The sequence below is a fragment of the Gambusia affinis genome, linkage group LG19 (genome assembly GCF_019740435.1).
Source record: "Gambusia affinis linkage group LG19, SWU_Gaff_1.0, whole genome shotgun sequence".
Classification (NCBI taxonomy): Eukaryota; Metazoa; Chordata; class Actinopteri; order Cyprinodontiformes; family Poeciliidae; genus Gambusia; species Gambusia affinis.
In genome coordinates this window covers 24,316,798-24,427,241 of record NC_057886.1, presented here as the reverse complement: position 1 = coordinate 24,427,241, position 110,444 = coordinate 24,316,798, and the positions used below count along the sequence as shown (strand labels likewise).

The following is a 110,444-nucleotide window of genomic DNA, read 5'->3' as shown; positions in this document are numbered from 1 at the left end:
ATGAGTTTCTTGTAAAAAAATTACATCAATTCTCTTTTGGTTCCCCCCCAGCGGCAGTGGGTTCCTCCGCCGCCCTACCTTCACCAGGTGGGTCTCCTGCCTGCTCAGTAACGGGCCGCTGCTCCGGCCCGGCTGTCTGGACCTGTTTTGATGATGTGGTCCTCCTGACCGCAACCAAAGCTCTTCATATTAGATGATGTGGCAAACAGAACATTATCAAAATCATCTATGAAACCGTAAATTGAGCTCCTCATCTCTACGATGTAGAATCATAAATAATTGTCTCCTATGAGACACAACGTGTTTCAGTAAAGGTGATTTGCACCGTCAGAACTTTTTGAAGCGGTGACACCACCTCACCGCGCCTTGACTTTAATCAAAAACTCGTCACTAATAAACGGAGGGATGATTGACAGTGTTACCTTCGTTGCAGGTAAGGTAATCGGTGAGACTTGTAAAAACAAATCTCCCATGGAAACATCTGTCTCCACCAGCTGTTGAACCTGCTCCACTCTCTCTACAAACACCACCGCTCCATTCATTCATGCTGCTGACCTTATGTTCCCGTGCCCGATCGCCTCACCCACAGCCAAACACACTTCCTCCACGCTGCACAGAGAACCAGTACCCACCTTGATGCCGTTCTTCCGTGTCAGCGTGGAAAAAGACCCACCACCACCGACCACCATGGCGTCCAGACGGCCGAACCCACAGAACCCCCTTAAAACGTGACAAACTAACACAAAATCACAATTAAACAAGTAACACAAACAACCAGTGAATAAAGAGCAAGAAAGTTTACAATCACTCTCTCTTCCTCTCACACGAAGAAGATGAAGAAGAAAAGTCAAACTGTTAGAAGAATTCTTTACTTTTCTCACCAAAATTTCAACACAGATTTATTAACTTAAAATTAAAATTAACTTAGAAGAAGCTAAAATAGCCAAATGTTTTTAAAGTTAGCAAAATGCTAAAGAGCTAAAGGATAAATTAGCTAAACTACTAGGTGCACAGTGGTGCAGTTGGTAGAGCTGTTGCCTTGCAGCAAAAAGGTCCTGGGTTCGATTCCTGGAGTTTGCATGTTCTCCCTGTGCATGGTGGGTTCTCTCCGGGTTCTCCGGGTTCCTCCCACAGTCCAAAACATGGACAGGTTAATTGGTCGCTCTAAATTCTCCCTAGGTGTGTGTGTGTGTGTGAGTGTGTGTGAATGGTTGTGTGTCTCTGTGTTGCCCTGCGACAGACTGGCGACCTGTCAGGGTGACCCCGTGACCCCGCCTCTCGCCTGGAACGTAGCTGGAGAGGAACCAGCAACCCTCCTGACGACTCTAAGGGACAATGTGTTAGAAGATGGATGGATGGATGGATGGATGGATGGATGGATGGATGGATGGATGGATGGATGGTGAGGAGCAAAGCAACAGAAAACTTTTCCATCTGGTTTCACACGAGGCTCCTGATCAGGTGTGTATATAAAGTCCGGCTTCCTGCTGAGAGGGCGGATGGAGAGGAGGAGGAAGATCCTTCATCCCAGGGACACTACTGAGGAAGAGGAGGAGGAGGCCGCGTCTTCCTCACCCTTCCTGTGTGATGGTGTGTTGGATCACACATGTATCATTAAGCTCAAATTATACAGAGGAGCAGAAAGACAGATGCTGCTGTTGGCACATTATTTTACCCTCCCACCCCCCCTAGACACACACACACACACACACACACACACACACACACACCCTCACGCACGCACACGCACACACAGCCTGAGGAGGAAGAGGATGGGGAATTAAAGGAAGACCTTCATCGCTGTTGATATCGCAGACAAACATGAAGCGATGAAATATTAGAAATCTGGAGCAGAGAGGCGCAAACAGGAGGAGTGGATCAGTCACAGGGAGTCTTCCTCCTCTTCCTCCTCCTCCTCCTCCTCCTCTTCCTCCTCGTCCTCTTCCTCCTCCTCTTCCTCCTCGCTGCTCGCTGCCCGTCTCTCCACCTGTTAGTGCAGACCCTCCGTCTTGTTTGTGCAGGAATCTCCTCCACTCCTACAAGCAGAGGTAAGCAGCTCCTCTTCACTCTGCAGCTTTGGATTTAACTTCTCTGAACATTGTTGGTTTTCTGTTCCGCTCTAGAAAGTGACACATGCAGGAGATCTGCAGGACTTTTCTCACTGTTTCACTGCAGAAGCCTCTGCGGAGATGCATTAAATTGACAGTAGATTCGTGTCAGTGCTGCATGGGAACAAAAGAGCTGCTGGGTTTATATAACTTCATCTGCTTCAAAGGGATCAGTTTACATAAAACTGAGCCGATGCATTCAATGAAAACAGGATTCCAGGTAAATTCCTGAATTTATTAAGTGAAGGTTCTGAACAGGAAACCAGCAGAGTTGAATGTGAGGAGAAACCTGTTGGATATCTGCTGCAGTGTCTCATTTGAACTGTAAAATGTGTTGACTGTGGCTGGCTGCTGGATTATTTCCTCTGTCCAGAAAATGAAAAATGCTCCAGCTTCACGATGAGGCTCAAAGTTTCTGTTAAAACGTCTCTGTTCTGGTTCTGCTTGGTGCTCTGCAGGAGCGTGCATCAAGAAACACCTTCCTCTGTGCAGATAGGGGGCGATAGAGCAGGTATTACCACACAGATAGAACAACCTGCATGGCTAAAGCAGCGCTAGGCTAACGGCTCCACTGTTGTTGACAGTTTATCAGAGACTCAGTCTGGATTATCATGGCAACTTTTTCAAAGTTAGCGTCCAGCGCTAGCCTGGCTATCGCCTTCCTGCGCTGTTCCACTAGATTCTCATTTCCCTTCCCAGACAGTCTGGGCTTTCAGTCATTCACTCTGATTGTCTCTGGTAGATTTTCTGCCAGGCCAACCAGCGAGCAGAAGGAGAAGTTGTGAACGATTACATTTTTTCTGCTGCCTAGGGATCGTAGTCAGCCTGTAGCTCCAGCAGCAAGTGAAGATGCCGTTCAGGCCGCGTTGGCCACGCCCCCAAATATTATTATTATAGTCAGAGCTGCCTCGTTCAGATCGGCAGGTAATCTCCCGTTAGCCTCATAGCGTTGAGCTGGTGTGTTACGTACGTAACGGGCAAACGCTAGTGATTGGGTAAAATGAAACCATGTAAATTTAAATGCAGGCCACGCCTCCAGGAAGTAATGGGAGGGTCCAGAGTGCAGCAAAGGGCAGATTCAGATGTTTACGCCATCTGATTGGACGATGTTAATGTCTGACGTTTGACTTTTCTTTGTTAAGATGTAAATAGTTTATGGCGTATTTATTTAGTTCCAGCAGTTTATGGAGTTCACATCTGTTCCTGAAACTCCAGAGAAGAAACTTCTGGATCCTCAGCAGATTTACAGCATGAAGGCTGGAAGTGAGGAAGACTGTGGTGTGTTCAGGAACATCTGGACTTCCTGGTTGCACAGATAGAATGAGGAAATGTTTGTTTTTTGAAGCTTTTCCTTTCATGTTAAATATTAATAAGCTGTATTTTCTGCTCGTCTTTCTATAAATTTGAGGGATGGTTTCTGTGATCCTCCTCCGGTGGATCAGCTTCCAGCAGGCCGTGTTGATGTGCAGCGGCTGGTTGGACTGAATGATAATGTGGGAGGAGGATTTGAATCCCAAAGAGACGCAGGCAGGAAGTTTGCAGTAAATCCTCTTTTTTCCAGCAGCGTGTTGAATTAGACAGAGTCTGTGGGCAGATCGCCTCCGCTGCTCCAGAAACATCAAACCTGAAGCCATTTTCTAAAACACTGGGTTTCAGAGCTTTAAATCCCCCAGCAGATGTTTGTGTGTCGTTTCCTCTCAGGCTCACTGAACAGAAAGAGGCTGAAATATGTGGAGACACGTGAGGAAAATCTATAAATGAATCATAAACAGAAACTTCCAATCAGAAAACTCTGAATTATGTCATTATTTATAGTTTGTCCACAATAAAACATTTCTGTGTTGAAGGAAAAAAATCCAATGCAGGCATTAATAAATTTATTGATTTATTGAACAGAAGAAATTATGTTTTCATGTTTGCATTTGGTCAGCCTGTTGGGGTTCCTGAACGCACCGCGGCAGCCTGTTGGGGTTCCTGAACGCACCGCGGCAGCCTGTTGGGGTTCCTGAACGCACCGCGGCAGCCTGATGAAGTAGAGACTCAGAACCAGCTCCAGAACCTCTCACCAGTATTCTTGCAAACATTTTGGGTTCTTTTGGGTCAGCAGTGGTTCTGGTCTTGGATCTCTCCCATTGAGGTTATTGTCTCTCTGATTGTTGACCTTTGACCTTTAGGCAGTGAGGCCAGCAGAGTTGTTATTCTGGTCCTTGTTGTTGAACCTGGAACTGGAAGGTTCTGGTGTGAGTCATGGTTCCACTGGTTCCAGAAATGGACCCAATAAGTCTCAACATTAGTTTGCTAACGGTAGATTGTAAAGTTTAGCTGTCTCCGTCCCTCTGTCCGTCTGTCTCCGTCCGTCTGTCTCTGTCCGTCTGTCTCCAGACTCTATGACGGTGCAGAGAGGAAAGAAGCTCAGCATCTCCATCCAGGAACACATGGCCATAGACGTCTGTCCTGGTCCCATCAGACCCATCCGGCAGATCTCCGCCTACTTCCCCCGCCTGTCCCCCACCTCCCCTAACCCCTCCTCCTCCCCAGTGGCCCTCAGCCCCCCCGCTGCGGCGGCGCCGGTGGGCGGGGCCAACCTGCTGTCGCCGCTGCGGGCCCAGTGGGGGCGGGGCGGGTCGTGGTCCCAGAACAGCAGCATGGAAACGTCGGTGGACATCAACAGCGAGGACAGCGACGACAGCAGTGAGCCGCCGCCTGGTGGTCTGTGAATGCATGAAACTCTGTAGCAGTCAGTGTTCACACGTCTCTATGTGGCTCCTGCATGGTGCGTTCGTGAACGTCTCACCAGCAGCTCTTTTCAGGTTGCTGCTGAATGTTTCTGGTTGCAGATGTGAATGTTGCTCCGTTATCTTCCTCATCATCCTCTTCCTCTCTGTCTCCTCAGCCGCTCTGGGAACGCTGGAGTTCGAGCTGCGCTACGACGTGAGCTGCAGCGAGCTGCACTGCACCGTGCTGCGGGCCAAGGTGAGGAACCGCTGCATCAGACACATCGCTCCTGTTGACGCAGGTTCACAGCTACAGTTACAGAACAGAACTCCATCATCTGCTGTGGTTCTGAGTCAAACCAACCTGTTCCCCTCCTGGCCTGTGGGGGCGCTGCACCAACAACCACTGAAGGAAAACACACAAAAACCTCTGAAGACACTGAGAGCAACTTCAGATTTTAGTGTTGGAGGATTTCTCTTTAGTCTTTGGCTGAAGACCAGGAGACATTTCTGCTGCTAGCGCTAGGCTAACTCGTTAGCTTTGGTTGGATTTACCCAGAATGCCCTGCGCTGTAGTCCACTTCCTGCTTTTAGAGCGGTCTCTGGCATCTACATATGGATTAAAACTGAAGCAGAGTTCACTTCAACTGAACCCAGATCGATGTTTGGAGGACCAGAGGTCAGAGGTCGACTAGCGTTCACAACTCACCAGTAGGCAGAGGACCGATCAGCTCTACAGCGAACCGCCTGCTGTCAGACCAGAGCCACAAAGCTGAGACACTGCCAATCAAGACTAGCTGCTCCACCTCCTGACTCACCACCAGGGGGCGCGTCTGAGTGAGATGGTTTTAGAGCAAATATTACAAAATTAAAATATCTAAAAAAAAATGAACAAAACCATGAAGAAAGAGCTGTTTCTACAGATTATCGACTTGAAGGAGTTGATCCCTGACAGAGCGATGCCTTCATGAACAGCGCGCCGTGAAGATCCAACCCGTTGTTTCTCACGTAACCGACCACGTCCGGTTTAGTATTTTCAAAATAAAAGCTCCTCCAGACTCAATACATCGAATGGACATATTTATTTACTTCTTGCGCGGCCCGGTACCAATTGGTCCGGTGGTTGCATTAAAGGACAGACAGAACCAAACGGTCACCATCTGACCAGAACCAGAAAGTTTCAGTTTAGAGCTTCAGTTTTTGGATCTGAGCAGGAATGAAGCCGAGTTCTGGTCCGTTCTCTCCCAGGAAACCAGATAGGTGCATACAATGGGTCAGAACCGGGCCAGCTCGATGCCTCCGGGCCTCGCTGACCTCACAGCTGTGAGAGGTCAGCAGGTGAGACAGGAAGCAGCAGCGCCTGGGCAGGTGTGAAGAGCAGCTGGTGTCAACTTCCTGTCCCCTCTGGTGGACACGGACTTTTTCTGGGTCCTACACCGGACCTACCAGAACTGAAGTTCCGACCCAGTTTAAAAGAGGGTCAGGCTGGAATCAGTTCTGATACCATTTTACCTGCTGAAGGAACCTGGCTCCGTCTCTGCTGAAAGTCCCACTCCCAGTTTACTCGGGACCGTTTAACCCAGTTTAACCCAGTTTAACCAGTAGCTCTGTCCGTCGCCGTTGGACCCCCAGCCACCTCTCGGCTCCGGGTTTTTGCTCTTCGGCTCGTTAAATGTCGCCGAGTCCCGGCAGGAGGAGCGGCGTCGCTCCGTCTCCAGGTGAAGTCTGCGCCGCATGCTGCGCCCAGAGCTTCTCCTCCTGCAGGTGAAGGCGGAGGTTCCTCCTCTGTTAATGTCAGCAGACAAAAGAGTCGGCTGCTGGAAGCTCCATGATGGTTTACTGGTTGAAACACTTACTGGGAGAGAAACAATTTCCATGGTTTACTGGTGTTTTATTCCAGAGCGGACGGACACAACATATGGCTAAAATTGTTTTTAAAACGTTTTATTTCATGACTAGAATTAAAACGGAGACAGGCATCTCCAAAAACACCTAAAAGTATTAAATCTGACAGATTTTTATTGAGTAATCTTTGAGCTAACCTTCAGCAAACGGCGTGCTAATGGCTAGCAAGGTGTTCGCAAACTGTTAGCACGCTGCAAGCTAACGATTTACAATCCACTAGCAAAGGACTGATAGCTCCCCATCCAGACCTGTTTTATTTATAAAATGAAACATTTTACGAACCGATGTAAAATGCTGATGTAACTGATTAAGAGAAATGTTAGTTAATTTAAAAATACTATGTAAAACAATACAGAAATAAGCACATATAGGCAGATTTAAAAGGAAGCTGAATAAAAAAAAGAAAAGGTCAAATTAATGTTGTGGTTGGTGAAAATATTGATTTAGTAACAATACATTTATTATGTCTCTATAATACTTTACACATGACGTTCTGTGGATAAAGAAAGTAAACTGAAAATTATAACAAACAAGGTCAGTCCTGAATAAAACAATAACGATGGACCAGTATTCCCAGTAGTTCTGTCCTCCCAGTGGATCCCATAATAAATGGAGGACTGGTTTGAAAAGTCTGGTTGCTGCTCTGCCTGCTGGAAAAGTCAGAGCTGTTTGTTAAAACACATGTAGCGCTAATTCATCATGAAACTGGTGAGGTCAGGATACTCAGTTCCGTCATGCTGTGGGCTCCGTCATGCTGTGGGCTCCATCATGCTGTGGGCTCCATCATGCTGTGGGCTCCGTCATGCTGTGGGCTCCATCATGCTGTGGGCTCCATCATGCTGTGGGCTCCGTCATGCTGTGGGCTCCGTCATGCTGTGGGCTCCCGGTGGAGTGGATCCGTCTCTAGGAACTGATTCGGCTGATGTTGTTTCAGGGTCTGAAGCCCATGGACTTCAACGGTTTAGCTGATCCCTACGTCAAGCTGCACCTGCTGCCTGGAGCCAGCAAGGTGAGTCGCTCCCAGCATCACTAGTGGTCTGTGAAGATCACAGGTCAAAGGTCAAGCCATTCTGCTCCACTTTGATAGGAAGGGTTTTATTAGCATAAACTCACTTTTTGTTCTACATTCCTGCTAGGGATCAGCAGCAGCAGCACACTACAGGCTAACATTTAGCATGCTATAGGCTAACCATTAGCATGCTGCAAGATAAACCTTAGTACACTGCAATGTAATTGTTAGCATGCTGTAAGCTAACCTTTAGCACATTTCTTATGTTTTATAATTCTGTTGCTGGAGCTCAATGAGTTTGTCTCCATCTTAAGATGGAAGGTAAATAATTTCTAGATTTAAGATGGAAGGTAAATAATTTCTAGATTTAAGATGGAAGGTAAATAATTTCTAGATTTAAGATGGAAGGTAAATAATTTCTAGATTTAAGATGGAAGGTAAATAATTTCTAGATTTAAGATGGCTCTGCTCTTCAGCCCCGGTGGATCAGAACATGAAGGATATCCTGATTCTAATTTGATGCTGCCACAAACAGTTTCTGACACAGATTCAAACTAAAGGTTTTGGTCTATGTGGACAAATAGTGTAAGACGACTTGTCCTGGTGTCCCTTCTGTCTCCGTTTCAGGCCAACAAACTGAAAACGAAGACGATCAGAAACACCCTGAATCCCTTCTGGAATGAGACGCTCACCTACTCTGGGATCACAGAGGAGGATATGCACAGGAAGACGCTCAGGTGTGTCAGGAATATTTAATGGACGTCCACAAACGGAGCTCGTCTTTTGTTCATCTGATGGTCCAGAAGTGATTCTTCCAGCGGGATCACCATAGCAACCGGCGTTTCATCAGCAGCTCCTAACTGGGCCAGCAGGCTGGTGTAAACTGGTTTCTGTGGGCTTTACTGGTTTTCCTGCTTCATTCCTCATTGGCTCCTTTTCTTTCCTGTTTCTCTTCCTGGTTCTGTTCTGGAAAAGGTTCTGGTTCAGTACTAACAATCAGAACCTGTGCTGCTTCTCGGCTGATTTAAAGTTACAGCAATAATTTGGATCATTCGGCCGGTCATAAATGATGCATTTCATTTTTCAAAGTCAATTAGAAATGTCTCAGTTTTAAACTAAATATTTACTTTGAAGCAAAATATTTAGCTTGCAAACTAAACTAAACCCTGACACTGACGGCTGACCTGCTTCATGTCTCAGGTTGACCGTCTGCGATGAGGACAAGTTGACTCATAACGAGTTGATCGGAGAATCCCGGGTTCCCCTGAAGCGGGTCAAACCGGACCAGTCCAAACATTTCCACACCTGCCTGGAGCATCCGCCGCCGGTAAAACCTGAGTCTGACTGATTTTTATAAACACCCAGTGAAGGTTCCGATGGACCAGAACCAAGCCGCTAGCCGCTAGCCCAGGGGTGGGCACTCCTGGTCCTGGAGGTCCGGTCTCCTGGAGGTCCGGTCTCCTGGAGGTCCGGTCTGCTGGAGGTCCGGTCTGCTGGAGGTCCGGTCTGCTGGAGGTCCGGTCTCCTGGAGGTCCGGTCTGCTGGAGGTCCGGTCTCCTGGAGGTCCGGTCTGCTGGAGGTCCGGTCTCCTGCAACCTGTAGATGTTTCTCTACTTCATCACACCTGAGTCCAATAATGAGGTCGTTAGCAGAACTCTGGAGAACCCGACTGCACTGAGGAGGAGATCCAGCTGTTGGGTTCAGGTTGTTGGACCAGAGAGACTCTAAGAGCTGCAGGACACCGGACCTCCAGAACCAGGACCGCCCATCCCTGTGCTAGCGGCTAGCGGCTTGCTGCTAGCTGCAGCTTTTTCCTGTGAGGCCAGACGAGACGAACGGCGTTCTGTGACTTTAAATCAAATACATTTCTGCTGACTGAACTGCCGATCCGGATACTTTAGAACCGGGCTCAGAAGGAAAGTAGATGGTTCTGGACGGGTCCGTCTTAGAGTCCTGACCTTGTCCTGTCTGTGTCCTCCAGCTGCCGTCCCCCACCGCCATGGGAGAAGCTCTGAGAGGAATATCCTGCTACCTGAGAGAGGTGAGCGGGATTAAACTGGGAACAAACTGGGATTAAACTGGGAACGAACTGGGAATGAACTGGGATTAAACTAAGGATTAATGAGGTTTATCACCTTCATCATCATCATCATCATTCTGTCTGTCCGTCAGTAATGTGTCTTTATCTCAGCTGTGTTTCTGAGTCTCCGTGTCGTTTTGTCTCCTTGGTTCTTCCCTCATTAAATATTATTTTTACTGCAACCTGCTTCCACTGCTTCTGCCTCGCCACACTTCATGACACTGAGGCTGAAATGATTCTCTGTTTACATCAGATTAGATTAGATTAGATTAGAGTAGAAGACACCTTGTTTGTAGTGAACTAAACTTATCAAGAGTATCTCAGTATGTTAATAATATGTAACATTTAACTTTACTTCCTTCCATTTATCAAATGTTTTCATCTAGAATAACGTTTCTCAACGGGTGGTACCACCCCTGGGGCCGGCAGGGGGCGACAGGGGGCGCTGTGATTCCTTGGGGCCATTTGCTCCAAGGTAAACTTTACACCTTATGCACAACAACCAGTTTAGACTTTGAACAACTTGCTAAGACGGTATTGTGACATTAAAACAAGTTTAGCTGCAGCTCTGCTTCTCTTCAGGGTCTGTTAGCTTCTCCTGCTAATGTTAGCTTCTCCTGCTAATGTTAGCTTCTCCTGCTAATGTTAGCTTCTCCTGCTAATGTTAGCTTCTCCTGCTAATGTTAGCTTTTCCTGCTAATGGTAGCTTCTCCTGCTAATGTTAGCTTCTCCTGCTAATGGTAGCTTCTCCTGCTAATGTTAGCTTTTCCTGCTAATGGTAGCTTCTCCTGCTAATGTTAGCTTTTCCTGCTAATGGTAGCTTCTCCTGCTAATGTTAGCTTCTCCTGCTAATGGTAGCTTCACCGCGTCAGTTCAGCGTCACACCGGCTGATGATGCTGCTGGGATTCATTTGTCTGGTGTCCGATTTTCAAATATTTTCTGTTTTATTGAGGGTTTTGTCCAAATGTTTTGGGTGCTGTGATCATGTCAAAGCAGCAACTTAAATTAAAAAGTGTTTTATTGTCCATCTGGATGCTGCTGACAACAGAATATTGCTCTTATGTAACTAAAGTCACGATACAGTCAGAAAAATGAACCCATTTAAATAAAGAAATCCTCCATGAGTGATTTTAGGATAGAGAACGTTCATTTTATAGAGTCCTTGGTGCTGAAAGAGATCCGGTATGAAACGGTACCACAGGACATTGAATTTAAATCACCAGAATATCGGGATCGATTCCGTTGTTTTAAAAGGTTTACGTATCGATGCTTTTCTCCATCGATACTCTCCCTGACCGGTCCGCCCCGCAGGGGGTAAAAACCAACAAAACAACGACGCACACGTTGAACAAAACTGTGAAACAACAGAACCAGGACGCAGAACGCAGCAACGATCTGGATGTGAATCAGGACATAAAAACAGAGAATCCAACGCTGAACAGTGAAGAATCAAAGAGTGTGAAATGAACACATGATGACGAGGAGGAGCAGCGGGTGAATGACAGGATGAGTGAAGTTTACTGGTGGTGAACAATCAAATAAAACTAACAGGAAAAAAACTAAAGAGGACAAAAATAAACCGAGAGGATAAAACTAATCAAAGGAAACTAAATGGAAATAAATGAAGAACAAAATGCAAGAATAAACTAAGAAACTAAAGTAAATGGGAGGAATAAACTGGTATGGCAAGACCTTTTGAGCAATAATTAACACAGAGGATGTATGGCAAGAACAGACTGTTTTCAGATAAAAGGTAAAATAATATTGATAAAGCCTCATGGGTTTGTTGAGAACACATCGAGTACTAAGAAGAAATATATTTTACAGACAATCATGGTAAGGAGTTTATCACTTATTTGTTTTTTTTATTATTTATTTTTAAGTCTTATTTAAAGTTTTCAAGGTTTAGAACATACAGATAAACAAACAGATAAAACCCAGATGCACAGGTCATACATAAAACATTCCAGTTGACAAATGGTGTATTCACACAACAAATGTATACAAACTGGGAACGCGTACGGCCATCAACATGAGACCGAGGGGAGTCCAACTCGGTGCTCAACTTAGTCTGTTCTGTGAAAAGAGTTCCAGGAAGGGATTCCAGCAGCATGAAAAAGTGTCTTTAGAGCCTTTACCAAGTCTTTCCATCTGTATAATGGACATCATGTCCGTCACCCAAAGGCAGAATGAGGGGAACAGAGGATCTCCAGTCCCTCAGGATTAGTCTCTTGGCAACAATCAGTCCCAGTTCTAACGGTTGCTGCATTGTAGCGGGTATAATCCCTGGTTCAGGTTGTATTGGAGTCTTGTATGCCTTGGAGTACCAATCAAACACTTTAGACCAAAGGCCCGATAATGAAGGACAGGACCAAAAAGCATGAGACAGTGAGCCTTCAGAAATGTCACATTGGGGAGATAGAGGGATAAATCTTATGCAATCTGACCTTTGAATAGTGTAACCGATGTGTGATTTTAAACTGAATTAGCTGATGTCTGCTGTTTATTGAACACCAGTGAATTTTGGAGAGGCATCTGTTCCATAAAGGTTCAGGGATTGTTATCCCAGCTCTTTTCCCCAGGCCTCCCTGATTTTTGTGGTGGATGCAACAGTGCGGTTGCCAAGTAGATGTACAATTCTTGTAACGAGATGTTTAGAGTCAGGGGGACCAAGGATGTCAAAAATGTCATTCTCCTTTGGAAGAGTGTCAAAGTTCTCACTTTTTGACTTAATGTAATGCCTGACCTGCAGATTGGGGCAGATTGTATTTTTCTTTCAATAGGCCGAATGATGCAAACTTATTGCCAATATACGTGTCCTTAATCGACACCAATCCTCTTTCCCTCCATTCATGATAAGCTTTGTCCTGCCAAGGAGGCAAAAAACTGTGGTTAAAGCAAAGCGGCGTCTGTACTGATGTATTTGGCAGTGCAAGGAAAGTCCTGATCTGATTTACAGTTCTTACTTCGTGTCTCAACACAAAGCTCACATTTCAATAGGCTTCAGGTTTTTCAAGCCGGGCAAATAGCAGAGCTGGTAGGGAGGAAATATTCACCAGATTGGACTCCATCTTGAGCCACAAAGGAATGTTAGTCATTGGGTTACCTGGGGAGTCCTGCTGCCAATACATTAATGCTCTGATGTTGGCAGCCCAATAATAGTGTTTAAATATAGGCAGGCCCAGACCTCCCTCCTCCTTCAGCCTCTGTAAATAGAAATCCTAGCATTTTTCCATTCCATATGTAGGACTGAATGATCGAATCCAAGTCCTTGCAGAAAGTCTTTAAGATAAACAGGACGATTTTGACAAATACAAGAACCTGGTAGGGAGATCATTTTGATTGAATTAATGTGTCCAATCATTGACAGAGGTAAAGTCTTCCAGTACTCAATATTTTGCTTTAATCCTGATATAAAGTTTAGTTTGAAAATAAGTTTGGGGTCTTTGGGTATAGTAAGACCAAGATAGGTGAGATGGTTCTCAACCACTTTGAATGGAACATTTTGTAAGAACCCAGATGGGAATGTATTGGAAAGAGGCATCAACTCACTGTTTGACCAATTGATTGTATATCTGGAAATTTTACTGAAAGATGTAATCAGACTGAGGAGGAAGGGGAAAGACTTCACATATTATATTCAAATATAAAATCACATCATCAGCGTATAAACTAATGAGTGTTTCAACACCACCGACTCCAAGACCTTCAATGGTCGGATGCGTCCTTATTGCCTCAGCAAGTGGCTCCAATGCAATAGCAAAAAGTGACAGCGGGCAGCTCTGCTGAACTGAGCGCTGACCGATCATTGTTTGTCAGGATGGAGCACATGGGTTCTTGATATATCAGTTTCACCCATGAAATGAAAGTCTCCACCTGGTCAAAGGCTTTGTGTGCGTCAAATGTGTGAAACCTTCTCCAGACTGAAGGAAGTTTCTGTCCTCCACTTTGCTCAGACACTGAGGAGAAACGCTGATAAAGTAACAGTTGTTAACAGTTTGTTGTTTTGCTGAGATCATCTGGTCTGAGCTGAAGCCTCGCTCAAAGTTTAGGGAACGAGTGAAATGATTTTATGCTAAATCTGTAACCCTAATAAATCCTATCTGCTGTCATTCACCCTTGCTGAAGCTTGCTGAATAAAGATTCATTCAAATCCTAGTAAGATTTGTGGACAGTTCAGTTGTTTGAGTCGTCTGCTGAGTTTGGTTGTAATTAATGTCAAAGCTATGAACATGTTTCTAGAAATGTGGAGGTTTCTTTGGTGTTGGTAAAATAACGACCTGGGGGTTTGTGCTGAGCTACTTAGAACTGTCCAGTCTGTAACAAATGTTTGTTATTGATGCTGTTAACAAGAGTGAGTGTTGGAGTTACTCAGTGGACTGACAAGTGAAAAAAGTCGTAACATTTGGAATGAAGGCAAGCAGATTATTTCACCTAAACCTGTGTAGGAGTAAGACTCGGGGGTTTCAGAGAGTTTCTGGACCCGTTAGACCAGGGTGTCAAACTCCAGTCCTGCAGTATTTAGATGAGCCTCTGCTGCACCTGAATAGAATAATTAAGGCTCTGGAGAACCGATCTACACAAGGAGGAGGTGATTAAGACATTTGTTTTGTACCTGTGGCTCATCTAAAGCTGCTCAGTAGTCGGTCCATGACAGTTGGGAGGTTTGGGGGCGGGGCTGGCTATTGCGCAATAACAAGTTTGATGCTGATGTCAGCAGCTCAGAGCTGAGAGGGCTGAAAGCTGCAGCTGGTTTCCACCCTGAATGTTTGAAAAAGGAAGAAAGCTTCTTCATTTCAGCAGCAGATTTTGAGTCCAGCTGTCAGGAGATCTGGACGCTCTGAGGCTCAGAGCTCCACTCTGAACACAGACGTCTCACTCTGAGGGGAAATCCAGCCTGGAGCTGAAGACACTTCCTGCCGTCTGAGAGCTGACGTCTGCAGAAGTTCCTGAACTGAACTTGCTTCAGACTCAGAGAGCTTCTGCCTCCGTCTGGATTCATCTTCTCAGCGGCTGAGGAGACGAATCCAGAGCTGCAGGACGAAAATGAACTGGTTTAAATGAACTGGTTTAAATGAACTGGTTTCAATGAACTGGTTTCACTGGTGCTGTCTGCAGTGGGAGAACGAGCAGCTGCACAGCCTGGAGGAGCGAGGCCGCCTGCTGCTCTCGCTGCAGTTCCTGCCCTCCGCCCGTCCTGATGGCGCTGATGGAGGTGAAGGGCGGCTCAGCGGCGCCCTCTGTGTCGGCGTGAGGCGCTGCGCCCACCTGGCGGCCATGGACGTCAACGGATTCTCTGACCCCTACGTCAAAATGTGAGTGGGCGGGGTTTCCTGGTGGAGGCAGAGGGCAGAGGTCACCTGGGCGCCGTGTGTACTGTAAACAATGAACAGCATAAAACTGGTTCATTTCTAAAGTTTTAAAAGTTATTCCTACATTTATAAATGACAAAGTAAATATTGTACAGCGTTCCTTTACAAACAGCGGTTGGAGATGATGGACAGACCCGGTTCTGGTTCTGGTTCTGGTTCTGGTAGTCTTCTGTCTGGTTTTTTCAGATGTCTGATTCTAGATGAAAATCAGAACCGACCCGTTTCCCTGCAGAACCTCCTGCTCAGCGGTCCGACCCGACTGAGCCCAGGAGACGAGCGGAGAACTCAGGTTCTGGTTCAACCACAACATGTCAGCTGGACCGGAACCAGAACCGGGTCGGTGGTCCTCAGACTCCTGAGGACTGTTGATGTGAACCTCTGGTCACTCCGTTCATTTGGTTAACGACAAAAACCTTCATCCTTTCAAAATAAAAGACGATTTTCTCTGTCAGATACCTGAAGCCCGACATCCAGAAGAAATCCAAACACAAAACCGCCGTGATGAAAAAGACGCTGAACCCGGAGTTCAACCAGGTCAGCTCCCCCAACACACACACACACACACACACACACACACACACACACACACACAGACAGACACACACACAGACACTGATGTCCAATCCAGAACCACACAGCATTCTGGGAGATGTAGGCAGAGGAGAGGCTTCAGCAGCTCAACCTCTCACAGCTAGCTAAACTAGCTAGGTAGCATCAACTCACTTACTCTTTAGTTGCCTAGCAACAACCTATTGTGTAACTTGTGCAGCAACAAATTCAGAAATAAAATTGGCAACCTGGTGAGAGTAATATCGGTCAATATTGATATCGACCGATTTGAAACATAATATGTTTCCCAGTCACATCTCTTCACAATAAAAGTCTCTCCTGTTTCTTGGTCTCTTCACAATAAAAGTCTCTCCTGTTTCTTGGTCTCTTCACAATAAAAGTCTCTCCTGTTTCTTGGTCTCTTCACAATAAAAGTCTCTTCTCTTCTCTCCTGATCTCTTTGTTTTGGTTCGCTGCAGGAGTTTTTCTACGACGTCTCGCTGTCGGAGTTGGCCAAGAAGTCTCTGGAGGTGACGGTGTGGGACCATGACCTGGGACGGTCCAACGACTTCATCGGTGAGATGATCAGGGATCCCAGTGGATCCCAGTGGATCCCAGTGGATCACATGCATGAACGACCACACAGAACAAACTTGGCCTCGCTGTCTGCAGGTGTTCAGTCTCCAGAAGGAACTTCCTGTCCTTCTTGTGTCCAGGTGGCGTCTTCCTGAGCTGCCACTCTCAGGGCGACGCCCTTCGCCACTGGATGGACTGCCTGAAGAACAAAGGTCAGCGGGTGGAGCGCTGGCACATCCTGACCAATGAGCTGCCGCGGAGCTCCAGCCACGACTAACAGCGCTGCCGTGCGGTCGCCATGACGCCGCCTTCGTCTCTGATCATCTAGAAACGTTTTGGTCGCTGAGACTCCAGCATGTTTACAGGATCCGGCCGATCCGCTCCGTCTTGGACCGACGCTTCACTCTCTGCATGAAGCCATTATTAGTATTATTGATTATTGATTATTGGTCGTATGATTTGTAAAGTCTTGCAGTTTGGAGCCTCAAAAGTCCCACAGAAGCGTTAGACACAGTCAGTGGAGGCCAGTGACCTTTGACCTTGTGCCCTGGTGATGGAGCCTCCTTCATCTGGTCCTTCAGGCTCCGCCCCTTCATGGAGGAGAGGCTCCTCCCACCGTCTGATGGTCCGGTACCGGTCCAGTTCCAGGAGCTTCCAGATCCAGAGTCATGAAAAACTTTATGAAACGTTAGCAACTACAGATTACTGATAATCCAGATTACTGATAATCCATATTACTGATAATCCAGATTATTGATAATGCTGCTGGCTCTTCAGGGTTCTGTGGTTCTTGTTTGCTCCAGACGATGTTTTCTTTGAGGATGGTGTCAAAGGTCAGCTGTTCCCTGGAATCCAGAAAGAGAGTTGATCGCCTCCTGTTGGCCTCACTCAGATTAACACAGACTAGGATTAGGAGGAGTTTTCTCATTTAATCGGATTTAATCTTTGGCTCCTTTTGATTTATGAACATGATTTAATCTGTTTCAACCTTAATCTGAAATTCCCCTGATTTAATCTAAACTCCATAATTTAATCTGCATTTCCTCTTGATTAATTTCCAGATTAACCTTCATTCAATCTAGAAATGATTTTAATTTAATGAATATTTCCTGATTTAAATGAGTTTTTCTTTATTTGATTTGTTTTCTGATTTAACATGTTTCAATCTGAGTGGTTTTAATGTTTTAATCTGGGTTCCATTATATTAATCTGGATTATATCCTGTTTTAATCTGAGTCTTCTGATCTAATCTCCTTCCTCAGACTGAAACGTTGCTCTCCTCTTGTTGATGATCAAGATGATGGTATAAATTAATCCAAGTGGTTCTTCCTCGTCGCTGCATGGATTACGTTGATGTCCTGTCTCTGTTTCTATGGTAACGGAAACTTCCGGTTGTGTTTACAGTTTTCTGGTTCCTCTTTCCGCACGACTGAATGTTGGACCGTGGTTATGGATTGGATCGTGTTTTTTTCTGAAACAATAAATCCTGGCTGCAGCTCTGCCTCCGTACCGAGTGGCTTTGTTTCCACAGCGCCCCCTGCAGGCAGCTGGGTTGGTTTCAGCTCAGCAGAGCAACATGGAGGCTGAAGCTCCGGATGTTTCATCACGATGTGGAAACATTTTGATAATTTAGTGGAGCACCAAAGGTTCAGAGAATCTGTTATTCCATAAACATTCAGGAACATTTATCTCCAGGTTAAACCCACGATTCTCCATTTTGTTTTCTTCATGTCTGATATGCAGCAGAAAGCGAGTCAGAAAACACATTTCAACACCATTTTTATCATTTTGATCAACTTTGAAATATTTTATTGAATCTTTTTCTCATGAAACCAAAATCTGATCATCACATTTTCACCAAACTTCCAGTTTTTTCTCTGGGAAGTTTAAACATTCTTCCAGTCCAACCAGTCAGCATGTAGACGGCGTGTAATGGTTGTCATGGGCGGTTGCTATGGTAACCCCAGGGCGCTGCAGCGCTTTCCCTGACTGTCCTCACTGGATCCGGTCTGGATTCGGTTCAGTTTTAGAGCCGCTGGATGTTTATTAAAGATCTGATTAAATGTGGCCTAATTAAAGGCCGGGTTTGTCCAACGTCGACGCTTCTGCTTTACTTCCAGACTGTTGACAGTTTCCTTCTTCCAGAATCTGCTCCGGTTCCAACTCTTCACATGTGGATCCAGGAGGATCCAAGACCAGCAGAAAAGATTTTCAGCAGCAGCCAGCAGATCGGATCTGGTTCCAGAAACATCCAAACCCTGAAGTCAAGATCTCTGACAGAAACGTGCAGCATTCCTCAGAGAGCCTTTGGGAGGTTCTGGTTCCTGCCGAGTGCCCGGCTGCGGGTCGGACCAGGCTGCGTCCCGGGGACCAGCGGGGCCCAGGCAGATATTGGATCTGTGGAAGCTGCTGTTGGTCTTGGATGAACGTTTTTCCATGTCCGACCTGGATCTGCCTCCTGACTCCTTCCTGGATTCGCGCCGGTTGCATCTGAGATTCTGTCTAAACGGGTTCTGTCCAGTTCCGGTCCGATGTCTCCTAAATATCGGATCAGGTTCTGCAGAGGCAGGAAACGCTGCAGCCCTCCAGGTTGGACAAGTTGGAGCCGGAACATATCCAGAACCCGTTTAGTAGTGCTGGTTCTGATCCGAACAGGATTCGGACCTGTTGCTGGTTAATGAAGCTGCGGATGTTTGGACCCAGACCTCTGAGTCAGGTTCTGTTCTGACTAGATTCAAAACGTTCTTTTCACACCTCATTAGTTCAATCTTAAACTCCCTGAACAGTGAAGACATCCGGTCCGCAGAAGGTTCTGCTCCTGAAGGTTCTGGTTGACGCGCCTCAGTCCATCCGTTCAGGCGCTGGTTCCGTAGCACAGGTCCTTCCTGAGGTGCAGCTGTAGGCTGCTGGCGCTGGTGAAGGTCTTGGCGCAGCGGCCGCAGCGGTACGGTTTCTCTCCAGAGTGCGTGCGTTTGTGTTTCTTCATGGTGTCTCCGTCGCTGAAGGTGCGGCAGCAGAACGGGCAGCTGTACGGACGCTCGCCGGTGTGGATCCGTAGGTGTCGCCGCAGGTTTCCTCTCTGGCTGAAGCTCTTGGAGCAGAAGGTGCAGCGGTGCGGCCGCTCGCCTGTGTGCGTGCGCAGGTGGCGCCGCAGATCGGCCGACTGGGCGAAGGACTTGCAGCACCAGTCGCAGGCGTAGGTCTTCCTCTTCTGCTCCAGATGGAGGCGGAGCCCAGCGCTGTGACTGAACGCCTCGCCGCAGCGGAGGCAGCGGCGTACGAGCTCAGGGTCGAGCGCCGTGATCGTGGCGTCATCAGGCGGCCGGGTCTCCTGAGAGGTCGGCCCGGGTTTGGAGGCGTCCTGCCGATCCGCCGGCAGCTGCTCTTCCTCAGATGTGTAGTCAAAGCCCGACTCAAGGTGAGCGTTCGCAGACTCAGCTGGACTCTCTCTGCTTGCTTCTTCGGGTTCGGCTTTGACCCGTGCAGGGGGCGGGGCCTGTGGCTCCTCCCTCGCCGCCGGCCCGTCAGCGGGGATCCTGGGAGGATTCGGGGGCAGACGAGCCAGGAGAGGAGACGTCCTCCGGAGCGGGTCAGGTTTCGGTGGCTGATCCCAGAGTTCTGTGGGCCGGAGCCGGGTCGGTGCCGATGGCGCTTCTTTCGGAACCGACAGAAGTTGGGCTGAAGCCGGAGGAGGTCTGGACTGGGTCAGGGTGGAGTCTGGCTCCTCTAGGACGGATCTGGGTTTCAGGTCACCAGGCTGCTGCTCTGCAGGTACGAAACCCAAACCGGCCTGGGTCGACCCTGAAACAGAAACAGAACCCGTTCATCTCAGCACAGATGAGCCAACCAGTCACAACATTAAGACCAGGAATCTCAGGTTCTGAGTGGCGTCGGTCACAGGAACCTGCTGTTGGAGCTAAAAACAATATCACCGATTGGGGCCCACAGAACTGAGATGAACTTTAAGGTGAACTTTGCATATTTATGGAGTCCTATGAGTCAGAGCAGTTCCAGGTTCTCTTCACCTACAATTATCTGCAGGTGTTCCACAAGGAGGCGTCCTGGGGCCCCTGCTGTTTCTCACTGCAGCAGCAGCATGACGGCTGTCCTATAGATGGATGACCCCAAAGTACAAAAAGTATCATGATGTCACCTTTGTGCCACACAAACACAACGCAGCGCTGGATGACACGGAGGCCAGGTTGAACATTTCTGTTAACACACTTTTTATTGGTCTGGTGTTTTCCTGCGAGCCAGAATTAAGAAACTGACACCTGAAGTCACTCTGAGGGGAATTAATCAACAGTTTTACTTTTTGAAGTGAATTACTTAAATGAACCTTTTGCTGATATTATAATTTAATGAGCTGTATCTGTATGATTCTGCTCATATTACAGCACAGACTCGGGCTGAACGTCCGTTAAAGCTTTTCTAAAAATATCCTTTTGTGTTTACATATCAACATAAACTAATAAATCTGTTCAGTGGGATTCATTTAGATCCAATATCAATTACACAATAACTCGGGGTGATTTCCACTGAGCTGGAAAGGACAGTCTGTTAGTTTCTAATAAAAGTCACCATCAGCTGATTCTCCACCAGGCTTCGGGGGAAGAGGAAGTAGCGATCAAAACCTGAAAAAAATCCCTTTTGTTTTAATATCCAGACAGAAAATGTTCTTTAAGCTAAAGCCGAATATTAAACGCGGTTCTGGTCTGCACAGAATAGGTTTTATAAATTTGATTTGGTCAATATTTAACGTTAAAATCGCGAGTAAGTTTTAAAACCAGAGATCTTCCGGCGGGGTTTGGAACGACCCTCACTCAGCCACTCGGTCTCGGCCTCCAGCAGCAGGATGTCCCGCAGCTGCCTCCGCAGGCTCTCGTTCTCCCGCCGGGTTCTGGCCGTCTCCTCCCGGTATTGGGCCACCGTGTCCTCCACCACGTCCAGAACCTCCTTCACCACGGTGGTGAGCCGCTCCGTCAGGTAGGCGCTGAGCAGCTGCAGTTTGGTCATTTTTATCCTGAAAACACCGACAGCCGAACCAGAACCGAATATTACCGATCAAACAGGAAGCGGCTGGGCGAGCCTTCAAAATAAGACTCCGTCTAAGAGTTCAGTTTCGCTGAGAATCGGTTTGTGTTCAGAACCGAGGAGAAGATCCAGAAAAGAGGAAGCTGGTTCGGATGTTCAGGAACAACCGGTACCGCCAAAGGTCAGCCCACCATGAACTGGACCTCCAGTGAGACGGCCCAGTGAAACCAGTTCACTGGTAAAGCTGCTGCTGTGATGGGGAGGAGCCTGGCAAGGTGATGGCAGCATGTTGCTGTGGGCTCTCTCTCAGTCAACTGACTAATGAATTAGCTTTGGACCCATTTGGGACGTCTGACTTCAAACTGGTTTTGGGTTGGACCCTGCAGGTTTTGGACCTGCCAGAACTTTTAACTCAAACCCATCCATTCTTCCAGTAGTATTATTAAAACCAAGTCCCATAGCAAAAATGTGCGTTGCTATGGTGATGTTGCTATGGTGATGACGCTATGGTGATGACCTGCAGCTCTATCATAGAAATGTTTCCGGTTGTTTCTGAAGAAAAATAAAAACCTTCAGCCTGATTTCTTCCTTCTCAGTAACTTTGATTCCACCAAATAAAAACTGATGTTTTCATCACCAAAACTTTTCTACGAATCTTTGAATTAAAATAAATTCATTTAAACCTTCTTAAATTTTTCCTGTAATCAAAACTTTCCCATATAAGTTAAAAGGGTTACTTAGAAATTAATTGTATTAAAATATATGAAACACTTTTACATTATAAATCTAAAACAGATGAAGATAGAACTATGACAAAAATATCTTAATGTCGGAGTTTGTTCTTATTAAACAAAAATAAAATGGAATTGTTTCCCAAAACGTTGGCATATGAAAAATAGTTCTGGTTCTGTTGTAATCCAGAGATAATTCAGTTTAAAGGATTTGAGCTCTGCTCTCAAACTCAGGTCACACCAGTAAAACCAGCATTAGCTTCTTTCTTCAACTGGTTTCTCCTCGTTGTTAAGATTTAACAGAATCTGGAATTCATCTCTCATGTTGGGTTCAAATTTCTCTAATTTGACAGTAAAATCTGTTAAATCCGCTGCGAATGTGTCAGGACAAAATAAACTAGTTCTAGAAATAGTGAATAAAACATGAAAAATCTGTTTTCTGTTCCCCCAATGACCGCCAGGTGGCGGTCAACGTTTACTAAAACTGCAGACAAACCACGATCAACACTTCCTGTAGAATACCAAAATAAGAGCCCAGGCTGATCAGAGCTCAGACAGTCTAACTGCTTCATTGTACCATTAGAACCTCGTCCCGGTTCGGTCCCGGTTCGGTCTCGGTTCTCCAGGCATTTAATGGATCCAGACAAACTGTGTGAAGTTTGGTCGGGGTTCTGGACGTCCAGACCGACCCGGAGGTTCCGGATAGAGAAAAACAAACTTGGGCCGCTAGAACTTCACTCCCTGGTTATTTGTTCGGAAGTCTGTGGTTCTGTCGGCTTTGGTCTGAATTGGTTTGGTCCGGTCCGGTCCAACTCTGGTCTCCAGTGCGTTTCCCTGGGACCTCGAGTCGAAACGACAGAGGGCAGAACTTGGAGGGTGTTGTGGTGTTGCTATATTGAAAAGGTAGGAAATAAGCAGCATCAGACGTAGTTCAGCTTCAGTTCTTTCTTTACTCTCCCGCGTTTCTCTCTTCTTCTCTACATACAGCATTATACATCTCCAGAGCTCCCCCTTCCGTCCTTTTCATGCAATAACAGAACATAACATTTCCCTTTTCCTGAAGCAATTACTTACATGTAACATTTGCACTGTATAACTCACAGCAGGAAGCTAAGTTTGTAAAATTACCATTTCAATAAACCAACAGCAATCTGAAAATTTTACGAACCATATTAGCTAAGGCAGCAACAGTACATTAAATGAATGTCAGCATTAGAACAAAATTAGCAGTTTCACTGTTAATGATGAGAATCACAGTATAAACATTTAAACCTCTATTATTTTTTTTTGTATTTACTTTAGTAGAAGAGTAGTATATCTTTACTTGTCTTATAGAATGCTAATATCAGTCTGAACAGTAGTGATTTACATAAATTTTCACTTTATCTTACAAAGCCTGTCAACCATCTTGGTGGATTTCTAGATCTCTGACTTCTTCTAAGTGCAGCAGCAGATTCATTAATATTTTCTGGCAGTGCAAAGGTATCAAATACATTATCGCTATTTTGTTCTGAACCAGCCAAGGTTTGTTTTGGGAAGTGTGCAAGTTTTGAAGCATTCCACTTGCGTCCGTCGCTTAGTAAGAAAGTGTTTTGCCCAAGTTTCTTCATCACAGTCCGTGGTTCTGTAAATCTTGAAGATCCTTTGGAAACGTGCTCTGGTCTGCGGACACGAACAGTGTCACCCACTTTGACTGTTGGTACTTTAGCTCTCATTTTCTTGTCTGTGTATTCTTTCATTTTATTTTGCTTTTGTTTCACCCTCTTTTGTATTTGGGTATGTGTTTTGCATTTTAGTTCTACTGGGAGTATGTTTAACTTTGTGCGCATCTTTCTGTTTCTCAGTAGCTCAAATGGGGTTACTCCGGTGGTTGCATGAGGAGTAGCTCGGTAACTGTGCAGGAATTCTGTTACAGCGTCTTTCCATGAGCTGTGACTTCTTTCAGATGTCTGTATGCAGTCCTTAAGTACTCTGTTAAATCTTTCCACAGCACCATTTGCTTTAGGGTAGTATACACTGGACCTTAAGTGCTGTATCTCTCTCTCTCTCAGAAAATTACTAAATGCATGAGAAGTAAACTGACAACCGTTATCTGAGACAAGGTACATCGGATTACCTTCTCTACTGAACACAGTGGCTAAAAAGCGAATGACGACATTTGTAGTAACAGTAGAAGTGAATGCAACCTCAGGCCATTTGCTGTAGTAATCTGTAAGTACAATAGCATAACGGCAGTCCCATGTGGCATTTTCAAATGGACCTGTAATGTCTATTGCAACTTTTTCCCATGGTTTACTAGGGAATTCAACTGGAGTAAGTGGAGCAGGAGCAGTTATGGCTACCTTATCACTGTACTGGCAGTTAACACAAGAAGCAATGACAGAATGTACAAATTTGTCCAGTTGTGGCCACCAGAAAAGTTCACGCAGTCTCTGCTTGGTACGGACAATGCCTTGATGTCCTTCATGTGCTAAATCAACAACTTTGGTACGCAGAGAAGCAGGGACAACTAGTCGGTCTGTCAATCTCAATATCAGTGAGCCATGAACTGACAACTCATGTCGTATCTGAAAGTATGGAGCAAGGTTCTCCGGAAGACCTTTTTGCATTTAGGCCAACCTTTTGCAATCTGGTTGTAGAGACAGTTCTGGGCAGGTTTCACTGGCAGAAGTGAACTCTGGAAGAGAAATGGCACACAGTGACTCTTTAAAAACAGCTGCAATCATGTCAGGTTCCTCTGTTGCCTCGGTTTCAGCAGTTAGTGGTAGTCTGGACAGGCAGTCAGCAGTGACGTTTTGATGTCCTGGACGATAGGTGATGTCATACGTGAAGCAGAGAAGTCGAGCGGACCATCTGGCAATCCTTAGTCCAGCACGGCCAGAACCTTTAGAGGTGAGTAAAGTCGTGAGTGCTTGGTGATCCGTACGAAGAACAAAGCAGCGACCCCAGAGGTAGGTTCTCCACCTTTCCACAGCCCAAACGCAGGCAAGAGCTTCACGCTCGACCGTGGAGTACTTGCGCTCTGTAGAAGAAAGAGTTCTGGATGCAAAAGCGACAACTCTCTCACTGTCATCCGAATGCAGTTGAGTTAACACCGCGCCCAGCCCATAATCTGAAGCATCAGTAGTAACATAGGTTGTTAACTCAGGGTCATACAGAGCTAAGGCAGGACTGTTGACTATCATTTCTTTAAGTGAAGCAAAACTAAACTGTGCTTCTGTTGTCCACTTGAAGCTTAAACTGTGGAGTCTCTGAGCACTGCACGTAGTGGCTCAATGACAGTCGCAAAATCTGGAATGAACTTACTATACCATGATGCAAGACCAAGGAATGATCTCAGAGAAGACGTGTCGTGCGGAGCTGGAGCATGGATCACAGCAGTGATTCTATCCTGATCCGGTTGAAGACCTTCTTTTGAAATGGTGTGACCCAGGTAGTTCAGTGAAGGTTGATTAAATTTGCATTTGTGCATGTTTAGTTTGAGTCCGGCGTCAGTCAAGGCTTGAAGCACTTTGCTTAAATTTTCATCATGTTCTCTTTGTGTAGAGCCGTAGCAGATGATGTCATCCAGGTATGCTTGTACACCTGGCAAACCTTTAAGAATGATCGACATCATTTTTTGAAACGCTGATGGGGCAGACGCTAAGCCAAACGGAACTCTGCAGAAACGAAAAAGTCCATCATGAGTGATAAACGCTGTAATATCACGACTTTCAGGATGCAGAGGCATTTGGTGGTAGGCAGAGGCTAGATCAATCGTGGAAAAAACAGTAGCCCCACGTAGACTTGAGAACAGTTCATCCATGTGTGGTAATGGATGGCAATCAGCAACAATGACTTTATTTGGCTCCCTTAAATCAACACACATGCGTGGCTTTCCCCCATCTCTCCTTTGTGTCACGACTATGGGAGAAACCCAAGGAGAAGCATCAATACGTTCAATGATGCCCTTATCCTGGAGGTCTTTGAGCTCCTCTGAAACAGCTTGTCTTACTGAAAATGGAAGTCTCCTGAGTTTTTGATGCACTGGAACAGCATTTGGCAGTATATGTACTTTATGTATAAAGTTTTTAGCATAGCCAACTTCCTGAACTGATACTTCTGGAGCATGTGCTGATACAGTCTCTGGCACAGCAGTTTGAACTGTGGGAGTAGGAAGAGTACTAGTAGTAACAATTTTTCTTCCTTCAAGTTTCATTTGTAATGCCTGAAACAAATCTAAGCCAAGAAGAGCAGCGCCTGACTCAACAACAACAAGAGTACCTGCAGTAGAATGACTATCATGAGAAATGTTAGCTTTTAAGCACCCTTTTACAGAAATTCTCTCTTTTGCATAGGTAACAAGAGCAAAGGTAGGTTCAGTTAGCGCACATTCTGAAAAGTGGGTGTGGTAAATGTTCTCTGGTATAATAGACACCGATGAGCCTGTATCCACAATCAGCTCAACATCTTTGCATAGTCCATTAACAGTCACTTGAACTGTGCAGAGGATCTTGTCTTGCACTGTATTGTTCATGTAAAGAACTGTGGGCTCATTAACGATGACTTCACGTACCTCCTTTTGAGTCGAACGGCACACTCGTGAAAAATGTCCCACTTTACCACACTTATTGCATGACACTTTAGCAGCAGGGCACGAAGGTTTGTTAGCAAGGTGGTTGAAAGATCCACAGCGGAAGCAGGAACGGTTACCAGCAGCTTGAGCCGTGGCAGGAGCAGGATCCGGCGGCTTCTTCTTCGTGTCCCAACGGCGGCTTGGCTTTGGTTGCTTTTGTACGGCCCTCACTGGAGCGGAAGCGCTAGCAGTAGTAGCATCAGAAAGGACGTTAGCATCCCTTAATCCACTTTCAATTTGCAACGCCAATGTAGTAGCTTTAACAAGTGTTAGGTCCGGTTCAAGTAATAATCTGTCTCTTATGCGAGTATTAACAACACGATCAGTTGATCACGTAGCATTTGTTCCTCCATGTTCCCAAAATCACAGGTAGCAGCCAACTCCGTAAAGAAGCTAAGAATTGATTTACCGTCTCATCCGGTCTCTGCGCTCGTTGTCGAAACTTGTGACGTTCAGCAATAACGTTCACCTTCGGCACAAAATGTTCTTTTAGGGCAGCAATAGCAGTAGCAAACGTGTCTCCGGTATTCGGCAGGGTGTAGAAAAGCCTTTGGCCCTCTGTACCCAGGGCATGAAGTAGGACCGCGCGCTTTCTGGCATCAGGCCAGGCATCCCCCGACGCAGCTATCACCAGCATGTAGTTGTCGAACATTTTCAACCATGTTAGAAATGGCAATGCTAGTTCACCTGGGCATGGCATGAACGGAACAGGTAAAGGCACAGAAATAGACATCCTCGTCGCCAATGTTGTGGTGTTGCTATATTGAAAAGGTAGGAAATAAGCAGCATCAGACGTAGTTCAGCTTCAGTTCTTTCTTTACTCTCCCGCGTTTCTCTCTTCTTCTCTACATACAGCATTATACATCTCCAGAGCTCCCCCTTCCGTCCTTTTCATGCAATAACAGAACATAACAGAGGGAATAAAATAATTAGTGCCTTTAAAAAGTTAAAACAACAATCTGAAAAGTGTGGTGTGCTTTATTGGGTCAGAACTCTGGAGAACCTCCTCTCACTGACGGGAGGGATGGATGAGAACATCAGCTTTGATTAGGCCACTCTGCTGACCTAAACTGACCCAGAACCTCCACCAGCCTCAGGTTGGACATAAACTGGACTCAGAGACATGGAGGACATGAGGGACAGTGGACAGGCTGTCCCACCTGAGAGCTGAAGAAGACTCTGATGAAGAACAGGGACCTCACAGGCTTTTATTTTGAAATCTTCTTCCATCATGCATTTGTGTAAGCTTAATATTCAGAGAATGAAAGAAAGCAGTTACTGTACACACACACGCATGCGCGCGCGCGCACACGCACACACACACACACGCCCACACACACTCCCCCCTGCAGTGTTGGAGCTGCTGCAGATTCTCTGCATCGACAGAAACCCGAGAGGAGCTGAGATCCTCCGTCCTGCTGCTTTTCTCCACATTTACTTCAGTTTCCAGACCCGCTGCTGGATCCGAACCTGCCGGACCCTGTGGACCCCCTGCAGAGACACAATGAGCCTCACCCTGCTGCTGGCTGTGGAGTGAACCAGGTGAGCTTCCAGAGGTGAGAGAACCTGCTGCTGGTTCCGGTCCCGGTCCCGGTCCCGGTCCTGCTGGTTCTGGGTGGGTGTGTCACGCCTTTGTCTCAGCCTGCGGCTCTCGGCGGCTGATCGGCTGAAAGGTTCTGACTCGTTTATGAAATATTAATCCGCAGCTCAGCTCTCCTCCGGTTCTGCTGGTTCCGTTCAGGTCGAACTGGACCTCAGATGCTCGGTCCTTGACGGGTTCTAGAACGTGCTGCAAGCGGCAGGCGGTCTGGCGCCGGTCCAGTTGGTCCTGCTGGAACCAGGAGATCCATCCGCCGATAAATTTATTCTCTTGATGTTTGTTTTGAAATGGCGCCTTATTAAAATTATGATATAATATTTAAAATGTTTTTTCATGTTGGAACAATTAAATCAAATGCAACAATTTTGATTTAATAAAAAATATATTTGATTTATTTTCAAATATGAATGAAATGTTTGAGAATATTAAATGTAACTGAAGATTGTTCCTGCTGAAAAATGATTTAAAGAATTTAATGAACACAAACGGGATTTAAGTGGAAACAGCTGGGACTGGTTTCTGACTTTAGAGCAGCAGCCCAGGGCGCCAATTTTGGGGGGCGACCAGCAGTTCCCTGCTGGTCCAGACACCAGAGGTCAGTTCTGTTAGTCTCCCCTGGTTCTGATAAGTCCGGTACTTTTATCCTCGATCCGAAGCTGAGCAGAACCAGCAGGTTAATTGCTGTGGGAGTCGTTGGTTCTGGTACCAACCGGGCCACCAGCGGCCCGCTGGTCTTTCTGGACTGCTGAGAGTCAGGATGGAAAATCCTAAAATCATTAAAGGTTCATAAAAATCCATCCTCACATTTACTTCAGTTTCTGCTGCAGGCAAAAGAAGTTCAACGTCCAAAACCTGAAAGTTGCTTTTTATGTTTGGCAGCAAATAGCAAAGTTCAAATTTTCCATTTTTTCCTCCAATACCAGCAGAGACTGGGCTCTGTGAGAGACGCTACCTATCTGTGTTCTATAGATCTATAGTTATAGACGCTACCTATCTGTGTTCTATAGATCTATAGTTATAGACGCTACCTATCTGTGTTCTATAGATCTATAGTAATAGACGCTACCTATCTGTGTTCTATAGATCTATAGTTATAGACGCTACCCTAACCCTACGTTGCTATGTTGTGGCATTACTGGGTCGCTTCATTACTGGGTTGCTGCATTGCTACATTGCTACATTGCTGCATTGCTACATTCCTGGGTTGCTGCGTTGCTACATTGCTGCGTTGCTACATTCCTGGGTTGCTGCGTTGCTACATTGCTGCGTTGCTACATTCCTGGGTTGCTGCGTTGCTACATTGCTGCATTGCTACATTCCTGGGTTGCTGCGTTGCTACATTGCTACATTGCTGCATTGCTACATTCCTGGGTTGCTGCGTTGCTACATTGCTGCGTTGCTACATTCCTGGGTTGCTGCGTTGCTACATTGCTGCGTTGCTACATTGCTGCGTTGCTACATTCCTGGGTTGCTGCGTTGCTACATTGCTGCGTTGCTACATTCCTGGGTTGCTGCGTTGCTACATTGCTGCATTGCTACATTCCTGGGTTGCTGCGTTGCTACATTGCTACATTGCTGCATTGCTACAGTCCTGGGTTGCTGTGTTGCTACATTGCTGCATTGCTACATTCCTGGGTTGCTGCGTTGCTACATTGCTGCGTTGCTACATTGCTGCGTTGCTACATTCCTGGGTTGCTGCGTTGCTACATTGCTGCGTTGCTACATTCCTGGGTTGCTGTGTTGCTACATTGCTGCATTGCTACATTCCTGGGTTGCTGCGTTGCTACATGTCTGCGTTGCTACATTCCTGGGTTGCTGCGTTGCTACATTGCAGCGTTGCTACATTCCTGGGTTACTGCGTTGCTTCATTGCTGCGTTGCTACATTCCTGGGTTGCTGCGTTGCTACATTGCTGCGTTGCTACATTCCTGGGTTGCTGCGTTGCTACATTGCTGCGTTGCTACATTCCTGGGTTGCTGCGTTGCTACATTGCTGCGTTGCTACATTCCTGGGTTGCTGCGTTGCTACATTGCTGCGTTGCTACATTCCTGGGTTGCTGCGTTGCTACATGTCTGCGTTGCTACATTCCTGGGTTGCTGCGTTGCTACATTGCTACATTGCTGCATTGCTACAGTCCTGGGTTGCTGTGTTGCTACATTGCAGCGTTGCTACATTCCTGGGTTACTGCGTTGCTTCATTGCTGCGTTGCTACATTGCTGGGTTGCTATATTCCTGGGTTGCTGCATTGCTACATTGCTGCATTGCTGCATTGCTACATTGCTGCATTGCTACATTCCTGGGTTGCTGCGTTGCTACATTGCTGCGTTGCTATATTCCTGGGTTACTGCGTTGCTACATTGCTACATTGCTGGGTTGCTGCGTTGCTACATTGCTACATTGCTGGGTTGCTGCGTTGCTATATTCCTGGGTTGCTGCGTTGCTACATTGCTGCATTGCTGCGTTGCTACATTGCTTGGTTGCTACATTGCTGGGTTGCTGCATTGCTACATTGCTGGGTTTCTGCGTTGCTGCATTGCTACATTGCTGCGTTGCTATATTCCTGGGTTGCTGCGTTGCTACATTGCTGGGTTGCTATATTCCTGGGTTGCTGCGTTGCTACATTGCTGGGTTGCTGCGTTGCTATATTGCTACATTGCTGCGTTGCTACATTGCTGCGTTGCTACATTGCTTGGTTGCTACATTGCTTGGTTGCTACATTGCTGCGTTGCTACATTGCTGCGTTGCTGCGTCTTCAGTAACCAGAGGAGGAAACATGGTGAAATGTTTTCCACTCAGGTCCGAGTCGTGTTCCCAACTCTGACTGGTTCATGTTTACTGGGATCACTGGTGTGGACGTCGCAGCGTTCTGCTGCATCAGGACCGGATGGGTTTCCTGTCAAAGCAGCAACTGCTCAGCAAAACCCTCCAACACGCTAAGACTGCCCCCTAGTGGTCACAGCTGAGTAGATTTGGGTAAATTCTGATTAGAGGAGCGAACTGCCTCAGATTCAGAGGTTATTTCTGGTGAACCTGTTCGACTCAGCAGAGATCAACAGAACCTTGCCGGCCCGGCCAGCCGCTGATGGCAGGATATTTGTCTCATCATCCTGTTTTGCTGTAATCTGCTTCTGCCTCCATTTTTCAGTCTATAATTAATGGTGTTGATAGGAAACATAATTTCAGCTTTTTCTACAAATGGCAGCACTGACTACAAGTAAATAAATCTGTTTCACTCATTTCTTGTTTTCTGTTCAGCCTGGTGCTGATGGAGGTTCTGTGTCCATAAAATCCATCAGTTCTATACCAAAGCTTTACATTTGCAAGTTTTCCAGGCCTGACCTCTGACTTCTTCTTCAATCCTTTCCAGAACGATCCCTGCCTTCAGCTCCTCCTCACCAGACCGCTGCTTGACCAGTCTGATGGCCACCAGTCCCAGTGGCGCCCCAGAAACCTGCATGGCGGCCCAGCAGGAGCCAGAGGAGCCAATGAGTTCACAGCCAGAGGGAGAGGCCGCCCCTCAGCTGGCCACCGCCCCTCAGCCGGCCGCCGAAGAGCAGCAAACATCAGATGCTCCAGAGGGCCGACCAATAGAAAGAGAGAAATCAGTCGACCACCTGACAGTAATCAGTGAGGTCACAGAGACCAGTAAGTTCATTTCTCATCAGAAGCTGCTGGTAAAAATAAAACATCAGACTGAGACACTTCGCTCAGACGTTTGAGGGATGAGACTGGCAGCTAACTGGCTAATCACTTAAAGGCCACACAGATGAACTCTTACTGTTCAAAGCTATGCTATAAAAATATGAAAATGAAAGATGTAAACAACTTTCAGATTTGTTTGAATCTATAGCCTATGAGCCTGGTCTAGATATATTTGGGGGCTTGTCCGGGATTTTAGAACTTTTAGGTGCTTGTATATTTTTAGAGTCAGTGAAAATTAGAGGCATTGACACCACACCATTTGGTTTGTAAGGTGCCTTTAGGCAATGTTTGTTGCCAAATAAAAAATTACACTTTACCTGTGAGTTCTAAATCTTTTCCAAGTAGGAATGAGTCCAGCTAAAAGGACAAGACAAAAACAATCGTGGGAAAACTAGGGGTCACATTTTCTTATTTTCACAGACTAAAGATTACGCAGGTTTAATCCAGACACTACTGCAGTTTTCAACTAAAGATGTCCAAATAACATTTTTAAAAGCTAGTCTAGTTTAGCCATGATCAGATGCTAGCTTTAGCATCGCTAGCAGCTGAGGGATAGCCATTCCTTTCTCTCATTGCTGATTCTTTTAACATAAAATGTTGCCACATAAATGAGTTGAAAGTGTAAGGAGCATCGGTCAGACATCTTTGTCCAACAGTCAACACAGGAAGATAAACCGGCTGTTTCCTGACTTATTTCAAAATAAGAATCTCAAGCATGTTGATGAAACCGAAGAGCTGCTTCTTTTACTTTCTCCGCCATAAAAATTTGTTTCTTTCCGGGGCTGCACAGTGGTGCAGTTGGTAGCTCTGTTGCCTTGCAGCAAGAAGGTCCTGGGTTCGATTCCCGGCCCGGGAACATGCAGACTCCATGCATGGAGTCTGCATGTTCCCATTCTCCCTAGGTTTGTGTGTGTGTGTGTGTGTGTGTGTGTGTGTGTGTGTGTGTGTGTCTGCGGCAGACTGAGCAGCTCCTCCTGGTGTTAGAAAATGAATGGATAGTTTGTCTCCTTTTAGAAGATGTAAATAAACATTGATGTTGCCATGGAAATGATCATTGAGTATAAAAGTTACAGCATTATTCTGATTCTCAGCTGTCCATCAGGTGACCGCTGTTACTGGTCACCTGATATGTTTGTTGACATTATCCGTTAAAATAATAAAGACGCTTTTAAAGAGTCTTTCTCTGCTAAACAACTACAAACCACTCAGGTCTTCCTAAACTGTCGCCAGCAACACATACCAGCCTGCGTCGGCTCGGTTGGATCAACCTTTACACAAAATACTGGACCAGGTTGAAGTGCTGACATTAAGCCTCTCAGGCTTAAGGATTTGTTCACCTGACCCGAGTCTCTGAGAGTTCTGTTGCTCTGGTCTGTCGTCCTCCAGGTAACGGCATTGCTCCTGTCGTGGCTCAAACCTCCCCCACAGTGTCCTCTGTGTCGCCCAAGTTTCACGCTAAGCCAGGCAGCCACATTAATGGCAAACCTCGCTTGGGCAGCCGGTCCGGCTCGTTGGCGGCGGGCTCACCGAGGCCCTCGCTCACCCGCCAGCCCAGTACCATCACAGAGGTCACTGGGGACGGATCGAAACCCAGGGACTACCTGATCCTGGCCATCCTGTCCTGCTTCTGCCCCTTGGTGCCCATCAACATCATAGCGCTCACTTTCTCCATCATGGTAAGACTTTTCCCAAAGGAAGGGCTGATGAATCCCAGGATTCATGGAAGAACAGCCAAACATGCTTTGCAGACGGTTGGTCACGTTGGTTCTTCTGTGAACCTGGTTCATGTTTTCCTTCAGTCTCGGAACAGTCTACAGCAGGGCAACGTGGACGGAGCCCGCCGTTTGGGTCGCAACGCCTTGGTGCTGTCTGTCGTCTCCATTTTAGGGGGAATCGCTATCATCGCTGCAGCCATCGCCTTCAACTGGGGACGTAAGTATGGAACCTCACCTTCCCACAGTCCGCCTCCTTTCTGCCCAGAACTCAACCCAAACTCCCTCTGGAAGCATCAATGTCAGCTCTTCTTCTATTTGTTTTGCAGGGATTTTAAAATCCTGATGAAATCTTCAGGACCAGATCCAGACCAATATGGCGCCGGCTAGTCTCTGAAGCACTATCGTTCCCATCCACTTTTACCAGATGGAAAAACTATCGTACTTCTGTTCCAGCTTGTGGTTTTCTTTCTGCACGACGATGAGCATGATCTGCCTGACGCTCTACCTCCAACACAACCAGCCAACTCTGTCCCAACGCTGACCGACGGATCCCTCTGCGGTTCCAGCTTCGCTCCCGATCCGACGCGCTTCTCTCCCACCATCCTGGAATCGGACGTTTGTCTCTGTGGAAGAGGGATTATTGGCGTTGAAGCAAACTGCTGGATCTCATGTTCTGGTGCCAAAATGGTCTAAGTTGTTGTAAAACTGGGCGATGCTGCTGCTATGAAACTTTGAACTGGGGATGGATCAAGACTTTTACTGTGAAGGTGGGAAAGAAACGGACAACAAGGTCAAGGGTAGCAAACCTTTCCACCTTCCTCTGACCCAAACGTCGGGTTTCCTTCAGCCACTGAGTCCAGAACCGACTCATGATTCAGTTCTGGACTTCCGTCAGGCAGAGTTGGATTATCAGTCCATCTTAAATCAGAAGCACCTCTAAGTTTACAGTGAGTCAAAACGTCCTCATGAAATCAGCTGAATTTAAGACGTCAACGAGCCACTGGTCACTGAAGTCCAGAGGTCCTAACATCTCCCTGCTGGACTCCGACTTCAGGCTCCCACATACTTCATCAAAGCTGAGCTGTCAACACAGTTCAGATCCTTCGTGGTCACAAACCCTCCCGCTTCCGTAAACGTCATGAAGTTTGGATGAAGTGTGTAGGATGAGAGGAGCTCAGCTGCTGCTGCAGGCGGTTCCTCTGACCAGCCTCACCCCACCGTGGCCAGAGCACACAGACCAGAGTGTCAAAGGTCAGTCCTCTGCGGCCGGCACCCTGCTCCTGTAAGCTCTTCCCCTGGTCCAACACACCTGGACGGCTAATCAGCAGAACCTCTGCAGAACTTTGTCATGCCAGGATGTTGAACCGAGGAGAGAACCGGAGCAGGAGGACCGGCGCTGCTGTGGGAAATCCTGCAGCGACTAGACCTGCTCTTTATAGACGAGAGGAAGAGGAAGGCTCTTCATCATTAATCAGAAAAGTTCAGCTGGATTGAAGCTAGAAGGTTTGATTGAATCCTGCGAAAGCAGCAGATGGTGAAGCTGAGAAAACCCGAGAAGGCCTGAGGTTGTTAGACCTCAGGTTCACTCCAGTCTGACTGGTGAAGGTCGACCTCTGAAACCGATCCCATCGGGTCAGCCCCTCAGCCATTCTTAATGATCCTGTCTGACCGCAGCGTCTCCGCTTACTGGACCTGAACCGATGACTGGGATCACATTATTCCCAGTCATTCCAGGGACTTCTATTCATTTGGGAGCTTAGGTTACGTTTACTCTGCATCTCCGGCTCTCTGGGCCTCTAGATTGAGATCAGAGCGGATCGGATTTTCCTCCTGAGGGACGCAGTCGGTGTCTGCTCCCAGAGTTTAGCTTCATCTCATCCCAGAAACGCTGAGCTGTTTCCTCTTCCTGCAGGAAACATGAAGCTAACTGGACCAGAACCCCTGCTCAGTCCAAAGCCTTCCTTTATGCTTTTCATTTACATTTGCATCACAATTTAGTAAAAAAATGAAATCAAATTTAAACTTTCTATTTAATCAGCTCCAAGTCCCCAGTAAAAAGTTGAAGGTTTAATCTCCAGCTGCCAGGAGGGAAATTGAACCATTTCCAACTCTAGTTACACTTTATGAGGATTTGAATTCAAATGGTTTCTATAAAAACTCTTCATTTACAGTCGTGGAGTTTCTGGACGTTCATATCAGTGGTGGGAAAACTTATGCTAATGTGCTAATAGCAGAGCTAGTTCTTTGTTTAGCACTTTAGCATTTTTCTAAATTTGAACACACTGACACGCGTTAGCTGCGCTAACGTTTATGACTAGTGCGCTAGGATTAGCACTAGCTACAAACATGCTAGCTGTCGTTGCCGACCAGAGGAGGGATCTGACAGGAACGGTGGCTGAACTCTGGAGTCTCACATCAGCCTGACGTTTGGGTCCATCTTCAGTTTTTCTCCCAGTCTGCTCCCACCCCGGTTGGACGGGTAGCTGTTAGCGGTTAGCTGTTAGCGGTTAGCCCTGCAGGGCTTCTGGTGCCAAACTCTGAGGAAAAATCAGTTCATTTAATAATTCTGCATGATCACTACTGTGACTGGATTCATGTTGCTCACTGTAAATTATTCTTGCACACCAATGTTGCCACGTTGCTAATGGACTCCTGTTTGGACTAAACCCAGATGAACTTCGCTGTACCAGAACCAGAATCTCGTATCACCTGTGCATGTTTACACTTATTACTGAATGTTTTTACCTTCAACTGTCCTTCACTCAGCACAGAACCGCCTGAGGACCTCGGTGAACCCCGTTGGTTCTGTTCCTCGGTGGTTTCAGGTGTTGGCAGCTGGTTGAGCTCAGGTTGTTCTGGTTACTTTGCTGCTTCCCATCTTCTTGCTTTGTTCAACAGGAACCTGCAGGTTTGGTCCGTTAGAACCAAATGAAAGGTGCCACCAGTACCACCCGTTCCACAGCGCTGAGTGGAAACCAGGTGGGACCGAGGAGGCTGCCCGGTCCGTTACTGTTTGAGTGGAACAAGAGAACACAAAGTGGTGAAGGAACAAAGTAACCTGGACCTTCATCAGAACCTTCTGCTGGTCCGATCTGAAGATGATCAGAACCATCAGGTCACATTTGGACATCTCTAGTCACTTTGTTCTTGGCTCGGCTCAACCGGCTCCGGTTCTGATCGTAGCATGCCTCTTTACTAACCACATTATGCAAGTGAAACGTAGAATGTGCAGCTTTGGGTTCTGGGTTCTGTTCTCAGTTTGGAACCTGGTTGTTGGAACTCTTGTGCTGCTCTTTGCTGCTTGTATGCTAACATAATGCTAACATCATGTTAGCATGCTGCTAACGTTATGCTAACATTGTGACTGTAACATGAACACCTTCCATCTGCTGGCACAAGACGTGTAAATAGAGAAACTGTTGGAGTTTTTATTTGGACAGAAAAGTTTCTTTCATCAGATGTTTTTAGTTCTGGGGAGTGAAAAGTCCAAAAGAACCTTTTAGAAACCAAGAGTCGGATTTCTCTCTAACTTTTTAACTAACCTGCCATCTGTCAGTTATCATTTGGGAGGGTCTCAAAGCAGTTTGGCCTTGAACTAGGCCATTACTAATTAGCTTTGGCTCTAAGTGTTGGTGCTAATTGGCCCCAGCTCTGATTGGTTGGTAACTTGCCCAGAGTCCAACTGGTCAGAGTGTTTTGGATCTGCAGTCAGTCCAGGTTCTGAAACCTGATGGAGTCCAAACTAATCCAGTGGTAAAGTGTGGGTGGGTCGATATGAACCCACAGACATCGGCCTGCAGACGAGGCTGAGCTCACAGAAACTAAAAGTTCTGTTTGTTTCTGAACTAAAGCTCCAGACGTTTCATTTCTGTGGGTTGATGCTGAATCGATCCTCTTTCTTTTAGTTGAATCTGTATTTTAATATTTCTATCTGTTTTGTATTTAATCTCCTGTTTCCTGTTCAGTAGCGAATGATTTGGGTTCCAGCATGAAGCTTCACCGCCGGCGCTGTCTGAGTCTCTGCATGCCTTAAACTGACGGATGAATGAGTGAATGATGCTGAATAAATCCTTCAGCCTTGTTCATCAGAAACAGAATCATTTATTAATGACTTTTCTATCAGCTCAGATTATTATTATTAATGTCCAGTAATGACGGAGAAATCTGTAGAAAATAACTTGACCTCAATCTGATTGGATGTTGGTGATTTGAACCGTCCAATCAGAGGACAGCTGGTCACCACACGGGAACAAAAGGACCAGAGGAATCATTTGTTTCTGAATATGAACCTGTTGATGTAAAATTCATACCAGATGTTGATAACAAACTGGGTTAGGGAAGGATGTGGGAAGGAGGCGGAGCTTAAGGTCCGTGGGACTCCAGTCCGTCTGCATAGTCAAAGTCCGGTTCGGTTGGCGAGGTCTGAATGGTGAGTTAACTCTGGGTTCGGTTTGAACCTGAACGTCCAGCGGACCGGAGACTTCGAAAGCAGGAAGTGGACTACACCGCAGGGCATTCTGGGTAAATACAACCAATGCTAATGTGCTAGCCTAGCGCTAGCAGGACACATGGCTCGTGGTGTTTAACCAACACAACCATCAAACTATAAAGATTATTCTTCACAACATAAACGTACAGAAGAGTTGAAATCAGCTTCACCTGTCCTGATCAAAACCTCAGCTCTTCATTTCAGTTTAGAGTTTTTCTTACAAACTATTTTCTCCAAACGTTGGAAGTTTTCACCAAATGAACCGAGCCAGCAAAGAACCTCAGGGTCCGAACGGAGATCAGGTTCAGTGACCCTTTTGTTTTAGTTTCAGATGGAACATGGAGAGACACTGGAAGACATCAGGCCTCTCATCTGGGGCGAGAGCCTGTTGTCATGGCAACCGTTGGCAAGGGAGGAGGAGGAAGGAGGAGTGGAGGGGCGGGGGCACAGCGGGCCTCCGTCCTGATAACGGAGCCAGAAACACGATGAACACATGAATAATTAAGAGGAAGAATAAACCGGCTGCATAAACAGGATGGAGATAGAGTCGGTCCAACAGAACCAGGACCAACAGAACCAGGAGTATTTTAGTTACGTATTTATTACAATGTTTAGATTCAAACTCAGTACTTAGTTTTTATTTAGCTTTAGAGTTAATTATTCAGTGACTTTAATAAATTGGTGGAAACGGCAGTTGAAATAATCGGGATCGTTTCCAATCCACTGGAGAGAAGCATCAAGCAGGAAGTGATGCTGAACCAAAACGCTCACAACTTCCGGTGGCGCCGAGTGAGGAGGAGGCGGAGCTACGCTGCAGCACAGCCGCTCAGCTGGGAGCTTGGTGCTCAGTTTTCCTACAGTCCTTGAAGTAGACACCTCGGCTGCTGCAGAGAGGAACCGTTTTCCACCCGAATCCTCGGAACCAGAGAGGCTGAGATTCTGGAAGAAGCAGCAGAACCACAGGAGACGGCTAGCTGGTTCTGATCCAGTTAGTGGATCGATTGGCTGAGTTAGAACCGAACCGCCCGGACGGTTCTGATGATGGGACGGGTTAGCCCGGGGCTAACAGCTCACATAGACTTTAGGGCACAGGTGTCAAACTCCAGTCCTCGAGGGCCGCTGTCCAGCAGGTTTTAGATGTGCCACAGGTACAAAACACTGGAATGAAATGACTTAATCACCTCCTCCTTGTGTAGATCAGTTCTCCAGAGCCTTGCTAATGACCTAATTATTCTGTTCAGGTGTGGTGCAGCAGAGGCACATCTAAAAGTTGCAGGACAGCGCCCCTCGAGGACTGGAGTTCGATACCCCTGCTTTAGGGAATAAATTAATTAGATCAGAAATATAAAAAAAGATTCAGCAGAAAAACTGAAAAATGACAGAAATGATGAAAGGAGCCGGAATCATTCATGTTATAAATTCATATTTATAATATGAATGATTTTCCTCAGAAAATTAATTCCATATTTTCCAGAATCCGGAACATCTTCAACTGAAATTTTAATTTAAAAAATAATCCAGGCAGATTTTGTTACGTTTATTTAAGGGTCAGTAAACGTTTCATGGTTCCATCCTCATCCTCATCATCCTGGACCCGCAGCGCCACCTGCCGGTCCGTCCGGTCATCCTGCTGCCGTCCAATGAAAATCAGGCTGAGGAAAACATTTCCTGTCCAGGTGAGGTTGAAGCAGGAAGTTGGAGAAACAGCAGAAGAAGAAAGTCCAAATGGAGAGGAGAGACACCAGAACCAACCAGCAGATTCTGGCCCGGTCCAGTTCTCAGTGCCCCCTATGAAGTGGGACTCAGTCAAAGTCACATCAGAGGTCAGGGGTCAGAGGTCAGGGGTCAGAGTTGGGACAGAACGGTCCTGGGTCATAACGTCACATCCAAAATGGCCGACTGGTCACTATTTAGCATCCTGCTGCTAAAAACTACAACAAAACAGATTCTTTTAAATGTACAGTAAAGGTATTTTTGTTGGAGATATTTGTTAGAGAAATGTGTTTTGTTATGACTTGTTGAAAATTCAGTATAATCCCTCATGTTCAGGGAAACAAAATTATTCCCAAACTTTACTTTTGAAGAAAATCACCATAAAACCAAGCAGCTTTCTATTCCACTCCCACTAAAAAGATATTCTTTCATAATCATGTAATGACTTTCTGCAGAAGAAATTCTAAATAAATATCAATTCCTGCGTTTTGTGACTGAGATTTCAAGACAATAAACATTTTTTAAATTGTGATTTTTCATGAATGTTTTTAGAAAGTTTTCAAAAGTGGATCTTGTGTAAGAAATTTATTCCATCATCAAGTTTTGATAGAATAAAATTTGATCTTCTAACAGCGATGAAGAGTTAAATTATGATACATTTAATCCTAAGTTTCATTCACAAATACTGCTTTCTAAAAATCACCTCCATTTTTAAAATGAAATAATTTTACATCACAATCTTTTTACCAACATGATAATATCTTCCTTTAAGATTCATCTCGTGTTTGTGACATTTTGTTTCTCTTTCCTCAGTTTGTGATTATTTTTATTTCTTCTTTTTCTGCTCAGTTTATCAAATCAAACTTTTTATTACTAATGTTCCTTGTCATGATATTTTCTTTGAATTTTCTGTAAAGACGGAAAAAACAACAAAATTGCCATAAATCCGCCTGTTGACTCAAAACGCCACGTGCAGCAATGAATCGTGGGTAATACACTTTGCCATAGTCCATAAAAATGGAGAAGGGCAGATGAGGAGAATGTGAGACACACTGCGACCTTTAACCTCCAACTTGAACGAGGGAGGGAGGAAGGGGATTTGGACCGGGCCGAACCTGAAAGGTTCTGGTCAGGTTCACAACCAGATCATCCACAAAGACACTGAAGCGGATTGGATCAGAATGAGGTTCTGGGGAAGGAAGCGGATCGGTACTGGGAACGAGAAAGCAGCTGAACTCCTGCTGACAGCCAATCAGAAGGCTTCTCACTACTGGCTGCTTAGAGCATCGACCAATCACAAACCGGCCTCGGCCTGGAGGTCCGATCGGTTCCGACCGAGTCCGAGCAGCAGATTCACTGAAAGACTCCACTGCTGAAGAAAAACCGTGAGGGAGTTTAAAGAGCCAGAAGGACATTAGCAGCAGAAAGCTACGGGGTGCCATTACTGCCAAAAACTAACAGCAATGACTAACTTTATTTATCCTCTTATTTTTATTCAAAGTTGCATTTTCACCATTAATAAATGTCAAACTAAATATTCAGTTAGCTCAGAGCTAGCTGAGCCAGTGAACTGCCTGGTTCTCCATCAGAACCCAGTAACACAGACAGAACCAGTCCAGTTGAAACATCCAGTTTTTATTATGCCAGCGGGCAGATCACCAGAACCGGCTGGTTCTGGTTCTGATGCAGCAGGAGGCCCACTAACGGTTCTGTTGGGTTTCTTCAAGAAGACGGCCGGTCCGATCACCTCACCTGGAAAACAGAACCAGGAAAAAGTTACCGCTTCATTCATCAGAACCGGTTCTGATCCTGCTGGTTCTGGTGCTCAGAGCAGGAACTTCTGACCCGACCTGGAACCGGTCTGGTCCAGGACTTAGCGACGTTCCGAGCGGACGGTACCTGTGCTCACTGGGCCGGGCCCGGTCCGGGCAGCGCCCCCAGCAGGCCGTTAGCGGTGGTGAACAGGTTGATGGGCGACGAGCCGTCGGTGATCAGAGTGGACTTCAGACCCAGAGACTGCAGCATCTTCACCTGCAGAGGAACACGGCGCCTCGGGTCAGAACCGGACCACGACCGGATCGCTTCCGGACCCGCCCGCAGCTTCAGAACCGTACCTGCAGTTCCGGCCCGGCCCGGGCGATCTCCTTCAGGGTGTCGCTGCCCAGACTCTCCATCATCTGCCTGAAGCGCTGACTGTCCAGCTGAGCCAAACGCTCCTGCTTGTCCACCTCCAGAGCGTCCAGCTCCTTCTTGTAGCTCAGCTCCTGTTCCCGCGCTTTAGCCAACCGCTGGAGCTCCGCCTCCTGAGAGGCAGCAAGACAGGAAGACGTTTAATGTTGGAGCCTCTTCTAATGCCCAGAGCCTGCAGGAAGCCATTCTCAAAACTTTGGAGCTGATTATCCAAAGATCAGAAACAGAAGGTGGGTTAAACTCAAACAGGAAATGGTACGACAGGAAGTGCCATGACGAGAAACAGGAAGTGTCCTCTGGTCCTGGCATGACAAACAGGAAGCAGCAGTGTGAGCGTACCGCCTCGATGCGCTGGGCTTCGGCTTTCAGTTTGGCCTCGTTGACGGCGGCCTCGCCCCGGATCTGCGCCGCCTCGGCCTGGGACTGGGCCTCGGCTTTGGCCGCTCCGGTGCTCTCCACTGAGGCGCTGAAACGCAGCAGGGAGCGGGTCAGAGGAGAACCTCAGCCATCTGGATGGGTTCTGCCGGTGGGAACCCGGCTGACCCACCTCAGCGCCTCCAGCTCCAGCAGCTCCTTGCGGGCCCGCTCGGCCTCGGCCTGGTCGGTGATCCGCTGCCTCTCCAGCTTGCCCCTGGCCTCCTGCTCCAGGCGCTCCGCCTCGTGTCTGCAGGGACAAACGGAACCCAGTGAGCCAGGCCGACCCGTCGCGGCGGGTTCTGGTGACGTGGCGCGTGTCGGACCGGGCCGCCGCCTCCTGGGAGTTGGTGGTGATCTCGATGGCCAGCTGGACGCTCTTCTGCAGGGCGTCTCGGGTCCTCTGGTCCACGGGCTCCACGGACTGGATGTCCACGCTGCTGATCACCAGCTGGTTCTGGGCGAAGCGCAGGCTGGAGCGCACCGCCAGCTTCTCATCGAAGCCGAACACGGCCGAGCAGATGATCCGGTTCGAGTTCTGGACACACAAAGCTAATGATAGCTAATCTCTGGTTCTGACCCAGTGGGACAGGATTCTAGGTGGAAGCGGGTTCTGACCTTGTGGAAGTCGTCAAACTGGACCGAGGCGATGGCGCCTCGGATTTTAGAGGCGATGGCTTTACAGGCGTCGCCCACGAAGTCCGGGACGGAGAACAGCGCCGCGGCAACGGCCGGTTCTGCTGGGATCTTCACGTCAAAGTGCCTGAAAGACAGAGATGGACTTCAGAACCAGAACCGGGACAAATGTTCTCCGGTCGGTGCCTGGTTACCAGTTGTAGGACAGCTGCAGCTGCAGGCGGGCGTGGTCGGCCGTTTCTATGGTGATGATGTCGGTGCAGAAGTCGGGCCCCAGCAGCAGGCAGATGGCCTTGATGACGTTGGCCCGTTTGGGTTTGTCCCCGGACAGTGACAGGACGGTGAACTGCTCGTCCGGCCCCAGCATCACCATCTCTGGTCCGAACACCACCCTGCGGAGAAACGCCGCCGCCGTCAGCCGGTTCCTCGCCTGCCGCCGCCAAACGCCCCGCGGGCGGCGCCTCACCTGGCCTTCTTCTCCCGGTAGTCGTAGACCTGCACGGCGGCGTTGTGAGGGACCCTAAAGGTCACCACGCGCGTCTTGTCCCTCGGCCGGCCGTCCTCGCCGCCGTGGCGACTGGAGCGGTCGGCCAGCGGGTCGCGGCGGGTCGCCAGCAGCGCCTCCACGTTGGCAGGAAGTTCCTTCTCCCACAGCTCCTCGTCCTGGTTCAGCATGTAGGTGTGTCCGATCACCGCGCGCACCTGAGGTCAGGACGGGGTTATCACCATGGCAACAAGGAAAGTACAGAGGGTTTCAATGTGTAGCTCCAGTCAACAACGTTGGAAGCCCAAAAATAATCACAGCTGACAAGGTCAAAGGTCAAAGGTCATCGGTCCGGAAGCCCTGAAAGGTCACGGAGGAAAACCTTTGACCTGATTTTATTTTCTCAGTTTTATTAGTCGTAAAAATAAAGTTTGCTGTTTTTGTTCCTAGAAGGGCAGATAAACATCGACATCCGGGCCGGATCCATTCCAGGATCCATTCCAGGATCCATTCCAGGATCCATTCCAGGATCCATTCCAGGATCCATTCCAGGAAGAATGATCAACATTTAAATTTTTTGCATGTCTTTATTTATTTGCTTTAGAAAACATTTGTTTTTTCTCTGATTGTTAAAAAGACTTTGGGTTCAAGTGACGCCACCTCCCACCTGCAGGTGGCAGCATTTCTCAGCTACTTTCAGCCTGACTCCATCTGTAGTTCCAGTGGACAGAAATTCAGCCCTTTCAGTTGGTTAAAAGTAAAAATGATTTTGTTCTCTATGTAGATTCTGGAAAACAGTGAAATAAGCATCAGAGTGAGAACAGGACAGAACTCAGACCCTCTGTAATCTCCAGTAATCTGGATTATTAAATTGCTGAAAACCTTTCACAGAAGGTTGCTTTGAAACTGGCCTGAACTTTGAACTCTGTGACTAGAAATTAATATTTGAGCTTAATTATCATTTGACCTGCAGAATGTTTTAAGCCCCGCCCCCACCGCTCACCTTTCCAGTCTTGATGTCCCGGACGTAGATGCCCTCGTTCTCGTCCAATGGGATGGCGCGCTGCGTCAGGAGGACCTCCACGCTGGCGGGGGGGACGTACTCCAGGGGGCCGCGCAGCATCCAGCGGTCTCCAGGGCGACGTAGGATGCCGCTGCGCCGCGAGCGCTTGGCGCTGTCCTGCGTCAGCTCCTCCTCCTCCTCCTCCTCCGCTGCTTCCTCGTTCTGACAGAGAGAAGGAGCGCGGGGGAGGATGGAGAGAAGGGTTAATGCGGCGATGCATCGGAGGGAGGGAGGGAGGGGGGGGGGCGAGGGGGAGGGGGGCAGCGAGGGGGGGGGGGGCAGCGAGGGGGGGCAGCGAGGGGGCTGCATATGAAACCAGGACTGGAAATAAAATGTTTGAGAGAAGAAGAGGAAGAGGAGCATTATGGAGACATTTTGTTCTGATCTAATGATTTTCAGTTTATGGAGATAAAAAACAACAAAACTCCTGAACAAGGATGTTGGTGGTGGTGTCATGCTGTGGGCCTGGTGCAGAAACTGGATGGAACATCAGCCAGAAAGGGGCGTATGAATATATATGAACCTGTAGGTGGATTTACAAAAACGGCTTAAACAAATCCTATTTGTTTACGCCGAGTCGTTTTAATGCAAATTCAGCTTCACTGAACAGGTTCTGGTCCTGGTCCGGTTCAGTGACCTGCTGCTGGTTAACCTGATCTGCAGGTCGGTTGGATCTAATCCAGGTGGAGCTTTTCTTCAACTGAGGCCCGTCAAATGCAAACAGCCGGTGGGCGGCAGCTTCCTGCCATGAACCACACCCAGCGTTTCCTGGAAGCTGCAGTCAGAACAATAATCCGAGGCGTGGCTGCAACCTGTCAGCAGAAACCGGGTCTGCTGGTCCACTCGGTTTCACCGGGTCCCGAGATCCTCCAATCAGACAATTCAGAGGCCTGATCTGCTCTCAGGTCAGAACAGGCTTCCTGCTGTTTGTTGGATCCGTTTTTCTGCTTCAGCAGATTCACATTTAAATCTGTTTTCAGAAGCAAAGTCAGCTACAAAGTTCTGGTGTAAAATCAGAACTGACCCAAAGGAACATTTCATTAGACCACAAAAACAGAGCAGCTGGAGCTCTGAAGGAACCCGAGAGGGGAAAAACCCTCAAGACGGTACCGCTAGCTAAAAAGCTAGCTGCGCTAATGCTAAAGCCCTTAACAAGGTATTTGGTGGAAGCTAATGCTAATGCGCTTAACAAGGTATTTGGTGGAAGCTAATGCTAAAGCCCAGTGCCTACATGGTATTTAGAGGAAACAATCCAATTCAACCATGTCGACGTCCTAAAACATCAACGCAGATTTCAAACTTTATTTCACTGAAAGTTTGAAGGTGAAAATGCAGCTAAATCCAACAAGTAGAGAAAGACTGGTCTGGATGGCAGAAATTCAGAACATGTTAGCTTCAGCTCTAATCCAGAATAATAATCTGCATTCAGGACAGAATCGCGTTGCTCCTCACCTCCGTGTCATGAAAGGCCTCCACGGCCCGCAGAACCAGGCCTTCCTCCTCCGACAGCACATAAACGCTCTGGATGCCGTTTTCCAGCTCCTCTCCAGGCTGCAGGAAAAATGAGCGCTCCCCCTGCAGGACGGAACGGGAACAGCAGGTCCGTCAGGGCTTTGACTAAATCAAACCGCTGGGAGATTTACAGATTCATTTCTACCTTTCTCAGATCTTTCAGAGAAACATTTTAAACATTAATAATATTTGAGAAGATGATTTCAGACTGATGCTGTGCTCACCTTCACCACCTTCTTCTGGCCCAGCTGAGGCTTCCCGTCGGCGCCGACCGGGTCCAGGATCACGCAGTACTGCCTGCTGTTCAGGGTGGTGACGTTCACCACCCCCACCACCTCCTCGGCCACAGACGGGATGTGCGCCTCCCTGTCGGCCATGGTGACCAGCCACTCCTCGCCCGTACGCCGCTCACGCCCGCCGGCGTCCTTGAAGGGCCGCAGGGCGCGAACATGCAGCGCTTTCTGGAAACGAGATGCAGATCTCAGTCTGGAGAAACTCAAACTGTTTCATAAAGAACATCAGAGCTGCCTCGTGACGTTATAGGAGCAGGTTCCTTTGCACAGAGTTTAAACAGGCTCCGCCCACTCCCTCTCTAAGCCCCGCCCACCGGCTCTGAACATGGGATCTTTAAAGGAAACCGATTTTGCTCTTCCAGAAACTTTCCTTAAGATAGAAAATTAAATTTGAAAATCGAGGGACTTTTTGTTGTAACTGGATTTTATTGCTTTATTTCAGATCTGATGATCTGTAAAACAGATATTACTTATGAATAACATCTGGGTTTAACTGGGTTTCTCCCAGTTCTCCCAGTAACTCTGCTGGTTACTGGACATTCAGGTGAAGACAGGCTGGACGGACGGCTTCATTATTTGCTTCTGCTCGGCTTTCCTTTGTCTTTCTCGACAGTGGAGACGCTTCGCTCCTCACCAGCTGCTGCATCTAGAAACCACAGCTCTGGTTCTCCGTCTGCCTGAAGGAAAAAACCTGCTGAGTTTTAAACAAGCAGCAGGTGGAGCAGCAGGTGGAGCAGCAGGTGGAGCAGCAGGTGGAGCAGCAGGTGGAGCAGCAGGTGGAGCAGCAGGTGGAGCAGCAGGTGGAGCAGCAGGTGGAGCAGCAGGTGGAGCAGCAGAACGACTCGCTGTTCACCGTTTCAAAGGTTTAACCAGGTTCAGGGATTTCTTTAGTTTCTGTGAAAACGCTGCAGGTTTTGTTCCTTGGGTTCTGCAGAGCGCCGACCCGCTGGCTGGAGCCCGACGATGTTAGCTTCTGAGGAAATGCTAAGGCAGCGACCTTTGACCTGTCCTTGCTGCAGATAAAACTGGACGGCAGACGGTAAATCAGAAGATCCAGATATAAAATAAGAAAATCTGCCTGTGGATTCAAACCCAGACAGAATCCAACGTCACGCAGCAGGAAACGGTCTGAACACGTGGAGCTTCACAGGTCGGTGTCTGCTGGGGTTCTAGGGCAGGATGTGACTGACTCACATCCTGTGGTTTGTGGCGACGATCTGAGGAACAACCAGAACTCTGAGGCCTTCAGGCACCTAACAGGTACGGCGCCACCTGGTGGCGCTGAGCTCAGCAGGTCACAGATGAGAGGGAGGGGACACAGTGGAGGCGGAGTCACCTTGTCGGTCAGGATGAATGCGTTGACGATGTCGATGACCTCTTCGTGAGCGCCCGGTAGGTAAGCCCCCACCTTGCTGACCAGCCACTCCTCACCTGGACAACAGCAGGACAGGTTGGCCTTTAGCAGCGTCTGCTGAAGGCCGCTTCCGTCCAGTTGGACGGTTTGGGCCGTTACCTGTGACTCTCTGGACGCCGCCGCGGTCTTTGCCTTCCTTTCGTGCCCTGAGCCGGATGGCCTGGTTCTCCCGGATCACCGTGGCCTTGATGGTCTCCAGAACCACCACCTCCTTCCGGGGGATGTAGGTCCCTGAGACGGCGACAGGAACCGGAAAGACACAGAAACTCTTCAGGTTTCCCTCAAACGCTGGAAGTTTCTAACAGTTCCCAGACCTGTCAAAGTGTTGGGGGTGAAGGTACCGCCTGAAGCCCTCTATCCAGACCTAAAACCGGATGACCCCTGACCTGACCGCACCAACCTGGACCTTCGAACAGCCACTCGTCTCCGGCCACCCGCTTCACTTGTCCTTTGTCCTCAAAGTCCAGCAGCGCCTGGAGACGGAGCGCCGTGTCCGGGTACACGATCTGCAGCGGCGTCACATCCTGCAGGAAAACACGGAGCGTCAGACATCCAGAACCAGACCAGGACCAGAACCAGAACCAGCAGGTCCAGCCCGCGACGTTCCCCACCTGCTGGATCTCCTCTCCAGGGTAGAGTGGGAACGGATCCCGGGTCAGCCGGATCTCCAGGTCGGCGTGGCGCAGCTTGGCCTGACCCGATTGGTCGAAGAGGACCTCATTGTCGTCGTCCCGGGCAACGGGATTGGACACCACGCAGTAGTGGCGAGGCGGGACCATGATCATCCGGACCGGCGGGAACAGAACCCTGAAAACCCAAATCCAGTTTCAAAATTACTTTATGGACGCCAGTAGGAAGTTAAACAACCAGACGGATTCTGGAGAATCGTTCAGCCGGTTGGTCTGAACGGGTCCAGGCGGAGCGTTGGGTTTCCGATGATGCGTTCAGGGGAACCCGGAGCTGGACTCGCCTCTCGTTGTCCTGGCGGATGTAGGTGAGCGGTCCGATCTCCACGCGGGCGATGTTGGTGTTCTGGTCCAGGACGTGGATGTAGTGATGCGGCGGGATCCGGATGATGGACGAGTCCACCTGCATCTCCATCTCTGGTCCGCGGTTTCCTGCTTTTCTGGACACGAAGACGGTCAAGTTCTGTAGAGGACAAACGACTCCGGTTCATTCAGATCCAAACTGAATCCAAATCTGATTTAATAGTTGGACAAAAATCCACATAAATCAGTTGAACAGATAAAAACCATTTGATCTGATGGTTCCCTTTACTGTCCAAAGGTCAGTGGAACGGTTCAACGGGTCGGTTCAACGGGTCGGTTCAGTTAAATAAAATATGTGGTTTTCAGTAGTTTAGTTCAATAATTAAATTGCTCAAACCTTTATGTTTGAAGATAACTTTAATTTTTTTTTCTTTTACTTTTTAAATTAATTTGGGTTGAAATATAAAATATTTTAAAACATTTTAAACCCGTTTCAGTCTGGCCCCTTCTTGGTTTAGAAAAGTTACATTTATCCGTTTTATATCTTAACTCTGGTTTAAAGGGCCGGTTTATATTTCAAATATATTTTTAGATTTAACTGAATTTGTCTGGAAAACTGATTTTTAAAGTTAATTTCTCTCTAATTGATCATCATCAGAATCATGACGGAGAACCAACAGAACCTCCAGAACCAACAGAACCTCCAGAACCAACAGAACCTCCAGAACCAACAGAACCTCAGCATGACCACATTTTCCTCAGTTAAAGATCGTCTCCAATCTTCACTGCTTAAACTGTTGAACTATTCAACTTGAATAATTTCCACTGAAATATGAAACGTCTCTCCTGATTGGTGCTTCGGTCTGGGTCAAACAGGAAGTTGTTCCAGATCAGTTCCTGGTTCTGAAGATCGTTTCCAGCTTCATAACATTAGTAGTAATAAAAACAGAGAAAATGTTTTCCTGTCATAAACTTTAATATTTCAGCCTCTGAACCAATAAGCCAGATGCTGCGTTCAAGATCAGCTGGGAAATTAGAATCCCTTCCTGTAAACATGCCTGATACTTCCTGGCAGGACGTTCAATAAAAACCGACCTGCTTTTTATTTATACGTTAGCTGTCGGGCAGAACTTTGTCTCCCTGCTGCGGTTCTGCAGAGGTTCTGCTGTTCAGGGTTCAGGAACCGCTCAGATTCTGTAGCTCCGGTCAAACATGGAGGTCGGATTAACGGTGTCTTTGCTCCGTTTTTATGAGTCCAACTCCTGGTTGGGGGAAAACTTGGGTCCAAAGAGAAGGCAGAAACAGGTCTGCCTGACCAACAAACATCCGGTTCTTCGCACCAGGAATTGGACTCATCAGAACCGGTGGAGGTTTCATAGTGACAGAATCATGTCAGCGTTTTGACCAGCCTGAGAAGGTCAAAGGTCAACTCCTGGGCTGATAAGACGATGGGAGGAGTAGGAGGAACTCATTAGGAAGAGCAAACCCACCTTGAATTCCAGGTATTCCCAGAGCCACGCCCTCACAGCTGATTGGTCGGTTCCACAAAGCCTCAGCAGCAGCAAACACTCGCTAATCAGTTCAGGCCTGTTTCTGCTGGTGGCTAACGCTAACAGCTAGGTAACGGTAAATGAGGTTCAGGCCACCAAATAAACCTGATTCTGTTGTCCTCTATGGGAAAACATTAAAGCTGCAACATTTAAAAACCAGTATGAACTTGTTAACTAGTTATATGGACAATTGAAACCACATTTTCTTTTCTTCATTTTTTTACAGATAAAAGCAGAATATTAAAATGTTTTCTGCAGCTAATAGAACTAAATTAAATTCAGTTTTCATAAATAATAAAGTTACAGTGTCATTATGGACCAAGCATGTGTCTGAATGAAAAGGGTTAATTGAGTTAATCTAGTCATTTTACTGAAATTTACCAGACTTATGTGTGAATTAAAGCCATTACTGTTTAATTAAACTGTTAATTATTCTTTAAATGTTTATTTATATATCTTATTATTTAAAAATAAAAGAGGGCAGAATCCATTCTTTCTGGAATAACATGATAGTGATGCTGTGGTTGGTATGGTAACAAACTTTTCGCACCTTTGGACTTCCATATCTCCTACACAGTCTAATCAATACCAGCCGCTTCTTGAAGTGTAAAGAGAAATCTGTCAAGTCTCTTTTTCCTCATAGATAAACATAAAATTGTCCTTAAAGTGTTAAATTTAGACTTTGATCATAAAGATGAAGCAGAGCCGCGTTTTAATTCAGATATGAAGTTTTAACGGAGTTACGTAAAGTCTAAAGCAAAGCTGGAAATAAAACTAGTTTAATGTGGTGGACGCAGCGGGTTCAGAGCGGGCCCAGTGGGACGGTACAGGTCGGGTTCGGCTAGAGTTCGCCGAGCATAATATTTTCCAGAGAATGCCGGAAGTGTAAAAGTTGTTTCTTTTCTTTTCCCCTCAGCGGCAGCAGCGGCGGCTCTTACCGGATTCAGGGCGCAGCTCGGCGGGCAGACAGCAGCTCAGGCTGCGGATCGGAGAACCTGGACGAAGCTTCACGGCGAACCGGCACTGAGACCAGAACTTGTTCGGTTCTGGGAAGGGACGGAGTGGGCGTGGCAGCTGAAGAACGGGAGGGTCACGTGGTTTACTGTCTGCAGCAGCTGCTGCGTCACCAAGTCAGATAGAGGTTCCTCAGGGAGAATCACTGTAAAAAATAACAACTAAACCAGAACCTGTAAAAGCGACCGAACCACTAAACACACGAAGAGGAGGGCAAGACTTAAAAATTAAAATAAAATCCTTTTAATAATAGTGTGGGCGTGGTCCAAAGCCTGACTCTGCAGGAAGAACGTTCTTTCCTTCTGCTTAGTAACGGATTAACAGATTATTATAATTAATATGAATTAAGATGTTTGGTTTCCTGTAATAAGTGTTTATTCTGGAATTTAAAGGGATAGTGTTCATTTTCTCTCAGGCTGCGGCTGGTTGGTGGCGGCAGCTCAGGTGTGTCTATTTAACCGCAGATGAAAACTGTGGAAGTAAAAACGTGTCATCATAAAAATATAAGCAAAACGGCGATTTTAATGCCACCATAAAAACAACGAGAGAACACAGCTGTAAATACTGACTGCTCTTATTTTATAACAAACATTTACAACGCTGATTCCTCCCAGACTGACGGAAACCAAATCATCGGATTGGATCACCAACACTTCCTACATTTAAATAGGGCCCTCTGCTGGACAGCAACATGAACAACACCTCTGTCCTAAGTCGCACTGGCTGGTGACTTCCTGTGACTGTTTCACAATAAAAGCCTTTTAACATAGAGCGCTAGAAGACAGAATTTTTTATTACATTTAAAAAAAAAATCATGATGATGAGGAAGGTGATTGTGGTGGTGATCCGGACCAGAACCAGAACCAGCGGGGTCGCAGCATGCCGAAAATTTGAGGAACAACAGTAAAATATTCCTAAAATAAACTCTGTACAAAGCTTTGGTTCGTTTGTGCTGATGGTTAATAAACATATTTAGATTTAAATAGTTTTCAAATCCAAAAAACTATGATCCCGGCTCGGTTCTGTTGGAGCAGAGCTGCATCCGGGTCAGACGGTTCGGGGAGCAGCTGAGTCCAGTACGTCCCGGTTCCGGTCCAGTAACCCGGCGGTCCAACAGCAGCTGCATCGCGTCTCAGCGCCACCAGATGGCAGCTGAAAACCAGAACCAGACCCAAACCGCATCTGTTGGATTATAATCCAGAGTGAGGAGAAATCATCCGGGTCTGGTTCTGAAGGTCCGAACGAGTCACTGATACCGAACCGCTTCACCGGGAAATGACCGCAGGATCAGAGTCAAAACGCAAAGAAAACCTTAAAACGATAAACATCATCTAATGAGATTCTGCTTCTGAATTCATTTCCACGTTTTGAACATTCAGTAACTTAGAAACAGAAATCACAAATTTAGCAGCGTTGCTGAGCAACAGCCCATGATAGCATCCTAAGCTAATGCTCCCAATGACCTTTTTACAAAGTTGGAAGAAAAATCCAGAAGGTTTTGAATCCACGGAGAGCTGGAGAACAGTTTGATTCCAGCCAGAACCCGGTCCGGTTCTGAACCTCCGGTTTTGCTCCAGAACCGTTCATTTGACCTTTCACCTCCCTTTCTCCAGCTCCCTCCTGACAACTATGTTGGACTTTGGGTTTAGTCCAAACTCGGGTTTAAGAAAGTTCTCCAGAACTCGGCTGGGTTTTACCGGGTCAAGGCCAGTTCTGGGTAGTTCCACATTTGATAAAACATGATGTGAAGTGCTGGACCTGGAGCCAGAACCGGAAGCTTAAAGAACCCGACGGAGCTGCAGGGCCACGACATGGCTTCCGTTTTAAATGTTGGTGCAATACCAGCAGTGGCCACCAGATGGCGCCACACCGGAGTCTTCCTCAAAGAACCAACAGAATTTTAACATGTTTGTTACTGAAACATGATGAGTTTTGTCTGCTGATGGATCCCAGCAGAACCGTTCTGGACCTCATCCTAGATCTAAACAGACTGAAGGTTTTCTGGTTGCAGAATGATAAAGACATTAAACTTCCAGGTTAAATATCTAAAGTATTCATGGCTCCGGCTGAAAGGCGCTGCAGCAGCAGATCCAGTTCAGCGCTGCTGTTCTCCGACTGCAGCCCGAAGCAGGCGGAGCACCGATCCTGACGTTAAACGTTTAATCCAACATGGCGTCCAGCTGGTCGGCCAGGTCGTCAAACATGTTGCCGATGTCGTCCAAGATGGTCCCTGCTGACCTCACAGAGCTCCCCCTGCTGGTGAAACCAGAGACAGACGGTTAAAGCAGCGGAGAGGATTGTCCAGAAGAAACAGGAAGGATGAATATTCACCCCTTACTGCCGTCCTGGTTCAGCTTCGTCTCCACGGCCTTCAGAGCTGCTGCTAGAGAGCTGCTGGTCTGGTCCAGTCTCTGCTGGACCTCTTCCGTCTCAGAAGACGACTCAGAGGACAGAGGACTCCCCACAGGTCTCCTGGCAGCCAGAGAGGGGCTGCGGGGGCCCGGAGGAACCGGAGCTGTCGGCCCGGGGGCTGCTGAGGAGGCGAACGCCACGCTTTGGACCACACTGACTGTCAACGTGGGAGAGGACCGTCCTCCTAAAGAACACGACATGAGGACAAGTTTCACACCGACGGCTGTCAAAGTTTGGGTTAAAGAAGACCAGCAAGTCCTAACCCAGTCTGGTCCAGACCAACAAGTTTTCTACAACACTGCAAGTTACAAGTTAACTGTCACAAGTCCTTCAATAGAACAGGAAGACTCGACCAAGTCTCACAACTTCCTCTACAAAACCATTTACATCTAACAAAATTTGAAAGTCAGAGACAGAAAATCCCAGCCAAGCCCAGTTCAAGATCCTAAATAAAGATCAAATCTCCAGCCCGAGGGCTAAGTGATAAAAGAAAAAGGTAAGTCACACTAAGAAATCCCAACTCAAACTGGAAAGGCCCAGAAAGACCAGAAGGTCTCAAGGAAGGTAAGTTCTAACAACACATCAAGGCAAGACAGAAAGAAAAGTGAGAGACGACACAGAGAAATTACAACTAAAACACAAATGTTTCATATTAACATCATGGAATCTCAAGTCAATAGTGGAAAACACTCAAAGGTGGATTTGTTTCAAGTAACAAGCTGAAAATCCCAAACAAAATTGGGGAAAAAAACCCAATGAATAAATCTGAGATCGGCTTCATCTCCAAAGGAGAGAAAGTCTGTCCTAACCAAAACAAAACAGGTCCCAAGTTAAGACTGGTACAAGTCCACCAAACACTGAATACAATCATGGCAAAACTAGCGAATCCCAACAAAGACAGGAAATGCTACAAGATTTTACAGACTCATTCAAGACCGGCCAACCTTGAAATGGGAAGAGTCCAGTAAAATCCAGGTAGTCTGAAGACAAAACAAGTCAGGAAAAACAAGTCATAAACCAGGACCAAAACATAACATAACAAGCCAAGAGAACCCGGACAGAGGCTACTATGAACTTCAAGTTAAGTCTGAGAAGTTAGAAAACACAAACCAACAATAGCAAGGTTGGGAATATCTCAAATGAAGACTGCGGTGTCTGGAGACAGGACAGGTAACCAAAATCATAAACCCTGAAGTTAGAGAGAAGTCGAGTCCAAGTAAAGACCTGGTAGGCTCTAACCCTGAATCCTGACTGACAGGGACTGGTGAATGTATAAACACCAGACTGAAGCCATTCAGAAGCAGGATCCCTCATTAGGTTCCACATGAAGAGACGAGCAGCAGAAGCTTAAACCCTTCTGGTTGCCTCTTTGAACTGTGGAGTTCTGCAGGTACTTGGAGTACCACCAACCAGAGAACAGAATGGACACGTTCCTCAGAGGAGCTCTGAGGGTTCTTCAAAATGCTTGGATGTGATGAAGGTGTCGGTGTCTCACCCTGAGCGGCCAGCAGACTGTGGCGAACAGGTTTCGGGGTGATGGCGGGTTTTGGTGAGAGAGAAGGTTTCAGAGGAGACCCTGTTGCTGGGCTGCTGGGCCTCTCCAGACTGGCCTCGCTGATTCTCAGGTCCAGCTGGTCCTGGTTCCTGGATGGGGCCCTGCTGCCACCAGACTCGGACTCTGAGGCTCCGGATCTGACAGGGGAACCCTCGCCCTGCTCCTTGTCCTTGGGTTTGTGGCGCCTCTTCACCGTGTCGGACTCCTTCAAGTTGAACTCTGGAACGTCCAGAGCTTTGGACGCTGGTTTGTTTGGGGGCTCCAGCACGGCATCAGCTCTGGGGGGGCCAGGAGTTTTGGGTCTCTGTTTGATGGTCAGGTTGCCTTCTTCGGCAAAAGGGATGCACTCACTGGAGCTGTTCTGGGGAGACGAAGACCCGTCCAGGCCTTGAGCCTTCGGTTCCTCCTCCTCAGAGTCGGACTTCAACCCTCGGTCGATCTCTGCGTTGCTGCTGGTCTGACTGGGAAGACATTCGCTGTGGACCTTCCTCCTGAGCTCTACAGTCTCCCTGGCCTCTGACGCAGCGCCGTGTCTGGGCCCTGGGCTGCTCTCCAGAGAGGCGGTGATGCTCCTGACGCTCCCTGGGCTGTCGGTGACCACGTCCCCAGAGGACGAGGTGGGGCTGCTGTCGCTCAGCTCGCTGCTGGTCGTGCTGCTCACTGAGCTCAGCCTCTTCGGCGGCGGAGGAGGGGGACCCTTTTTGCGGGCACGCACGGCAAACGATTGACTGCGGCCCACATTGCCGTTCCTATCTGAGCCGGACTGCGACCGGCCCGGCTGGCTGCGGCCGGGCTTCCGGGTCAGGGTGGCGTAGGATGGAACGTCGGCTGGCAGAACGGTGAGGTCGTCGTCATCCTCGTCTGGCTCTCCGTCCGACAGAGCGTAGCGGGTCTTGCTCTGGGTGCGCCGGTTTGGGGGCGTCAGGGTCCGGTGGTGCTCGGGTCGGGCCGTCGGGTTCAGGGTGGTGGAACCGCACTGGGAATGCAGGTAGCTGAAGCCTTTCAGAGCCAGGGAGGCGCCGCGCGGCAGTTTGGGTTTGGCCGGTATGGCCGGGTACTTGAAGACGGTGGCCGTCCCCAGAGGCACCTGCTTCTGCAGTGGCTGATGCTGCAGCGGCCGCTGGTCCCAGCCCTCAGGCAGGTTCCTCTCCCAGGCCGGGCTTCCCTCCTGGCTCTCCTGGGACCAGCCAAGGGGACCAATTGGGGCAGTGGGAGGCTCCTGAGACCAGCCGGAGCCTCTGGACCGGGTGTCAATGTTCTCTTGGCTCTGCAACATCTCCACAGCGTTGTTGACGGCTAGGCCTTCGTCGCAGCCTCCGTAGTGACTCGCCATGGCAGTCTGAAGCTCTGCGCTCAGCTCGCTGTCCTGGAAGGTCACCATGATGGGGGTGTGAGGAGAGGAACACTCGCTGCTGGCGTCCGGAGACTCAATGGCGACCAGGTGGAGCGCTCCGGGCCCTTTACGCCGCAGCGTCCCTGTTCCGGTGTCCGCCTGCAAGATGGCCCTCTGGAGGTCGCTCAGCTTCTTCACCGCCAACATCAGCTTCTTCTGGTGGCCTGCAGAGGAAACGGAGCGTCAGAAAAAGTTCTGACCCGGATGGAGAGCGGCACGGCGGCTCCGGACCCAGCTTGGTGATGCCGATCTCCTGCAGGTCCTCCCACGTCAGGTCTTTGACGATGCTGATGGAGTCGTAGCCATTCTCTGACAGCTTCTTGTGGTACTGCGGGAGGCCGATGGCGCTGAGCCACTCGCAAAGGTCCGACTGGAAGGACAGGACGAAATGGGTCAGAACAGAACCGGAGCCGCGGACGGGCTGAGACGGATCAGAACCGAACTGTGGGCTCCTGCAGGTCAACACTCACAGGGATGTACTCCGGCAGCCACTCTGGGATGTTCAGGTTGTTGATCTCCATGGAGATCTTCTTCCGGTGCCCCGGTTTGGTGACGCCGATGGCAGTCAGGTCCTGAACAGGAAACACATCAGAAACAGGAAGTTGGTGGAGTTGGTGGTGTGATCCACCGGGTCAGGCCTCTAACGGGCTTCTGGTGGATTCACCTCAGGAGTCATCCGGCTGATGGTGGGAACATCGTAGCCGGCGCTCAGGAAGTTCCCGGTGTACTGCTGCAGCTGGAAGTCGCTCAGCCACTGGAAGATGGCGTCCGCATCCTGGGACACAGAGTCAGGAAGTCCAAACCCGGTTCTGATCCAAACCCGGTTCTGATCTGATCCAAAACCGGTTTTGATCCGAAATACACACTCTACCAACTCAGTTAGTTCACTCTTTGATGAAAAACAACATTAATAGAAATGTTTAATTTTTTACGATTTTATATCTGAAACTTATTAGCACTGAAATGATCCACAAGTCAACTTGATCACAACAGAAATATTTTTAATAATTAACCAAATCAAAATGTAATGGTATTAAATAAATTAAACATTATTTTATCTAAAGCTAGAAAAAACATATATTAAAAATACATATTTATATATTATTTTTGGGCACATTTTTCCAGAAAATATTCTTTAAAAAATACAAACAATAAGAACTCTGCAGATGAAATTTATTTAAAGTTTCTGATCATCATCACTTTTGAGTTTTTATTAACAGTAATAATTTATTCAGGACGCCCCCTGCGGATGTCTCCCTGGGAGGAGAGCCAGGACAGACCGGGTCCTGGCCTGATCCTCCTACCTTCCCCTCTAGCAGCTGCTGCGGACGAACGAACTGCTGCGTGAAGCTGGGCTCTGCCAGGCGCTGCACCGTCACCGTCTGCCTGCGAGGGGCGCCACCTGCAGGACTCTCTGCCTGCCTGCTGGGGTCAGCAGAGGCTCCTGGATCAGCAGCAGGGGGCGCCAGCTGCACAGCAACAAAAACAAGCTCAGACTCAGAGAATCTGACATTTATGACGTTATTACAGACATGGAAACCACTGATTTATTTTTTGGATTTAATCTTTTAAATGATTTATGAGAAACGGGCTGTTCGGACATTCTGGATCAGTCTGACTGTACCTTGTTGTCATGGTGACCGGTAGTGTGCTGCTGCCCGTTGGGAACGCTGTTGCTCTCGGTGCTCTGGCCGCTGCCAGCGCTGCGGGTGCTGCCCACGCTGCCGGTGCTTCCCACGCTGTTCCTGTCCCCAGCTGCAAACACAACAACATACCCGGTGAAAGTGGGCGGGGCTTCCGGGCGGCGTCAGGCCGGGGTCGGTTCGGTGTCAGGCCGGGGGTGCAGCTGTCTACAGAGGCAGGGCAGCGGGGCTGCAGCAGTGCAAGCAGTCAGACGTCTCGATGGAGGCGTTTCCAGGTCTTCCTGATCTTCGTTCGTCAACTGAAACTCTCTGAGATCGACATGCAGCAGCTTCCGTAGTGCAGCTACATCACAGGACGACCTGCTGTCGCCCCCTGTGGCAGCCGTGAGGATTGCTGTTAGCATGAGGCTCTGATTTCAGCGTGCAGCAGCGCGTTTTGGACCCGACACACCAAGACGACCAGCGTGTCTCCTGACCAGCGGCTTCCAGTACGGTTGGTTCGGTCTGCTGGACCCAGCAGACAGAGGCCTCTCATTGGTTGAGTGTTGACCAGTTCTATGGTTACCCAACTTCATGATGCTGAAAATCCTTTAACTCATGAAGGTACCAATTCTACCTCATTGTGCAGGGAGCTCTGTACCTGAAGCTGAAGAGGTCCAAGAACAGAACGCCTTCAGTCAGCGCAAACACACAGGCATAAGCTGAGCTGAATCTAGAGGCATTTTTCTCCAGTTTGGAGAAAAAAATCTTTTAAAGTCAGAGTGCTAGAAGTATGGAGCAGCATCAGGGCCAAAATTAAGACTACCGTCCACCCAGCGGTGGCTACTTTCTTGTTGGATGAAGCTGCATCCATTCTGAATCTGGCTGCTGATTGGATCACTGATAGGCCGGCACTGGCCAAGGAGAGGGAGGCTACTTACTAGTGATAGCTTAGGACATTCTAATGACTAGCATGATTAGGCTAGCGTGAGCATTAAGGGGGTGAACACACACGTAGTTTTCTTTAAAGCAAACAGAATAGATGCATTGACATGTTCTTTTGACAGAGTTTCCTGCAATCCAACATGACACCTAGCAGAAACATGCTACGTTACGTAGAGCTGAAGTTGGCTTCTGATTTGTCAAACAGCTAAAGGACGATTCCACCTAAGTTTTCACTACCTTGAGCAACTCTAACTTTACTGGTGCTGGTCTATTATTGATCAGATCACTAGCCAGATTTGCTAGGCGGCAGCTGTTAGCCTGTACAATGCTAATGCTAGGATATCCTAGGCTAACACCAGCCTATCCAATGGTAATGTAACCCTATGTATGCTAATGGACAGAAGAGGAAATAGGCAATGCAGTGCTTCACCAGCTCAGGCATGCTAGTTCCAAGCCTATCCAATGCTAACACTAGCTAGTCATGCTAGTCAGTAGCTTCTCCAAAGCTAATGCTAGTGAGCAGTCTCCTTCTCAGTTAGCGTTGCTAGCCTATCATTAACCATTAGCTGGCTGTGGAATGGGAGCTTCCAGCAACAAAAGCACTGCTGGATGTGAAAGAGTCTTAATTTGGTCCAAACACTGGAACTCTAGAAGAACCAGAGTCAAACTGTCCTTAAATGTCTGGGTTTCTACGAAATGGCTTTGGAAAAGTTTAAAATTAAGAAGTTGCTCTTCACAGTAGATGAGGGCAGAACTGATGTCCAGAATCCAGAACACTGGTGCTTCTGGAGGCTGAATAATCTGTGTGCAGTCTGCCCTTGAAAGGTCATAGGTTAGGGTCAACGCTATCACAACCTGGGCCAGCGGCACTAATATCACATTATTCCTGTACTCTGGGTAGAGGGACTCCTGTACCAAATAAATACCAGGAAACAAACAAACAAAATACCTGCAAACACTGGTAGGGTCCAGCTGGACCCTACCAGTGTTTGCAGGTATTTTGCAAACTGGGGCGCACACACCTCCAGATTGCACACAGACCTGGAAGCAGACGATCATAGATCAAATGTTGGAGTTATTCCAGACAGAAATATAACAGTTTTGCAGACTGGCGGCTCTGCTCTGATTGGCTGAGGAGGCGGGCGCTGGCGTCTCGGTGTATGGGGTCCGGGCTCAGCGGGGCAGAAGCTCTGGTTCAAGGGGGCTTACCGTGGAACGAGTCCCTGAGGACCCAGACGTCCTCAAAGGGACACCCAGACTGAGACAGGAGGCTCGAAGACGAACCTATCAGACACAGAGACGGACCGGGTTCTGTTTGGGCCTGAGGCGGTACCACGCAGCCAGCAGCTTCTGGGCCTTAATGAAGCTTTGGCTCCAAACAACGGAAGCAAGACAAACTAAAGTCCAAACTTTGGTTCAGAGATCAGAACCGCCCGAATGAAGACGACTGGGGACACTCGCTGTGCGCGAAACCAGAACCAGAACCGTTCCCGGTGTGTGTCTTGAGTGTGTGCTGTACCTGCACAGGTCGCCAAGCCGTTGGGCAGAACCAGGTGGGTGGGCGGGGCATACAGACTGTAGGAGTCGTCGGTGTGGGGGGCGGAGCTTAGGCTGGAGGAGAGGGGGGGTCTAGACGGCTGCTGTTGGCGCTGGGTGGGCAGAGAGGCGTGCCGGGACAGAGCGCCCCCTACAGGGCGAGAGAGGAACAGGAGGAGGAGGAAGGAAAGGTTGGTCAGAGGGAGGAGTCAGTCTGGATGGAGGAGCAGGAAGGGGAGGAGCATGAGATGGAGCAAGCAGCTGATTGGTTCCTGCAGAGGCAAACAACCCGACAGCCAGAGCCCACCGGCGGCCCGGCTCCCTGCAGACCAGGTCCAGAAAGCTTCCAGAACCCAGACACAGTCAGAACACGCCGGGTCCTGCTGTTCTGGTACCAGAAGCTTCACTGAAACGGCTCTGAGTTAAAACGATCCGGAAAATAAAACCGACTGATCAGTAAGAACTTCAGAACCACCGAACACCAACAGGACTAAACCAGATTAAAACAAGATTACACCAGATTAAAATAAGATTGCACCAGATTAAACCAGAATAAACCCTGGATGAAACAAACAAACAGGATAAATCTGAGAATATTTCCAGTTAAAACCAGAATAAAACAAGAACAAAAAAACTAAATTAAATGAAAGTAAAACCAGAATAAAAAAGACCAAATCCAGTTGAAGGCAGAATAAATGAGAACCGAATCAGAATATTGACCAGAGGAAACGCTGAGCTGGCATTGATCATGTGATCATGTGATTACATCAGAGCCGCCATCTTGGCGTCTCACTGACCGTTCCGCCTGCTGATCACCTCCACGATGGACGGAGGGAAGAAGCCGACCCGGTCCGTTCCCCGCTGGCTGTCGTGGATGTGGCCCTTCCAGCGCCCGTCCAGGTGCTGCTCCAACACCTGCAGGGGGCGACACCGAGCAGCTGGCATGAAAGCACCTTCAGGGTGAGAGCAGGAGATTTGGGCTGACAAGCAGAACCAGAACCAGGGTTCTGTAACCAGGCTGTCTGGTTTGGTTTTAACCAGAATTTAGTTTCTCACTTTATGAATCATATATGCAGCTACAAACAAGCTGGTTTCTGCTGCACAACCTGTTTAGTTCTGCTGGTGGATCCTTATGGATCGTCTCAAGGTCCGAATCCTGGACCAGGACACAATCTAGAAATTTTCAAGACCAGAGGAGTCAGGGATTTTCAAGTTTCTGATTAGACATTATCAATAAAGATTTATTGATAATTTACCTGAATTAAATGGAATAAGAGTATTGGATTGAGACGTTGTTCCGAGTTCCACCACAGGGTGGCGGTGCTTCCCCTGCTAGTCCCCACAGAAACGTGAAGAAGATCACAAACGGTAAAGATTCTAGATTTAGTTTACTTCTAGGTTGTTAATATCCACCAATCACGTGGATCTGATCACCATAAAGCCTTTATGATATAATATTTGTTATTCCATTAACCAGCTTCATGTATACTCTGCTCAGAGAAGGAAATAAATGTTCTACTCTGTTAGCATCTTCGCGCTAGCATGCTAGTAGCCCCGCTAGTTTAACAGCTAACTGCAGGTGTTTTTTAGTATGTTGTCTCTCAGCTCTCTGCTGAATTAAACATGATAGAAAATTATGAGTTTCACTCAGAAATTAACATTCAGTGAGCAAAAATCTGTTAAATACTTTAAAAGTTCTGCATTTTTACTAGAAAGTTGTACGTGATGGAATTATTAGGTCATGAACTTTGCTATTCAACATGTTTAAAATAATACAAACGTGAAATAAAGAGGTGATGATTATTTGCAATGGATTCCAGGCTTTCAGAAAGTCTGCTTTCCTGATTTACTGACTGAGTTTGTAACCACCGTCTTCTTCAGCTGAGTCCTTCAGACCAGAACCAGAGACGTGGTTCTGGTACCACAGCGTCTCACCGTGATCACGTCTCCTGCCCGGATGTTGAGGGCAGTTGGGTCGTGGAGGTTCCAGTGGTCCTTCAGGGCTCTGACCTGCAGGATCCCCGTCGCGTCTATGGAGGAAACAGAGCCGGATCAGAACCGGATCAGCCCATCAGAACCTCATGTGATCAGAATATGTAAAACTCTAGTAGCTGCTTTGGTTTGGTCTGAATGAAGAACCAGTGAAGCACCAGAAACAGTTTCACAGCGACATGGAAGCTGAGCGTGCACGTGGAAGCTGAGCGTGCACGTGGAAGCTGAGCGTGCACGTGGAAGCTGAGCGTGCACGTGGAAGCTGTATAAATCATGTTCAGGTTTGTAAAGATGTGGTTTGGACAATCATGGTGACGGAGTGCAAAACTCTGAAGCTCTCTGCAGGGCTCCTGTCAGCTGATGTGTGACCTCTGACCTCTCAGCAGCTGCTTGATGTCCTTGCTGGCGTGGGACGTGGTGAACTGGTTGACGATGTCCAGCGCCGTCTGGTTGTAGGTGTTTCTGATGTTCACGTCCACGCCGGCCTGGACAGAGAGAAACATGGCTGCTGAGAGCTGATCAACACCAGGGGGCGCTAAACCGTTCCCCACAACTAAACCAGCTTGTCATGAAGAGGAACAGATCTACAATTATAGGTCTACAGTTATAGATATAGAGTTACACATCTAGAGTTAGAGATCTATAATTACAGATCTAGAGATATAGATCCATATATGTAGAAGAATCACATAAAAACAGTTCCAAAGTCGGCCTTCTGTCAGCTGAAGAACATTTCCAGAAACACAAAAGATTTGTTCTGGAACAAACTACCAGAAACTGATTGATCTGGTTGAACTGACTGATAAGGAAGGAATCATTCAGAAACGGCTGCAGTGACTCACGTCCAGCAGCAGTCGCACTGCCTCCGTCTTGCCGTACAGTGCAGCTTCATGCAGCGCCGTTCCAGACTTGCTAGTCTTGTTGATGTCGATCCCGGCCTTCAGCAGCAGCCTGAGCAAACACAGAGCTGCTTGTTAACAGTTCAGAGGTCACAGTTTTAGCTTCAGCAGCTAAAACCAGTGTGAGAAGCGATGAACCTCCTAAGGCTGCAGACCTTCAGGCTAACTCAGCGCTAACCTTTAAGACCGTTGTTATGGTGCAAAACCATGACGACAAGGGGCTTGGTTTATACGACCAGGAGCTGAGATAAGACCTGAACTTTGACCCTGAATCCCATTATCCCAAACTAACTTCTCCACCCAGATGGAGATTAAAGAGGAGCAGCAAAAGCAAAGGAGCCGGATCAGCCTGAATGCTCAGCGGTTGGCATGAGACAGTCACACAGGAGCAGTCTTCAGTCAGAGGCCTTTTCAGACTCACTGTAACACTGACTGCTACTGGAGATCAACTGAAGCTATTTCATTTCTCTTTGGGATGAATAGTTTTAATGAATTTGAACTGAAGCTGTTCCAATAGGAACTCAGCGAGGGCTGCAGCGCCGTCTGAGAAGGTCAGAGGTCACGGTAAGCATTAAAATCCTCTGGAGCAAAGGAAGTGCAGACCTCCTGAAGGTCCTTCATCAGTTTGTGCTTTGAAACATTTATTTTTGTCAAAACAGCGTCTCCAGACATTAAAGCTCAGAGTAGCTAGCCTGTAGCAGGGCTGCATTCTGGCTGCAGTTGTCGATTCTGAAGCGGCTTCAGTCACATTAAACTGTTGTTCTTGTTCTTCAGCGCTGCTGTCAGTTATCTTCACATCTTCACAGCCAGAGCTCTAGTTGACAGCCAGGAAGGGGAGCTGGAACTGGGTCACAGAACCACTGCAGTGGGATTCACACGGCAGCAGGGAGATCAGGGCAGAAAGCCTAGAACAAACCCAGTCCAGTCCAGTCCAGTCCAGTCCAGTCCAGCCCAGTCCAGTCCAGTCCAGTCCAGCCCAGTCCAGTCCAGTCCAGTCCAGTCCAGCCCAGTCCAGTCCAGTCCAGTCCAGTCCAGTCCAGTCCAGTCCAGCCCAGTCCAGTCCAGCCCAGCCCAGTCCAGCCCAGTCCAGTCCAGTCCAGTCCAGTCCAGTCCAGGCTCAGAAGCTGTACATCTTCGTTGTGGATCCAGGAAGTCCTGCAGGCTGCAGACAGACTGACTTCCTGTGGACACAGCAGCTCATAGCAACCATTGCCATAGCAACCAGCAGTTAGCGTGGTTTCTGATCAGCCCTGCCAGACCGAGGTCCTCTGCACCTGAAACAGGTGAGACTTTCCACCTGTCCAGTCTGTGGCCCTCAGCCTTCATCCTGCAGCATCGTCTTCCTCCAACCAGCTGATCCGGTTCACATCCATATTATGGGATGCCGTTTCCAACATTACAGCCGATTCCAGAGGAATATTTTCACCTGGTTAGTAGCGATTACTAGCTAATGAAATATTTAGTTTGAAGTTCAACATTTAGCGTGGTAATGTGTCGGTCAGCAGTGAGCTGCAGCTGGATGTTTTATTTAAACTGTGAACATCCCTGAAACACGAAGCCTCATTCATTTGGGTTCTGTCAGGATAAAACCCAGAACGTTGCAGCTGCTGTCAGACTGTGACTCCATAATCGTCATGATGGCTCTGGTTTCCATTTGAACGCTGATAAACGTTTTAAACCTTCAGAACCGGACTCAGTCGGGTTTCATCAGCTGGACTCTCGCTTTCTTCATTTCTTTTTGCATTTTTACTTCATGCTGGTATTTATTTGGTTTCTGCTGTTCAGACCCCAGACTGGACTCTGGTTCTGACCCGGTTTCCTCACCGTATGACGTCTTTGTGTCCGTTGCGAGCCGCCAGATGCAGCGGCGTGGTGTAGGCGGAGTCTGTCGGCTCCTTCCTCTCATCCTCCAACAACGCCGCCACCATGTTGCTGCTCAGGAGCAGCTGCACCACCTGGAGGAGGACAGGAGGACAGGAGGACAGAGGGACACGTCCTCTGATTCAGTCCAACCTCTCAGGAATAAAACTGCATCATGTTTCTGAGGAAATTATGGATCCTGAACAAACGTGGCTCAACACGCGGCGCCGGGGCAGGAAGTGAGACGGGAAAGTTTAGGAATCCAGAAAATACTTTAATATTCCAGAACTTTCCTAAAGCCACGAATCCCTGCTGATGCTCATTTCGGTCGGACCTCTCAGAACCCGACCTCTCAGAACCCGACCTCTCAGAACCGCTCGCTCACCTTGGCCCGTCCGAACTCACAGGCCAGGTCCAGAGGAGTCTTCTTGGCCCGGTTGAGCAGACACGGGTTGGACTGGTGCTGCAGCAGCATCTCCGACTGAAAGCACAAACAGAACCAGATCAGGTTCTGCCATTGACCCGGTACTAGAGGTTCTCCTGGTTCTGGGAAGCTGCTGCTGGATCCTGCGGTTCTGACCCAGTTTTGGCCCGGTTCTGGCTCTGTGACAGAATCAGTTGATCCTACTGAGTCGCTTCCTGTCAGGATGTTCAGGAGCAGGTCAAACCGGCCCATCAGAACCAGAACCTCTGCTCACTGTAATTCGGCCAGAATCACCAGAATCTCTGGGATTATTAATCCATATTCAAATTTGGACCAGAACCGGGCCAGATCCAGAACCCTACAGAGAGGAAACTCATCTGTCATTATGGGATGGCGTCGTCATGGAAACCATCACAATATTAAAACTGCACAGCAGAACCTCAGGTCCAGAGCCGGGTCTGAACAGAACCAGAACCTGACTAATCACCCGGGTCTGTAGAGGAGAAGATGCAGAACTTTCAGTTAAATCTCAGATTATTTAGATTATTTAATTTGATATTTAGAATAAATTCACTGAATGATCACAGCAGCAGGACTCACACTGCCTGGTTCTGGTTCTGGTTCTGTGGACTCACACACTGCCTGGTTCTGGTTCTGGTTCTGTGGACTCACCACCTCATAGTGCCCGTATTGGGCCGCCAGGTGCAGTGGGATGTGTCCGTCCATGGAGGCGGCGTTGACCGACGCTCCGGACCGGAGCAGCGTCAGGACGGACTGGGCCTTCCCCTGCCAGGCGGCGTAATGTAGCGGTCGCATTCCTGCAACCATAGCAACCACAGCATGCGGTCAGAACAGAACCAGAACCGCCGGAACGGGCCCGGTAGAACCTCACCGTTGGTGTCTTTAATGTCGACGGCGGCCTGAGCCTCCAGCAGCGCCGCCAGCAGCTCTGTGGTTCCGGTGAGGGCAGCATGGTGCAGCGCCGAGAAGCTGCAGGTCAAAGGTCACACAGAGATCCCGGGTCAAAGGTCAGGTCAATCAAATGTGGGAGAAGCGGACATTTTCTCAGCCATTAATCAACTCATAATAAAACATTTATGAAGAAAAAGTTTTGCTTCAAGCTAAAATCATTTAACTTTTTACCACAAAAATCTAATTTTTATTCCATTTTTAACTAATTTAAAAACAGTTTTTATACCGGCTCAACAACAAGAGAAAGTTGCCAGATTTGACTTAAAACAGAGGTCTTCAACATGGGGGTGGCAACCCCTAGAGGGTCAGGAGAAACTGCAGAGGGGTCATGAGATTTCTGATTAAAAATATCTTGTTTTTATTTCTAAAACATTTAAAGTTATGTCTTTAATTAAACATTAATATAAATCCAAGTTGTAAGGAATTAATAAAAAGAGGCATAAAATAAAGACGATGTGATGGACCAGAACCGGTTCAGAACCAAATCTAACAGAACTGAGACAACCCAGCATGTCTCCGTCCTCCCCGCAGCTGAGTGGGTCGCACTGAGAGGAAACGGACCTGCAGGCTGCAGGCCGGTTCTGACTGCAAAGAGCCAGATAAAAGGAGGGGGAGGGGGGAATCTCTCTTGTGAAACGCCGGTGATGCGTTCAAGTCCAGAAAGCGCCGCTGGCAGTGGCAGTAATGGACAGAGCTCAGAGTTTCAGGTTGAGACTCGGTGAATCGTCAACGCTCTGATGGCTGAGCTGAAACAGGAAGCTGCATCCAGCTGAAACCAAGTCCACCTCGCTGCAGCAAACAGGAAGGGCGGGACGGACCGCTGTCAGTCTCAGACCTTATTTGGAAATGGGACCATTGCACTCCGGAAGTGAAGGGGGCGCTATTTGCTATATTATCAGCAGCCTCCCATTATTATTTTCTTTTGAAATCTGTGATATATCTTCACCTTTAGGAAGAATTTTCATTCTCGGCATTAGGCCTGTTGCGATAAACAGTAAATCAATTAATTATACCATAAATTAAAACTATCAACGTCATTTTAATTATCGTCTCTTCCAGCCTTTTTCTCTTTCTGTTGATGACACTGAATGAAAAAAGGTTCAACTCCGCTGCTCTCCACTGACCCTCCCTTCCTCATTTCCTCAGTATAATGTCCAGTTCACACTACACCATCTTAGAGCTGTCGGCCGATTGTCGGCCCATTTTCAAAACCTGAGAGATCACACATTAGCCCACAGAAATCCTAGGTAGAACGGTTCCATCGGGTTCCATCGGGTTCCATCGGGCCGTGTGGTGTCCAACAATGGGCACAAAATAATGGCTCCAAGTCCAGTGAAGTCATTTTAAAACCAGACATTAATCAATGCTTTACTACAATCTCCCTGCAGTGCATGTGGCTCTAGTGTCAGCGTAACGTCCTGACTGAATGAAAATCATTAGAACCTTTTTATGTCACGTTAACGAAGAACAGCTGAAAAGTTACCGGGTTCATCAACTGGTACCAATTTGGCTCCAACTCCTCCCCTCATCATTTCTATATTCTTTACACCAAATGTTTTATAAACATTAATGTTGTTTCCACATATCATCTCCAATGTCCGCTGGACTTCGGGTTGCTCCGTGTCAGCTGTTTGGGATTCCCCTCTGTAATTTCCCCTCAGAAAGCAGGAGGAGAATCCGGCTTTCTGATTGGCTACCTGTCACATTCAACAGGCTGCGTTAAGCTCCCAGTGGGGAAAACCCCTGATTTAGATCGGAGCGCCACAACGATCTACCGTAACACACCACACACTACAGGATGATCGGTTATGAAACCACAAGAGACAATCTGAGAACATCAACGTTCTCAGATTGTCTTAAGGGGAAAATGTAGGAGTGAACTAACGTGTAGTGTGAACTATTGCATCAGGTAGTCGATGTTCCATCTTCTCTATTTAAATCTAATGATTACTGAAGGACAATATGGTTTACAGACTTCATAATCTGAACTCTTTTGGTTGAATCCAGTATTTATTTACACTTTGGTGTTTTTATTCAAGTACATTTTTGTTAATGGAGACTGAGAATCCATTTTATTTTTATTTTTGGTTGTTTTATTTATCAGTTTCAGTGTTAAATGTTCATCTGAAAATAAAGTGTATCTATCTTTGACAGGAAATCACATGAATTATTATGTAATTTCCATTAAATCAGTGTAAAAAGGTCTTCAAACAATATTATCGTTTATCGTAATAGTTTTTTGAGACAATTAATCGCTCAGTAAAATTTGCTATCGTGACAGACCTAAAATCAATATATCAAAATAAAATATTGCTGGAAAATACACCTTTAAGCATGTTGATTTTGACAAACATAACAGCATTTCATCAAATCTTTATTGTATTAAGATCATGTAGGTTTTTCTAATATTGACGAAGACGCAACATTATGTGTGGCTGGTTAGCTCAGTTGGTCGGAGCGTGGTGCTTTCAGTCAAACAATACTTCAAAATTAAAAAGGTTGTAAAACAAAATCAATAATTCAAAATAAAAAGGGGTGGAAAATAATGGGTCTCCATGGAAACCAGTTTAAACATGCAGCTGCCACATAGACTGAAACGGTCTTCTGTCTCCCATTGTTCCCACTGAATGTCTCACAGAAGCGCCAGGAAAGTCAAACGGTCTCCATGACGACCAGGCCGACTTGCACAACAACCACAGCTGTGATTTGCTCTTAAAACCACGCCCCCTAGTCTGCAAAAAGGGGAGGAGCTCAACAGAAAGGGGAGGAGCCTAGTATTGCAGGATGAGAGCAGCAGTGTCTGAATGGACCTTATCAGAAGGGCCACGTTTCACTGGCTGAGGCCAATTCTACGTAGTAACGCAGCTACCACATGTGTAGCCGTCTCACAAACACACACTGATGTACATGCATCAGTAAACTCATGCTAATGTAATGCCAGATATATAGTGGACTAGCAGACCAGCAGAAAGTTTTCACATTAACAATCAAAAAAGGATTGTTCTCCATTGCCAGTGGGGTATCTGTACTGGGTATCTGTACTGGGTATCTGTACTGGGTATCTGTACTGGGTATCTGTACTGGGTATCTGTACTGGGTATCCTGACCGTATTTCCAAAATAAGAAGCAGAATGACTTGCTTGGATCAAAGCTTGTGCATGACCGCATGAGCAGCTCGACGTTTGTAGGATCAAGAAGAACAGAGGAGTGTGTGCTGGTGTAAGTATTATTGCTTTGCTTTCTTTCTGTTTAGTGAATTTTGAGTGATTGTTCATCCATTTGAAACTCTGTGCATTTTGTAGTCTGATGAATGGAACATGTAGATTTAATTGAGTGGAATACTGTTTCATCAACTGTTTCAGTATCTATGATAAATATATACTGCATTAAAAAATATATTACCATTTATTTATTTATTTATTAACATTTTGTTGGCGGGAATGGATTTGCTGTGGAGTCATGTGGAGTGAAACATTTTGCTGTGACATCACAGTGTTGGAGGCATCGCGGCTCAAACACCTGACCTCATCCAAAAAGATGACATGAACTTCTTACTTCCTCTGTCTGTTGTAGTAGCTGATATATTGTGGAAATCCGGTAGAAATGATGCACTAATGGAGTCAGAAATACTCTGCAGAGAATCAATCCAAGTGGAAGACGCCATGTTTACACAGAAACAACGCGCCGCCAGGCTGCTTGTGAGACTTGCGGCCATTTGGGATTTTCTAGGTCGGTTGTGGGCGGAGCTTGGTAAGGTCCATGGTCCCTCAGCAGTGTGGACAGTCAGTTGATCAGAGCAGCACTGAGACGTCTCTCCTCTTTGCTCACATTCTCATATTGATGGTTGGTGTCCTGTCCCCTGACCTCTGACCTCTAACCCTCGGCCCTCTGAAGGGCCAACCAAGAAGCCGATTCTTAATGGAGTCTGAGTGCAGCAGTTCACAGCTTCATGGATCTGCAGACAACCATAAAACCAGCTTTTCTGCTGAGGAGCTTCAGGAGCTTCAGGAGCTTCAGGAGCTTCAGGAGCTTCAGGAGCTTCAGGAGCCGGCGTTACAGCAAAATCTGTGACCCAACCTTTTCTGACTGCAGGGGGCGATAGAGGGCAGGTACGTGTTGAAGATCAGCAAGAAGAAGAGCATTTTGTAAACTGCATAAAAACTGAAACATCTGGGATTGTAAACTTCACGGCTCCTTTAGTACGATCGCATAGACAGAGAAAATAACGTTTTGGCGCAGCGTCGCACTGACTGCCTGTGTGCTGTTGTTAAAATATGTAAACCAACTGCAACCTAAATATATTTAAAAATAATTAAATGGATCATTTTAGTTTAATTACTAAAATCTATGTCTTAAACACAATTCAAATTAATCAAATGAATTAAAATTATTCGGTTTAATAAAATCTTAAGGTTTATTTTCAATCTAAAATTTATTTTTTCACTTGAAAAAAGAAATTTTCAAGTAAAGTTTAAATTATGAGAGAAGAGGAAGAGCGTTCAGAGGAAGAGCAGCTGCAGGAAGCCAGACAGGAACTTCCTGTCGGTCACTGACCCGTCCGAGTCCTGGTAGTTGACGTTCAGCCTCTTGGTGGAGCCCAGCAGCTCTGGAAGACACAAAACACGGATCTGGATCAGCAGGACGTCAGACGGAGCCGGAGACTAAAACCTGTTCACACGACTAAGTCAGGTTTATTTCAGCCCTATCATCACAAATAATCCAAAACTACTGACAAAAACAAGCAATATTTTATATTCAAAAAACCTTTCTGCTAAATTATTGAATAGATATACAAGCTAAAAAACAAAGATATTTATAGTTTTTAATCTTCAGGTTCTTCATCAGATTGGAGGAAAGTTCATCTGTGAACTTGACTTTAGCATTAGCTGCTGCATGTTTGGCATTGAGATGCTATTTTAGGCTAGCATAGCTTTGCTGATAGGCTAACTCCTCATAGCACAACTTGAACACAACAACAATCTTTTCCAGCATCCAATCAGATCGCTTAGAAGCAGAAATCAATCCGCAGTGGGCCGAGAGAAGCAGCTTCATAGCTGTTAGCGGATGTAGCTGGAGCGTCACATTTACAGGTGGAGAAGAAACTGGGACGTTACTGGATGTTTCTGTGCGTCAGAGTTATGGACGTACCAGAAACAAAATACAATTGTTCCTCCTCAGGACTTTGTGATAAATACATAAATTTACAGTGATTAAGCTAACAGGTCAGTGGCGCTAACGTTAGCCCCTCTGTCCTGCTGTCTGTCTCCTGCGGAGCGGCATAGTTAAAGCACCAGGTCTTCCAGCAGACGTGATCACGCCTCCAACAGTCGGAGTGCTGGAGGAGTCGGCGGGTTTCCCGCTGGGATCACTCAGTTTGCTGCTTTGATAATGACCTGGATTTTAGGATTCCTGGGAATAAATCAGCAGAAAAACACGAAGCCAGACACGAGGCGCAGCAGAAACAGGAGGGGGAGGGGCTGAGAGCAGAAAATAAAAAATAAATACTGCTGAAAAATAAATCCATATTATTACTATAACCCAGCCTGAGCTTCACTCTGAGCTCAGACTCTTCATCAGTCAGTCGCTCATCTTCATCCCCTTGCAGCTGCTCAGACTCGCTAACAGGAAGTCACTTTGTGATTGTTTTTGACTTTATATCCAATCAGAGTCGACCTGAAAACGTCTGACTCAAAGTTCAGCAAGTCATGAAAATGGAGGACATTATTGGTTTGAAAGGCTCAAAGACAGCGGCCATCTTGAAACATGGCCATCATCCTGAAATCCAAGTGGCTGATGGGAAATCTGAGAGACATGCAGTGTGAGGGGTTAGCATGCTAATGCTAGTGCTTCTCCAGAGGACTCTGATGCCATTTCCTGTTTGGATTGAGGCTTGTTCTGTGGGTCACTGTGAACCAGAACCAGAGGACAGAACCAGAACCATCACTGAGGCTTATTGTGTGGGTCCGTCTGTTTCCAGAACCAGAACCTCTGGACCCGGCCCGCGGCTGCAGTTATTTCTGCTGCAGCTCTGCTGCCACAAGAATGCACCGCAGGCAGGAGGAGGTTCTGGTGCCGGCCCGTTTGGGCTGAAACAGAATCTCTAGTAAAACGTCTGCAGCCTAAAATTAGACGGCTCTGATTACAGGTCTGCAGAACTTTTTTGTTTCTGGGTTGGACCGGAGACAAAGAAGCGGAGCGGTGTGGTTCCGCTGCAGACCCAACTCCGTGGGTTTGCTTTTCAAGGTTCTGACAGTGCTCCAATCAAAGCACTGTCAGAACCAGCAGCTGAAGGTTCACACAGCAGGAGCAGAACATCATGGCCCGGTCCGGACAGGAAGTTCTGATCAAACGTCTCAACGCTAACGCTGCTTTGGTTTGGGCGAGTCAGCTTCCTGTTGGACCGGTTCTGGCTAAACGGGTCAGAACTTCCTCTGCAGCAGTGAGGTTTGAACTTTGCTCTGAGGGGTTCCTGCTAGATCCAAGGTCCAAAAGTCACCAGTACGGCCCGGAGGAACCAGAACCAAGGACCAAATCAAAATCCAATCAAATTTTATTAGTCTAGCACATTTCAGTATCAAGGCATTTCAAAGTCTTTACATCGAATCAAACAGAAACACAATGAAACATAGAATCAACAATAAAAACAACATCAAGTCAGATTCCATCAATAAATTTATAATTGATTACGTTTCTAATAAAACTCTAAACAAGTGGGTTTTTAGTTGAGATTTAAAGGAAGTCAGTGTTTCAGCTGTTTTACAGTTTTCTGGAAGTTTATTCCAGATTTTTGGTGCATAGATGCTGAATGCTGCTTCTCCTCGTTTGGTTCTGGTTCTGGGGATGCAGACCAGAACCAGAACCAGAACCTGAGAGTTCTGGAAGGTTGATACAACAGCAGCAGATCTTTAATGTATTGTGGTGCTAAACCATTCAGTGATTTATAAACTAACAGTATTTTAAAGTCTATTCTTTGAGCTACAGGGAGCCAGTGGAGAGACTTTAAAACTGGTGTTATGTGCTCTATCTTCCTGGTTTTAGTCAGAACTCCAGCAGCAGCATTCTGGATCAGCTGCAGCTGTTTGATTGATTTGTTGGACAGACCTGTGAAGACGCCGTTACAATAATCAATACGACTGAAGATAAAGGCATGGATGAGTTTCTCTAGATCTGGCTGAGACATTAGTCCTTTAATCCTGGAAATGTTCTTCAGGTGATAGAAGGCCGACTTTGTGACTGTCTTTATGTGGCTCTGAAGGTTCAGGTCAGAGTCCATCACTACTCCCAGGTTTCAGGCTGATCGCTGGTTTTTAGTTGTAATAACTGAAGCTGTGCACTGACTCTAGATCTATAACTCTAGATATATAGCTCTAGATCTATAACTCTAGATCTATAACTCTAGATTGTTCCTCTTTAGGTTCAAAAATAATAACTTCAGTTTTGTCTCATCCACAGATTTATCTGTTCTAAGCATCTGTTCAGTGATTGGATGGGGTCAAAGGTCACCTGGTGACATCATAATGTAGAGCTGTGTGTCATCTGCATAGTTATGGTAGCTGATATTATTTCCTGTTATAACCTGAGCCAGAGGGAGCATATAGATATTGAATAAGAGGGTCCTAGGATTGAACCTTGGGGTAACCCACATGTGACCTTTGACCTCTTTGATGAGAAGTTTCCAATTGAAACAAAGAAATCCCTGTTCTTTATGTAAGATTCAAACCAGTTAATCTCTGGACCGGAGAGTCCGACCCAACTCTCCAGTCCATTCAGTGAAATGATCGACACTGAGGTCCAACAGAATCAGAACCAGCACTGTGGTTCTCCCACAGTCCGTATTTATATGGATGTCATTGAACACTTTGACTAGGCCAGTCTCTGTGCTGTGGTAACCATGGAAACCAGACTGGAAGGAGTCAAAGCGGCTGGTTTAGTTAGGAAGCTGTTTAACGGTTTAAACAGCTTTTTCAATAACTTTACTGATGAATCAGAGGTCAGAGGTCAGAGGTCGGCCTGTAATTCTGCAGTAGTGATTTGTCCAGATTGTTCTCTTTTATCAGTGGTTTGATTACTGCTGTTTTCAAAGCCTGATGAGAAACGATGAGTTACTATTTGGATCAGATCAGGAGCAACAGGCAGAACTTTCATAAAAATGTTCTAGAGTTATAGATCTAGAACATCTAGACAGCAGGAACTGGAGCTTAACTGACTTATAATTTCCTCTAGGGTTTTATAATTAAGTAGTTGAAATTGGGTCATTTTTCCTGTATTTGTTTTGTTTGGGTTCAGTGTTGGTTCTGACTTTATAGTGGATGTGCAGATTAATCCTCTGATATTTTTAATTTTCTCTGAAAAGAAACTGGAAAACTGGTTGCAGGCAGCAATAGACTGAAATTCATTTGGTAACGTGATAGGAGGGTTTGTGAGCCTGTCAACTGTTGCTAATAAAGCTGGAGCATTGATAATGTTTTTGTTTATGACATCTGCAAAGAAAGCCTGTCTTGCATGTTTGAGTGTTAAATGATAGTAACGTAGTTTTTCTTTATAGATGTCATAATGAATGTGAAGTTTACAGCAGAGTTGTCTTGCAGATCGAACAGTTTGTGCATTTCTCCATGGAGATTTCTTCTTACCAGACACAACCTTCATTTTAATGGAATCAATGAAATCTGAAACTTTAGACTGAAAATCTTTTACCAACTTATCTACGTCATTACAGCTTAAGGGTGAGGAAGAAGAGTAGATTTGATGAAATGTTTCTGCTGTGTTTTCAGTGAGAGAACGTTTTGTGATGGTTGCTGTTTGTCCAAGTGGATTAAAGGACAAACAACTTTCAAAGATAACAGGAAGTGATGCGACATCAGTTACAGAGACACTGGAAATATTCACACCCTTACTGATAACCAGGTCCAGTGTGTGTCCCTGAGTGTGTGTTACTTGTTGCGTTAAACCAAAAGTCTCTAAAATATAGACCAGAACAGAACCAGAACCAGGGACCAGAACCAACATCTGGGCTTTGCTGAAGGGCCCACCGGTTCTGATCTCTGACAGCGGAGGGTTCATGACCTGCTGTGGTTCTGCCTATCCCTCGCTGCTGTTTGATGGAGTCACTCTGAGGTCCGATTGGAGACTCTGCAGCGCCAGAGCAACTGGTGGTATCGCCTCCCTGTTGGACTGCAGACGGGCCGGTTCTGGTCCAACAGAACCAGGGCCCGGTTCTCTATCAGAACAGCTTCTTGTTTCAGTCTGAAACAAAAAGCTGCTGAGTGGCAGTGCTCAGCCACTGGTTGCCATGGTGACTCCCACCTTTTCTGTGAGTGCTGACAGGTTGAACAGAACCAATCAGAGAAGAGAGAGTGGGCGTGTCTCTGCTCTCTGATTGGTCAGAAACCATCTTCATTCTGCACTGAACAGACTGAGTGATGGTTCTGATGGATCAGCTTGGTCGGATCCGGAGGCTCATGATGTTCTGGACCAGAACTGGGCCAATATTCCAGGACAGAGAGAAAGAAGTTTTCAGGTCCAGACAGCTGCCTGGAAGCGCCGGGGCAGAACAATGGCCCCCCTGCACCTCTACTGCCCCATCTGCCCCCGCCCCGCTCTGAGGAACAATCAGTTTGGGACAGGAAATAGGTGGGGGAGGGGGGTTCTGCTCCCTTGTGTCCAGAGTCCCAGTCGGGTTACAGAGCGACGCCCTGCACGCTCAGACGTCCTGGACTCGCTTCCTGACGGGAACGCCCTGAACATGGACCTGGATCAGTGGATCCGGACTCCCAGCTGGTTCTGACCGGTCTGAAACGTCCCGGTCCGCTTCAGCTTCTCGCCCTGACAGAATCAAGCTCTGATCCGATTAGAGACCAGGAGGGAAACGGCAGGAAGGAGGCTGGATCAGAACCGAACAGATCCAACGTCCGAACGCACCGCAGGAATGTAAACAACATAAAGGTCAACGAGGGGTCACGGCTGACAGGAAGGGAGCTAAAGATTTAGCTTGCTAGCCAAATATTTAGGTAGAAATGTAATAGTTTTGAGCTCATTAAATATTCAGTTTGAATCTGTGACATTTATAGATAAATTAATAAATGAATGATCCGCCATGTTGCCTCTTATTTATCACTGAATGACCCAGCGATCAATAACGCTCCAGCAGGGGGCGCCGGGAGCAACTCCAAACATGGTCCAAATGTTCAGGTTTCCAAACTAACGTCAGGATTCATCCTGACCCGATGTCAGCAGAACCTCAACCAGAACCAGATGTGAATAAAACCTCTCCGCTGCTGATGATCCGTCTCCATTTTATGATGACTCTGTTTCTTGCGTTTTCGTTCATTCTGCTAATTAAATGCGACTGTGATGCGTTCACTGACTCCTGGTGCCGTCAGTTCAGTATCACTGCATTTAGATTTACCGACTGGATTCTTATGCTGATGAACTCTGATGTCAATGACGGCAAACTCGCTCAGATGCTTCAAAAACTCCTGGCTTCAGTTCCACACATGTAAGAGGACCGGATCGGCTTTCACCGGATCGGGTTTTATTGGATCGGGTTTTATTGGATCGGGTTTCACCGGATCGGGTTTCAGTGGATCGGGTTTCACCGGATCGGGTTTTATTGGATCGGGTTTCAGTGGATCGGGTTTCAGTGGATCGGGTTCTGTCGGATCGGGTTTTATTGGATCGGGTTTTATTGGATCGGGTTTCACCGGATCGGGTTTCACCGGATCGGGTTTCAGTGGATCGGGTTTCACCGGATCGGGTTTTATTGGATCGGGTTTCACCGGATCGGGTTTCAGTGGATCGGGTTTTGTCGGATCGGGTTTTATTGGATCGGGTTTCACCGGATCGGGTTTCAGTGGATCGGGTTTCACCGGATCGGGTTTCAGTGGATCGGGTTTTGTCGGATCGGGTTTTATTGGATCGGGTTTCACCGGATCGGGTTTCAGTAGATCGGGTTTTATTGGATCGGATTTCACCGGATCGGGTTTCAGTGGATCGGGTTTCACCGGATCGGGTTCTGTCGGATCGGGCTGCTGTGAACAATGTGCAGGTGTTGTGCTGAGAATCGTTCCCTGTCTGGTTCTGGCTGAGAAGTTTGGACTCCATGTTGGTTCAGATTCAATTAAAACTATAGAAATATGTTCAGCTCACGTCTATTATGAAGATTTTCACCAACAAAAAGGTTTTCAAATGAATTGATTGTTCATTTATTGCATAATTTGTGAATAATTACTTTCTGACCCTCAATTACAAATTTGAATCAAGTCCCAGCACTAATTTTCTCCTTCTGGTTCATTTTTATTTATATGGATCTGATCTTCCTCCTCCTCATCTTCCTCCTCTCAGATGCTCTTTTTGCTTTAATTTATTCATTAAAATCGTTGCTCCCTAGAAATCTGTTAAAGATGCAGCTTTAATGAGGAGCTGCAGGATTTTTACCACTAAATAAACTTTTAATGACGTGAGAAACAGGAGGGAGCTGAAGAAGAGGATGAAGATGATGAGGAAGATGATGAAGACCATTAAACCCCCCCCCCGCCCCCCCCCGACCCACCCAGCCTTCATCCCGGCTCCTCACTCGGCCCATGATGTCATCCTGCAGGAATGTTTTTCCTTTCCGACTCCAGGAGAGCTCAGCTTCCCACGCCGTGCTTTTCCAGAAACAGGAAGTGGAAACTGGAGCTTCAATGGTCACTTCCTCCTCGGTCCAGTCGCTGCAACCGGTCAGAACCGGATCAGAACGCCCGGATTCACCTCCGTGTTACAGATCAGAACCAGAACCAACAAAACATCAGCTGTTCCTACTGATGGCGGAAGAACTGGGGGTCAAAGGTCATTGCTTTATTCACGTTAGAGGGGCCTTTTGTTCCCACTGTCACCGTGTGCTTTGCTCAGGTGAGACAGCGGCTGCTGGAGGGAACATCCTGATCGATCATTAATAATAATTTCTGCTTCTGTTTATCGGGCATCAAAGGATCGTCCGGATTTATAAAAATAAAAACTTTGCAGCGTTTTCCGCTGCCTTCCTCCATCCTCCATTTTGTTTCAACAGAGCATTACAAGGAGACAGCGCCACCTTTCTGCAGACAGGTGGCGCTGTTCACATTTGGGGTTTTCTAGTGAAGAATTGAAAAAATGTTCACAGCAAAGCTGACTGGCTCCGCCCACTAGCGCTGCTCCTGAACTTCTCCGTCTCCATTTTGTGACCTTTGAACCCGGTGAAGCTCGTGTCAGATTCAGAAAAACCAGAATGAGTCAAAATGTTTTTGTAAAGCAAGATGGAGGCCAACAGAAAGCAGATTGGTTTTATTTTGTAAAACAAATTAAAGGACATTTTTAATGGATTCGGAAACATAGTAAATAAGAATTGAAACTAAATATTTAGCTAAAATATACTGTTAGCGACCACCAAATAAACAGAACCAACAGAACCGAAACCAAGCTGCTGTCCGGTAGCAGAACCTGATGGGCCAACCGACCCGGCAGGAAGTTCTGCTGCCCAGAATAAACACACGGGTTGGACCCGACAGAACCGGGTCTGAGTAACGATAAAGGCAGCTGTCACACACACACACACACACACACACACACACACACACACACACACACACACACACACACACACACACACACACACACACACACACACGCACACACACACACACACGCACACACACACACACGCACACACACACACACGCACACACACACACACACACACACACACACACACACACACACACACGCGCACACACACACACACACACACACACACACACACACACACACACACACACACACACACACACACACACACACACACACACACACACACACACACGCACACACACACACACACACACACACACACCGTCCAACCAAGCACAGGCTGTTTTTGGTTTGCTAATGAAATACATGGATGAGTTTCTGTAGATCAGGCTGAGATCCTTTAATCCTGGAAATGTTCTTCAAGTGATAGAAGGCCGACTTTGTAACTGTCTGTGAACTAAACCTTTAATCTGAACTAAACTTTAAACTGAACTAAACTTTAAACTGAACTAAACTTTAATCTGAACTAAACTTTAATCTGAACTAAATCTTTAATCTGAACTAAACTTTAATCTGAACTAAACTCTGGGGGGGGGTTAGGGTTAGTCCCTCCACCCCCTTCAGAGCGACCTGTAACCTTTTAACAAACTTGTTTCAGATTCTGAAGCCAGACTTTCCTCTGCCTGTAACGGACCAGAACCAGAACCAGAACCAGAACCAGAACCAGAACCAGAACACAGACGCTCTCTGCGGTTTCTCACATGTGGTTTTGGGTTTACAGAACCGGGTTTCTGCAGAGAGCTGACTGGACACGCTCTTGATGACCCAGATAAAAACATCTGGGAGACAAAACGCTGCCTACAATACCCTGGAATAACCTGGAATACCCTGGAATAACCTGGAATACCCTGGAATAACCTGGAATAACCTGATCCTTCCCAACTGAAAGATGTTTTCTGGTTCCAGAACCGAAACTACAACAGGAAGTTCAATCAGAACTTCACATCATTTAAAACCAAACCCCAGAACCAGAACCCAGAACCCGACCCGTCTGGACTCACTGTTCCTGCCGGTCCTCAGCCGGGTCAGCAGCTTCTGGGTGGACAGCAGGTCTCCGCTCTTCACCGCCTGGAGAAGCTCCTGCTCCTTTCCCATCCTTGTCTTTCTCCTCGGGTCAGACCGGACCGGACCGGACCGGACCGGCTTCAATAGGATCCCTCCTCCTCTTCCTCAGAGCTTCATCCTGAGCAGCAGCCTCCTCTTCCTCTCCTGGAGGACCTGAGGACCTGAGAGAGGACAGGCAGCAGTGAGGAGGAGGAAGATCAAATCATCAGTCTGATCTTCATCTTCGTCTCCGGAGTTTAAACACTGCAGAAAAAGTTCTGGTTCTGATCACATCTGGACCCGGATGGAAGAGATTTAACCCTCCAGCTGAACAGGAAGTTGCAGTTCGTACCGCCATCTTTAAATCCTCCTGAACCCAAAAGACCCAGAAGATCCAGAAGATCCAGGTGGAATCACCGCTAACAGTGACAGTTAAAATTAATCGATTATTGGTTAATCAGTTGGTGTTGATTAATCAATTCCAATGATTAATTGATTGTTTGGATAAAATAAATAAAAAATTTGGCTATTTAAACCCTTTTTAACACAATATTACCCATTAAAAATACACATGAACAAATAATTTGTCTCTTATTTTAAATCAGAAAATCAACATTTATTGCCTGAAAGTCACAGCAGGTTTCCATTAGGAAGCATTTGATCATTGACAGCAACAGATTTACAGAAAAAGAAACTTTTCTTTTTTCAAGAAAAATGCTGAGATTTTATTTATCTGTTTTCCTCTCAGCTGATCGTCTTTTACTGATTCTGCATTCACCAGTTAATGATTAATCAATTTCTATATTAGCTGATTATTTCATTAATCAGATTAATGTTTGCAGCTCTTTGCTAGCTCCATCCATCTTCTTCCTCTTATCCCGGTCGGGTCGTGGGGTCAGCAGTTTCAGAAGGGAGGCCCAGTCTTCCCTCTCCAGTCTCTTCTTCCAGCTCCTCCAGGAATCCCAAGGCGTTCCCAGGAATCCCAAGGCGTTCCCAGGAATCCCAAGGCGTTCCCAGGAATCCCAAGGCGTTTCCAGGAATCCCAAGGCGTTCCCAGGCCAGCAGAGAGACATCGTCCCTCCAGAGTGTCCTGGGTTTCCCCTCCTCTGGTGGGACATGAACTCCTCACCAGGGAGGCGTCCAGGAGGCATCCTGACCAGATGCTCCTCAACTGGACCCTCTTGATGTGAAGGAGCAGCAGCTCTACTCTGAGTCCCTCCTGGATGACTGAGCTTCTCTCTCTAAGGGAGAGCCCAGACACCCTACGGAGAAAACCCATTTCGGCCGCTTGTATCCGTGATCTCGTTCTTTCGGTCATGACCCAAAGCTCATGACCATAGATGAGGGTGGGAACGTAGATCGACAGTCGATCTCCCGCTCCCTTCTTCCCCCATTCGTGAACAAGATCCTGAAATACTTGAACTCCTCCACTTGGGGCAGGACACCCCCCCTGACCCGGAGAAGGCACTCTACCCTTCTCCGGCTCAAGACCATGGCCTCGGATTTGGAGGCACTGATCGCCATCCCAGCCGCTTCACACTCGGCTGTGAACCGCTCCAGCGAGAGCTGCAGATCACGACCCGATGAAGCCAAAAGAACCACATCATCCGCAAAAAGCAGAGATTTGATGCTAAGGCCACCAAAACGGATCCCCTCAACACCTTGGCTGGTCCAGAGATTCTGTCCATAAAAGTAATGAACAGAATCGGTGACAAAGGGCAGCCCTGGTGGAGTCCAACTCTCAGCGGAAACGAGCCCGACTTACTGCCGGCAATGTGGACCAGACTCTGACACCGGTCCTACAGGGACCTGACAGCCTGTATCAAGGAGCCCGGTACCCCATACTCCCGGAGAACCCCCCACAGGGCTCCCCGAGGGACACGGTCGAACACCTTCTCCAAGTCCACAAAACACATGTAGACTGGTTGGGCGAACTCCCAGAACCCTCCAGGACCTGCTGAGGGTGTAGAGCTGGTCCAGTGTTCCAGAACCAGAACCAGAACCACACTCCTCTTCCTGAAACCAGCATCTCTCACCTTGGGCAACTCCAGAGTGGAAGTATGTCCAGCCCCTCTCAAGGAGACTGGTTCCAGAACCAGAGCCATGCGTCCAGGTGAGACCGACTATTTCTAACCAGAACCTCTCAACCTCACACACACTAGCTCCGGCTCCTTCCCCACCAGAGAGGTGACATTCCACGTCCCAAGAGCTTCTGCAACCGAGGATCGGACCGCCAGGGCCCCCTCCCTCAGCTGCCACCCATCACACTGCACCCCTCGAGCCCCTCCCACAGGTTTCTAAACAAACTGTTAAGAAACATTTGGGCAAAGACCCTGGACAGGAAAATCTCTTTTTTTATTATCCATCCTCCATTTCATTTATGTATTTTAAAACTTTCTTGGCAGGCTGCACAGTGGTGCAGTTGGTAGAGCTGTTGTCTTGCAGCAAAAAGGTCCTGGGTTCGATTCCCGGCCCGGGGTCTTTCTGCATGGAGTTTGCATGTTCTCCCTGTGCATGGTGGGTTCTCTCCGGGTTCTCTGGTTCCTCCCACAGTCCAAAAACATGACTGTCGGGTTAATTGGTCTCTCTAAATTCTCCCTAGGTGTGTGTGTGTGTGAGTGTGTGTGAATGGTTGTGTGTCTCTGTGTTGCCCTGTGACAGACTGGTGATCTGTCCAGGGTGACCCCGTGACCCCGCCTCTCGCCCGGAACGCAGCTGGAGAGGAACCAGCAACCCTCCTGACCCCATTAGGGATGAAAGGTGTATGGACAATGGATGGATGGATGGAAACTTTCTTGGCACTAGTGGCCTTTAATGGGCTGGAATCAGGAGGCTTTTATTTTGAAAGCCATCCAGCTTTCTTTGATCCGGGTCCAGGCCGGTTCTGGATCAGAACCACGTCTGCTTCTTTAGTACCACAAACTCCGATCGTCATTATTTATTAAATCCATCAAAAAGTTGATTTATGGGCCGTGCTGTGGTGGTGCAGCGGGTTAGCGGACGTCGCGGGTTCGACTCCCAGTCCCAGCGAACTTTGCCGCAGGTCTTCCCCCCTCTCCTTGCCCTCCTTCCTGTCTGCCTACTGTCAGAAAAATATGAGCCACTGGCGCCGCAAGAGAAACTCTTTGGAGAAAAAAAAAGTTGATTTATTTCACTTGTTTGGTGTCGACTCACTGACCAATATTCATCTTTCCAAAACAAAATGTTTTTCTATCCAGAGTGTTCTGTCACAGACAGAACAGAGAGAAAACTGAGTGGAAGGAAAACATTCAAAACTGAAAACTCGACTGGATTGTGAAGCAAAGTCCTCTCAGCAGTTTGGAGAAAATGAACCTGATCTGGACTCAGAACCTGAAGGTCCAAACCATCCAGGTAGAACTTCTGCAGCGGTTCTGAATCAGGAACTACGCTGTTTGAGCTCCACAGCAGGTTTCCACTTTACCAGTTTTTCCCTCCACTCAACGTTCCACCAATCTCCTTGAATACTCTCTCTAGATGAGTCTTAATTCATATAAATTTCACTTTTAGTGATAAAACTTGTCTGTAGAAGTGAAACTGGTCTCGAGAGAATTTAAAGCCTCTTGATATGTGATTTTTTTTAAACCCTCAGGGCCTCCGTAGTTTACACAAACACACCTGTGACAGGTGAAGTGACAGGAGGCTTTGATTACACCACAACCAGCCCTGGGCAACAGGAGCTGCTCCAGCTCCGCGATGAAGAGGAGGTCGGAGCTTCATCCCGGATCCAGTCTGTTATGTAACGGAGCGGTTCCGTCAGTCCTCCGGGCTCTATGGGTCATCCAGAACCCTCTACCGGGACTGGAACCAGAACCAGAACCAGAACCCTCTGCGTCTCTTTTTGTCTTACAGAAAATAAAACTTTCACTTTCTTGTGGACCCAAACGCAGTAGAGATGCTGTAAATCACGACTCAGTTCAGGTACCTGAACACAACATGGAGGCTACAGAACCGACCTTCGGACCGAACTTAGACCCGATCCAGAAAGAACCTTTTTCCCCCTGAAATCAGAGCCAGAACCCCCGTTCGGAACCTGGAAGAAGACTCACCTTGAGGCTGAAACTTTAAATCCACCAAACTCCCAGGAAGAGCTGCGGGAAAAGTCCGACAGGAGCTGGAAAAGTGGAGCCCGAATTCCCAGTGTCCAGAAAACGGGAATGTTCCAGAAAAGTTCCGGTTTTCCCGCGCTTTACCTGGACCCAGAATGCACCAGCTATGGGTTCTTCACGGTTCCGGATTGAAGGTCCAGTTCAGCTCCTTTAAACGGGTTCGGGTGGTCCCGCTGCTCCAGCTTTCCCTCCTCTCCCTGAATGCCACATTCTGGACTCTCCCGAATTTACTCACGCTGTCAAGTTACCCTGAAGGCAGCAGGACGCATCCGGATCAGGCCTTCAAAATAAAACCTCAACTTTTAAAATCCTACATTTGTCTCTTACCGAGTCAATAGTCAATTATTCATCTATGAGATATTTCATCCATTCTCTGGACTGACCCATTTATGTCCCTAAGGTCAAAAGGTCAATCATCTCTCAATATTATTAATGTTTTAACATGAATCAGTTTTAATAAGAGTCAGATCAAAAGTATTAACATACAAACCATAAACTGAAGAAATTAAATAATGTCACTAAATGAGAATAAATGTATGAAATAAAAATGAGTATTTAAAAATCAATCATTTGAGTTAAGAGAGAAATATTTTTACACTTTTATTCCCACCGTACAATAAAATAAAGAACAGCTCAAATCAGTTGGTTTCTGTTTTTACATGAATTCAATATTGAAGGCTTTTATTTAGATTAAAATACAGTTTAAAGCAACACGACATCTTCATCTACACATAGTGAAAAAGATTTTAGGGTGATGGAGCATAAAAATAAAATCTGAATTTTTTTTTCACCATAATTTTTTAAAAATATTTACAAATGTCAGAAAATATTTAAAATAACTTGCTTTTATTTCAATCATTCCTTCTGGGAGTTGATCTGAATTAAAAATCGAAGTAAATAAAAACTGGAAACCAAAATGGTTGATGAGTTCGGCTGACATCGCTGCACTACGGAAGCCCACAGGGTCTATCCATTTAAAATACATGTCAGTTTTACAAAACGTAAATCTTCATAAACAGAAAATAATTGATGAAACTGATTTATTCCCCAGTCCAATGTTATGTTCTCGTACCAAACATGTAACTAGGCTTTTATTTTGACACCCCAAACAGTCCTCTTCCGGTTGTGTTGTGCGGCTCCGCGGAACTTCGAAGGTCCGTCAGACTCATTCCCTCCCGCTTCCAGTCACTTTCCCTGCAGACTTTAATGAGACCGTCAGAGGAAAATGAAAAGTTATTCCAGGTTTTCCTGAACATCTCATCCCAGTCCGGAAAAATTAGTTCAGCAACAAATCCCAGTTAGACAACAAATCACTGAACTGGAGGATTTCATGTTGCTCCGTCAGCAAGCAGATCCTGAACTCATCCAGGAGGTATCATGCTGAGGTTCCGGTCCATGATGATGAAGGTCTGGCTGAGGAAGAGGAGGGTCCAGCTGCTGCAATGGTCTGTTCCCAGTACAGATCGCTGGGAAAACCCAGAGTGACCAGTTTGAAGCAAGCATTGGTGGGAACTCGTCCGCTAAAGCGCTAACAACAGAGCTAATTTTTCATTCAGCTTGATAAAGTTTAGCGCATTTAGCTTCACCTAAATTCATTTTCCAGATAAAATCTAAAGCAACAATTTATTTTCTTTCTTGTTTTGTAAACTTTCAACTTAATGAAGTTCAATATCTGTGTTGAAGTTTAGATTATTAACTGTTTTTCTTTAGGTAACTAGACATTTATATATATTCATGCTCTTATTTTGAAGTAGAGAATACTGCTTCCACTTTTTAAATAATACAAGCACAAATTCAAATACATGGGTTGTTTTCAGAGCCTCCTCACATTTCATTTCAACACAGTCTCGATGTTAGCGCTTTAGCATTAGCTTTTGCTGAATAGTGCTGTGGCATTAGTGGGACTAATGTTCATGATCAATGCGTTAGGGTTAGCCAAGCTAACCTTTTAGCTCGTGGTGCGGACTACGAATAAAAATAAAAAAAATAAAAAATAAAAACAATAAAAATTAGTGGAGATGTGGATGAATATTAGTACAGAAAATTATAATAAAACACCAACTAAAATATAAAAGTTCCCATATTCAGTGAAATGTTTCCAGTTTCCTGACAGTCTGGACGGCTTTAGAAGAAGTGGATCCTCAGATGCAGTGGTTCCACTGCAGCGCCTCCCTCAGCAGTGGTTCTGACCCGCGGCTCCTTCAGGGAGAAGAATCATGTTTTAATTCCCATCAGCTATTACTTCTGAAGAAATATTTCACAACAGACTCATGATGCCACAGCATGAAGTGGTGAGGAGAACGTGGAGGACCCAGGTTGTAGTGAATGATGGTTGTTTTAATGATGAATAAATCCAGGCAGCACAGATGAACTGACTAAACAAAGCTCAGCGCTGGTAGCAACTGGTAACATCAGACTGGTGCCACCCAGAGGTCAGAGCCCATTGCCCAGGCTGAGCAACGGGGGGAAACTCTGCTGGACACAGTCGCTCAGATGAAGACCAATAATGAAAGCGAAGGTGATGAAGCGCACTACAAGATGGATTCGCTTGAAAAACGGATGGAGGATTTCTCCAAACAGCTGGAAACAAGTCCTGACAAATCCACGTCATAAAATGGTAGATAGATGGAAGATGTTCTTATGTGGTGGAACTGAATCCAAACTGAATAAAAGTTTGACAGAAAACTAAAATGATGGAGAAGCTTATTTCTGCAAAGCTTCTTCAGTTCCTGTTTGTGCTGTTGTAGCTGGCAGGTTGTTGGTTCAATCCCCAGTGTGCTCCTTTGTTTTTGGGAGGTGGTGATGCAGTTTTAGTTTGAACTGTTTATTGTGCTGCAGCTGAAATATTCATTGATTTCTTTGTTTCACAGTGGAGCTCTGCCAGCATGTATGACCATCAGTAAGACTCCGTCTGTCTGCACTGATCTGCTTCGCTCATTTGAACCTCATCAGCAGCTGATGCATCTGGTGGCTCGCAGTGATGAGGTCATCATTATGACTGTCTCTAATCTCTGCAGGGGCTCCATTTTAAAAGCATCCAGGTTTAGATGAACATGTTGGTCTAAACTGTCATGATGGAGGTTGTTGAAATGCAGAGAAGCGGCGGCAGCTGCTGAGTTTGATGATTTAATCAATAAGTATCAAAAACTTGCAACAAAAAACCCCCAGAGGATCCAAGGTAGCAGCAAAACATGAAGAGTACATCCAACCAGGCAGAAGCCCGGACTGAGGATCTGACAAGTAACGGCCGCGAATGGGAGGCTTAAATCCTGGGAGGTAGAGAGCTAAAGTGTTAGGACGGCCCTTAGTGGCTGGTTTACAGAGGAGTCTTGAGGCAGAGAAATAGTGCAGACTAGTGATGGTGAGATGAAGCCTCATGAGGCATTGAACCACTTGAGCCAACTGGTTCAAGAAAGGGTTGATTTCTTGAAGCTTCATGTGCACACGACACCACCTACTGGCCAGGTGTATAATCACAGCCAGCTGTATCTTAACACGTGTGACGCATTGAATTTTTGTCTGTTATGGCTCTTGGGAATGACTTCACAAAAGGTGAAGAAAAAAAGAGACAAAGAGAGAGAGAAATAGATATATAGAGATAGAGAGAAAAATATATATACAGAGAGAAAGAGAGAGACACAGAGAAAGGAAAAAAGAGAAAATCCTATCCTGTCCCACAGCTATCTTAAAAATCCTAAAATAAAAATTAAGAACTTTAAAACTAACTAACCAATCCTATATGTAATAGTGAGATAAATAGTAAAGAGCTCAAATTAAATAAATAACCCATTTATAAATCCTGAAATAATAAAGTCTAAAATCATTAAATATTAATCCCAATAAATAAATAAATAAATAAAGGGGGAAGGGGAAATAAATTCATTTAGATCAATACCTTGTTTATTCCAGAGAAAATCTGCTTATGATGTGTGATGATGGTATTGGAGTTCAAGGTAACTCGAGTTAAATCAGGAGGTGAAAACTCACATATCCTTAATATTAGAATTAAAATTAAAAATAGGATACAGGATAGGATTTTCTCTTTTTTCCTTTCTCTCTGTCTCTCTATCTCTATATATCTCTTTCTCTCTCTCTGTTTTTTTCTCTCCCTCCCTCTTTTTCTGTCTGTCTGTATGTATCTATTTTTAATTTTTCTGTTTCTCTCTATCTCTTTCTCTCTCTGCCTCTGTCTTTTTTTTTCTCTCCCTCTTTCTGTATCTGTGCATCTCTCTGTCTCTTTTTTTCTGTCTCTCTCTCTCTATGTGTATATATATTTGTCTCTAACTCTCTTTCTTTCTCTCTGTATCTGTTCCCCCCCCCTCTCTCTCTCTCTCTCTCCCTCCCTTTGGTACGACCAGAGGACGAGGAGTTGTGGACGACGTGCTGCGGCCCGTGCTTTCCTATGACTTCCTAGTGAAACTGTCCTATTGGGTGGGGGAAGTTGTAGTGTTTATATATATATATATATTTATTTATTCTCCCTACTTGTCTCAAACTAAATAACCACTATCCAAACTCTGCTATCAAAACTCTGTCCACTCTCTCAACTGACCGCAACTCGCCTACAACAACCCACATTTTGAATGGAGCCTGTGGGGTTTATAAAGCTGTCAAACCGCGCGACAAAATCTGAGCCGCTTCCCGAAGCAGTCACGTGGTACAGCCGGGCAGCGAGGCCTCTGACGTCATCGTTTTCGGCTCCTCCCCTAAATGAAGCAAGCCTCGATACGCGCTTTACGGAAACGCCCCCTCCATTACTGACACACGCCTCGAAGCCTCGGCTCATCACGTAACAACACTACTGAACACCCTGCAGAGGAAGAGACAGAGGTAAACCACATCTACAAACATTTCAGAGTATTTCAGTGTATTACAAGACTTATATCCATCCATTTGTTTTATTTTAACAGGACACCTTCAGTTCCAGCTGAGAGGTCACTGCATAAAAACACAATAAAATACTTCAATCTGTTTCTGCCTATCATCATTCAACCCCTTTTAAATGTTTTCATGGCTGATGAGGGAGGGAGCTAAAGCTAAGCTAACGTCAGCATGATACATGGAAAGAGACAAAGAAACTATGACAGAACCAAAACAGAAACAACGCTGATCTAGAAATAATCAGAACTAAGGAACAAAGAGCTAAAACAACTAGAAGGACTAAACAAAGAAATAACCTACACAAAGATGGACATGAATTCAGATAAAAGGAGGGAGGGAAGCTGTATCGCCCAGAAACAGGAAGTCCTTTCATCAAACTACAAATGTTCTCAGTGGAACGCTGCCCTCTGCTGAGAAAACTGAAAATCTGCAGTCAAATCCAGAAATATCCAAGATTCCCATCAGAACCTGAATCTGCTTTAATGTTTTCATTTCAGTCGGTTTTTCACTGAGCAGCTGAGCAGCAGGCTGCGTGTCTGGGGGCAGACGGTGACCCCTGGGCTGGCGGGTCGACCTCTGACCCCCTGCTGATGATCATCATGTGGACGGTGTGGCTGCCCGGCAGCGCGGACCCGGCCAGCTCACACCCATCCGCACCGAAGTCCGCCAGCGGCACCGAGACGCAGCGCAGCCTCCAGCGGCGGAGCAGGGCCTCCAGGGACCAATCAGAGCTGCAAGGTCAACCAGAGGTCAGAGGTCAGACACTTTACCGCACTGGCACTGAAACTTTGGGCTGCTGGTAAAGATGTCAAACTTTCTCACTAAACCAAATTTTATTGCAGATGGACTGAAGTATTTCTGTCCAAACATGAGAATAAATATTATGGGAAAAGAGTCGGAATAATAATAATAATTATTATTATTATCATGGTTGAATGGAAATCATTTCACAATACGAGAGAAACAAAGTCATCAAAATAAAGTCATAATTATAAAAGACAATCTGAATTAAAATCCAGGAATGTTGAACATTTTGAGAAGTTATACTTTCAGATTTATGAATAAGAAAATAATTGGAGTCTGAGGAAAATGACTTCATTCCTTCCATCTTAAACCTCTTTGTCTTTATTCTCCTGATTGAAACAAACTCCTTTCCTGTGTAGGTTTGATGCAGTCAGAAGTTTGCAACATTTTCTGATGTGACACATTTTCAGTTTTCTGGAGATTTGAATTTAAACCACCTGCTAGATCCAGTCTGGATAAATGTTCTCAAACCTGAGGTTGAGAAATGAAAACCTGATTTAAATATTTCACCCCTTCCAGCAGAGGACCTGCTAACGGCAGCTAGCAGCAGCCGTACCTCCTCACTTGGTACGTCGTCCAGAACTGAGCCTCCGGGTTTTTCCTCAGCAGGCAGACAAACGTCACCAGAACATCTTCAAAATCTGGAAGCAGAAGCAGCAGCTCAGCCACACCGCGCCACGACGAGGAGTGAGCCTTCATCTCCGAGTCTCATACCGACCCTCGGGGTCGTAGAAGACGTCCGAGCCGAGGACGACGTCCTGCGGGGGCAGCAGCAGCAGCTCCGGGGTCACGTCCCCCCAGCTGAGGCCCAGCACGCCGACGTCCCGCAGCCCGTTGGCCGCGCAGCTCCGCCGGCCGTTCTCCAGGCACCGCGGCCGGTCCGATGCGTCCGACAGCAACACGTGGGCGCCGCAGCGGGCCGCCAGCACGCCGGGGAGACCCACACCGGCGCCGAGCTGAGCACAGGAGGACCGACACGGGGTCAACACGGGGTCAGAAACTGGCCTGAAACTCAAAAGCCAGAAGGTTTCCTTCTGGGTACCCGACCTCCTCACCTCCAGCACTGCCCGGCCTCTCAGCTGGTCTCGGTGGAACCACAAGTACTGGGCCAGAACCACGGCGCAGGGCCACACGTACATCCCATACTGAGGGTCCAGAACCTGAGGGAGTCAGAACCGAACAGGAACTTCTAATAACTCAGCTCTATCAGGCTCTTCTTTCAAATTCAAACTTTAGAAAATCTTTTACATTTCCCAGATTTTAAAAAAACAAATAGGAGATCAGCATCTGTTTATATTAATGTGAAAGTATTAAGGCCAGTTTTTATTACAAGAATAAAGTCATAATACTAATAGAATAATGTCACAATAATGTCAGCAGAAAGTCATATAATTAGGAGAAAAACGTTGTTTTAATGAGGAAAAAGCTTGGAGAGTTCTACAAATATTTCCCTACCACAAGATAACTTCACAAGATGCTCAACATTCCTCTTTTTATTTTCATTACTTTTTGTGGAGGAGTTATCATAAAATTACAACTTTATTCTGGTAATATAATGACTGTATTGTCATCCAGCATTTTTCTCGTTGTTATTATTTTTTGTAGCCTGGAGCCCTGGATAGAACAGGTAGCGGAGCAGCAGGGACAAACCTCTGGGATGCAGACACTCAGACTCTCCTCTGGACTTTTCTCGTCTTTAAAGGTGAAAACTCTGCAGGCTGCGCCCCCCGCCTCCTCTCCGCTCTCCTCCATATTGTCCACCAACTAACCCTGAAGCTAAACCATTCTGGGTTAGCTTGGACTCAGTGGTCAGAGACACTGAACGAATCACTGAGTGGATCTCAGCTCCGCTATTATGATGGGAGAATCGCCATGACAGCCACGCTGGTAGCTTCTTCTGCGATTAGATGAGGGGTCCGTTCCGTAGCAATTAGCCGGTGTTCGAGTCAGCTAGCGGTGCTAAACATCGATGATGAAGAGTTTTCTTTTTAAGTATGACTGGTAATCATGATTAGCATAACTATGCGAATCAAACGTATGAATTATTATAAGTTTAAACAAATTATTATTATATTATTAATTCTGGGTAATGTGCAAATATGAAACTCTTTAACCATCAAAACCTGTCACTTTGTTTGATAATTTAGTATAGAGCTTTGGCTTAAACATCGCAAAATCACTTAGGATAAAACAGTGAGTTAACAATAAAAACAGCAGCAGTAACGCATCGTTAATAAAGCAAGTTTAGAAGAAGGCTGAAATAAAACGCTAACTTGTCCTTCGTAGCACGCCGCTCTCTACACGGGCTAGTAAATCGGACAGAGTATCTGTTTGTCTCGTTGCAAATCCCGCCCAGTGTTTTTGGTGCGTTCCTGTTTCCTCGAAAGTCGCAATGTTTACTGAAAATGTCGTTCACTGTGTTTTAGCTGGAACAAGAAGAGCAGAAGGATCTGCTAACTGATGTACTCAATAACTGATATAAACATTATATTATTAAATGTCCAGAAAGGTCAAGCTTGTCTTTATTTCGTTTGAACATAAAGAACGATGGCGTTTAATATGAAATAAACATTCCGACCTTCGGGTAGGTCTCGAAGGTAGCAGCCAATAACATTAATGGGCGGGAATGCTTTGTAGATAACGAACACCAATCAGCGCACTGCAATTTTCGTAAAGCTGCAGCCAATCAGATGCCTTCCGCCTTATGTAGGGCGGGTGTTAATTGCGTAATCAGTTTCACAAGCATTGTGTGTCCCGCTGTTAGATTTTATCAAACTTTAACGGTGTGTCTGCGATTTTAAAGCTCACATTTATAGTCACACGTCACAGAAGTTTGAGAGCAGCTTACGTTTATGTTGTCGTTTTGTGTTATTAAAGCGACGCAGAGAGCAGGTGGGTGAATGTAGCCCCGAGTTAGCTCAGCTAGAGGCTAATCAGACACTGCTAACCGGAAGAAAATGAACCATAAAAGTAAGAAGAGAATAAAAGAGGCGAAGCGGAGCGCCAGACCCGAGCTGAAGGACTCCCTAGACTGGATGAAACATGGTTATTATGAGAACTTCGACGTGTCGCATCAAACCGTGAAGGTAACAGTCAGTTTATCTCCCCCAGCCGAGCTAACAGCAGCTAGCCGCAGAGAACAGTGCGCCTGGTCACGTAGACAATGTAGGATCCGCTGTTAGCGCGCCCTCTGCTGGAGGAGCCGGTGCTGCACCCCTGCTATTGCACTATTAGACTAATATTTATATGAGAAATTAAAGTAGGTAAAGTTAATAGATTGATCACATAACCTGTTAATGAATGTAGAAATAGCAGCACTATTAACCTAAAAACGCGCATTACTGTTCTTCATAGAAGTAGTTTAGTTTTTTTATTCCCTGGCTTTGAAATCCCTTCAAATGTAATGTTTTATTGGTTCCCACTTCCAGATATGGTGTTATGTATTGTAATAGTAACGTTTACAGTGCTCCTCAGACAGACTTTGATATTAGTGTTGAACAGAGGTTAAAGCCAGTCATGAAACAACTATAAAGGTAAAGAAACAGATCATTGTTACTGAGGAAACCCTGGAGGTAAATGTAAAAACACTCAGGTCGTCTCCACAGCTGGAGGCATTTCGGTTTCTTTCCACACAGACAGAACCAGAACCTTCAGTCAGGCCATAACAGATTTTACTGGATGATAAAATGTCCCACAAAGTATTACTATAAACAATAATATAGTTGTCTTGAGAACACATTCTCAAAGATCAATAAACCTAAAAGTTTCTCCCAGTAAACCTGCTGAGCCCGGCGGGCGGTCCACCATGTTTTAGTATTAAAGACGTTAAGTAGTCAGGAAAAGTAAAAATATTTCTGGGTCATTAAATGTTAGGGGAACACATGGCCAGTGAAACGATATTTAAACCCACAACTAGTCTAAGAAACAACAAATCAAAAAATACAATTAAAATGAATATTAATTATTTGCATTTCTGTTGAATCCAAATGAAGTCAGCGGCTCCATGAGGCCCCCAGGGCTTCAGGGGCCACAGTGATAATATTTTAACTCAGAGCACAGATACAGAAATATAACATTTATTTATTGAGAGATGAGCAACAAACTGAGATTTAATTCAATGCTGCTAATGTGGCTTTAACAGCTGTAACATTTCTGTCTGTTGAGTTTTAATAAGAGTCACAGAAACTGTTTTAGTCGCTCCAGTTTATGGGACGAGTTTCTCTGATCTCTGCGCTCATTAACTCTGTCTGGCTAAGTGGACAAAGCATTTGATACGCTTTGATGCTTCGTGTGACCGGAAAAATAATAATAGAAATAAAAATAAAATAATATAAAACCAGCATGAAGCTCCTCACCGGCTGAACCTGCATGATGAGGTTAGCGCTGGTTGGCTAACCGCTAACGCTCCGACCAACCAGGAACACAGACATGAGCTTTACAGGGCAGACAGCGCCACACGCTGGGCAGCGAGGTGAGATGGAAAAGCCCCACATCATTCTTTGTTCACTAAGATAAATCATCCTCAACGCTCCTCTGAAAGCCACTAAAGTTATTCCTGCTGTTCATAGAGCTGCACAACCAGAGCGAACACGGCGGCTTTGAACTCTGACCTTGATGAGGAGTTCTCTACAGAAACATGATTCCTCACAGGATGTTGATGTAGATACCCATACAGGTCAGCCTCGGTCCACTCTGAGTGGACGGAGGAGCGCGATCCCTGCTGAGGTAAACTTAAAAGACGGAGCAGCCGCAGCGCGCTGAGGCGCCGGCCTGTGATTGGTCCGCTCTGCCGGATTTAAATGATAATCAATTCTAAACTTCTTTTAGAAATAAATTTGCTCTGCCAGTGAATCGCTCAGAGCAACAGAGACGCTTTCTATCCTGATTAAACTTAAATATATATATTATTAAATTTTCTAAAAACAAAATGCTCAGCCTGGCGGGGGCTGGTAAAGCATGGCGGGCCGCCAGGCTTATACTACACTGAATTTCTAATGAACATTAAACACTGGAACTGGAAGACATTTTAAAATAAACCAACAAATAAAGTGAATTATAAAGAATCTGTAAACAAAATTGTAATAAAAAAATATTTATTTGTGACCAAAGTAGCAGACTGAAGACTTTTATTACCCAGTTTATGATAGGAGAAAAGCAATAAATCATGGAAATGATTGATTTAGTTTTAATTTCCATCCATCCATCCATCTTCTCCCCTTTATCCTGGTCGGGTCGTGGGGTCAGCAGCTTCAGAAGGGAGGCCCAGTCTTCCCTCTCCAGTCTCTTCTTCCAGCTCCTCCAGGAATCCCAAGGCGTTCCCAGGAATCTCAAGGCGTTCCCAGGAATCTCAAGGCGTTCCCAGGAATCTCAAGGCGTTCCCAGGCCAGCAGAGAGACATCGTCCCTCCAGAGTGTCCTGGGTTTCCCCTCCTCCTGGTGGGACATGAACTCCTCACCAGGGAGGCGTCCAGGAGGCATCCTGACCAGATGCTCCTCAACTGGCCCCTCTTGATGTGAAGTTTTAATTTGTTATGTGACTAATTGATTTATTGCAACACATCTAATCAGCAGAGAACTGAAGCTTCATGTTGTCCAGAACCAAACCAGCCGTTTAGGTTTCTTCCTGTGGTTTTGCCTCCCTTGATGAAGGACTTCCTGTCTTGCAGGACAATGTGGAGCGTGTGGACGCGCTGCACCTCTCTCCAGAGGAGTTCATCTCGCGCTTCGAGCGCCCCTACAAACCCGTCGTCCTCCTCAACTGCCAGGAGAGCTGGCCAGCTCGGGAGAAATGGACGCTGGAGCGCCTCAAACGCAAATACCGCAACCAGAAGTTCAAGTGCGGCGAGGACAACGACGGCTACTCTGTGAAGCTGAAGATGAAGTATTACGTGGAGTACCTGGAGTCCACGCATGATGACAGCCCGCTCTACATCTTTGACAGCAGCTACGGCGAACACGCCAAGCGCCGCAAGCTGCTGGACGACTATGAGGTGCCGCTCTTCTTCAGGGACGACCTGTTCCAGTTCGCCGGGGAGAAACGCAGACCGCCGTACAGGTGAGCCCCTCGCTGACTCCGCACCTTTAAACAGGGTTGGGCATTTATTGCATTGATTATGATTCTCGTAAGATTTTAATTTAATAATTTTAATTAATGATATTTAAAAACACCATGAATTTTTCTCCTCTGTTCAGTAAAGGTGTATCAATTCATATCAATATCTTTGAAAATATTGTAGAGGTCCACTGATTTATCAATGATCGGCCGATACTAACATGTGAACCGATCAGGTCTACCTCAGCAAAGGATTAAAAATAACCCACTGTCCTCGGAGGTTTGGCTGTTAGCCCCGCCCAGAGAGCTAACCACGCCCACAGAGCTAGCCCCGCCCAGAGAGCTAAACGCCCACAGAGCTAGCCCCGCCCACCCACTCATTACAGAATGTTTGCAGATAACAGTATTTGTCCTGCTGTTGCCAACTCAGCGACTTTCCTGCTTTATTTATCAACATTTCAGACTAAAGAATCGTATCTTTAGCTCGTTCAGCAGGTTTGGCTTTTTGAATATCGGCCAGAAAACTCCAACCTCTGCCGCCTTACAAAAATGATTAAATGTAGTTACTGTGATCACTTTACTGATATAAATCCTGTTTATCTTAAAGAAGGATATAATAAATATTATTAAAATATTTCTAATAATGTTGCTGTGTAATTTCTCTGCCAAGCAGCCACAGTTTACTAAAAAACAAGGAATCGTCTCTTTTCTCATCATAACTGGGACCTGTGACCCCTCAGGTGGTTTGTGATGGGCCCGGCCCGCTCCGGCACCGGGATCCACATCGACCCGCTGGGCACCAGCGCCTGGAACGCCCTGGTGCAGGGCCACAAGCGCTGGTGCCTGTTCCCCACCAACACGCCGCGCGAGCTCATCAAGGTGACCCGGGAGGAGGGCGGCAACCAGCAGGACGAGGCCGTCACCTGGTTCAGCGTGGTCTACCCCCGCACCCAGCAGCACACCTGGCCGCCCGACTTCAGGCCGTTGGAGGTGCTGCAGCGGCCCGGAGAGACCGTCTTCGTCCCCGGTCAGTCCGGTTCCGCTCGCCGTTCCGTTCTGATCCATGAGGTTCCATTCTGTGTGAAACTCCATCAGTTCAGATTTAAGCAAAAAAACGTTTGAGCTTCAAATTCTGTCACTGAAATCAGCAGCACAACGTTAGCCTAGCCGCCGGCTACCACTGAACGGAAAATATCAGAGAATCATTCAGGAAGTGATTTTAGAAAACATTAAGCTGATCGGACCACTGCTGGTTCTGATCCACCTCGGACACCGTCTGTCATTTGGATCAGCTCAACCACTGGTTTTCACTGGTTGATCCACTGGTTTCCACTGGTTGATCCACTGGTTGATCAACTGGTTGATCCACTGGTTGATCAACTGGTTGATCCACTGGTTGATCAACTGGTTGATCCACTGGTTGATCAACTGGTTGATCCACTGGTTTTCACTGGTTGATCCACTGGTTTTCACTGGTTGATCACTGGTTGATCCACTGGTTTTCACTGGTTGATCCACTGGTTTTCACTGGTTGATCCACTGGTTGATCCACTGGTTGATCAACTGGTTGATCCACTGGTTGATCAACTGGTTGATCAACTGGTTGATCCACTGGTTGATCAACAGGTTGATTCACTGGTTTTCACTGGTTGATCCACTGGTTTTCACTGGTTGATCACTGGTTGATCCACTGGTTTTCACTGGTTGATCCACTGGTTTTCACTGGTTGATCCACTGGTTGATCCACTGGTTGATCACTGGTTGATTCACTGGTTGATTCACTGGTTGATCCACTGGTTGATCCACTGGTTTTCACTGGTTGATCCACTGGTTGATCCACTGGTTGATCCACTGGTTGATCAACAGGTTGATCACTGGTTTTCACTGGTTGATCACTGGTTGATCCACTGGTTGATCCACTGGTTTTCACTGGTTGATCACTGGTTGATCCACTGGTTTTCACTGGTTGATCCACTGGTTTTCACTGGTTGATCCACTGGTTGATCCACTGGTTGATCAACAGGTTGATCCACTGGTTTTCACTGGTTGATTCACTGGTTGATTCACTGGTTGATCACTGGTTGATACACTGGTTGATCCACTGGTTGATTCACTGGTTGATTCACTGGTTTTCACTGGTTGATCACTGGTTGATACACTGGTTTTCACTGGTTGATCCACTGGTTGATCCACTGGTTTTCACTGGTTGATCACTGGTTGATTCACTGGTTGATTCACTGGTTGATCCTTTGGTTTTCATTGGTTGATCCACTGGTTTTCACTGGTTGATCCACTGGTTTTCACTGGTTGATCCACTGGTTTTCACTGGTTGATCACTGGTTGATCCACTGGTTTTCACTGGTTGATCACTGGTTGATCCACTGGTTTTCACTGGTTGATCCACTGGTTGATCCACTGGTTTTCACTGGTTGATCACTGGTTGATTCACTGGTTGATCCTTTGGTTTTCATTGGTTGATCCACTGGTTTTCACTGGTTGATCCACTGGTTTTCACTGGTTGATCCACTGGTTTTCACTGGTTGATCACTGGTTGATCCACTGGTTTTCACTGGTTGATCACTGGTTGATCCACTGGTTTTCACTGGTTGATCCACTGGTTTTCACTGGTTGATCACTGGTTGATCCACTGGTTTTCACTGGTTGATCACTGGTTGATTCACTGGTTGATCCACTGGTTTTCACTGGTTGATCCACTGGGTGATCCACTGGTTTTCACTGGTTGATCACTGGTTGATTCACTGGTTGATTCACTGGTTTTCACTGGTTGATCCACTGGTTGATCCACTGGTTGATCACTGGCTGATCCACTGGTTTTCACTGGTTGATCACTGGTTGATTCACTGGTTGATCCACTGGTTGATCCACTGGTTGATCCACTGGTTGATTCACTGGTTGATTCACTGGTTTTCACTGGTTGATCACTGGTTGATACACTGGTTTTCACTGGTTGATCCACTGGTTGATCCACTGGTTTTCACTGGTTGATTCACTGGTTGATTCACTGGTTGATCCTTTGGTTTTCATTGATTGATCCACTGGTTTTCACTGGTTGATCCACTGGTTTTCACTGGTTGATCCACTGGTTTTCACTGGTTGATCACTGGTTGATCCACTGGTTTTCACTGGTTGATCACTGGTTGATCCACTGGTTTTCACTGGTTGATCCACTGGTTGATCCACTGGTTTTCACTGGTTGATCACTGGTTGATTCACTGGTTGATTCACTGGTTGATCCATTGGTTTTCATTGGTTGATCCACTGGTTTTCACTGGTTGATCCACTGGTTTTCACTGGTTGATCCACTGGTTTTCACTGGTTGATCACTGGTTGATCCACTGGTTTTCACTGGTTGATCACTGGTTGATCCACTGGTTTTCACTGGTTGATCCACTGGTTTTCACTGGTTGATCCACTGGTTTTCACTGGTTGATCACTGGTTGATCCACTGGTTGATCACTGGTTGATTCACTGGTTGATCCACTGGTTTTCACTGGTTGATCCACTGGGTGATCCACTGGTTGATCACTGGTTGATTCACTGGTTGATTCACTGGTTTTCACTGGTTTTCACTGGTTGATCCACTGGTTGATCCACTGGTTGATTCACTGGTTGATCACTGGTTGATCCACTGGTTTTCACTGGTTTTCACTGGTTGATCCACTGGTTGATCCACTGGTTTTCACTGGTTGATCCACTGGTTTTCACTGGTTGATCCACTGGTTTTCACTGGTTTTCACTGGTTGATCCACTGGTTTTCACTGGTTGATCACTGGTTGATCCATTGGTTTTCATTGGTTGATCCACTGGTTTTCACTGGTTGATCCACTGGTTTTCACTGGTTGATCCACTGGTTTTCACTGGTTGATCCACTGGTTTTCACTGGTTGATCCACTGGTTTTCACTGGTTTTCACTGGTTGATCCACTGGTTTTCACTGGTTGATTCACTGGTTGATCCACTGGTTTTCACTGGTTGATCCACTGGTTTTCACTGGTTGATCCACTGGTTTTCACTGGTTGATCCACTGGTTTTCACTGGTTGATCCACTGGTTTTCACTGGTTGATCCACTGGTTTTCACTGGTTGATCCACTGGTTGATCCACTGGTTTTCACTGGTTGATCACTGGTTGATCCACTGGTTTTCACTGGTTGATCCACTGGTTTTCACTGGTTGATCCACTGGTTTTCACTGGTTGATCCACTGGTTTTCACTGGTTGATCCACTGGTTTTCACTGGTTTCCAGGTGGCTGGTGGCATGTCGTCCTTAACTTGGACACAACGATTGCCGTCACGCAGAACTTCGCCAGCACCACAAACTTCCCCATCGTCTGGCACAAAACGGTGCGCGGCCGACCCAAACTGTCCAGGAAGTGGTACCGGTAAGAGAGCGGCGCCACACAAACACATCTGAGACATTCTTATTTTAAAGGTTCCAAATAAACGTAGAATATAAAAGGGTAGCAAAATAAAACGCTTGTTTTATCTTGTCTTTGAAAACTACATTATATAAGTTTAAGATGTTTTATTTTATTTGGATTTTTATTGCATTTGAAATTAAATTCAGCTATTACTTTATTTTTTTAGTTTGACTATTTTACTCATATTTTAATAGTAATTTGTTTCATTTTATTGTTTCACTATTTTATTTCATTTTAATAATTTTTTTAAATTCTCCTTTTATTGCATTTTTTATTTTAATTATTTTTATTCTTCTCGTTCTTTTTAATGTCATTCAGTTTAATTCAATAATTTACCTTTTTGTTTCTACAGTATTTTATATATTTTACCTTTCCTTATTTGTTTAAAATTTACTTAGTTTTGGGTCGTGCTGTGGTGGTGTAGCGGACAGCGCCACCCACGCTTGGAGGCCCTGAGTCCTCAACGCGGCCGTTGCGGGTTCGATTCCCGGACCTGGCGACATTTGCTGCATGTCTTCCCCCTTTTCTTCCCCCTTTCCTGTCAGCCTGCTGTCATATAAAGGACACTAGAGCCACAAAAAGACCCCCTGGTGGGGAGGAAAAAAAATTACTTAGTTTTTATCCTCCAGTATTTATTATTTTATTATAAACCTGATCTAACTCAGGTTTCAGTTTTATTTTTCCTGTTTTCTTTCCAAAGTTTCAGTTTTATTTTTCTTTGAGGAAGAATTGTTTTAAAGTTTTTTGTTCTGCTGTGGTGCTGAAGCGGCTCTGCATTAATCCAGTGTGTGTGTTTGTGTTTTGTTGTGTGTGTGTGTGTGTGTGTGTGTGTGTGTGCGTGTGTGTGTGTTCCAGGATCCTGAAGCAGGAGCGTCCGGACCTGGCGGCGCTGGCTGATAAGGTCGACCTGCAGGAGTCGACCGGCATCGCGTCGGACAGTTCCAGCGACTCTTCATCCTCTTCCTCGTCCAGCTCCTCCGACTCCGACTCTGACGTAAGGCCGGAACGCCGTCTGACGATCCGAGCCTTGTACTTCCTGTCACTTGACTTCCTGTTCTGCGTCTGTCCTGCAGGGGCAGTCGGGCTCCGAGGGCGACGCCGTGTCCCACCGCAGGAAGAAGAGGCGGACCTGTGGGGCGGCGGCCAACGGCGACTCCACCAGCCAGGACGACTGCGCCAGCAAGGAGCGCTGCTCGTCCCGGTGACCCCTGGGGTCGTGACCCCTGGGTGACCTTCCACCTTTAACTATTAAACCTGTTCGATGAGGCGTTCTGGTGCTTCTGTAGACTGAAGGTCCAGGATGGATGCTGCTCTGGTGAACTCTGACCTTTCTGGACTAGACTGAGGCCTTCTTCACCTGAACGCTGCAGCCGAGCCTCAGCTTCTGGGACTCCAGTTGTGCCAAAAACAGGAAGTGATGTCACATGGTTTCCTGGTTTTTATTAAACACTTTTACCGTTGCCTGACCGTCGGATCTGTTTTCTGGGCCTTAAAATAAAGAATTTCAGAGGGAAAGTTCTGCTGTCGGTGTCTGTACTGTCCTGCCCCGTAACCATGACAATATTCAGCATCTTCGAGGCTCTTTAAGCAGGTTCTGCTGGACTCAGCCCGGTTCTGGACCAAACAAAGAAACAGAACCGGCCTGGAGATTGGACCGGCCGAGTTCTGCAGCGTTGCGGCGGTCCGTTACCAATCATCTCAGTTCATTATTCAAATTGATTCCTGTCTACTCTCACGCTCTGACCAGAAGGGGGCGACAGTAGACAACCAGTTCCTCCAGCAGAACCAGAACTGGGCTCGGTTTGGAGAAGAACTGAAAATATTTCCATGTTGTAGAAACAATAGAGTTGATGATAATAATAATAATGAATTCCAGGCAGATTCCAGATAGATTCCATGTGAATTCCAGGCGTTAAATGTCATAAAATTGGATTTCTGTAAATTGCTGAAGAAACACTGATAAGCAGGCAGGTGCAGGGGGGGGCTGAGAGGGGGCTTGAGCCCCTGCCCATTTTATCCTTGATGCCCTAGTAACCTATTTGAGCTTTTTAAAGTCTGTATGTCAGGAGGCCTGCTTGTGCCTTACCAATAATATTTAGCTAAATATAATAATTTAGCAAACTAAAGCCTGGCTGCCCTCAGTCTGATTATACCTTAAAGTTTCTAAACTGTTTAAAGCTGCTGGAGGTTCTGGGCTGTAAACTGAAGTTACTGCAGAACCTCAAGTGTTAAAGGAAGATTCGGCCCAATTAGAGTTCATGAAATAAACATCAGAGAAAATATAGATATAAAATCTATATATATATAAATATATATATAGATTCCAGGTAGATTCCATGTGGATTCCAGGTAGATTCCATGTGGATTCCAGGTAGATTCCATGTGAATTCCAGGCGGATTCCAGGTAGATTCCATGTGAATTCCAGGTGAATTCCAGGTAGATTCCATGTGAATTCCAAGTGGATTCCAGGTAGATTCCATGTGAATTCCAGGCGGATTCCAGGTTAATTCCAGGTAGATTCCATGTGAATTCCAAGTGGATTCCAGGTAGATTCCAGGTGAATTCCAGGCGGATTCCAGGTTAATTCCAGGTAGATTCCATGTTAATTCCAGGCGGAATCCATGTAGATACCAGGCGGATTCCAGGTAGATTCCATGTGAATTCCAAGTGGATTCCAGGTAGATTCCATGGGAATACCAGGCGGATTCCAGGTACATTCCATGTGAATTCCAGGCAGAATCCATGTAGATACCAGGCGTATTCCAGGCTAATTCCAGGCGGATTCCAGGTAGATTTCATGTGAATTCCAGGCGGATTCCAGATAGATTCCAGGTTAATTCCAGGCGGATTCCAGGTACATTCCATGTGAATTCCAGGCGGATTCCAGATAGATTCCAGGTTAATTCCAGGTAGATTCCATGTGAATTCCAGGCGGATTCCAGATAGATTCCATGTTAATTCCAGGCGGATTCCAGGTAGATTCCATGTGAATTCCAGGCGGATTCCAGGTAGAGTCAAGGTGAATTCCAGGCGGATTCCAGGTACATTCCATGTGAATTCCAGGCGGATTCCAGATAGATTCCAGGTTAATTCCAGGTAGATTCCATGTGAATTCCAGGCGGATTCCAGGTAGAGTCAAGGTTAATTCCAGGCGGATTCCAGGTACATTTCATGTGAATTCCAGGCGGATTCCAGATAGATTCCAGGTTAATTCCAGGCGGATTCCAGGTAGATTCCATGTGAATTCCAGGCGGATTACAGGTAGAGTCAAGGTTAATTCCAGGCGGATTCCAGGTAGAGTCAAGGTGAATTCCAGGCTGATTCCAGGTACATTCCATGTGAATTCCAGGCGGATTCCAGGTACATTCCATATGAATTCCAGGTAGAGTCCAGGTGAATTCCAGGCGGATTCCAGGTGGACTCCAGAGATTCGCATTACAGTGGCTGTTCCTCCAGGGCCGGCCCAAGGTAATATGGGGCCTTAGACAGAACCCCCGTCCTACTAGACCCTCAGCATCACTAACATGTTTTTTCTCAGCTGATCCACATGTGAGAACAAGAAATGCTTTTTGATGCTCAAGTTGAATCCACAGTTCATAAAGTTCACCTGATTGAGTAAAACTGACGGGATTTCTGGATTCAGCTCATCATAATTACCCTAAAACAGTTGAAACTCCACTGAAGAAAAGCGTATTAGTTTAACTGAAGCAAATGCTGCTCTCTAGTGGCCAGACTAAACATACCAGCTTTGACTCGGTTAGAGAATCAAATTCCTTGAATCTGCTAATGATCCAAATATGAGAGCTGCTTAACTGATTTTTCTGTGGTTCTGTTGTGGTTCTGTTGTGGTTCTTCTGGTTCTGGTCTTGTCCCATCTATCTGCTTCTGTCTCAGCCTCTAAACTGCAGGCTAACTGCTAACTGTGAGCCCTGCTGCTGTTAAAGCCAATGATTAAATGTGAACTCTGAGCTTTCAGAAAAACAAAGTATTTGACCTTTGACCTTAAAAATGGATGAACCTCTGCTCTGCTGCAGAATTGGATCCAGCTCTAAACCCCCAGAAGCCTGTCTCCAAAGAATTGATTTCCTCTTGTTGTCTTTCTTAAGAGGCAGGACAGTTTTCAGTGTTTAGCACCAAATATTGGGGCTGCTGCATCTCAGACTGCTGTTCCATAGGAAACACTTTAACTAGGCCAACTCAACCTGTGCAGTCAGCAGATTTAGGATCTGAGCATCAACCATCAGTAGTGTTAGAGATTTACAGAAACCAGCCAGAAATACATTGAATGGTTCAAAGAGATTCTTAATTTATTACAAAAAAATAAAAAATATTTAAAAAATGGTGAACTGGGTCCAAAACAGAGGCTAACATTAAGGACCTCAACTTACTGGCAGGTTAATACAAAGTGTGTTTTAAAGGGACATGCAGAATGAGGGCCAGTGGTTTGAACAGGATGAGCCGGTTTATTAGGGAGAACATCTTTAAATCAGTAACTCAATCAATAAATAGCTTTTAGGATATTTACGTTTCTGCTCCTCAAACAACAACAGTTCATGTCTTCATTAACTCTTCTTCTGTCTCTTCCAGATGATTCCAGATGAAGATCAGCAGTTTTTCAGGCTTCCTTCCTGTTTTTGTGGCTTTAGCGGCTCTCAGGTGCAGCAGCTGTTCTGCAGTCAACGTGTTTCCACCAATGTGCCTTCAGGAGTTTTTATGTGTTGAATCCTTGTGCAGAAATGAAGGATTGTGTTTTTACTCAGCCTGGTTTTAATCTGTTTCCTAATGATAAACTGTTTCTGTTGATGCTGCAGCTTTACTTTATCTGCTCTGAGTTTGTTTTCATTTCAAACAGGCAATAAAAGTGAGAAATAAGTTTTGTTTGTGACATTAATTTAAAAATGTGAAAGATTTTAGTTCACCCAAATCAAATATTATTAATATGTCACATTTCAGCATCAAGGCTTTTCAAAGTCTTTACATCAAATCAAACAGAAACACAATGAAACATAGAATCAACAATAAAAACAGAACATTAAATCAGATTCCCTCAATAAATTTATAATTGATTACGTTTCAAATAAAACTCTAAACAAGTGGGTTTTTAGTTGAGATTTAAAGGAAGTCAGTGTTTCAGCTGTTTTACAGTTTTCTGGAAGTTTGTTCCAGATTTGTGGTGCATAGATGCTAAATGCTGCTTCTCCTCGTTTGGTTCTGGTTCTGGGGATGCAGAACAGAACCAGAACCAGAACCTGAGAGGTCTGGAAGGTTGATACAACAGCAGCAGATCTTTAATGTATTGTGGTGCTAAACCATTCAGTGATTTATAAACTAACAACAGTATTTTAAAGTCTATTCTTTGAGCTACAGGGAGCCAGTGGAGAGACTTTAAAACTGGTGTTATGTGCTCTATCTTCCTGGTTTTAGTCAGAACTCCAGCAGCAGCATTCTGGATCAGCTGCAGCTGTTTGATTGATTTGTTGGACAGACCTGTGAAGACGCTGTTGTGAAGGACTTTCCTATCTTGTTGGTTTTTTAAAAATGGCTCATTCTGGGATTTGTGTCAGTAATCATCCTCTCAGCATGAAGGAGACTGATTCTGAAAGATCCAATCACACCTTCATACTGTGATATTGTTACATGCTCGTACTTTGCTTCCGCCTCCTGATTGTTTATTTTTGTTTTATTGTTGGCACCTTTGACGGTTCACCTGTGGGGGGGGCGGGGCTTAGCCAGCCCAGGTGTTTTTAGTTGGGCTGGTGGCGCACCTGAGAGAGATGAGCGTGTGCGAAGCTGCGGTAGCAGCGGAGTTCGAAAAGGAATATTGATTAAAAACGGTGCGGGAAGGCTCTGGATGAAAAGAGTACCTTCACCTCGGGACGGATCCACCCAGAGGGGAGCGTCGGAAGTTTTTGGCCGGGAGGAAGTTTGTCTTCGTTTGTTTTGATTTGTTTTGGGGTTTTTTTGGACAAAACCGGCTGGACGCTAGGAATTTTAGCACCGGGGAAGTTACACGCCTGCCAAGACCAACCACCATCGAAATCACCAGAGGTGAGGATTTTTTAAGGAAAAGAGAAAAGAAAACTATATATATATTTAAAGACAAAGAAAACATAAAAACTATTAAACGAAACGCATGAGGGATCGCGAGGGCTTTCCCTTCTGCATGGATGCCATCTGGATTGAGGAACATAACCTACTGATTGGACGTCTAAGGTAAGCCCCACCACACTGTGTGTTCCGTCAGGTGCCCTTTTTGTTTCTTTTCTCGGTTTTCCTTTGTTTAAAAATCATTACGCACTTAATGTTGCGGCCCCTCTCTCCCGTAATCTGTATAAAAGAAATAAGAACGAGCCAGGGTGAGGGTAGCGGGTCGTAACAATATGCTGATCCATTGGCAACTTGGGATTAAGTGCCATGCCCATGGGCACATCAACATGTGACAAGAGTAGAACACACACATTTTGGATTGCAGGGCAGTGCTCTGTCCTCTGGTTGGAGAGCGTTTGGCTGTTGGCCATCTTGTTTCTGTTGCTCAGAAATAAATTGATAAATCTCACCTAGATTAAATATCAGCCCTTTTATGGCCGTGGCACTGAAAGAATAATTTCACAGATTATTTCCAGGTTTCTCTGGCTGGTCTTTTCCCACTGAGTGGTGGACGTCAGTCAGCCTTACATAAACATTTTTATGTTTAGGTGATTGATGTGTTTGGCCAAAGCATTTTTCAGCATTACAGAAAGCAGTAAGTGTCTCACATACATGAACTGATGTGTCTGGTTTTCTGTTAACTAAGTCCTGAACTCAGTAATTCTGTTCATTTCTGCTAAAAATGAATCCAAACATGAAATCTGCAGTTCTGTCCTTCTCCTCAGAACCAGTTCTGCGGTCAGATCAACATCCTAGTTCTTCTGCAGCTTGAAAAACTGGCCTTTGACCATTTGGAGGAAGGGAACATTGTGTTTTATTTAGCAGTGTGGTCCGGGTGACACAGAGGTCATGGGAGAGCGTGATCTTCCAGAAGCCCGTCTGCTGCTTTGTTCATGTGAGCATTCAAGAGTTTGTGTCTACAGTCTTCATGTTTCACTGTTTTCAAAGTGAAGGACTTCCTGGACGGCTCGGCCAGCTCCCACTGGAGAGGCTCGATGAAATCTCTCCAAAGTAAAACTTTATTTAGACGTGTTTGTTCGCCGCATTCAGGGCCTATTTCAGAAAACATCCATAAAATCAACAACCTGAAGAAGATGAAAGCCAATAAAATGTCTCCAGATTGAAGCATCAACATCTTCTGCTGTCTGGTGGAGATGAAGGATCTCTCCAGTCAGCAGGAGATTCTGAGGATGGAGAACCGATTAGAGAACCGTCAGAGATCCGCTGCTCAGCTCTGGCCTGCATGCTACATATTCTGGAGGAGGTTCTGGATGAGTTGGACCTGGACCTGTTCCACACATCAGAGGAAGGGAAATGAGGCTGATCCAGTGGTGAGGAGCTGCAGAAAGGCTGGCGAGGTCAGAGAATCAATATGAAGTCATCTAAAATGTTTCCTGTTAACTCGAGAGACTGATGGTCAGTTTTTAGGATCTGTTGGATCTGGTTGGATCTGGTAGGATCTGGTTGGATCTATTTGGATCTGGTTTGATCTATTGGATCTGTTTGATCTGGTTGGATCTGTTGAATCTATTTGGATCTGGTTGGATCAATTGGATCTGGTTGGATCTGGTTTGATCTGGTTAGATCTGTTGGATCTGGTTGGATCTGTTGGATCTGGTTGGATCTGTTGGATCTGGTTTGATCTATTGGATCTGTTTGATCTGGTTGGATCTGTTTGATCTGGTTGGATCTGTTGAATCTGGTTGGATCTGTTGGATCTGGTTTGATCTGGTTTGATCTGGTTAGATCTGTTGGATCTGGTTGGATCTATTTGGATCTGGTTGGATCTATTGGATCTGTTTGATCTGGTTGGATCTGTTGAATCTATTTGGATCTGGTTGGATCTGGTTGGATCTGGTTAGATCTGTTGGATCTGGTTGGATCTGTTGGATCTGGTTGGATCTGTTGGATCTATTTGGATCTGGTTTGATCTATTGGATCTGTTTGATCTGTTGAATCTATTTGGATCTGGTTGGATCTGTTGGATCTGGTTGGATCTGTTGGATCTGGTTGGATCTGTTGGATCTGTTGGATCTGGTTGGATCTGTTGGATCTGGTTGTGTGTTTTTAACAGCAGAGGAAGGTATAAGTTGGTAGACGCTGCAACACGACCTGCAGACATGATGCAGCAGCTCCCCTTCCTGAGGTCTGCAGCCCAGCAGCCTGGATAGAAACTAAACTAAACAACACATTTACAGAAACATTTCACTGCCAGAGCTCAGAAATTCAGGAGCAGAATCTCAATATAACGAGGTATAAAACACATCGTCAATGAGATCCTTAAAACAATAAAGTTCCTCATTAATATGAAACAAGTTTAATATGTTTCTTTTAAAAACAAGGACGATTTATCAAGAAACTTTATTAAAACGGTTTTATATGTCAATACAGCAATAAATGTTCTGATTTTATCAAGAAACTTTGTTCAGAAAATCCGTTCATTTATTAAAATATGCTCCTCTGATAGAATGCAGCTTGTTGAAGAGATGAAGTGTCTCTGACTCTCCGTCTCTTCGTTTGGTTTAACTTTTACTGCTACGACCTTCATTACATAGAAGAGAAAATATCTGGGTTTAATAAGATATAGATCTTCTAATAATGAGCTTATCAAAGCCCTTAAAAAAGGTGGTTTATCATTTTAATAAGTTTAGAATGTTTTTATAGTGGAAAAGTTTTCTTGTTAAAGAAATGTTGATCCTGAATTTATTCCAAAGCCCTGGATTAAATCCTTTTCCACACGTCATCTCAAGGCTCTTTCCAGAAGTTAAAGTCATTTCAGTCCAATTCCAGTCAGAACTCGTGATCAAACTGCTGTAAAACAGTTGTAATAACTTGCATGGTTTTATCTGGTCGGCTCTCAGAGACTCACTGGGAGCTCGTTGTCTCGGTTCTGATGTCCGGCCGCTCCCAGCTGGTAGAACTGGACCTGACTGGAATCGTCCTGCCGGGCCCAGCAGTGAAGCTCCTCTGTGTTCGTACTGGTTGGACACTGAGGTCAACTCCATAAATACTTTTGGTTTGTTTTAAAGTTCTGAGTTTGAACTCTGAACTTTTGGGTCCGAAAGCCTTTAACTGTGTGAGCGCAGCAGTTCTGGCAGGATTTGTTTCCTGTCGCCACCACAGTCTGAACTCCAGCCTTTTTGAATGTTTTCATCATTAAATCATCACTTTTCCCACCAGAACCTGGATCCACCTCACCGTCCTGAACCAGTACAGTTCAGACGTCACCATCACTTTACTGCTACACATTTAGAGCTCACAAAGTC

The 110,444-nt window shown here is 46.4% G+C and overlaps 7 protein-coding genes across 15 annotated transcripts; 3 read left to right on the top strand and 4 right to left on the bottom strand.

Annotated features, from left to right (window-relative positions):
• The first annotated feature begins 1,814 nt into the window (after window positions 1–1,814).
• doc2a (double C2-like domains, alpha) lies at window positions 1,815–17,993 on the top strand. Of its 3 annotated transcripts, none has more exons than XM_044099723.1 (11): window positions 1,815–2,048; window positions 4,491–4,799; window positions 5,002–5,081; window positions 7,662–7,736; window positions 8,364–8,473; window positions 8,937–9,063; window positions 9,718–9,777; window positions 14,936–15,132; window positions 15,642–15,723; window positions 16,218–16,314; window positions 16,455–17,993. In XM_044099723.1, exons 2-11 carry the CDS (start codon window positions 4,496–4,498, stop codon window positions 16,589–16,591), a joined length of 1,269 nt encoding a protein of 422 aa, XP_043955658.1. In that variant the 5' UTR covers window positions 1,815–2,048; window positions 4,491–4,495; the 3' UTR covers window positions 16,592–17,993. The 3 variants fall into 3 exon arrangements, with proteins under 3 accessions (XP_043955658.1, XP_043955660.1, XP_043955659.1); XM_044099725.1 differs by lacking the exon at window positions 1,815–2,048 and adding an exon at window positions 2,166–2,328; XM_044099724.1 differs by lacking the exon at window positions 1,815–2,048 and adding an exon at window positions 3,385–4,245.
• Window positions 17,994–18,097: 104 nt separating this feature from the next.
• On the bottom strand, window positions 18,098–21,861 carry LOC122821630 (zinc finger protein 771-like). Its single transcript, XM_044099726.1, has 2 exons — window positions 21,138–21,861; window positions 18,098–20,115 (listed from the first exon to the last, which is right to left on the bottom strand). The coding sequence occupies exons 1-2, from the start codon at window positions 21,328–21,330 to the stop codon at window positions 19,169–19,171; spliced, it is 1,140 nt and encodes a 379-aa protein (XP_043955661.1). The 5' UTR covers window positions 21,331–21,861; the 3' UTR covers window positions 18,098–19,168.
• A 792-nt stretch (window positions 21,862–22,653) lies between these two features.
• LOC122821627 (proline-rich transmembrane protein 2) lies at window positions 22,654–37,791 on the top strand. Of its 3 annotated transcripts, none has more exons than XM_044099722.1 (5): window positions 22,654–22,982; window positions 31,661–31,938; window positions 33,382–33,671; window positions 33,795–33,927; window positions 34,037–37,791. In XM_044099722.1, exons 2-5 carry the CDS (start codon window positions 31,713–31,715, stop codon window positions 34,051–34,053), a joined length of 666 nt encoding a protein of 221 aa, XP_043955657.1. In that variant the 5' UTR covers window positions 22,654–22,982; window positions 31,661–31,712; the 3' UTR covers window positions 34,054–37,791. The 3 variants fall into 3 exon arrangements, with proteins under 3 accessions (XP_043955657.1, XP_043955656.1, XP_043955655.1); XM_044099721.1 differs by lacking the exon at window positions 22,654–22,982 and adding an exon at window positions 27,389–28,250; XM_044099720.1 differs by lacking the exon at window positions 22,654–22,982 and adding an exon at window positions 27,390–28,236.
• A 3,740-nt stretch (window positions 37,792–41,531) lies between these two features.
• Window positions 41,532–51,553, bottom strand: LOC122821626 (major vault protein). Its single transcript, XM_044099719.1, has 18 exons — window positions 51,396–51,553; window positions 48,889–49,067; window positions 48,530–48,725; window positions 48,319–48,442; window positions 48,018–48,149; window positions 47,841–47,935; window positions 46,436–46,672; window positions 46,152–46,274; window positions 44,640–44,861; window positions 43,619–43,854; window positions 43,347–43,544; window positions 43,135–43,279; window positions 42,843–43,054; window positions 42,650–42,766; window positions 42,442–42,568; window positions 42,027–42,215; window positions 41,812–41,943; window positions 41,532–41,664 (listed from the first exon to the last, which is right to left on the bottom strand). Exons 2-17 carry the CDS (start codon window positions 49,017–49,019, stop codon window positions 41,818–41,820), a joined length of 2,610 nt encoding a protein of 869 aa, XP_043955654.1. The 5' UTR covers window positions 49,020–49,067; window positions 51,396–51,553; the 3' UTR covers window positions 41,532–41,664; window positions 41,812–41,817.
• Window positions 51,554–52,246: 693 nt separating this feature from the next.
• Window positions 52,247–85,330, bottom strand: LOC122821625 (caskin-2-like). 5 transcript variants are annotated; one of them, XM_044099714.1, is made up of 21 exons: window positions 84,796–85,330; window positions 80,686–80,910; window positions 71,636–71,687; window positions 67,002–67,099; window positions 66,782–66,927; window positions 66,071–66,166; window positions 65,650–65,780; window positions 63,769–63,877; window positions 63,303–63,411; window positions 62,870–62,964; window positions 61,732–61,849; window positions 60,918–61,085; window positions 60,608–60,682; window positions 58,456–58,586; window positions 58,136–58,300; window positions 57,496–57,606; window positions 57,302–57,403; window positions 57,063–57,201; window positions 55,379–56,995; window positions 53,803–54,067; window positions 52,247–53,724 (listed from the first exon to the last, which is right to left on the bottom strand). In XM_044099714.1, the coding sequence occupies exons 2-21, from the start codon at window positions 80,777–80,779 to the stop codon at window positions 53,631–53,633; spliced, it is 3,915 nt and encodes a 1,304-aa protein (XP_043955649.1). In that variant the 5' UTR covers window positions 80,780–80,910; window positions 84,796–85,330; the 3' UTR covers window positions 52,247–53,630. The 5 variants fall into 5 exon arrangements, with proteins under 5 accessions (XP_043955649.1, XP_043955650.1, XP_043955648.1 ...); XM_044099715.1 differs by having other exon boundaries at window positions 52,247–53,727; window positions 61,732–61,837; window positions 84,796–85,329; XM_044099713.1 differs by having other exon boundaries at window positions 52,247–53,727; window positions 84,796–85,328.
• Window positions 85,331–90,197: 4,867 nt separating this feature from the next.
• On the bottom strand, window positions 90,198–92,843 carry mettl23 (methyltransferase like 23). The gene is made up of 5 exons (XM_044099712.1): window positions 92,191–92,843; window positions 91,596–91,700; window positions 91,259–91,496; window positions 91,097–91,181; window positions 90,198–90,467 (listed from the first exon to the last, which is right to left on the bottom strand). The coding sequence occupies exons 1-5, from the start codon at window positions 92,290–92,292 to the stop codon at window positions 90,242–90,244; spliced, it is 756 nt and encodes a 251-aa protein (XP_043955647.1). The 5' UTR covers window positions 92,293–92,843; the 3' UTR covers window positions 90,198–90,241.
• A 401-nt stretch (window positions 92,844–93,244) lies between these two features.
• On the top strand, window positions 93,245–102,545 carry jmjd6 (jumonji domain containing 6, arginine demethylase and lysine hydroxylase). The gene is made up of 6 exons (XM_044099711.1): window positions 93,245–93,626; window positions 96,206–96,594; window positions 97,332–97,618; window positions 100,856–100,991; window positions 101,886–102,024; window positions 102,104–102,545. Exons 1-6 carry the CDS (start codon window positions 93,498–93,500, stop codon window positions 102,233–102,235), a joined length of 1,212 nt encoding a protein of 403 aa, XP_043955646.1. The 5' UTR covers window positions 93,245–93,497; the 3' UTR covers window positions 102,236–102,545.
• The last annotated feature ends 7,899 nt before the right edge of the window (window positions 102,546–110,444 follow it).

Excerpts from the sequence above, each read along its gene's own strand:
- mettl23 (XM_044099712.1), bottom strand. The coding sequence starts at position 92,292 with ATGGAGGAGAGCGGAGAGGAGGCGGGGGGCGCAGCCTGCAGAGTTTTC. Across the intron at positions 91,497-91,595 it reads GAGGCCGGGCAGTGCTGGAG|CTCGGCGCCGGTGTGGGTCT; the intron begins GTGAGGAGGTCG and ends TCCTGTGCTCAG. Across the intron at positions 91,182-91,258 it reads CGTCTTCTACGACCCCGAGG|ATTTTGAAGATGTTCTGGTG; the intron begins GTCGGTATGAGA and ends TTCTGCTTCCAG.
- LOC122821626 (XM_044099719.1), bottom strand. The coding sequence starts at position 49,019 with ATGGAGATGCAGGTGGACTCGTCCATCATCCGGATCCCGCCGCATCAC. Across the intron at positions 48,726-48,888 it reads ATCCGCCAGGACAACGAGAG|GGTTCTGTTCCCGCCGGTCC; the intron begins GCGAGTCCAGCT and ends TTGGGTTTTCAG. Across the intron at positions 43,545-43,618 it reads TACCGGGAGAAGAAGGCCAG|GGTGGTGTTCGGACCAGAGA; the intron begins GTGAGGCGCCGC and ends GTTTCTCCGCAG.
- LOC122821630 (XM_044099726.1), bottom strand. The coding sequence starts at position 21,330 with ATGACCAAACTGCAGCTGCTCAGCGCCTACCTGACGGAGCGGCTCACC. Across the intron at positions 20,116-21,137 it reads GGCCGAGACCGAGTGGCTGA|GGTCGACCCAGGCCGGTTTG; the intron begins GTGAGGGTCGTT and ends TTTCTGTTTCAG.
- jmjd6 (XM_044099711.1), top strand. The coding sequence starts at position 93,498 with ATGAACCATAAAAGTAAGAAGAGAATAAAAGAGGCGAAGCGGAGCGCC. Across the intron at positions 93,627-96,205 it reads TGTCGCATCAAACCGTGAAG|GACAATGTGGAGCGTGTGGA; the intron begins GTAACAGTCAGT and ends CCTGTCTTGCAG. Across the intron at positions 100,992-101,885 it reads CTGTCCAGGAAGTGGTACCG|GATCCTGAAGCAGGAGCGTC; the intron begins GTAAGAGAGCGG and ends TGTGTGTTCCAG.
- LOC122821627 (XM_044099722.1), top strand. The coding sequence starts at position 31,713 with ATGGCCACCAGTCCCAGTGGCGCCCCAGAAACCTGCATGGCGGCCCAG. Across the intron at positions 31,939-33,381 it reads CAGTGAGGTCACAGAGACCA|GTAACGGCATTGCTCCTGTC; the intron begins GTAAGTTCATTT and ends GTCGTCCTCCAG. Across the intron at positions 33,672-33,794 it reads CGCTCACTTTCTCCATCATG|TCTCGGAACAGTCTACAGCA; the intron begins GTAAGACTTTTC and ends GTTTTCCTTCAG.
- LOC122821625 (XM_044099713.1), bottom strand. The coding sequence starts at position 80,779 with ATGGGAAAGGAGCAGGAGCTTCTCCAGGCGGTGAAGAGCGGAGACCTG. Across the intron at positions 58,301-58,455 it reads CCGGTCACCATGACAACAAG|CTGGCGCCCCCTGCTGCTGA; the intron begins GTACAGTCAGAC and ends GTTGCTGTGCAG. Across the intron at positions 54,068-55,378 it reads CAGTCTGCTGGCCGCTCAGG|GAGGACGGTCCTCTCCCACG; the intron begins GTGAGACACCGA and ends CGTGTTCTTTAG.
- doc2a (XM_044099723.1), top strand. The coding sequence starts at position 4,496 with ATGACGGTGCAGAGAGGAAAGAAGCTCAGCATCTCCATCCAGGAACAC. Across the intron at positions 15,133-15,641 it reads TCTGACCCCTACGTCAAAAT|ATACCTGAAGCCCGACATCC; the intron begins GTGAGTGGGCGG and ends TTTCTCTGTCAG. Across the intron at positions 15,724-16,217 it reads TGAACCCGGAGTTCAACCAG|GAGTTTTTCTACGACGTCTC; the intron begins GTCAGCTCCCCC and ends GGTTCGCTGCAG.